The sequence below is a fragment of the Cervus elaphus genome, chromosome 19, assembly GCF_910594005.1.
Source record: "Cervus elaphus chromosome 19, mCerEla1.1, whole genome shotgun sequence".
Taxonomy (NCBI): domain Eukaryota; kingdom Metazoa; phylum Chordata; class Mammalia; order Artiodactyla; family Cervidae; genus Cervus; species Cervus elaphus.
This window is the reverse complement of record NC_057833.1, coordinates 73474162-73613284: the sequence shown is the minus strand read 5'-3', so window position 1 is coordinate 73613284 and position 139123 is coordinate 73474162. Positions and strand designations below refer to the sequence as shown.

Sequence of the window (139123 nt, the reverse complement as noted above, 5' to 3'; positions counted from 1 at the left end):
AATCAGTAGACTTTGAGTAAAACAGATCACCCTCCAAAACATGGGTGGGCCTCATCTAATCAGTGGAAGGCCATACGAGAAAGCACAGCTGAGGTCCCATAAGGAGGAAGGAGCTCTGCCTCCAGACAGCCTTCAGACTCGAACTGCAATATCAGTTCTTCCCAGGACTCCAGCCTGCCCTGCAGACTTGGCACTTGCCAGCCTCCACAAGCAGGCTTCCCTGGTGGTTGAGATGTTAAAGAATTTGCTTGCAATGTGGGAGACTCAATCCCTGGGTCAGGAAGATCCCCTCGAGAAGGGAATGGCTACCCACTCCAGTATTGCCTGAAGAATCCCATGGACATAGGAGCCTGGTGGGCTACAGTCCATGGGGTTGCAAAGAGTCAGACATGACTGAACGACTAAGCACACAGCCTCCACAAGCACATGAGCCGATTCCTGGAAATAATTGCCTCTCTTCCTCTCTCTCCATAGCTATATACCAATATAGATATAGATATGAATATAGATCTATCCTGTACTGGTTCTGTTTCTCTGGAGAACCCTGACTCAGACACAAGAGAAATGGGTAGACTGAATGTTAACAAGAAGTTGGAAATCCACAGGAAGGTGTGGAGGGACCTGGAAAGAAGGAGGTCGCTAGGCTAAGGGTCCGAGTCATGGGGGTGGGGTCGGGCTGGTGTTCCTTCTTCTACGACCCGTGCCAAAGGGCTCTGGGGTGGACCGGGGACCCTGAGACTCTGGTGCTGGCTGTGAACATCACAGGATACACACCTCTCCCAGGTGCTACCTACCATGCTAAACTTGTCTGCTATGAAGTGAGACCCCAAAGAACCATCATTCCTTGTAAGCTGAAGGTTTTAGCTTTAGCAATAGTTCTTCTGTAATTTTTGGATTTTATTCGTAGATTCTACTTGAACTTCACTCCAACTTCAATCACCTTGAGTCCCCCGTTCACTCTTTCCAACCTGTCTTTCTCTGCTTGTAGGGTCTTTATTTTGAGTCACCTCTTGTTTGCCTGGATAGTTTTTTGAGTTGGTTTTTTAGGAAGACAATGTTCTTAGTACAGTTTTTGAGCCCCTTGTACCTGAGAACTTTTTTTCTGTTGCCTGCACACATGTAGAAGGTCACCCCACAGTGACCTGGCTAGGTACAGAAGTAAGGGTTTGCAGCCGTGGCATCAAGGCTATATTTGCCTGGCGTTTGCACACAACTTTCTGGACTACTCTGAGCATCTTTGTGTGCTCTTGTCTGAGGTTTTATACTTGAAAGCTTTTCACCAGACTGCCATTACTTTGGGTTGGTACCCAACAATACTTTTGTTAAATAAACTGTTATTGGCCTTCAGTTTAAGAAACTTTCTCCTACTGTATCTTTGATTATTGTCTTTTTTCTGTTTGTTATATTTCTTCCTCTGGAAAATCACTTGGCAAGGCTCTTCTGTCTTTGAGTGTCCTTTCAACTTATTATTGTGATTTTTTTAAAAGGTGTTCTTTTTTTTTTTTTTTTAAAGATGCATTTGACTCCACCAGGTCTTAGCTACAGCATGTGGAATCTTTAGTTGCGACACACGGGATTCAATTCCCTGACCAGGGGCTGAACTGGGGCCCTTGCATCAGGAACAGAGTCCCAGCCACTGAACCACCAGGGAAGTCCCAAGACTGTGTTTTTGTTCCACACATTACCCCTACATCATCTGCTTTCATCTCAGTGGACATCTGTCTACCCACCAATTTCCGCTCAATTTCAGTCTGTTTCATCTGCATCTCAGCCTTTATTTCCTACATAGAAATTTTCTTAGATGAAGTGAAAAAAGCAGCCTGGATATATTATCCTTCCTTTAGAATTTCTTTTCCAAGTAGGTGCTGCCCTTTCCTGAGTTCATGAAACAGAACAATGAACGGTCCTGTGCTAGTTTTATTTTTCTTTTTACTGCTCACAGAGGCTGGAGATTCCCCCGACACAGTGGGAGTGGGTCTTCCTGGCTCTCCTCCATTTGCGTCTGGCGGCTGCGTTCCTGGTTCCTGTGGTCACTTCGTGGGTGGTGTCTGCAGCTGCTGGGGGCCAGAGCAGAGGAGAGGCCCTGGGAAATTCCATGGTTCTCTGTCCTATGGACTGAAGCCCGTTGTGGGCCTGGCCCTGCAGGCTCCGTCTTCTACTTGGGGCAGAAGGTCCTCTGCACGGCCTGCTCCATCGGGCAGCCTGTGCCCAGCTTTCTGGCCCCATGGGCACAGACCCAGCCCATCCCCTCCAGGAGCTGCCCCTGGTGGGTCTGGGAAGGGCTTTGCTGCCCGGCCCCACCATGAGCTTCCTGCTCAGCCGCCTGTGCCGAGTGCTGAGGTTCCCACATGGCTCCTGGCTGCCCTTGTGGCTCAAGACTCCACACCAGGGGCTCTGGGGTCCCCGACGCCTCTCTCCTAGTTATTGTCAGCATCCTTTGAAACAACCAGTTGGCACCGGTGTCAGAAAGCCCTGATGAGACTCTCCACATGCAGGCCGACCACGCCTAAGTTTCAGCCAATGGTGTGCTCAGGTGCTCTGGCTCCGCGGGCCATGAGGTGTGTCTGCACTTTGGAGGCCTTTGCACCCACCCAGGCGAGCCTGGGGGGAACCAGAACAGAGCCCTCGTTGCTGTCAGCAGCACCCCAAGTGCCCCTATCACACCTGTCTGCCCCCAGCCACTTGTCCCAGGACTTCGGGACCCGAAGAGGGGGCAGCCCCAGACACAGGCTCCTCGCCCACCCAGCACTCCCGCCCCTCCTCCAGGGCCCGATGGGCTCAGGAGAGCCCAGCTCCCACAGACATGCAGGTGAAGGTGTATCAGTGAGCCTCAGCCCAGGGACGTGGTGTCCTCCCCAAACGCACTGTGTGGTCCTCACCTGTCACACTAACACAGGCAGGTGAGGGGCCAGGAGTCCCAATGGAGTCTACTCTGCTGCTGGCGGGGTGTCTGGCCATGGGCAAGCTCTCTAACCACTCCCTGCCTCCATTTCCCCATCGGTAATGTCCAGGCAGTCACGGCACCCCTCCAGCAGGAGAGCGGGAAGGTTAAGAAGAGCTGCTTTGCTTATTTGCACTGTTGCTGTGTTGGCCACACAAGGACGTAAACCACTCCATCCCCGTGGAGGCCCCAGCACAAACTTGGCTGATGTGCTGTCAGCCCAGCCTGCCTGGCCTTCTGCTTGCTGGCCTCCTTGGAAGGGCGGGGAGAGTGAGCGGGTATGGGCGGTCTCTGTGACCTGCCCATCTCCTGTCTGAACTCTTGTCCATGGACAGCTTGGCTCTGATCTCTGCCCAGGGTGGGTGCCAGGCCCAGGAGGCCCATCAGACCCCTCCCTCAGGAGCATGAAGCTGTGGCTACAGCCACTCACCCATGACACCTGGACTGAGGGTGATATGTCCTCAGATTGGGGGTGACTCAGTCCAGGCGTCATGGGGTGGGACTAGCCCCTCTGTCCACAAAAAACCCTGCAGGCAGGGTGCTGGCAGGCTCACCAAGAGCAGGCCACTGTGCTCATCCTCGCTCTGGCCATGTCCCCAGATGACCTCACAATCTTCACTGGAAAGTCTGAGAGGAGCGCTTGGCCAGACATGGTTGAGTCCCCCAGATGAATTCAACCTCAGTCCCTGAACTAATTAATCTCACTCCGTTGTGGTTGTTCAGTCGCTCAGTCTTATCTGACTCTTTGTGACCCCATGGACTACAGCACACCAGGCTTCCCCGTCCATCACCAACTCCCAGAGCTTGCTCAAACTCATGTCCGTTGAGTCGGTGATGCCATCCAACCATCTCATTCTCTGTCACTTTCTTATCCTCCTGACTGGTAGGGCCCATATTGTTAAGATGGCTCAGTTTGTTGACCTCATAAACCAAGAATAAAATCACAGTGAAATTTGAGAATGACCAAATTGCCCAAACGACATTCTGTTTTCTCACCAGCACCTACCTTCTCAAAGCTACAAGACCACTAGATTCCAGACCTCCAGCTACATGTCCACAGGACTCAGCTATAGGCTAAAAATTAATCATCCCCTCAGAGAATTTTTCATTAGTGGGGTATAAGAAAGACCCTCTAAGAAAGGGAGGATGCTGGTTCTCCTTAAGGGCCAGTCACCCTCTCTTTTCCCTCTAATAAATTTCCCTTTTCTTGTCTGACTCCCCGACTTGCTCTCTTTTTCTCTGCACTTGCCTTACACTGCCCTCAATCTTTCCCAGCATCAGGGCCTTTTCCAATGAGTTGACTTTTTGCATCAGGTGGCTAAAGTATTGGAGCTTCAGCTTCAGCATCAGTCCTTCCAGCATATTCAGAAATATTAATTTCCCTTAGGATTGACTCATTTGATCTCCTTGCAGTCCAAGGGACTCTCAAGCATCTTCCCCAGCACCACAATTCAAAAGCATCAGTTCTTCATCCTTTAGCTTTTTTATGGTTCAACTCTCACATCCATGCATGACTACTGGAAAAACCATAGATTTGACTAGATGGACCTTTGTTTGCAAAGTGATGTATCTGCTTCTCAATACACTGTCTAGGTTGGTCATAGCTTTTCTTCCAGTCAGCAAACATCTTTTAATTTCATGGCTGCAGTCACCATCTGCAGTGATTTTGGAGCCCAAGAAAATAAAGTCTCTCACTGTTTCCATTGTTTCCCATCTATTTGCCATAAAGTGATGGGAATGGATGCCATGACCTTTGTTTTTTGAATGTTGAGTTTTAAGCCAGCTTTTTCAGTCTCCTCTTTCACTTTCATCAAGAGGCTCTTTGGTTCCTCTTCCCTTTCTGCCGTAAGGGTGGTGTCATTTGCTTACCTGAGGTTATTGATATTTCTCCTGGCAGTCTTGATTCCAACTTGTGATTCATCCAGCTTGGCATTTCGCATGATATATTCTGCATATACGTTAAATAAGCAGGGTGACAATATACAGCCTTGTCACACTACTTTCCCAATTTGGAACCAGTTCCGTTGTTCCATGTTTGGTTCTAACTGTGCTTCTTGCCTGCACACAGATTTCTCAGGAGACAGGTAAGGTGGTCTGATATTCCCATCTCTTGAAGAATTTTCCAGTTTATTGTGACCCACACAGTCAAAGGCTTTAGTGTGGTCAATGAAGTAGATGTTCTTCTGGAACTCTCTTGCTTTATGATCCAACAGATTGTTAGGTAGTTAGGGCAAAGGAGTCCAAAATGGCGGTGGCTAAAAGACAAGGAAGGGAAAAGCCCACGAAAATAGAACAGAGGAAGATCAAAGGAAGGTTCAAGGACTGGAGTGAGGACTTCAGGTAGAACAGCACTCCGGACTAAGCCCAATTTGCATAGGGCAGGCACAGGGGGAAGAAGAAAACATATAAAAAGAGGAGCCAAGGGGCGCTCTCTCTCTCTCCTGCGTGCGTATGCTCTTTCTCTCTCTCTCTACACCCGCCCCCCACCACACCGAGCACTGGCGCGCTCCTCCACCCTCTTCTCTTCTTCGAGGATGGATTCTCCTGCTATCTTCTAAATAAAATAGAGCTGTAACACTGATTTGTCTAAGAGCTATGACATGATTTGTCCAAGACCCGAGAGCTGTGACATGCCGAGGGCTTCAATGTCCGTCGCTCCAAATCATTGTTGTGACGAGGCAAGAACCTATGAGCATACAGTCTCCTGACAAGGTGTTGGTAATTTGATCTCTGATTCCTCTGCCTTTTCTAAATCCAGCTTGAACATCTGGAAGTTCTTGGTTCACGTACTGTTGAAGCCTAGCTTGAAGGATTTTGAGCATTACTTTGCTAGCATGTGAGATGAGTGCATCTGTGTGGTAGTTTGAACATTCTTTGGCATTGCTGTTCTTTGGGATTGGAATGAAAACTGACTTTTTTCAGTCCTGTGGCCTTCGCTGAGTTTTCCAAATTTGTTGGCATATTGAGTGCAGCACCTTTGCAGCAACATCATCTTTTAGGATTTTAAATAACTCAGCTGGAATTCCATTACCTTTGTTCACTTTATTCACTTTTTAAATTTCTTCTATGGAAGTTGGACTTTATAAATGTCACAATTCTACTAGGATTGAGTTTGGTAATTTCTATTTTACTAGAAAGGCAACCATTTCCTGTGTATGTTCTTGGAATGGGCTTGACTGCCTTCCTTACAGCGTAGGTCTCGCTGCTCAGTCCTATTCCCCGCCCACCCTTCTACCGCCACTGGGCAGAGGCCAGGCAGCAGCCGGGTCCGTCTAGGTTAGGTCAGGTTGTCACATGGCTGTGCTGAGAGATAGGACACTCTCATTTGGGAAGCAAATGACGGTGGCAATAACAGACATTCTAGGGAGTCGTGAGAAGGGTGTTACTCTCAGGGTTGCCTTCTTAATCAGGAAATGCCATGCCTACCCACACCAGTTGGGAACAGTGTTCACCAGATACTATCTTATTGTTTGAAAACAGGTTGATCAAGTTCAGGACCCGAAAGCTTGGGTAACCTCCAGGCTTCCCAATGTTTAGTTCATGCCTTTTAAACACTCATTGTTATTCATCACTTTTTATTAAGGTCAAATTCCCCTCAAAGTCTTAAGATCTATTGTAATTGAAAGCATTCCTTTTTCTTTTTAAGTACTGACAAGAAGTATTTACATGCAAATACACCAAACCTCTCAAACACTTGAATTACTCTTATTTATGTAATAAATTAAACTTGTAACAAATCAAGCTCACATACACATTCTAATTCTGTTTCACACGCTTAAATGAATGCTCTCAGTTTAAAAACACAACTGTAATAGAAATAATAGATCATTCCTAAACTTAATTTTAAAGATAACTAATACAAAAACATTAATATAGTGCGCTATTTCTATTAAATTTTTGTTGTTTCAATACATTATAGCTTAATGCTAACTGATAATCCATAAAGAATTTAATGTCTGTAAAGTTTAATGTTTTATTAACAAAATATATATGTAATTGTGTTTAGCCTCTTTATTTTTTAAAATTATGATACGATATATACAACATATGTGTGTGTGTCTTGTGTGTGTTAGTCACTCAGTCGTGTCTGACTCTTTGTGACCCCATGGACTGTAGCCCACCAGGCTCCTCAGTCCGTGGAATCCTCCAGGCAAGAATGCTGGAGTGGGTTGCCATTTCCTTCCCCAGGGGCTCTTCCTGACCCAGGAATCAAACCTGGGTCTCCTGCATTGCAGGTGGATGCTTTACTGTCTGAGCTACTAGGGAAGCCCATATATACTATATGAAATTCACCATTTTAACCATTTTGAATGTACCATTCAGTGACATTAAGTACATTTGCACTGTTGTGTAACCATCATCATTGTCCATCTCCAGGACTTTTTCCTGTTGCAGAACTGAACCTATACCTGTTAAATAATTCACCCCCAGTCCCTGGCAACCACTGTTCTATCTCCATGAATCTGACTTCTCTAGGAACCTCAAGTAAGTGGATCATACAGTATGTGTCCCTTTTGTGTTTGGCCTATGTCACTGAGCAGCATGTCCTCAAGGTTCATCCACATTGCTGTTGTTCAGTTGTTCAGTCATGTCCGACTCTTTGTGACCCCATGGACTGCAGCACTCCAGGCTTCCCTGTCCATCACCATCTCCCAGAGCTTGCATAAACTCATGTCCATGGAGTTGGTGATGCCATGCAACCATAACCATCTCATCCTCTGTCGTCCCCTTCTCCTCTTGCCCTCAAGCTTTCCCAGTATCTGGGTCTTTTCTAATGAATTGGCTCTTTGCATCAGGTGGCCAAAGGATTGGAGCTTCAGCTTCAGCATCAGTCCTTCCAATGAATATTCAGGACTGATTTCCTTTAGGATTGGCTAGTTTGATCCCCTTGCAGTCCAAGGGACTCCTTAGGAGTCTTCTCCAATACCACAGCTCAAAAGCATCAATTCTACGGTGTTCAGCCTTCTTTATGGTCCAACTCTCACAACCATACATGACTACTGGAAAAACCGTAGCTTTGACAGATGGACTTTGTTAGCAAAGTAATGTCTCTGCTTTTTAATATGCTGTCTAGGTTGGGCATAGCTTTTCTTCTAAGAAGCAAGCATCTTTTAATTTCATGGCTGCAGCCACCATCTGCAGTGATTCTGGAAGTAAAGTTTGTCACTGTTTCCTTTGTTTCCCCACCTATTTGCCATGAAGTGATGGGATCAGATGCCATGATCTTAGTTTTTCAAATGTTGAGTTTTAAGCCATGTTGTAGCATGTGTCAGAACCTCTTTCCTTTTTTGTGTGGATGGACCTTGTTTGGTTTATCCATCACCTACTGATGTGTGTGTGGTTTGTTTACCTTCCATCTTTTGCTGTTGTGAATAACCTGCTACTGTTGTGCAAATATTTATTCAAGTCTCTGCTTTCACTTCTTCTGGGTATAAACCCAGAGTGGAATTGCTGGATGATACGGTAATGGTAATTCTTTAGCAGTTTGAAGAATCACCACAGTGTTCCACGGCAGCTACACCATTTTACATTCTCACTAACAGAGCACAAAGGTTCCACTTTCTCCACATCTTCACCCACACTTTGTTTTTGTTTTGTTTTGTTTGCTGTTGTTTTAGTAATAGCTGCCCTATTGGATACAAAGTGATAGCTCTTATGTGGTTTTGATTTGCATTTCCCAGTGATTAGTGATACTGAGCATCTTTTCATGTGCTTATTGTCAATTTTTTTTTTAATATTCTTTGTTGGAATTTCTATTCAAGTCCTTTGCCCATTTTTAAACCAGAATTCTTTGGGGTTTTTGTTGTTGTTGTTGTTTTAGAAGTTCTTTGTATGTTTTGGATAGTAGCCCTTTATCAGATGTATGATTTGCAAATATCCTTTTCATTCTGTGTTTTGCCTTTTCACTTCCTTCCTTGGATGCACAAGAGTTTTTAATTTTTACGTAATCTGATTTCTCTATTTTTTTCTTTTGTTGCTTTGTGCCTTTGATGTCAGATCCCAGAAACCGTTGTCATGAAAGCAAGAAACCAGTTCAGTGTCATGAAGCTGTTCCTCTGGCTTCATCTGGGAGTTTCATAGCTTTAGTCCTGCATTTAGGGGTTTGGTTTGGTTTGGTTTGAGTTCGTTTGTGTATACATGGTATGAGGTGAGGGTCCACTTCACTGTTGGGCGTGGATGTGTCACTGACTTCTTCAGGATGTTTAGCCATGCCTTTCACTGGAGATTCTCCTGCATCCTAGTTTTGTGTTGCCTCCAGCTGTGTTTCTAACAGGTTGTGGGGCTGGGACAGAGCAAACGTTGATTAAGACCAGTTGTTCAATCTTGGCTTGGGTTTGCAAGTAAATAGAGAAACCGACCCAGACCTCCCAAACCACTTGATGAGCCTCAGCCAGAAACAATAAACATGCACACACTGATGGAAATCGGACAGCATCCTGCTGCTGGATCAGCTCCTAGCTTACTCCATGACCGTGGGAAGGCTGGGTGTGGATTCTGGCCTTATTCTCCCTGTGGCTGCCCCATGGCCCCCTTCTGCCTCGCTCCTCCTGAGCCGGTAGCAGAGGGAGAGGGAAATGGTTTGTTGAGAAGGGCTGAGAGTCACAGGCAGCTCACTGTCCAGGTGTGATGGCCAGGGTTTGATGAGCCAGAAAGCCCATCAGCAGCTTCTGAATGATGTTCCTCTTTTCTCTTCCTCCTCAAGGACTTGGGTGTCTCTTTGCCATGAGACTCATGCCAGTCAGTCCCCTGGACCTGCTGACCCTCCTTTCCTCGCTTGGCTGCATGCCTGGGCCAGTCCGTGCTGGGCTGTCTGGTCTGGTCACTGATCTCCTGATAACAGGTCATTCTTGGTCTCGTTTGTTACCCAGGATGGCTGCACGATGCACAACTTGGTATGCTCTAGGCTGGAGCACTGTCTGGGGACTCGGAGGGTGGGGGCAGGCACCTTCTGCTGTCTGGGGGCCAGGAGGGGCCAGGGAGGGAGCCTCTGTAATGGGAGGAGCCCCTGCCTCCTGGACATGAGGCTGAAAGGGCCTCTCCCTCAACATTTGCTGTGAAGTCACAGTGTATTAAAAAGCAGAGACATCACCAACAAAGGTCCATGTAATCAAAGCTATGGTTTTTCCAATAGTCATGTACGGATGTGAGACTTGGACCATAAGGAAGGCTGAACGCTGTAGAACTGATGCTGTTGAACAGTGGTGTTGGAGAAGACTCTTGAGAGTCCCTTGGATGGCAAGGAGATCCAACCAGTCAATCCTAAAGGAAACCAACCCTGAATATTCATTAGAAGGACTGATGCTAAAGCTGAAGCTCCAATAATTTGGCCACCTGATGTGAAGAGCTGACTCATTGGAAAAGACCCTGATGCTGGGAAAGATGGAAGGCAGGAGGAGAAGGGGACAACAGAGGATGAGATGGTTGGATGGCATCACTGACTCAATGGGCATGAGCTTGAGCAAGCTCTAGGAGATGGTGAAGGACAGAGAAGCCTGGCATGCTGCAGTCCATGGGGTCTGGAGACTAGACTTCCCTGGGGTAAGGGGTCCCCCTCATCTCCTCATGGGATCTCTGTGTCCCAGGGGCTCAGCCACACAGCTGGACCAGTGGCCTGTTCAGGGGGCTCCACGTGGACCCACTTCTCGGGCGGTGGGACAGGCCCAGCTGTACATACACAGTGAGTCCCTCCAGGTGGGTCCTCACTGGCCCAGCCCATTTCAATCTCACAGCATGTGGTGTGGCCAGATGTTCTTGCTTGGGACCTCCCCTGTCCCTGTCTGTCCCCATTCTGCTCCTTGGTCTGATACCATGCATCCCACTGGTGCTTTCCTGCTGGGCAGCAGGCAGGGAGGTGTGACCAACACAGTCCCCTGCTGTGGGGGACGTGGACATGGCTTGAAGGAAAGTGGGTGGGGGACCGTGGCTGGTGACCACTCACCCGTAGTGGTCAGCGTTCCCCTGCCTGCCGGGCTTCACTGACCCCACGGACATTGAGTTGACCACATGACTTGCTGTGGCCAGGGGATGTATGCACAGCTGAGCCAAAATCATCCACATTTCAGTTCTTACCCTCTTGCTCTCATTCACCATGAGAACAGAGGACCCAGGTGATCCTGGAACACGTGGTGGCATGGAGCTAGCCAAACCCTCTGCTGCCGTGGACTCAGTCTTCACATAAGGTAAAGTAAGCCAAAAACACACATCTGGTGCCGTAAGCCTCTGAGCTACTGGGGCTGTTTGTTACTGCAGAAATGCTGACTAATACAATAGCTCAAAGGAAAGAAAAGCTAAGGGTAGAATTTGAGATGCTAAATTTATTTTAAGAGAGGATATGAACATGTCACACGACAGAGGCTGTGAAATGAATGAGGAGTGCTCAGTGATGTGGCAGGGGATGGAGAGCAGAGAAGATGTAGAATCCAAACTCAGATGACCCGTGGAAACACTCAGGAGGCAGCTCTGGGGGCAATGAAGCATCTGAGCCTGGCCTGGAGGAAGCTCCAGGGGGCAGGGCTAGAGGTGGAGGAATGTCCTCCGTCTCACCTGTGACCCTCATGGCCTCCACATGCTTGAGGCTGGTCCTCCCGTTCTGGGAACAGAGCTGATCCCCGCCCCAGCCCCCGGAACAGTCAGGAGTAGGCCTGAGTGCAGGCTGGTGGCATTTGGGCAGAAGTGACCAGTGCAGCTCCCGCCTGGCCTAAAAGATGTCCCGGCCTGAGACCCTAAGTCTTCCTCTGCCTGGGTGGGAGGAGAGCAGAGCCTTGAGAGGTGGGGAGCCTGGGTCCCTGAAGGCCTACGTGGAGCAGCTGGCTGGGACTGGAGTCTGACCAAATAAGTCGCAGACTTGCCTTGGGATAAACCTCAGGCACCTGCTTCCCTGGGGACAGGAGACCTGCCTGGCCTGCCTAGAGTGAGCCTGGGGGCTATAAAGGGAGACACAAGCCCCAATCTCAGCAGGTGGCCGCCTCCTGTGTCCAAAGGGAGGTTTGGGCTCATCAGCGGCCAGCGGGTTCTCTGCAGACGCCGACCTGTCACCTTCTCCGAGTCCCTCGGTCCGCGACAGCGCACATGGGTTAACATTCGGGTGCTGAGGTTGACCGGGGTGTCCATGGAGCTGCCGCTCACCTGCTGTCCAGTTCTGCCCCAACCCTGCTGCCCCCACCCACATGGTCTCCAGCTGGCACTGCCCCTCCCCCTCTTTCCCAGACCAGTTTACAAACCCTAAAGGAATCTTGAGAAATCCCGTGGCCCCCAGTGCATTTCTAAGTCAACAACTGTGGAAATATTCAATGACCACCCAAACCAGAGGGCTTTCATCCAATGTGTTGAGCGGGGACTTGCGGGCAGGCAGGCAGTGGAGGGGTGGCCTGGTGGTGGGAGGGGGTGCCTGGGAGCCTGGGTAGGCCAAGGGTGTAGGGGGAGGGGGGATCCAGAGGCCGGATGTCTGGCTCAGGAGCACACCATTGCTCCTGAGCTGGAAGCAGGGAGAGGAGTTGGGGAAGATGGTGGTCACTGGCCAAGTCCTATCTGTTCTAAGCTGATGGTAACTGGTTGTTGTTTTGCTTCCTGGGCACACAGATGACAGCGGTCTGGCTCCGAGCTGCCATGACTCACAGGCTACCCAGCTGGTCCTAGATGGCAGTTCTGTCATCGGGCAGGTGGCTGCAGGTTGTGGGTCATAGTTTCACCTTTTATGTGGTCTGGCCATGGTCCATGTGTAACTTCAGTCTCTCACAACTAAAATTTCACATCCTTAGTTTAAGTGGTGGTGTTGGAGAAGACTCTCGAGAGTTCCTTCGAGAGCAAGCAGATGAAACCCGTCAGTCCTAAAGGAAATAAGTCCTGACTGTTCACTGGAAGGATGCTGAAGCTGAAGCTCCAATCCTTTGGCCACCTAATGCGAAGAGCTGGCTCACTGGAAAAGACCCTGATGCTGGGAAAGATTGAAGGCAGGAAGAGAAGGGGACGACAGAGAAAGAGATGGTTGGGTGGCATCACCGACTCCACGGACATGAGTTTGAGCAAACTTCAGGAAATAGTGAAGGACAGGGAAGCCTGGCGTGCTGCAGTCCACAGGGTCACAAAGAGTCAGGTATGGCTTAGCAACTGAACAACAACAGAAGTTTAAGTGGGAGGTTCTGACATATTGTGGAAATCAATGCTGAGACAATAGTAGTGAGGTCATTCTTTTAGACGTGTCCCAGCGTGCACAGTACAAGCCAGGATGAGTGCCACGGGGGCTGAACTTGCTCCTCAATGGATCGTGAACACAACCTGCATGCTCTTGTCTTGTCACCGTGTCTCAGTAACTCGAGGTCACACGTGGTTAGAGGGTGGGCTCTCTGTGAAGGGGGTGCTACCCAGGCCTGGTGCTCCTGGTGAGGTGTGTGTGAGCCCGTGAATGAGTGTGCATGTACATGTGTGAAGAAATGTCAGGTTTAGGTTTGTGTGTGAGAGCCCATGAATGAGTGCACATGCACATGTGTGTGTGTGTGTGTGTGTGTACACGCGTGTGCATGCTGGCAGTGAACTGACTCCATGCCCTCAGTTATTGAACAGGAAACTGGTGGACTCAGCATGCCTGGCTCCATCAGCCCTGAGGTCAGCTTTTCTGTGTGTCTGACAGATGAGGGGGCAGGTGTCATAGCCTGCAGTGGTGGGGACGCACTGGAGGCAGCTCGCTCTGTTGGCGGGATGAGGACATGCTGCTTCCATTCGAGGTGGCGTGGAGAAAAACTGCAGCCACTGCAGGCTGGAGCCGCAGCCTGAACCATCAGCTCTGGGACCTACTCCTCCCCACACCTGAGTTACACCCTCGGAGGGGTGTTGAGAGCAGTCAAGAAGGTGGGCACCTCTGAGCTTGGGGAGCTGGTGTTGGGGTCCCCCAAGGCTCTGGCTTCTTGACCACAGTTGGGAGGCCCAGAGCATCTCCTCCCCTCCAGACCCCTCGCTCTGGGCCTTGGAAATGCCCCAGAGCCCAGGGGGACATGTGCAGGCCACAAGTGACCCCAGAGGCAGGCGACTCTGGGAGGGAACACAGGGACATTAAAGCTTCAGCAGCTGGTCCCCCCCATCCCCGTCTCCCTGGGAAAGTGTTTGGCACTTTTGTGCCACCAGTTTGGCGGCCATCGGCTGAGAGAGCCCCCTCGGTCCTGGCCCCTTGCCCCAGGGTTCACCTGGCCCTGGGCACCACCTCCTCCCCAGCAGGGTCCCCTGGACCTCAGTGTAGCACAGGCAGGCGCGTCTCCCCTGACTGCCAGTGTCCTGGGGGAAGGGGGGCGTAGCATTCTTTTTTTGAAATTGAAGAAGTATTATTTTATAATAACTGCATTTACTAAAACAAATGTTGAATGTGCAAAGACACTCCATGTTCCCACCTCTCCCCTACTGGGACTGGCTCCCTGCGAGACCACGTCTCAGTCTTCTCTGAGGTCATCTCTGCTGTCCTTTGTGTTTTTCCATCTTCTAATACTGTCTTATTTAACTGGACAGCCTTGCTGCAAACTTGCACAGGATCTAGTTGAAGTACCCAGAGGCGCCCACATCCTAGCGTGCAGAACCTGTGACTGTCACCTTTCAGGGGCCCAGTGGCTGGCAGGTGGGGTTAAATGAAGGGTCTTGAGAAGAGCAATTATTTGTACAAGGAGGCAGAGAGGTCAGAGAGAGAAGTGGTGATGGGAGCAGAGGCCAGGGAGGGCAGTGGGTGTGATGCTGCTTTTTTACGGATGGAGAAGGAAACCACGTGCCTCCAGGATGCAGGAGCCTCAGGTAGCTGGAAAAGGCAGGAAAGTCCCCTGTGTCCCCCACCCAGGAGGCACGCAACCAGCCCTCCACACATCCATCCAGCCTAGTGAGGTCAACTTCTGACCCCCATATCTGCAAGATGATAAATTTATGTTTTCTTAAGCCACTTAGTGGTGGTAATTTATTAGGAAGCTAAGATACTCTTGTTATCAAAATACCCAGAGAACCTGATTAAGCACATGAGAATGTAGACACTTGTGTAGTGGTTAACAGAAACTCACATAATAAGACTACATTATTAGAAAGCCAAATTAAAAATGAGACATAATTATTTAATAATAATAAACAGCTGCAAATACATCTTAACAAACAGAGTGGCCTTGGTCCAGAATGTTGACATTGATGTTTATTTTGCCATTTAAGAGAGTCAGATGACTCTCATTTTAGTTGTCTTGTTAGGGAGATTTCATCATCGTGTTCTTGCCGATGGTCTCAGCATAAAACATCTATCCAGACCCGGGCAGCTGGCTTCCAAATGTCCCAGGAAGATGGGCCCCAGCTGGCTTCAGCTGTGGCGGTCCGGGTCACTCCAGGCAGAGGCTGGGGCCAGTGGGGGCGGGGGGATGGGAAGGGGGAGAAACTTCATTTTCCTTCCCATCTATCCCTGCAACACTGGGGTTTGGGGAGCCCCCCAAAATGAAACCAGCACAACGCAGCCTGCTTTGTATCCTGAGTCTGAGCCCCTGGGGTTGACCCCTGGAAGAGGCACCCAGATCTGTCACATTCTCATTCTTTCTAAACTTTGTAAGACCCCCATCACTGAGGTGCCCCTGGGATGGGCCAGCAGCTCACCCACAGCGGGGAGTGATTCCACCAGCACGGAGGGCTGAGGTTGTTTGTGGGATGGAGCAAAGTAAACAAGAGGTCTACTTTTTTTTTCAAAATATGAAATTCCCTTGGAATGCTGCTCTTTGTGGTGAGACTGTGTTTAATTGTTACCATTCCTGCTGCTTCTTACAAGAAAAAAAAAGTTCATCTACATTGGTTTCTAAAACAAATATCAAAACCTCACATAGACTGTTGAGAAAGAAGATGCTCCCAGACCTGATCTGGGGCAGAAAGTTACTTTGTGTGATGACCTTTGGGTCTCTTCTAGGGAGAGCCTGCCGCTCCTGACCAAGTGCTTGGGCACATTTCTGGGTGATTATGATGGGCTGGAGACCCCCTCTGAGAAGTCAGATTCACTCCATCCGAATCATTGGTTTCTCCTGGAACCGAAGGACCCTCAGTTTCGTGGAGGCTTTTATGTTCATATTTATTAAAACTTGGGCTTCCTTGATGGTTCAGATGGTAAAGAATCAGCCTACAATGCAGGAGACCTGGGTTTGATCCCTGGGTTGGGAAGATCCCTAGGAGAAGGAAATGGCAATCAACTCCAGTATTCTTTCCTGGAGAATCCCACGGACAGAGGAGTCTGGTGGGCTACAGTCCAGGGGTTTGCAAAGAGTTGGACACGACTGAGCAACTAACACTTTTTTATTTAAAACTTAGTTTAACAGCAATCACCATCTTATTTCTTTTCTATAAAATGTCTCTGTCAAGAAGAATCCATGCACAAGCTTTTCAGTTCAGTTCAGTTGCTCAGTCGTGTCAGACTCTTTGCCACCCCATGGACTGCAGCATGCCAGGCTTCCCTGTCCTTCACCAGCTTCTGGAGCTTGCTCAAACTCATGTCCATTGAGTCAGTGATGCCATCCAACCATCTCATCCTCTGTCATCCCCTTCTCCTCCTGCCTTCCATCTTCCCCAGCATCATGGTCTTTTACATGCTTCTATGGAACTGTTTCTCTTGCTGGTCACACAGACATAAAACTGGGCCATGTGCTCCTATCAGTTCACTGGAGAAGTAGTGTAAATGCCTTATTTATGGCCTGAGAGAGTCAAGGTCATTTTCCATGGTATGCCTCTTTGACTTTAGGGACCCCAGAGGATCAGCCAGGCACAGCCCTCCTGCCAGTCCATAGGATGGGGAGAGGAGGGGAGAAGGGAAGGCACTGTCACAGCAGAGAGGGGAACCCAGGTTCACACGATTACTCCTTAGCTCATCATTTCAGACTGATTTGTGGACTTCCTGCTCTGAATGATTATATCTTAGCCCTTTTGCACCCTAATTTCTCTCCTCATCCTCTCAATGTCATGATTTTGGATCAACAAACAGTGTTTATGTTATTTTATTGGATAAATGTTGCTTATAGCAAAAGCCAGTGGTGTGGCATGATCTTTTCTCCTACTGCTTTATGATTTTCCTGGACTTTTTACATGCCTTTATTTTTTTCCCCCATACTGTTTAATCCTATCCTCATTTTTCCCCCTGTTTTTCATTATGTCATGTGTGTTAGTTCCCTGTGGGTACTGAAACAAAGTCCACAAACTGGGTGGCTTAACACAACAGAAACTTTTTCTCTTATAGTTGAGGAGGTCAAAAGTCAAAGATCAAGGTGTTGGCAGCACTCTGCTCCCTTTGTGAAGACTCTGGGGAGGATCCTTCCTTGCCTCTTGCAGCTTCTGACAGTTGTGGACAGTCCTTGAAATTACTTGGCTTGAAGCCACATCACCTCATTCTCTGCCTTCATGGTCACATGGCATCCTCTCTGTGTCTGTTTGTGTCTCCTCTTTTTGTAAGTGTTAGTCATTCAGTTGTGTCTGACTCTTCGCGACCCCACAGAGTTAAGCCCACCAGGCTTCTCTGTCCATGGGATTCTCCAGGCAAGAATACTGGAGTGGGTTGCCATTCCTTTCTCCAGTGGATCTTCCTGACCCAGGGATCAAATCCAGGTCTTCTGCACTGCAGGCAGATTTTTTACCATCTGAGCATTTAATTCAGTCATATCTGCAAAGACCCTATTTCCAAATAAAGTCACAGGTTCAGGCACCAAAGGTTAAGACTTACATGCATCTCTCTAGCGGACACCACCCAGCCTCTTGGGTACCCTATCACTCCCCAGGAATTTCCTTCCAGCTCCCCCAGCCTGCTCCACATTGGGCTAGCTGTTCTCCAGACCTGCTGAAAAGGCCATTTTTACCTCCCCAACACTGTCCCTGTGAGTTGGAGAGACTGTTTCAGGGACCTGTGTCTTCTTTCTTGATTTGTCTCTTCAATTTGTTTAAGTATGTCCTCAAGGAGTGTCTTACCAAAGGGCACACGAGCAGTATATACCTAAAAACAGCTTCATCCACTCTCACACTTGATGGTTAGTTTGGTCAGTGAATGAATTCTCAGCAAGGATAACTCCTGCCAGCATCTGGAGAAACCTCCCAGCTGCCTTCCAGCATCTCGAGTTGCAGACAGTCCATCCTTGTTTTCTGTGGGTGACTTGTATTCTGTTTCATGAAAATCTTTCAGGATCTTCTTTCCCCCTTGAAATTCTAAAATTCACAATAGTGCATATAATGGAGGTTTATGATTATTGTTCATTTTTTGGACACTCAAGGGGATTCTTGCCACCTGAAAACTCATATCCCTTCAGTGGGAGAAACTCTCCCCTTACATCTCTGACAACCTCCTCACTCCCATTTTCTCTGGTTTCTCTCCCTAGAGTTCTTGATCATCATGCATCTGACCCCTTCTATGGATCCTCACTGTCTCCTGCCCTTTCTTAGTTCCTGTCTGCTTTTTCTGCTTTGAGAGAGACTTCTTCATCTTTATCTCTTTATTAACTTCTTGAATTTTCAGTAGTGCTTTTATATGAATATTTTAGAAGATTTTCTTGTACTCAGTCCTGGTTTGCAGAGGCAGGGTCTCCTCTGAGGATATGAACGGCAGGGATGCTCTATTGTGCTAAGTCCTCCTCCTGCCATGACTTACCTGTTGCCCTCAGCATCCTTATTTCCATCTTTATCTTGGTCACTCCTTTCTGTCACCAGGTGACCCTTGGTTGTCTTCTCTCTCCAAGAAAGAGATGTTCCTTTTCATCTGGGGGGTGTACTGACCTCATATTGGGAGCCTCTAACTTCCAGAATGCAGACAGACTGTGTCCAGTGTTCATTTTGCTCCTGAGACAGCCACCTGCCCCCAGGCCAGGACTGTCATCTTCCTGCCCCCTACAGCCCACCTTGAGAGCCTGGGAGGGCAGGGGTCTGGGAGTGAGGATCCCTGGCGGGGAGGTGGGTTGTGCCTGAGTCCGCTGAGTGTCTCCTGTTCCATGGGGCTGTGCCCTGGGTTCCGTTAACACTTTGGTAATATTGGACAAACCTTCTCCCCACAGCATAGGAGGCCAAAACTAGTGAGGATTTTCAAAACTCTAGGACATCTCAGGGAGAAAAAAGAGCAGGATGAGTCTGCAGCTGAGAAACAGTCAAGCAGGTCCCTCTTCCAGGGAACCAGGCAGGCTGCACGTAAATACACGCAGAGAACAGGGAGGAAGGGGTCGCCATCTTGGCCAGCCCTGCCCTGCGCTGACCCTTGCAGACCCTCCTCCCCACCTCTAAGTGTGGGCAGGTCCTCCCTCAGCTCCTCCTCTACCTGTGATGGCTCCACCCCTGGGCTGCTGCCCCCTGCCCGCCTGCTGACAGGGGCTGCATCCTGCATGTCTCCCGAGGCCGTCCACTCCCCTCCTCCTCCCGCCCTGCCCCTCTCCACACAGACCCCCTGGCTCCTGTACATCTGTTCACGCATCAGATGCCCCAGGAAGCTCACCCTCCCCCTGGCTAAGGTCCTGCAGGTGTTATGTGCACCTGCTTCTGCTCCCAGAGCCCTGCTGTTTGAGGGGCTTCCCTGGAGGAGGGGAGCGGTGGGCTGCCGCAGGAGGCCGAGACTTTGTCCTGTCTGCCTCTTGCGCCCCTAGGCTGGTGCGGAGCAGCCCTCAGAAGACACCCCATAGGGATAGGTGGGCAGTGGTTTGCTCACCAGGGTGAGCTGGCTGGCCTGGAAGGGGAGGAGGCCAGGTGGTTCTGCCCTTGAGATGGACCCACGTTGGAGGTAGGGGAGGTAGGGAGGGGGCCTCTCCTCATCCCAGGCTGAGACAAAGGGTGGGCCCTCATCTTTTGACAGGTATTCATGGTGATGGCTATGGGACAGGCACTGTTCTAGGCACTGGGGACTCAGGGTAGAGAGGACAGCGTCTCGGAGCTTGGGCCTGAGGCCAGTGCAGAGCCAATGGCCCTGGGTGCTGTGGGGGAGGGTAAGTGATCCTCTCTGAGCCCAGACAACTAAAGTGGGGGAGATGTGCCTGCGACCCCGGAGGAGAGGAAGCAGCATGGCAAAGACCCCGAGGCAGGTGCCCTCTGCCTGCTGAAGGTCCTGTGGGGAAGGGGAGGGGAGGACAGAAGATCAGGGCTGCACGGTGGTGGTTTGGGTTTTCAAGGTGGGTTCCCTGGCCCCTCAGACGCCCTGTCTGCATCACAGCTTATCAGGTCCCCCAGCTTATCCTGATTCCCAAAGGGCATAAAAAGACCCACCTGTCCTTCTGGGGACCTAGAAATCATTTCTGAGAATCATGTGAAAGGAAATTAGAACAAGCTAGACCATAAAGAAGGCTGAGTACTGAAGAATTGAGGCTTTCGAACTGTGGTGTTGGAGAAGACTCTTGAGAGTTCCTTCGACTGCAAGGAGATCAAACCAGTCCATCCTAAAGGAAATCAGTCCTGAATATTCATTAGAAGGACTGATGTTGAAGCTGAAGCTCCAGTACTTTGGCCACCTGATATGAAGAGCTGACTCATTGGAAAAGACTCTGATGCTGGGAAAGATTGAAGGCGGGAGGAAAAGGGGATGACAGAGGATGAGATGGTTGGATGGGATCACTGACTCAATGGACATGAGTTTCAGCAAGCTCCGGGAGACTGTGAAGGACAGGGAAGCTTGGTGTGCTGCAGTCCATGGGGTCACAGAGTTGGACACGACTGAGCAACTGAACAACAAGGGGCTGTTCGGAGAGAAGGGGCAAGGACTTCTCTGGAGTTCCTACATATACTCTCTTACTGCCTCTGAACACTTCCACATGCACTAAAATCAGATAACTGCTGGCTCAGTCGGTAAAGAATCTGCCTGCAACACAGGAGACCTGGGTTTGATCCCTGGGTCAGGAAGATTCCCTGGAGGAGGGCATGGCAACCCACTCCAGTGTTCTTGTCTGGAGAATCTCATGGGTGGAGGATCCTGGTGGGCTAAAGTCCATGGGGTCGTACAGAGTTGTACACGCTGAAGCGACTTAGCATGCATGCATGTTATGTGCCACCACTGGGGTCCTTCTACGAGAAAAGAAAGGAGATTTAAGGCCCATGAACACAGAGGAGGAAGCCGCAGGAAGGTGGAAGCAGAGACTGGAGTATTTACGGGACAAGGGATGCCAAGGATTACTGGTAACCGTGGTAACCATCAGATGCTGGAAGAGGAAGAAGCCTTCAGGAGGAATTGACCCCGTGACACCTTGACAGGACTCTGTTCTCTGGAACCGAGAGAAAGCCTCCACTGTTTAAGCTGCTGATCTTGCCCCGGAGAGACACCAGCAACCTGTTAGAGTCAATCGACTTCCCTCAGCCACACCTGTGGACCACCCAGCTCTTTCACTCCCTGTAAACTGATGCTTTTTAACCTTCCTCTGAATTGGCTGGAACATCTTACCAGCTCCCTCACTAAATTAAGTTCAATAAAATCTTTAACATGCATTCATTCTTTAAAATCTGCTCCAGAGTCCTGATTTTACCTCTTTTTGAGGATTATCTTCTTACATGAGTGGTTTTAGGATGGCAAAATAGAAGCTTCTGGATGTAATATGAGTCTCTTGGCTGTTCTCCTGAGCATCTGCCCCTTGATTCCCTTGTGATTGAAGAAAATAAAAAGCTAAGAAAAAGTGGCTTGAACCCTAGGAGGCACATCAGCTTTGGAACCAGAAGGACAGGACCCCCAAGCAGGTCTGTTTGGGTCAGGTGAGGCCCTGGATATGGGGCCCTGAGGAGGAAACACACGAGAGCCTCAGGAACTGGCTGGGACAGCCATCACGAGCTGGCTTGGTGGGACGGGCTGGCCTCCTGACCAGGCAACCTGGAAGGTGAGGTTGGGGAGGGGGGTCCTCGGGCTGCACCAGGGTGAGTGCTGAGGGCAGGTCTGTGTTCCTGGCCAGAACCCAGTGGCTCTGTGTCCCCTGGGCTGCCTCAGTGGCAGTGTGGGGCTGCTGCAGCCGGTCAACCCAGGCCGAGCAGGCCACGGCTGCCTCCAACCACTTCCACCTGCACCCCTTTGCCTGGCTGCATCTCCTCCCCTCCTTCTGCCCCTCCCACCCACGTGCCAGCTCCCCAGCCCAGACTGTTGAAATCAATAAAGGCACGGACAACAATTAAGGCGGCAATAGTAACTCCAGTGGGCATCGGTGGCAGGCCGGGCTCAGGATGGCTCTGTGGGCCACGGGAACCTGCAGGTGACCTCTGCCTGCTCCTGAGGCTGACTCTGGTTCTGGGCTTGCCCCACTCATGCCCCAGCTGCAGGCCTGGGGACTCGGCTGTCCAGCACAGCACCCCGGGCTCTAGGCTCTGAGCACCCCACCAGAGCAGAGAACGGTCCTTTTGCTCCACCACCGTCCGCAGATGGCTACCCAAGCGTGAATGCATCACCCTTGTTTCCGGTTCCTCCCGAGCGTGAACACGCACCTGCTTTTGCCCTAGATTTTTCTGGAGGGGTTTTCCAAAGCAGATGGCGACCTCACCTGCCAGGCAGGGAGGCGGGGGACGGGGTGACACAGCATCTCCTCTGCCTCCTTCCTTCCTCTGTTCCTTCTTCTTCCACTCCTTCACTCACTGTGTGCTTGTCCCCGACCATGTCACTGGATCGGGGAGGCAGTGTGTCTGCTCCACGCAGGGAGCAACCAGCATCACCCACACCAGGGGCCTGACCCTCGGTGGCAGGCAGCTCAGACATGGTCATTGTCTGAGGATGTGGCTCTGTCTGTCGACACCAGAGTTCTCCCCTGATGTGACTTTGACCTGCAAGGTCTGGAGACATTTTGGGATGTCACTGCTGGGCCGGCATTGCTGGTGAGCTGTGCGCAGGTCCAGGATGCCCCTCGGCACCCTGCAAGGCCCAGGACAGAGTGACATGGCCCCAGAGGCCCAGGCTGCCAAGTGTGAGGCCTGCTCAGGATAAGAGCTTGCTGAATTCCTCGGACTGGGTTTGTCTTGTGTCTGCTGCCCAGTTTGTGCCGTGATGGCCCTGTAACGTGTCCCTTCCAGGGCCCCACTGTTCTCTCTTCCCAGCCCTCACTGTGGGCCCGCTGTCTGAGTGTGCCTCCTCCCTTCCCTGCAGACACAGCTCCCAGCCCCTTTGGGGGTCTCCTGCCCTCTCTCCTGGGATGCACAGCCTCCAAGGGAACCACAGAGGGGAAAGGTGTCAGCGCCTCCATCATTGGGTGCAGCCCAGATCAGTCAGAGCTCTGCAGGAGCACTAGGCCTGGGTGACCACGGAGCCCAAATGGCTGTTCTTCCTCCCGTCATGTCAGACCCCACTGGAGCCGTGGGGAAGGCCCTGATGGGAGATGGGGTCTGTGAGCTGAGTGGGCAGGGGGATGGAGCCCTGCAGGTTTGGGATGGGGGCTTATAATGTAGGGCTTCCCCGGTGGTTCAGTGGTAAAGAATTCACCTGCAATGCAGGAGACGCAGGAGACTTGGGTTCATTCCCTGGGCTGGGAAGATCCCCTGGGGGAAGGCATGGCAACCCACTCCAGCATTCTTGCCTGGAGAATCCCATGGATGGGGGGCCTGGTGAGCTACAGTCCATGGGGTCAAAAAAGAGTTGGACACAACTGCAGGGACTTAGCAGGCATACTCATAACATAGCTGTGTGGCTGGAAGATGTGTGAAGCTGAGCTCAGGAGGCAGGGGTGAAGGCCCAGGCTCAGGGGCTGACCTGGACCGTGTCCCTCAAGGATGTTTATCCACACGTTCCTCCCATCTGCTCCCATGGGTGCAAATACCCTGGGTGCACAAGGGGACTGCTCTGAAGGGGTCATCCTGGGCTCCTTATTCTGAATCTTGCTTTCTCATAGGCCGCCAGGTCAGAGGGTAAAGGTCTAGATTATCCATCACTATGGAGCAGGGCCCTGGGGCTAGGATCAGGATCACAGAGCAGGGCCCTGGGGGGGTGTCAGGACCACAGAACAGGGTCTGGGTGTGGGGGTCAGGACCACAGAACAGGGCCCTGAGGGGGATAAGAACCACAGAGCAGGACCACACTACTTTCACATGAGGTGGCCACTGGGACTTCTGAAAGCCAAGGGCACTGTTGAGTCATTTCCAGGCTTTTCTGTCCCTGAAGCACAGGGGCATCAGCCATGTCATGAGTCACCACCTGGGAGCAGAGTCCGGAAGAAGGTTCCCCAAGCTCCCGAGCAGCCTGGAGAGGCTCAGATCTCCCTCCTCCCTCCACCCCCACCACTGGCTCAGGGCTGTGCGAACAGCCTGCCCCCGCCAGCAGTGGTTAGCCAGGTTAACCCTAACCCTCTGGGAGGCAGCGGGCAGGCCTCTCCAGGGCTAGGAACCTGAGATCTGAGACCTTTCCAGCAGCGGGCCAGGGTGTCAGGAGAAAGTAGGCACCCTGCTCGCCCTGCAGCACCCTGGGGATACCTATGCAGCCCTCACCCCACCCACCAGTGCTGGAATTCCCAAGATTTGGAGCCCCTGCAGACAGACCATGCTGGGGTGGGGCAAAAACACGCAGTGGGGATGGTCGGGCAACGTGATGTGCCGTCTGGTGACTGGATGACACAGGACCCCTATGGCAGGGACAGCCCTCTGTGGGCGGTGGGCTGAGGGTTCAGAGCCAGGACAGAACCTGGGAGCACGGGGGTGTGGGGCGGGGGGGGGGGGGGGCAGGAGTGTTCTCCACATCCATGACTGAGCATCCCCATCAGCATGTACCAATTCCTCAAAAGAAACTCACCAGCCTCCAGACAAGACCCAGCATCCTTTATCTTGGGGAAGGGGTCAGCGGGGCCCCTGCTAACCCCTGGGCAAGAGTAGCCCCAGGGCTGCTGCTCCCCTCTCCAAAGCCCCCTCTCCACAGGCCTCCCCAACCACCATGGGAAGAACATCCCTGGTTTCTCCATCAGCCCGGATCACCCCTTTAGGAGATGACTGATAACTGACTGTCACTTCTCAGGGGGTCACCGATCCTCAGTGGGGGATGTGAGTGTCAGGGGGCCCAGAATAAATGAATGAGGGATGGAGAAAGGGGATAGGTTTGGATACACATCACCCCCTCAGAAACCTCTGCAGAACGTGAAGACAGGGTCCCCCCGACCCCCTCCTCTTATTCCCCCCAGAGCCCTGCTCCCTCCATGTCATCATGATTGCCTGACTTCTGTGTGTCTCACCTGTGACCTGATGCATGCCAGTTCCCAACCTCCACCTGGCTCTCCGTGAGCACACCCCTCCTGGGGGTAGGGGCGGGGGTGGGGGCGGAATCAGTGACCGCTGGGTGGACAAGTAAGTGAACAGAACCAGTGCCTGCCTGGCGTGCACAGCACTGCAGGGGACCAGCTGCCTGAGAAGGGAAATGTCTGGGATTGCAGACCCCACCAGACAGACGTGGGGCCTCAGCTGAGAAACCTCAGTGTTAAAAATAGAGGCCGTTAAAAAAAGTGTTTTTAACAAACGGATGGAAATTCCCTTTATCGAAAGGAGCTGCTGCATAGCAAGCCACAAAAGTGATGTCCAGGGGCTGAGGACTATTTCTTGAGCAAAGAATGCCATCTCTGGGGACTTCCCGGGGAGAGTCTGTGATCGAGGGTCTGTGTTCTAACGGGGTCCTGTGGCAAGGAGTCTCTCAACAGTCATTAACAAAGAAAAGACACCGACATTTGTTCCTGGATTTGGGGAGTAAATGATGGGCTCCTCGCCCAGGACTGTTACTTAGGGAAAGTGCCCTTGGCTGGCTTGTACTGGGATTTTTTTGGACAGAACAGAACTTCACTGGGTGGGATGTTAGGACAAGAAATGCCAGGACCTGGATCATTTGAGGAGGGTCCTGAGCTGAGAGCAGGCAACAGAGAAAAGGCAACCTACCCCAACCAAGCCTTCCTGGGTGCACAAGTTACCAGCCCTGTGAGATGGGCTGCAAATTTCCTGAATATTTAGTGGCTGTTTCCAACTGCCTGGGGTCCGCAGTGCCCGGAGGGCCCAGCTTCAGGGAGAAGGCACGTACAGGTTCGAGTGTGCAGCCTTGGCTTGTGGGTGAGCCCGCCTGTGTCTTTATGTCCCTAGCGCCTTGCCTGTCTGGACTGCGGGCAGCCGTGGTCCTAGGCCCAACTCGGTCACCGCCTTGGTCACAACCCCCATGGGCTTTGTCTTCTTTCTGTAAAATCAGGAGTCATGAGCTTGTTCTGTGGCCGTGGCCATGACCAGCCCTGTTCCCCCATCCCAGGGGCTGGGCTCCCCAGACACCAGCTGCAGGATTCCCAATCCAGGCCCTCCAGTGCAACCGGCCCACTTTGGAACGTTGCTGAACACTCCCAGACAGCCCTGACGGAACCCGGGGTGTGCACCCGAGATCTAAGCTCTGGGGGACACCCAGCAGCCTGGGTGGTGGGGCAGGGGCATCTTGGGCACAGCGGGAGGAGGCTGGAATCTGGCCTTGGAGGATTCTGCCATCAGCACTGAGATAGGCAGTGGGTCACGCTCAGCCCCACCCCCCGGGAAGTGGCAATCACGCGTGTCCCACCTGCGTGACAATGTTGTTAGGAAGCAGTGACTTCCGGCCATGCAAATGCTCGCAAGTCATGGCGTGGCTTTAGGAAGACACAGGCTGGGGGTGGTGTACACAGGTGACAGAGCGTGACCGGCTCTGCCCAGCGGGTACGCACCTGCAGAGTGGCCACCTCCCTGATGGAGGCTTGGTCCCCGGGCAGCCTGTCTTCTCAGGCAGGAGCTGGGGCGGCAGCCCTTCTTTCTGCTCTCCTGCCCGCCCCCACCCCCACCGCTACGGGCTGAACCCACGGGGAGGGAAGAGCTCCTTCTGCATGGTCCCATGGCCCAGGGCCCCTCCTGTGTGCTCTTGTCCGAGCAAAGGAGCCCGATCTCCTGCACTGGCAGGCAGATTCTTTACCACTGAGCCACCTGGGAAGCCCTTGATCTCTTCTTTACATGGTGAGACCAGGAGGTCAGCCCGAGAGTCTAGTGGAGGGAGTCCAGCTAGTTTGGAATTGTTTCAGAAAAAAACTGCAGGTGTTTTGGAATTTGACACAAACAATTTAAAAGTAGTTTGTATGTAGGGAATTCCCTGGCGGTCCAGGGGTTAGGACTTCCATTACAGGGAATGGGCTTGATCCCTGGTCCGAGGACTGAGACCCTGCAGGCTCTGTGGCACAGCTCCCCCTGCTAAAAATGGATAAACCTAGTCTGTGTATGCATCTAATCACCCCCTTCTATCCACTATCATTTCCCTCTACACCTTAATCTCCATGTCTCTTTCATACCTGTACATGCCTCCCTGACCTACCTGCCTAGGGACACACATCTGAGTTGATCAGTGACCCACCCCTGCCAACATGCCCAGGGCTCCTGGGACCCTGTGGCTTGAGGGGTGGACCCTGGAGCATTCCAGGCTGCATGTCCTGATGGGTGGTCCCTTGGGCCAGACGCACCTCATCTGAAGGACCTCGGTGGGGGTCTGGCTGAGCCACCCCTTCCCCCAATCTCACGGTCCACCCGCTCATCAGACACCTTGCACCCTCCCTGGGAAGCCTCCAGGAGCAACGTCAAGGGGGAGCTGGGCAGCTTAGAGCTGGAACTGGCAGGTCTGGGCACGGGATTCAGGCAGCACTGAACCACACCTATGTGACTGAGCCTGCCTGGCAGACAGGCCACCCCCAGCTCTGACCAGAGGATCTGCCTCTGTGGCTGGGCCTGGAGGTTCCGCCCCCAGGCTGGGGGCTGTCACAGCCCAGCCCAAAGACAGCTGGGCCCTGGGATGGATAGGCTCCTTCTCCCCCACCCCAGTATCTGACAATCCTGTCCCCCATAGGCAGGCCACCCCGACAGTCACAAAAGCAGATCTAGCATCCTAACCACATCCTGTCCCTTCCCCAAACATTGCAAGCCCTCTCTCCTTGGTCCTCACAGAGCCGTGGGTGGGAGTGGTGGGTGCGGGGGAGGATGGGGTGGGGAGGATGTGGGGGTGAGGCAGAGCGCGGCACCATCCCCTGTGGAGGGGCCTGGCCGACCCATCTCAGCCCCAGGCTGGCACCGTGACCTCCTAGCGGCCCTCACACCTGGGGGGAACCAGGCCCGCTGTCCTCCTGGCTCTGGAAGGAGTGCCAGGCTTGCTTCAGGAGTCCTGCAAGCATAAGAGGCTTTTTTCTGACTTGGCTTCTTGACTACAAAAGTGTCACTTCCTTTTTTAGGCCCTAAAGGCAGACAGGAAGTTTGGGAGGTGATCTTAACCGAGTTCTTTGCTTTGCCTCTACCCCAGCTGAGCTTTACTGCGATTCTCCCAGCCTGTGGGCCCGCAGTCATCAGGGATGCCTCTGGCTCCTGCCTGATGGTTAAAGCGGGTGCAGATCCACCCTGGTGACCCCCCACCAGTCAACCCCAGAGCCCAGGCCCTGCCCAGAGCAGACACCCTCACAGCACCCACTCCCTCCATGGACAGGACCACTGTCTCCAAGAGGAACAGTGGCAAATGCACTGCCAGGCCAGGGCACCGGTAAGCAGCTGCTTCACAGAGTCCTCCCAGGAATGTCTTGCTGAAGTCACAGTCACTCATTCTGATTCTGTGTCCAGAGTCACCCCCTCCTCAGTGCCTGGCGGGTCCCCTCTGACCTTGGGGTGTCCTTCTGCCCTGGGGCTCCCTCTGGCTGTGGGGTGCCCTGACCGTGGGCCTCTCATCTACAGCCAGGAGCTCTTTCCAGACCTGGGTCCTTGTGGTTGACAGCTTTTTCCGTGCCCTTTGTCACAGTTCTACTTTTGGCTTTATCTTATTAGAGAAGGTGAGGGATTCCCGGGTTTATCCCATCATTAAATAAAGATTTATAAATAGCCCTTGAAAGCTGGGGAGATTTTACTGTCCTCCGAAGCTAAACTTCAGGTTTTCCCGTCATCAGACCCTGACCCTGGCCAGCCCAACCCCCTAATCGCCTTCAATGACTTTTCCTGCCTGCCTCAACCCCTGCCTGGGGATCCATCCACGAAATCCACTTGGTGACATGAAGCCTCTTCCTTCCCAAATGGGACAGGGTGGGGGTGGGGGATGGGGGTCTGCTTAGACTCCCAGGAACAAAGTTTCATATTCTAATGTGGAGGTTTCATTGGAAGATAAACAGGGAGCCCAACCGGTTAACTAAAGTAGAAGGTTCTAAGAGGATGCTCGCAGACAGGGGTATAAACGGAAAACGGCTCTGCGGGTCAGGTGCTTCACGCCTCCGCGCACACAGCCCGGCGTGTCCAGCGGTTGAGGGCAGAGGTGGAAAGTCCCTGGCGACTCAGGTGCGAGGTGCCCGGGCGGGCTGAGCCGTCGGGACCCGTGCCTTCCTGTGCGCCGACCACACAGTGCGCTGTCCTGTGTCCTGCCAGGCTGTCCCAGTCCTGCGGGAGCAGCCCTCGAGCTGTTGGTGAGGGCGGGAGTCCCCCATGTCGTCCAAGTCTGGACGCACCAGCCCGGGTCTGCTCTGTGAGGCTGGCCTCTCCTGGAGGCTAGCTGTGCCTCCTCCCCCCCACCCCACCCCCAACCCCGCAATGCTTCACTCACAATTGAGTGAACATTTGGTTAGAGTCCTTCCAATTAATATTCAGGACTGATTTCCTTTAGGACTGACTGGTTGGGTCTCCTTGCAGTCCAAGGGACTCTCAAGAGTCTTCTACTACACAGTTCAAAAGCATCAATTCTTCTGCGCTCAGCTTTCTTTATAGTCCAACCCTCACATCCATACATGACCACTGGAAAAACCATAGCTTTGACTAGACAGACCTTTGTTGGCAAGTAATGTCTCTGCTTTTTAATATGCTGTCTAGGTTGGTCATAGCTTTTCTTCCAAGGAGCAAGCTGAAAAACCCTAGCTCCGGGAGTCGGCAAAGGACAGGGAAGCCTGGTATGCTGCAGTTCATGGGGTCGCAGAAAGTCAGACACGATTGAGCAACTGAACGTGGTTAGAGTCCAGGCTTGCCATTTCCCATCCACTCCTGTGTTTTAGGAAGTGGTTCTGGTTTTTATTTTTAAACTAATTTTTACCTTAAAAAACTGAAGTGTGTCTGTGAAGCCTCTTGGATTTGGCATCTGGAGTGAAAATTCCAATGCTGGGGTTTCCACCTGAGTCAGCATAGGGGCTGACCTCCCTGGGCACCAGGCCTTGTAGGGTGGGCGGTCTGTAGTGACCCTGGGCCTGGCCAAGCGGGGAGGGGTGGGAGACAGTAAGGAGGTGGTGCCTGGCATTCAGGGTTAAATGGGATCTGCTGGACCTCGTCCTCCTGAGCCTGAGCCCCTCACGTCGCTCTCACGGCCCCTCCCCTGCAGCCTTGGCCACAGCTGCGTCTGTCCTGTCCCTCCTCCAGGCTCAGCTGCTTCTCCTTCCAAGGACCCCCTTGCCGGCCTGGCTTCCAGCCTTGGCCCAGTGCGCATGGCCTCCTGAGACCCAAGACTCTGATTCCCAGCATTCCTTGTAGCAGGGCCACGTCTGAGTGCACGTACTTGGGGAGGGGTGCTGCCCACACCCCCGAAGGGCTCTGACCCAGCGCACAGGGGGCATGGGTCCCAGGGAAGGCTCAGAACAAGGTGGGGGCCTGTCCCTCCCCAGGCCGCATGGCCTCTTTGGCTGCCCTGTGGGCTCGATGCTGACACAGGCTGACCTGAGGTCCAGAGCTGGATAACGGCCAGGATGGGGATCACGGTGAGGGGGACACGGGGCACCAGGGCCAGCGCCCTGCAGAGGGACTTGCAGGGCCCCCTGTGACACCCCACGAGGCACTCCTGCAGGGACAGAATTCCGATCGGCACAAGGGTGGGGGCCGGTGTTCACCCACTGGGCCCAGCTCCTGCAGGTGCTCCTTGCAGGGGAGGCGTGAAGAGGGCCATACCGGATGCGGTCATCACAGGCGGAAAGGACGGCGGCCGCTGGGTCGGACCTCAGCCCTCCCTTCTGCTCAGTCTCTGCCCGCTCCCAAACCCCCTGGCGTCCCCTCCCCATTGCTCCATCTTTTTCTCTCCTCCTCCTGAGAGCTGTAGTGATTTGCTTGGAAATGCGCAGCTGCCTCAGTGGTGTCCGACTCTGTGACCCCACGGACTGTAGTCCGTCAGGCTCCTCTGTCCATGGGACATTCCAGGCAAGAATACTGGAGAGGGTTGCCGTGCCCTCCCCGAGGGGATCTTCCCTGGAGTCGCACAGGGTCCCCCAGATTCATGTCAGGGAACCTCACTGGAAAACGGTCTCAGCCGAGGTCACTAGTAAAGATGGGGTCACCCTGGGTAGGGTGGCCCTTAATGCAGTGACCCGTGTCCTTGTAAGGAGAGGAGAGCGCCAGAGACAGGGCTGTGGGCTGTGCCAGGGGTCACCTGCAGGCTCTGGAAGCTGCAGGAGACACAGAGAGGTCAGGGAATTCAGTCCTGCCCACACCTTCATCTTGGACTCTGACCTCTAGACCCAGAGAGAGTGGACATCTGCTGTTCAAGATGCCCGGGGCCCCTCCGGGGAGCTCACTGACTCACAGCTTGGGTGAGTCCCGCCACCCTCGCCCCAGAGGAGGCAGACCCTGCACAGAGGTCCTGCCTGTCGGGTCCCCTGGGTCTGGGCCTAGCAGCCCTCTCAGGCTGCATTTTAGCCAAATCGTGGTGTCACTTTCTGGGTTCGGGTGAGGGGTCCTGCCCTGGATCTGCCGGGAGCCCATGGGGAAGTTCATGGAGTACCTGAACCACACGTGCCCAGCCGCGCTCTCTGTGGACTGGCTGTGCCTCCCGGCCTCCCCTGCCTCTCTGATCACAGCCCTCTGCCTTGGGGAGACCACTGCCTCCCCCAGCCTGAGCCCTGGTTTGGCATTGCCCCCCGCTTCCTGGTAGGCCCACTCCCAGCAGCCTCGGGGGGCGGGGCGGGGTAAGCTCAGGCCCCAGGAGACTGTAGCACGTGAGGAGGGAGGGGGGTAGGGGAGGGGAGGAGAATCCTGGCCAGTTCCTGCCCTGGGGTCACACCCCCAAGACCCAGACCTATCCGGGTCCTTAGGCAACTTCGAAGGTGATGTGGCCGTGGTTCTGTTCCTGACACGGGGGGGCTGGCCAGGGCCCGCACAGCTCCTGGGCATTGGGGCCTGCTCATGGGGGTCTCGTGGGGACCCAAGCCCCCACCCCCCAGCCCCCAGGAAGTGTGCACTATGCCCTCCCAACAGCGGCAGTGGCAGAAGCCCCCTCCCCAGAGCTCAGGCTGAGCCCGGGAGGCACTGAGACAAGCCCCTGAATTCCTGACATTAAAGACCCTGGACAAGGTCCAGCCTTCCCCACACCCTCACCCCGCTGGAGCTGCCCTACGCTGCCCCTGTGACGAAAGCCCAGCTTCTCACTTCTCCCTGATGACCGCAGGATCAACACAGATTCGAGGAAAGTATGACGTGTTTACTAGTAATGAAGGAGGCTCTCCCCATGGGACTCAGGAGTCAGGAAGGAGCCCTGGGCAGCTGGGGACTGTGTGGGGGCGGGTGCTGAGTCAAGGCTGGAGAACATTCAGGAATGCAGCAGACGGGTGGTTAGTGGTGGCCGGTGGGCCTGATGAGGGTGGGAAACAGAGGGCTGGCCACGTTGGGGGGGTAAGACTGCCCCCTCCAGCCCCAGACCATCTTTGGGCTGACTGGGCCAGTGTGGGGATGGGGCGTCAGTCACCAAGAACAGAATGGTCCCAGGTCAGTGCCTTCTGACTGGAAACGGCCTCTTTCTGAGAAGCCGGGGCTTGGAAGGAGATGCAGACAGGATATGCCTGCTTGGCCCAGGCACTGTCCTGAGCCACCTGCCAGCTTCTGGCCCAACCAGCGGCCAGCATCACAGCACCAGGGCCTCACGGGCACTGGCAGAGCAGGGTGGCCCTCTCCTGAGGGTCTCCAATGCCCCAGCTGCCCTCCCCAGGGTGGGGGCTGCAGTCACGGGGAGCGTCCGAGCTGCCGGGCCCGGGGAGGCAGAACCAGGCTCTAGCTGCCTGCCTTCTGGGAAGGGAAACTGGGGCGTGCTGGTGACACGGCTTCCCTTCTGCCCCCTGCCCTCTCGATGAGCCTCCCTCTGCCAGCGGGCTCCACCTCCTTGACAGGTGTTCACTGCACACCCACTGTGTGCAGGGCAGAGGGGGCAGGGGCCACAGGCTCCCAGAGACCAGACTCCTGCAGCCTGTGGCCTCCACCCACGGCAACGCCAGCACCCTGGACTCTTGCCCAGCCCCTGATTTGGAATGTTCCCCGGTAAACCATCAGTCACATCTCCTGGACCCAGTGCAGGTGGGGACCCCGACAGCAGCTCTGCTGCCCTGCCTTCTGGGGAAAGGTGACACGGGGATCCTCAGTCTTGGCTATTGACCTCTGGGCAGGACCCCATCTGTGTGGGACGTTTAGAAGTGTCCCACCATCAGTAGGAACCCCCAAGAGTGACCAAATGCCTCCACACTGACCCATGTCCCCCAGGAGATGGGGCCACTCTGGAGGGGCAGGGGCCGGGTCCCCCGTCGCAATCAGGATGGGCCAAGTGGACTGAGTTGGTCCAGATGCTGACCAAAGTGACTGAACCCAGGCATGCCAATAGCTTATATTCTCTGGAACCAGGCTTCCAAAAATGTCAAAACTCGGCACTCACATGCTATCCATAACACAGCATGAGACGCAAGCAAAGGCCCAGGGTGAACTGGCCGGGGGTGACCTGTGCGAGCTGGACAGAGCAGGCACTGCTGAAGCCCCAGAGGTCCGGAAGAGGTCCAGCAGGAAGATGACGACTCTGGCACGGAGCCTGGAGGGCATGGCCTCAGCTTCGGGAAGGCCAGGGCCAAGGCAGAGCTCACAAGCAAGTCTCCCGGGCCAGGGTGTCAAGGGGGCCTGAGCCGGAGAGCCAGCCCTGCCGCTTCCCCGAGAAGGAAACTGCTTCTGATTGGAAAGCTGGAACCAGACTCGGTCCCCCTGCAGCTGCTGAGACACCACCCCCACCCCACCCCCCACCAGGAGCTGCTCAGGGTCTGCAGGCCAGGCCTCCGGCAGGGTGGTGGAACAGCCCTCCTGGCATCACAGCACAGTCACTGCGGACGGCCCACGCCCACCTGCCCGCCCCGCCTGCCACTCAGGCTTCTTGCTCGAGATGTCATGAGTCACCTTTCTGTCGTTCTCTGAGGAACCACACATGTCTTCTAATGCTTTCATATTAAAAGTCTGTGTGGATCCCACATCACACTCATATACAGGCCATGTGAGGGCTTTTGGTACAAACACACGCAGGATCTTTGAAACGCTGTTGGCTCAGGATCCACCCCAAGCTGCCTTGTTGAGTTTTCTTCGAGTCTGTGTCTGGGAGGTGCAGGTCTCACATGCCCATGGGTGCTGAATGATCACAGGGTGACAGGCCCGTTTCTTGTGGTGGGGGGGAGGTGGCGCCCACTGGGTGATCTGGCAGACTCCATCACAGAACCTGCTGGGAACACTGAACTGCTGGATGCAATCCCGGAATTAATGTGGAAACCACCTGGGTGGGGGCAGGGTATCGGGCCACCCAGTAGGCCTGGTGGGCTCGGGGGACCCCCTGGGCGAGGCAAGGTTGCTGTCATGACCCTGCAGGTCCTCAGGGGAGGCAGGTGGGGGCACAGGCAATGGTGTGAGGCCAGCAGGGGCTGCCCAGTGAGATGTGAGGGAATCTGCTGTGTTTGAAGAAAAGCTGCCGTGGCCGAGAGGTCACCCTCTGTCCACTCGTGGCCCCACTGTGAAGGCCCATGATGGTCACCTGTCCACACTGGTGTTCACTAGAAATGCTTATCCCAGATCTGCCCACGTGTCCCCTGCAGCAGAGTCCAAGCCCTGGGCTGCCGTGTCCAGCTGCTCCACTCAGCACAGAGCTTCTAAAATTCCACATGCTTTTGAGGAGGGAAACCTAGCTTCTGACCAAAACAAAGGAGGTCAGGTTTTCCTCCCAGTGAGCATCCTGGAGAGATGTGAATTCGGGTTTCCAGTGTTTCCTGTTTTGTGCTTCAGGGCACGCACACAGATACGGGGCCTTTGGGCTGGGAGCCTCACACGCAGACCCAGAGAGAGGCCGCTGCACCTGGAGCGACCACTGCCCAGCACGGGACATCCGGAAGAGAGGGCACCCACACACCTCTTCCTGAACCAGACATTCTTCCTCCAGCCTCAGGAGTTCATTCCACAGCAAGTCGGGTCCAAGGCTGGTGGCAGGAAGGAGCTGTCACGGCCCTTCTCTTATCCTGTGTTTGGCGGCAAAGGTGGGGGGCCCACCTACTTGGGGGCATGTGTAACCCCGGGGAGCCACCATGCCAAACCTTTGAAAGGTTCATTGGGATCAGGTCAGCAGCTGGCACATGCTCCCGGGGTCAGTGTGGTCCTTCCAGGAGTGCCTTTCATGTCCCCCCGATGCTAGGAGGCCAGTGTCCATGCAGCTCTGAGCTTCTGGCGCAGATGTTCCCCTCTGCCCGGCCTGTCCGAGTCAGTTCTCAAGCTGCCATCTGACATCCCAGCTGGGCATCTCCTGGGAGCCCTGGCCTCGTCCTGGGGTGGGGGGGTCCCTCATCACACGTGCTCTTGGAAGGAAAGAGGGGAGAGGGCGTGAGCATGGAGTCCACTCATTCTCATTTTGGTGGCAGAGACTGGTCTTCTCAGGGCCCAGCACAGTGAAAACAGGGTTGAGAACGCCTGCAGGCAGTGCACACTGGACTCTCAGGTCTGCGGGCCTGGATTCCTTAGCAAGCTGTGTCCCGCATCCTCCAGGATGGGCCTCGGGGGCAGGCCTCGGGAGTGAATCTGCTGCGGCACCAGGCAGCGGCAGGCCGGGAATCACCTGGGTGAACAGGTGGGCAGGCACGTTGTGTGGGTCGTGGTCACCCTCCCCTGACAACCCTTCTCAAGGGCGGTGGGGGGGAATGGGGTTCAGAGAGGTGAGGACACTGGCTTCAGGCATGGAGCCGGCTGGCGGGACCCCAAAGGCCCTGGCAGCCTGAGGCATCTGCCAGTGGGAAACCGAAACCAAAGGCCCTGTGTGCGATACTTTCCCAAGGCGGGGAGGGAATCATGTGACGTTTGCATGGGAACTGTGAGGTGTTCGTCTGCACAAAGGTCTGGACTTGCCGGAGAGCCCCACCCCAAGGGCTGTGATGGAGGGAGATCAGGGGAATGGAGACAGGGTGTGTGGGGGTGGACATCATGCTCCAGGCTCTCTGCTTCTGCGGACATTTGGAAAATCCCAGAATCAGCAGAGGGCAGGGCAGCACGCCAGAAGGGAAGGCCTCCACTCGGGGTTTCACCAGCTGTGCACTGGAAGCACCTATTTCCTGGTCATTGAGCCAGCTCATGCAGAGAGCCAAGTGCCCAGCCACCCTGCCTGCGTGACCCGAGCTTCCTCCACGCTTCTCCTTCCCTCCCAGCAAACTCACCCGTGAGCGCCAGCTCCGGCCTTGCAACCTGGGCACCTGTGGGAATTAATCATAAATGCTCAGGGTGGGGTAGTGAAGCAAAGCATCTCTGAAGACTCCAGGGGCCCCATGCTCAGTAGCCCACGACTCAACCCTCCTCTGGCTTCCTGAGGGGCTCCTCAGGCCACCCTGAGTCTCAGGACGAGACTTTGTAGGAGGTCAGGCGGGAAGCACCTGGAGAGGTTTGAGGGCTTTCATGGCCTGGGTTCCAGGGCACCAGGCGATGTCTCTAGGAGCTGGAAGCTGGCAGTCAGGGGGACACCCCAGGGCCACAGGTGGAAACCCCTCTCGTCAGGCGGGCCTCCCACCATGGGCTGGGCCCTGAGTCCAGCCACGCTCCCCTTCCTCGCTCTCCAGGGGGTCTCGGCAAGTCCTGACTCTTAATAGGACCTTCGGGGATGTCCGCTGACCTCCACCTCCAGGCTGCCCTGGGGAGACTGTGCTGGGCCTAGGCCAGCCCTCAGCCCCTCTCTCTGACCCCTGGGTTCTTCCAAGGTCCACACTCTTGGCTTTCCTGCTCCCACTGTGAGCTCTGCTTGTTTTACGTAGTCAAACCCCAGACTTTCTGTATCTGTCTGAGTTTGGCCAGAAGGCCTTGAAAGGACTGGAAGGCAGCTCCTTCCACCTGACCTCCACATTAGTAGAGTCCACCATCCTCCCCCAAACCCAGGAGACTGGCCTTCTCTTCGGGGGCAGGCAGTGTCAGGATCTCGGAGGCTGAGATCACACCCAGGAGCGTGCTGCGGCTACCATGCTCACGCTCGTTAGCACGGTTAAACTGCATGTCCTGTGAAAGTGACACCTCTCGGAGCTTGTAAACATCTTGGGAAAGGCGGCCCCACACCCCAACAACACAAAGGTGCGCTGTCCACAGCACAGGCTTCCCCATACCTGTGTAGCTTCTGGGCGGACACCTGCTCCTACACAGCCAGCCTGTGGCTAGAGCCAGGGCCACGATCACGGCCAGCACGACAAGGACGCTAAGAACCGGCTGGGGTTCTCCCCCATGGCTGCCATCGATCGGGTCCTCTGTGATGCTGTCCTTGGTTCCCGTGAATGTTTCTGCAGGAGAGGAAAATCACTCTGGGCTTATAGATGGGGAGGAAAGGGGGTTTTTTTCATCCTGAAGGACTGGGCTCGAAGAGAAGCACTGATCCAACAAGACTTCCTAGAGGTACTTCGTGGTTTTTAAGCTATAAAGCTGATGGAGACAAAGGTTTCCTCTTTCAAGTGAGTCTTCATCTCTTCTTGGGATGCCCCTTCTCCTCAGCCCACTGTAACCCCAGTGATTCCTAGAGGTTCACACCTGGGGATGGTGTGGAGGGAAGCATAATCTTCCTGGCTTTTTAAACTTTAATTCTTTCTAGCTTAATTGCTGGCTTAAAAAAAAGATGGTGAAATTCACATAACATAAAATTAACCATTTTATAACCATTCAGTGGTGTTTACTAATTTACAAGTTCATGAAGCCATGACTGCTATCTGATTCCAGAACTTTTCATGCCACAAAGGGAAACCCTCTGCCCACCAGCAGTCACTCCCCACCCCCACCCCTGGGCACGCATGCGTGTTCAGTCACTAAGTTGTGTCTGACTTTTTGCAACCCCGTGGACTATAGCCCGCAGGCTCCTCTGTCCATGAAATTCTCTAGGCAAGAATACTAGAGTGGGTTGCCATTTCCTTTTTCAAGGGATCTTCCTGACCCAGGGGTTGAACCTGAGTCTTCTGGGTCTGCAGCATTAGCACTGCACCACCTGGGAAGCCCTTCCCTCCCCCAGCCCCTGGCAAACTCTAATCTACTTCCTGTCTGTTTGGGTTTACCTATTCTGGACATTTTCTATCAGTGGAGTCATTTGCTATAAGGACTGTTGTGTGTGACTTCTCCCACTGAGCATCATTTGCATGGCTTATCCATGCTGTAGCATGCTCAGAACTTCACTCCTTTTCATGGCTGAGTAACACTAATACCTTGTGGATGGACACTCTGTGCTCACCCCTTCGTCCACCTATGGACTCTTGGGTGTCCCCACCTTTTGGTTACTGTGAATAAGCTCCTGTGAACATTCACGTACAAGTATTTGTCTGAGTCTCGCTTCCAGAGCTCTTGGAACTGCTGGATCACATTCTAATCCTGTGTTTAGCTTCTTGAGGAACCAACAGACTGTTTTCCATGGCGGTTGCACCACTCTGAATCTGCTGGAAGTGCAGGAGGGGACCAGCCCCCCTGTCCCAGTGTCCCACCATGGTGCCTCCTGGGGAGCGGTTCTCAGGGGCAGACAAGCAACACCCTCCCCAGGCAGCTTGTGACAAGTGCCCCGTGTTTCCCCAAACCTGGAGAAGCTACAAACCCAGATGGTGGCAAGGCCCCCCATGTGCCTTAGAACTACCCGGAAGCTTTTCGACACATCCTGACACCCAGTTAGCCCAGAGGTGCTGATTCAGAGGGTGTGGGCAAGCGGTGAGGGGGGACAGGGGTTCCCAGGTGTTCCCCAGAGCAGCCAGGCTGAGACCACGACCCCAGGAGACCCTCCTGCTCTCCTCTCATCCCCACTCCCCTGCCTCCGACTATCCTGCTGGGACGCAGAGTCAGAGGAGGCCTTTGGTGCAGCCAGAGGACCGCGACTGCTGAGTCACAGGGCTGCACCTGTATTCCAGGAGAATGCCCGGGCCAGACCCTCCCGGCAGCCAGCGTGCTTCTCGGTACCAGGCAGGCTTGGACCCCATCCCCCAGCTCCTGCCCTCCTTCTCCAGCATCTCAACCCTGCTGACAGGGACTCACAGACCCAGAGAGCCTATGGCTTCTACGAAGGAGTCACCCGCCCTCACCCTTCCACGGGGGGGCTGTGTGCGGTGGCTGGGCCCAGCCGGACCCGCTGGTGGAGGAGTTGTTCTTGCTTCTTAGGGGGCACATGTCCAAAGAATGTGGAAGGGGGCCATGCTGGATGGGGCTTCCATCCCAGTGCTGCTGCTGCCTTGTTCTGAGATTTTCAGAGCCTCAGTCCCCTATCTGTGAAATGGGTCACCAAAACTGACCCCGAGCACCAGCCAGCTCCTGCCCTCAGCATGGTGACACTCTCACCTCCCCTCCCTGCCCCACCTCTGACGCCGATGCCCAGTCTCCTCACAGGGGCTCTGTCTCCTGCCCAGTCACTCCCGGCCCGGCCTTGGGGTGGGGTCAGCATGCAGCCCCATGGGGGCCCCTGGGACCTCACCTGTCTGGCCGCTCGTCAGGTTCTGGTGCAGCAGCACATTCTCAATGCAGCAGCCCACGTTGACATGGGGGGTTCGCCCGATTCTCAGGACGCTGACCACATCATACAGGCCCCGCGCGTTCAGGGACACCGTGCTGTTGTGCAGGGCGTCATCCAGCACGCTGTTGTCCGTCTTGTTGATCCAGTACACATTGGGCTGCGGGTAGCCATTGGTGGACGTGCACGTGAAGGTGAGCTCCTCGTCCTGGGACGGGCCACTGACCACAGGCATGCTGTAGTTTGCTGCAGGGAGAGAAATGGGCCGAGGGGTGCCAGGTCCTGAAGGTCAGGAAAGGGAGGACACATGCCAAGGGCCAGGGCAGGGGGGAGGCAGCCATTGAGCCTGTGATGCTGGAGCAGGGGCAGGACCAAAACTGTGGTCTCGTCAGCAGCAAGGCTTCGTTCTGCCCAAGAGCCACCCCCCAGGTCAATAAGGGGGCTACTGAGTCTGGTGAGCAGTGACCGGTGCCCACTTCCTGCCCCAATGGGGCTGGCCTCATTTGAGTCCCAATCCCCCATGTCCACTGAATGATGCCCCGAGCAGCCTGCTGAAGATGCTTTCATCTTCTGACTCTCCTGACCTCATTTAGTACCTTACAGCACTGGTTCATCAAAAAACCTAGTTTGGGGGGCTTCCTTGGCAGCTCAGTGGTAAAGAATCTGCCTGCCATTCCAGGAGACGCAGGTTCGATCCCTGATCAGGGAGGATCCCACCTGCTGCACAGTAACTCAGTCTGTGAACCACAGCTACTAAGCCTGTGCTCGCGAGCTTGGAGCCTCAACTACTGAGCCCACCACTGAGCTGCAACTACTGGGCCCACACGCCCTAGAACCTGTGCTCCACAACAGAAGAAGCCACCAAAATGAGAAGCTGCACACCACATCTAGAGAGTACGCTGTTTGCCACAACTACAGAAAGCTTGCATGCAGCGATGAAGACCTAGTGCAGCCAAAAATAAAATAAGTGAATAATGTAAAAGAGTCTAGATTGGGTTGAGCTGGAGAGTTCAAGGCAAAGACAGCAAGATGGGGAGCTCCCATATGGAAGTAGGCAGCCTCGGATACTGGAAAACAGTCTCAGGAGTTGAATGATCTTTGCTCCCCTCAGCTGTACACACAGTTAAACACCAGACCACAGAGGGTTTTCTTTAAGGGAACACACAGGTGAAAGAGCCACAGGAAATGGGTCTCACTGGCACTTCTTCCTGGACATAAGGCTGGGATGAAATCAGCTCGGCAGCCTCCTCTGTCTTACCTGCCACGTGCAGCGTGACCGTAACTTCCAAAATCTTTTTTAATTGCAAGGATATCTGAAACACCAGGCAGATGAACTTCTGCTCGTCCTGGGGGGTGATGTTGCGCAGATGCAGAGAGAAGTCTCCCCGCTTCATGCTGTCCAAGGACAGCTGGGCCCGGTTCTTGTAGTGGTTGTCGCTGTGGTCGGCAGAGCGGTTTCCGGACAGGTAGTAGGTCACCACGGAGTCGGCATTCCCTTTGCCCGCCATGCTGATTTGCCAGTAAACGTAAAGGTCGTTTAAATCGAAGCTGTTTTCTTTAGGGTAAATGCAGCGGAGCCGGACGTCGCTGCCCACCATCGCTCGCACTTCTTCTTGACTCTCTGCAACCACCCACAGAGAACAGAAGTCATCTTCTGCACCTGGTCCCCAACTTTGAGGGCACCCTATGGGGGGCGGGGGGGGTGGAGCTGCTGAGTTGCAAGACTCATATTCCAATTGTGACTCATGTCAGTAGGAAAGGAATGTGTTAATAAGAAGCACATAAGGAAGCCGAAGTTTCTTAAACATTTGGACCCTGGCGGTGAACTGGAGGGCCGGGCCTGGTTTCCTGTGATCACGTGGGAGGCCAGCCTTAGGAGGATCAGGCCCTGGGGCACCGGGACTGCTCCTCATGGTTTCTGCTACTTCTTGGGATTTTTATAATGAATTCAAAATAAAAAGGTTAAAAAAAAATTTAGACATTTTGGAAAGAAAGCATCAGCTTCTCAAATCACTGTGATGCTTCTCGTGCTCCATCAGTGAAGGCCCAGCAAGGCTCTGGGGTGTTCCAACCACAGGAACGCCAGCAGGGAAAGTGGCCATGTGCCCTGACCCATTCCTCTGTGGGATGGAAGACCAGACAAGGCCTTGGTCTCCACTGGGGTGCCACACCCCATTTTGTGCTCTCCTGGATGCTGGTGGCTTTGGGGAGCACAGGGACTGCAAGAAACAGGAAGCCCAGCTCCTGGCTCCTCTGGGAAGTGGAGGTTCTGAAACACTTGGGGGGAACTGCACAGTGCCTGCCCCAAACATGAAACAAAACGAAACTTTGGGGGCTGGTGGAGCACTCCCCTTAGTGGCGGTCAGTCCCACACATTACTCCAGGCTTGGGGGCCCAGCTTTCTCATAAGGACCCCTGGAAAAGCAGGCAGGCCTGTGGCGAGGACCCCACTGACACCTGCCTCCACCCCCGGTCCTACTGCTCCGCGCTGAAGAGCTGGGAAGCTTCCCCAAGAGCGCCTCCTGCACTTACCGGCTTGCAGACCCCAGAGCAGCAGCAGGAGCAGTCCAGGACTGGGAAGAAACAACCAGAAAGCCAGGTGAGTCCTGCTTCTTCCAGACTAGGCGAGAGCCGGTTACACATCATCCAAATGGGAATACCTCCACAACCAGCCAGCCCGTCAGCCCAGGGTCCTGGGGGCAGCCAGGAACTCAGGGAGAGGAGCCAGGGCCGCAGCCTCCCTGCCCAGCACGGCACCCCCCTGCCAGAGACCAGCTCTGTGTTAACAGAACGCCCCTCAGAGCAATTTTGAGAGTGTGATAAAGGCTATCAAGAGGGGTCACTAGACCCTGGGGAGTGTGACTTCGCATGGATGGGGTCCAAGAAACTGTATAAAATCAGAAAAAAAAACTTTCCCTGCATTTGAGATTTGAGAGACAGAGAAGATGTAAGATGCTTGCCTCCAGGCAAGGTCAGAGCAGCCCCAGGACAACCTTCCGAAGGAACACAGTCAATCTGGAACCAGATTTGGTGGCTCCACCCCAGCCCGTGGGCAGCTCAGCCCTGGGGGCCAGCAGATGCGTCTCAGCGCTCCCAGGCTCCTGGCACCTTCAGTCTGGGAGCCTCTGCACCCTGCACACCCCAGCTGTGCCCCCTGCCTCACCTGTCACCTCCCTGCCCCTGCCCCAGCCCACAGCTCCCTGGGTCAGATAGGAGAAAGCACACACAGGGCTACCTGCTCAGGGGCATGGTGGCTGGTGGCTGTGACATCCCAGTACTTTTACTTTCTTTTCTTGAAGGAATAATCTTTACCTGCATTTCTAACTAGGGAGACTAAGTGGTGGGACCGATGGGACGGTGGGGGGGGGGGGGTGGCCCGCGGGGGGGTCTTCTGGGTTGTGTGGTGGGACGCCTGGGGATGGGGTACCGCACCAGCTCATCAAGAGGGGCACAGGCTGCCTATTCTAAGACTTCCCTGAAGGCAGTGTTTCGGCCAAAAGGGGGGGGCGGTGGGAGCAGGGGGCGGGTGGTGGGGGGCAACCCAGGCTTGGGGGGCGGTGGGCACCAGCCCGCATTGGAGGTAAATGAGCGACTTTGGCACAGCGCGGTCACGCCCTTCTTTCCTCTGGGTAACCGCTGGGACAGGGGAGGGCAAGGGGGGAAGTGAGCGTGGGTCGCTGCGTCTTCTCAGCTCTCCGCTCTCCCTCCCTCGGCGGGGACTCGGCCCGAGAACACGCAGCGCAAGGCCACCGTCTTTCGCGGCCCTCCCGCCCGCGCGTAACCGCACCTGCCGCGGCCCAGCCCGAGGCCGCCCCGCCTCCGCTGCCCCGCCAGGCGACCGGTCCCCGGCGAGAACTTAGCTCCCCGGCGCCGCGCCTCCGCTCCGTCCCGCGAACCTACAGGACGCGGCCGCGGACACACTCACCTCCTCGGCCGCATGGTGGGGGCGGAGATCCTGGCCCGCCCCGGAGATCTCTGGGCGCTAGAGACCGCGGCCAGAGAGAGGTCTCGGGCGGCGGGAGAACTCCGAGCACGGGCGACCTCGGGCCGCGGGAGCCCTCGGAGCCGCCGGCCAGCACTTGCCGAGCTCCCGCCGCGCCTCGGAGGCTCTGGGCGCTGAGCGGGTCGTGGGATGAGCACCAGGCAGAGATCAGCCTGGCCCCGCCCCTGGCCCCGCCGCTTGCCCCTCCCACTGCCTCGGCCAGGAGCTGTGGGAACCGAAGCGTGGACACTGACTCACCAAAGTTAAGCCCTTCCCAGGCAAGGGTGCAAGTCGGGCCCCGAGGGTAGCAGGCCAGGGGCTCCAGGCCCGGCAAGTTGAGGACAGGGAAGGCCCCATGGAGGAAGGCAGCCAAGGCCGCTGCGGGAGCGCTTGCCTGGCTGAAGAGAGGCTAAATGCTGTCCCCAAAAGTCGCGCAGAATGTCCGCGCCCCCAAGTGCCTGGCTTCCGCCTACGCCGGCCGCCCCACCCCTGCGCTCTGAGAGCCTGGCGGGGCGGGGCGGGCTGGGTGTCAGTCTCCTGTCCTCCTTCCCCTTCTCGGGACCCAGTCAGTTCCTCCAGGGCGAGGTGAATTGAGAGCCCCATGACTGTTCAGGAACGAATGAATGAGTGGCCGGAAGGCGGGAAGGCAGAGGGCCAGGCTCCATCTTCCAGTCCAGTCCTAGGTCACCCCCTGCCCCCAGCCCCCAGTCTGGCTCCTCTGTCCTTCCTCCATCCTGGGCCACCTGCCGCAGCACTCAGTTCAGTTCAGTTCAGTCCTTGTCCGACCCTTTGCGGTCCTGTGGATTGTAGCACACCAGGCTTACCTGTCTGTCACCAACGCCTGGAGCTTGCTCAAACTCATGTCCATCCAGTCGGTGATGGCATCCAACCATCTCATCATTTGTCATCCCCTTCTCCTCCTGCGTTCAATCTTTCCCAGCATCAGGGTCTTTTCTAATGAGCCAGTTCTTCCCATCAGGTGGTCAAAGTATTGGAGCTTCAGCTTCACCATCAGTCCTTCCAATGAATATTCAGGACTGATTTCCTTTAGAATTGACTGGTTTTATCCACTTGCTGTCCAAGAGATTCTCAAGAGTCTTCTTCAACTCTACAGTTCAAAAGCATCAATTCTTCAGCACTCAGCTTTCTTTATAGTACAACTCTCACATCCATACATGACCACTGGAAAAACCATAGCTTTGACTAGACAGACCTTTGTTGGTACAGTAATGTCTCTACTTTTTAATATGCTGTCTAGGTTGGTCATAGCTTTTCTTCCAAGAAGCAAGCATCTTTTAATTTCATGACTGCAGTCACCATCTGCAGTGATTTTGGAGCCCAAGGAAATAGTCTCTTACTGTTCCGACTGTTTCCCCATATTTGCCATGAAGTGATAGGACCAGATGCCATGATCTTAGTTTTTTGAATGTTGAGTTTTCAGTCAGGTTTTTCACTCTCCTCTTTCACTTTCATCAAGAGGCTCTTTAGTTCCTCTTCATTTTCTGCCATAAGGGTGGTGTCATCTGCATATCTGAGGTTATTGATATTTCCCCCAGCAATCTTGATTCCAACTTGTGCTCTATCCAGCCTGGCATTTCGCATGATGTCCTCTGCGTAGAAGGCAAATAAGCAGGTGACAATAAACAGCCTTGTCATACTCCTTTCTCAATTTGGAACCAGTTTGTTGTTCCACATCCAGTTCTAACTCTTGCTTCTTGACCTGCATACAAATTTCTCAGGAGGCAGGTAAGGTGGTCTGGTATTCCAATCTCTTGAAGAATTTTCCACAGTTTTTTTGTGCTCTACATAGTCAAAGGCTTTATTTAGCATAGTCAATGAAGCAGAAGTAGATGTTTTTCTGGAATTCTCTTGCTTTTTCTATGATCCAATGGATGTTGGCAATTTGATCTCTGGTTCCTCTGCCTTTTCTAAATCCAGCTTGAACATCTGGAAGTTCTCAGTTCATGTACTGTTGAAGCCGAGCTTGGAGAATTTTAAGCATTACTTTGCTAGGGTGTGAGATGAGTGCAACTGTGCGGTAGTTTGAACATTCTTTGGCATTGCCTTTCTTTGGGTTGGAATGAAAACTGACCTTTTCCAGTCTTGTGGCCATTGCTGAGTTTTCCAAATTTGCTGGCGTATTGAGTGCAGCACTTTCACAGCATCATCTTTTAGGATTTGAAATAGCTCAACTGGAATTCCATCACCTCCACTAGCTTTGTTCATAGTGATGCTTCCCAAGGCCCATTTGACTTCACACTCCAGGATGTCTGGCTCTAGGTGAGTGATGGTGGTTATCTGGGTCATTAAGACCTTTCTTGTATTGTTCTTCTGTGTGTTCTTGCCACCTCTTCTTAATATCTTCAGCTTCTGTTATGTCCATACCATTTCTGTCCTTTATTAAGCTTATCTTAGCATGAAAAGTTTCCTTGCTATCTTTAATTTTCTTGAAGAGATCTCTAGTCTTTCCCATTCTATTGCTTTCCTCTATTTCTTTGCATTGATCATTTAGAAAGGGTTTCTTATCTCTCCTTGCTATTCTTTGGAACTCTGCATTCAGATGGATATATCTTTCTTTTCTCCTTTGCCTTTCACTTCTCTTCTTTTCTCAGCTATTTGTAAGCCGTCCTCAGACAGCCATTTTGCCTTTTTGCCTTTTTTTCCCTTGGGGATGGTTTTCATCTTGGACTCCTGTACAATGTTATGAACCTCCATCCATAGTTCTTCAGGCACTCTATATAGCAGATCCAATCCCTTGAATTATTTGTCATTTCCACTGTATAATTGTAAGGGATTTGATTTAGGTCATACCTGAATAGTTTAGTGGTTTTCTTTACTTTCTTCAATTTAAGTCTGAATTAAATACTTATTTGCATAGTCACACATTAAAGGCTCTGAGAAGCCCACCTTGTGGAAAGTTGTTCAGTCTTTGCTCCTCCAAGCCTGTGGGACTTGATGCTCTTGTTTTCTGGTCTGGTAACACTGGGGGAACCCCAGAGCCCCACGCTAAGGACAAACACTCTGTTCATTCCTTCCCTACCCCTCCCAGTCAATTTGGCCTCTCTCCCGGAGTCCCAGCTAAGTCAGTGCTCCCCCTACCCACTTCTGCACCGGGCAGGTAGGTGCCAATGAGGTGAGGGGATGGAGCCATGAGGGAACAGGTGCCCTCTCTGCTGGGCATCTCTGGAAGGACCTGAGCTCCTGGACACCCGCCTCAGGTCCGGAGGGTCATGTCTTGGGTGGAGCAGGCTGGAGGGGTGTGTCCTGCTACCCTGGCTGATGGGGATGCTGAGGCTTGCCTTTGGAGGGGGGTAGGAGAGGGAGGGTGTAAGGTGAGAGTGGAACCAAGGAGGCTGCCCTGGCCCCAGCCACCGCCTTCATGCTATCATTCTTTCAACAAAGGTTTAGTGCCCACCTACCACGTCCTGTGTGAGTACTAATGATAAAAGCTTAAAATAAGAAGATCTCTGCCTGGTGGAAATGATCACTTCTGTGGAGACAAGAACAAGCAAGACAAAGAAGTAAAAGAGATGGGCTGGGAGGTGGGATGAGAGGGTGGGGGTTGCAGGTGGCCATGGAGAGAGGCCTGCAGTCCTAAAGCCCAGGGTCTTCACTCCTCACAGGTCAGGCTGGGAGACTGGGGTGGAGGATTTAAAGAGTCCAAGAAGGATTTACCTTCCCTTTTCTGTGGTCAGGAGTGAAGAAGGGGTAGGGGTCCTGGTCAGGGCTCTTGGTCAGGTGTCCAGTGAGGGCACAGACAGTCTGAACTTGGGTGGGGGACGTCCTGAGGGGGCTGGAAGTGGGAGCCAGGAGGAAAGGTAAGATTTGACCAGGAGAGCTGGCCATGGGCATGAATCAAATCAGAAATGGGGTCTCAGGACGCTTCCCATTGCCAGAGCCAGAAAACCAGCGCTGCATCTAGAACACACTTAGCGGGGACACTTGATGATGGGAGTGAGCACCGCATCAGGCCTAGTGGGGCTGCAGCGGGCACGATATCGGTGGCCTTTGATCCTCTCCCCCAACAACTGGCAGAGGAGGACCGCTTTGCGGAGAGCCAGTCCCAGCATCTCCCACAGGTGAGGAGGAAGAGACAAGGGACCGTCTGCGGAGCTGCTTCTCACCTTCCCGGGTCCAGCCCCGCCCGCAAATCCCGAGGTTCTGTCTGATTGGACAGGCGGAGGGCTGCGCTGCACTGATTGGCTGACGGCTGGGTTCTCCTCCCCCCCACCTGGCTCCCCAGGAGGATGCCGCCTCTACCCGCAGGGAGCCCGGAGCGGGAGCGCGAGCGGTGGACCCCATTGCAACCTCAAATTGTTGGAGAGTACCAGGTCGAGCCCCCCTTCGGTTAAAGTCTCCCTCGGAGGGTGCCGGCTCACGTGGACCCGGGAAATGAAGGTGCCCAGTCGGTTTCTGGAGAGCAGCCCTTCAGTGCCGCCCGGTTACTGCCCCAGGGCAGCGGAGGAGGGAGCTGACACTCTCTCAAGGGGCTGACACTCTCGAGTTGGCGCCTGGGCACTGGCACCAGGCTCTGGCATGCTCTGGCTGCCTTCCATGCCAGACCCCAGAAGACCAAGTGTTGCTGCCAGGCCCACCAGAGTGTGGGGACCCCAGGCCCAAGGAACGCGCTGTTGGTTGAGCAGGCAGACAAGGGTAGGGAGTGCAGCCAGGTTGGAGGGGTGCATCCAAGCTTCTCAGGGCAGTGGGGCAGGGGTACCCCTGGAGTGGGCAGAAGACCAGCCCCAGGAACCTTAGACTGGCAAGTGCTCCTCAGGAGCAGAGTGATGTTCGGCAAGTTACTTAACCCTGCTGTGCCTGTGATTGCCGTTTGTGAGGTGGGGATAGCCTTGATGTGAGGTCATCATGAATGAATACACATAGAACACACCAAGACCGCACATGGGTTATGCATGGAGGATTTCAAGACAAATGGACACACACAAATGTCCCTCAGGAGGCTTCCTGTGGGTGAAGTAAGGTTTTCCTCTCTTCCCCTTTACTGTGACTGTTCCTCAGGCAATCGGGGTGGGAGTTAGGAGTTGGAGAGAGAAGCCCCCAGAAGGTTGTCTATGCATAGGAACCAAGACTGATCCGAGTTTCTGGGGGCAGTCTCAGAAGCAGGACCCCACTTCCACCAAGTGGGGTAAAATAACAGAAATGCAGCCTCCTATCCAGTTCTGGGGGCTGGTTGCTCTAAATAGCCATCTTCAAGGGGCTCTAGGCCCATTAGGCTTTCAGCTCCCTCTGCCCCCGGGGCCACGGCCTTGTCCTCTGAACCGGGTCAGATCTCCTCTGCCTCCCCTGACCAGGACCTTCGGGATCACACATAATTCAGCCTGATCTCCCTGTCTCCACCTCCTCACCTTGGCCAAGTCCCCTTTTGCCATATAAGTTGATATTCACAGGTTCTGAACTTTAGGACAGGGACATCTTTTGGGGGTCATTGTTCAGTTGACCACGGTGGGGGGGGGATCACAAAGGGCCCCTGTAATTAGGATTAAATATTTGGAGAATTTCAAGGTGTTTGAGAAAAAGCCAAAGAGGTAAAGCTGCTTTGAGAGGCTCTGGGCCCCTGTCTGGCAGCAGGTGAAGGAGAGCAGACACCGGCAGATCAGCTTTCTCAGCACTGGCTGCCATGGCTGAAAGCAGCTGGAGTCAGCCCGCTGGCAAACAGCTGTCACCAGACCTGTCCTGGCTTGGACCCAAAGCTTGGCCTCCCCAAGGGTCTCACCTGTGCTCGATGCTCCTGTCCCCACTGGCCCTCCATGTTTTCTGGGGCTGCATGACCTGAGTTTCATTACAAATCTTTAGCCCCTAGACAGGAGACCTGTGACATCAGAGTCCAGGATTGTCCTCCTGCCAGCTTGGAGAGAAGGTCTTCATGAAGACGAGAATGTCTGTGTCAGCTAGGGCTGTGTGTGTGTGTGTGTGTGTGTGTGTGTGTAGAGAGAGAGAGAGAAAATTGATTTCAAGGAATTGGCTCCTGTAATTATGAAGGCCTGATGAACCCTGAATCTGCAGGGTGAGCTGGCCAGCCTTCTTGCTCAGGGGAGGTTAGGTCTGTGATGGCTCAGGAGTTGCTCCCTGTCCCAGTCTGAAGGGGCCACTATGGTGAAATCCCACATACTGGGCAGCTTGCAAACAATAGAAACATCCTGCTTGCAGTGCTGGGGGCTGGAAGCGGTGGATCAGGCGCCTGCAGGGTCAGGAGTGGGCCCTTTCCCTGGTCACACACTTCTTGGGTGACCTCACACGGGCGGGGGTGAGTGAGAGAGCGCCCTGGGGCCTCATTTGTAAGGGCACTAACCCCATCTTGGGGGATTCCCTGGTAGCTCAGACTGAGAAGAGTCTGCCTGCAATGCAAGAGACCTGGGTTGGATCCCCGGGTCAGGAAGATCCCCTGGAGAAGGAAATGGCAACTCAGTCTAGAGTTCTTGCCTGGAAAATCCCATGGATGGAGGAGCCTGGCGAGCTGCAGTCCACAGGGTCTCAAAGAGTTGTACATCACTGAGCAACTTCACTTCACAAATCCTATCTTAGGGTTACCTCTCAAAGGCCCCACCTCCTAACACCATCACCTCGGAGGCCAACTTGGGTTAGGATCAACAGGTGAATTCTGGGTCACAGACATTCAGACCACAGCGCCCACCTGCCTTGTGAAGGGTTACCCGCTTTACTTAAAGTCCACCGGTTTGTCAACGTAACCCAGAAATCCTTTCACAGAAACCTCCAGGTTAACGTCTGAACAAATGTCTGGGTGCTGTAGCCAAGTCAACACTGAAATTAACCATCACAACTTCCATTCTATTTCAAAATATTTTAAAAACACCCTTCAGAAGTCCAATTTTAACCCCCCCCCCTTTCTTCCACAAGCCGCTATCAGCACCAGCTGATCCCGAGCATACCCCCAGTTGCAGGGTCACGCCCAGGACAAGCGGAACCTGTGTGCTTATCTGAGTCTAGGTCTCTTTGGGGGGTTTTCTGGTTAATCTGGAAAGATCCCTTGTGGGTTTATCACATGTGGTTTGGAGCCAGCTGTGTCAGGACTGCAAAGTCCTCACCAGAGCCCAGGGCAGATGGGGACCCTGCCTCCACAAGCAAGTCCCTCTGGGTTAAGGAGGACAGAGGTCACATGCTTCATGAATGGACCTGGCCTTGGCCTCCGCTCCTTCCCTTCAGCCTGTCCTCCCTTTGCTGACCAAGCAGATGCTCCACGCTTTGCAAAGGTTTGGGATGTTTCATGTGCCTCTCACCAGGATGGGTGGTTTTAACCATCACGGCACATGGCAGTTTTGACGGCATCGGCTACATGTAAGAATAAAACAGGTGCAGCGGGGGGCTTATAGCCACGCGTCCTGCTTGTCTTACACACATGCCCCACGTCCTACAGGATAAAGTGGTGCTAGTGGTAAAGAACCCACCTGCCAATGCAGGAGACATAAGAGACGTGGGTTTGACCCCTGGGTTGGGAAAATCTCTTGAAGAAGTACATGCCAGCCTGCTCTAGTATTCTTGTCTAGAGAAGTCCATGGACAGGGGAGCCTGGCCGGCTACAGTCCATAGGGTCACAAAGAGTCGGACATGCCTGAGCGACTTAGCACCTAGCACCACACACAAAAACACCAACAAAGGACCTGTGATGATCGTAATAAATATATTTGTAACTTCTCAACTGAACAGAAATGCTTCCAGCAGCACACGGTGCATGACAACGCCTGGGTCTCGTCCACCATGAGGCCCTGGGCTTCACCTCCTCCCACCAAAGGTCACAGTGGGGGCAGGACCACCAGATCCAAAGGGTGATGGTGGGTCTTTAGCAACCATGGGAAACCCAAAGTTAAGCAAATAAAATAATAATTTGAAAAGGAAAATAGAGACAATGTAAGGAAAGTTGCCTTTGTTCTAGGAAAAGTCTTTTTTTTTTTCTCACGGTATAATGACTCATTTATAAAGAGGAAGTGAGTTCTGTTGAAAAATATTTGAAATACTCTCTCAGGGGGAGAAAGCAATTCTTCACCAGGGTGGCTGGGCTCTGGGCAGGGGGCTTCATTCGCTGCCTGTCCTGAGCCAGTAGGAAGAGTTCCTCTTGGGACACCAGAGCCGAGTGCCTGCTGTGAAGAGAAAGGGACTCGGTGCCCACCTGAGGACCCCACAGACACCCTGGAAGCCAGGGGGTACAGCCTCGCCAGGCTCCCCGAGGCCTCTGAGATAAACACGCTTATAAGAGCCCCCACCCTCTGTGAGTGTTTCACCCAGTCGGGGGAGGTGACAGGTGTGTCCTGGGCAGTAGGGGACAACGGCCCCCTCACCTCCCACCTCCCCCAGGGAGGAGCCCGTCCCTGGAGACAGGGGCACACAGGGTTCCCAAGGACAGACTACTGGCCCAGCTCAGCAGGTCCCACTTTGCACGCAGAGAGGCCACCACGGAGCAGACCCACAGAGATGGGAGGGTGGACTCATGGGCAAGGCCGGTCCAGCAGCATCCCACGGCCTCCCCGTGGGCTCGACTGCACCTGAGCTGATCATGGTCACCTGCAGGCCCTGGACTGCCTGGCCAGAGGCCACGCATCAGGGACCCTGCTCACCATGTGATGCAACCCAAGGGCTCAAGGCTGCCGGATGTGGCACTGGGCACCTCACTGGGCTTGGGGAACATTTCCCAGCTCACTTTGGGGGTGAAGGCCACCCCAGCTCGCCCTCTCCATCTATGGCTCCATAGTCCAAGGGAGTCTGGGGCTGTCCAGAGGCAGCTGCCCGTCACCTGGGCAGAGAGGTCCCTACGTCCAGTGAGGCAGGTCTCGCTCACTACTGAGGCAGCGCGGGTCTAAGAGGAAGCACCCGCTGTGTTTCTGGGGCTCAGGTGTGCCCCCAGGCCCCACCACCTCCCTCCAGGGGCCAGAAGTGGGGGGAGATGCCGTAGATGAGTCTAGGTGACACTCAAGTCTTCAAAAAAACAGTGTTTTAGGAACCTGCTCCACCTTGCTGCCCACCTCCCTCCACTACGGTCCTGGGTGGGGGCCTGGCGGCCACCACAGTGTAAGCATAGAGAAGGCTGGCATGGGAGGTGGCAAAGAGAAGTTTCCAGAAACTGTCAGGAGGAGGGCACATGACTTACTGTCCTGGAAGATCCAGGCAAGACAAGGGCAAAGGCCAGAGGCATGAGGTTTGGGGGAGGAGATGGCCTTCTCCTCTAGGGCCCTGGGGGGGCATGTGGCAGGGTCAGGAGGGGAGGGCAGTGTCCCTGGAGCAGTGGGGTGGCTGGGCCAGGGCTAGGGGTGTGCAGGGGCAGCGAGGGGGTGTTCCTGCAGATCAACAGTACTGAGAGTGTTCTGGGAGCAGAGAGGGGGCTGTGTGTGTCTTCATGAGCTCGTGTGTGTGTGTATGTTTGTGTGTGTGTGCATGTGCGTGTGTGTGAAGGCCCTAGGCAGACCTGTTTGAGGGGTTAGAAGAGGCTCAGTGTGACCCCAAAGTGCATGGCGAAACATGAGTGAGAATGTGGGTCTGAGTGAGTATGTGCTCTGTGTGTGTATGATGAGTGTGAGCTTATGAGAGACTGGGTGTGTTCACCTGGGGGTGGGGGTGTGTAGGGTGAGGCAGGTGCCCAGAGCTTGGGGACAGGGGACTGGGGCACACACGCCGGGTGGCTCACATCCAGGAGTTCGTCCAGAGGTGAATTGCTCAGAAAGGACCAGTGTGAAAGTGGGGAGGAGGGCCCTGAAGTGGAAAGGGGGCCCGCTGCCCTTGAGCTTGTCCAGAACTTGTGGGGTGCCCCAAGGTGGCCACAGAGGCTGCCTGGGCACGGCTCCCTCAGCCGCCCTGGGTTCCCTGGTGATGGGCCCAAGCCGGTGTGCTTCCAGGCCTCCAGGGCCCTGGTGTACACAGGGATACCTCTTCACAGCAGGGATGTTGCTCCACACGTGCACGGCGTTCTGGACAGTCCTGCCACGGACATCCTGGATGGTCACCGGGTCAGTCTGAGGGAAGGGAACACGGGCTTTGAGCTGGGGGCACCCACAGGCCTCAGCCACCGCGGGCGGCCTGTCAGCCCGGAGCACAGTCCGCAGCCCTCCTGGACGGAAGCTGTCTCCCAGTCGACACTGTTCCCATGGCATGTCTGTTTTCTTATCAACCACCTTATAAGGATAAAACTGAGTTACTATTTTAGACCTTTTAACTGGCAGATTTTTCATTTCCAAAGGTCACATGCCCAGGGACTCCCCGTCTGCTCCACAGCAGAGGTGGATTCCGTGAAGGACAAAGAATTCCTTGATCTTTGAGCCAAGAGCTGTGTCATCTCCAGCAGATAAGAAGCTTTGCGGGCAAACAGCAGACTTCCAGAAGGGCTGATGCCTTTCGATCTAAGGGAGCACCTGGATCCTGGGGCCTCAGTCTCCCTAGAAAGGTCAGGGGAGGAGGGGCTGGGGGAGCCATGGCAGGAGAAACGGGGCTTCAAGACCATCCAATCCCCGGCACGTGACAAGGCGGCCTGGACTCCACCTCCCCAGACTCAGAGTGGGGGTGGCAGAACCATTCTGGGCATGTCGGTCTCCTGCCGTGTCCACACCCCTGGCAGGGAGGAGAGCTCACAGCTGGATGTACCATCACGGGGCAGAGACAGGAAGGCTTGTGTTTGGCACGTCTAGTTGTTCCCTGCCATCAGCAGAAATGTGGATCCACAGCAAAGTGGGCGCAGTCACAGGACACATGGTGAGTTCTCTTTCCTGCCTACTTTCCATTCAGGACTGATTCCGAGCAACCAAATGTGCTCACTAAACGGTCAAGAGCTAGCATCTTTGCTGTCCTCCACGTCTGCTGACAGCTGCTGCCCAGGTTTGGAGACTGGCTTTGGCTGGACTCAGGATCACATATTCATGGACTTTTCAATAATCAGTGAATCTTACAAGCCTTGTCCTGACTGCTCGTATGTGGTTAACAGGGGTGTCAGTATTTAAAAATTCCAGGCTCCCTAAAAAGGAGAAATAACCACAGACGGCGGAAGAAGGTAAGAGAATCATGAGGACACTTTTCTCAACCCTATGAAAATGATTTTAAATTTTACTTAAATGGGTGGCATTCTGGGAAAACATAACTTACCAAAGTGATCTCAGAAAAGATTGAAAATCTTAACAGATTAGTTTCTACAGAAGACTTGCTCCCATTTAAAACCTGTGCAACAATGACCAATCCAGACAATTTCACCGTTGTCAAATCTTTAAATATTTTTACAAAGCAAGCTTAACATTGGCATCCAAACCAATAAAAATAGCACAAAGCCAATAAAAACCTCACACGCACCTCTCTTGCACTTGTCAAAGCAAAGATCCTACATAAAAATGCTGTTCACCAGAATTGAGTGATCCATCAAAAGAGCCGCACACACAGCTAAGTGGGTGAGTTCAGGAACGCAAGGACAGTTGACTACTAGAAAATCTATTAGCATACTCTGTTGTATAAAGGGCTTCCCTGGTGGCTCAGATAGTAAAGAATCTGCCTGCAATTCGAGATACCCAGGTTTGATCCCTGGGTTTGGAAGATCCCCTGGAGAAGGAAATGACAACCCGCTCTAGTAGGCTTGCCTGGAAAATCCCATGGGCCGAGGAGCCTGGCAGGCTATGGTCCATGGGGTCGCAAAGAGTCGGACACAACTGAGTGACTAACACTTTCACAACAGATCTAAAGAATAAATTTAATTATCTCCATGAACATAAAAAAGAACATCTGACAGAATCCAACAATTATTCTTAATTAAAATGGATCAGAGAAGTAGAAGTCAAGGGAAATGACTAGAAATTTCCTTAACATAGTGCAATTTATCAACTGTGACCTCAAAATCAGCATCAGCCTAGGAAAGAAACACTGGGAACATTTCCGTGACAGTCAGGAGCCAGGCAGGCATGTCCCACCACTACTGTGATCCAACGTGAGACCAGAGAAATGCGAGAATGGCGGAATTCGAGGTACAGAATCGGAAAGAAAAAACTGTCACAGCTTGCAGATAATCTGCTCAAACACCTAGGAAGTCTACCTGAATCAAATGCCAGGCACTGTCATCCACAAAGTAGTCCAATAAGGTGACAGGAGCTAAATTAGTCTAGACAGATCAACAGGTTCTTGAATACAAATCAAAACCAGTAAGATACAGAATGGAAAAATCCCAACTGCATAGGAGGGAAGAAGAGCAGAAGGACACTTGGAGCCACGGAAGGAAGGCAGAGGGCTGGGGACACCCTGTGGGCGGGTGGGGGAAAGAGCAACTCTACCGTCAGAGGAGCTATGCAGACATCCTGGGGTGGAGGGCAGCATCTCTGAAAACGGCACGTGAATCCCGCAACCTCTCTTCCCAGATCCACCCCACAGACGTCCCCCCTCATATCCCTGCCTCGTAGCAATGTTTTTAAGAGCAAGAGATTAGAAACCACCCAACTGGGTGTTCACGGAAACAGGTGGAAGGCAATTTTTTATGTCCATATAAATAGAACAAAACAACAACACATAAATTAAAACAAAGAAGGAGAAAGGCACTTTTCCAACAGAAGGAGTTCCAGGGTAACAGTGAGTGAGAAAAGCCTGTGGCAGATTTGCAAGTTTGTGGAGAAGTCCTGGAGGTGACAGGGACCTAAAGACAAATGCAGTGGGAATGGTGGGAGCGGGGCGGCCAGGAGACCTTTGCTGTCAATTTATAAACACCAGAACACAGCAGGGGGATGTCCTGAGATGAGGGGACACCCAGCATGGCCTGGGGCTGCCCTGTGTTGGGGGCGAAGCGAGCTGGGAAAGATGGGCTGGGTCAGGCCTGGACAGAGGGTCACTGAGTTCAGAAGTGGCCTTTAGGCCAGGACTTGGGCCTGGGGACAGAAAGGGCAAGGCTGTTGGTTCCCCAGGATGGGTGTGAGTGTGAGTGTGTGCACATGTGTGAGCGCGTGTGTGCAGATGGAGCTGGGTGGGGGGAGAAAGACATGACCCCCAGTGGCAGCTTCCTGAATCCAGAGCAAAGCATCGAGAAGGCAGCGTTGGGGCCTCAGTGTACGACAGCCCTCGTGGGCCCCATGAATTCTGAAAGACCAGTCATCAGGGCCGGGACCTAAGTGGTGCTCCTGCCAAGGGGCCATAGTGTCCCCTGGAGAGGCCCCGACCTGCACGCACCTCCAGGAAGCGAGTGGCCACATCCAGGTCCTCCTCCGTCAGCACCAGGTTGTCCACGAACATCCAGAAGAAGGGCTGGGGGCTGCCAGGCGGGGGCCTCGCGTACTGCAGGATGCGGTGGAACTGGTACACGTACCACCCTGGGGAAGGGGCGTCCAGGTGTGTCTGGGCTCCACCCACTGGGAGGGGCCTGGGACAGGAGGGCGGGGCTCTGGTGGGAGCAGGGAGGGGAGGCCTCAGCTGCGTTTTGGCTGCCTGCCCCCCAGCAGCCTGGAGGGCACAGATGTGCCTGACGCTAAGACAGCACAGGTGCAAGTGGCTGGTAACGCCCCTGCGGGACACACAGCCCAACAGATGGGATGGGAGGGGCGCCAGGCTGCCCTGGGGTGACAGACCTGCTCATGTTCAGGTTACAGTGATGGCTTCACAGGGTACACACTTCAAGACCCACCAGGACGTGCTCACTGAATACGGACACTGACACAGGTCTCTGATGCCCAGTAAAGCTTTTTTTTTTTTTTTTTTTACGTTGCAGACAATTTGCAATTCCTGCCCTCCCTGAAGAGTGCTAGGGGTGTGTGGGAGGGGGTGGGGGCCAAGAGGCCCTGGAGTCCCCGCAGATGGCAGTTTCTTACCGGGGGGATGGTCGCAGGTGTGGCCCAGGGCAGGCGTGGAACCATAGGTGAGGTCGAAGGGGCCCCACTCGTCTACCTACAGGAGGACAGGGGAGGCTCAGGAGGGCAGCGTGGTCCCCGGGTCGGGCACCTCGTTCATCTAATCATGTGATTCAGGCTGACCCTCATGGAAGGGGTGGCGGGGCAGTGAAACCCACTGGGTCAGACCCACCTCTGTAAGTCAGGGGGTGCGGAGAACCTCACTTCCCCCATTTGGAGGAGGCAGCCCTGGAAATCTGAGCACCATGATTGCTTTGAGCCCTCAAAGACCCTCCCGGGAGGTTGACACATGGACCCCCCAGATTCATGCGTATTTCCTGTGTTGCTGGAAAATACACATCGAGCCCCTGATGGGTCAATGGACAGCGGGAGCATGAACTGCTCCTGCCCATGCAGCAACACGCCCATCCCAAGGCCCCCAACCCCTCCCTTCTGAGTGGAGGACGTGCTTTCACCACCAGGGGCCCAAGTGCCCCTCCCACGTGACCCAGGGCCCCATTGAGACACTGGCCCAAGTTATTCTTAAAAAGAAAATAAATGAGACCCAAACACTGGATGCCTGGTTCTGTGACAGCAACCCGTCCAGAGCACACTTGGCTTCCCTGGACCCTCACCAAACCAGTGGACAGAAGCCTGCACCAGACGCCAGCTCCCCACCTCGCAACCTCACATGCCCTGTTGCAGCCAGCCCTGCCTCTGCCCCTGCCCCTGCCCAAGTGCACTACTGCAGGCTGCAGACTGAGACGAGTGCAGAGGGATGTCTGGATGGGGAGGAGGCAAGGGGGCTAGAGGAGGTGAGCTTGAGCTGTGGGGCCAGGGTCTGCAGGCGGGTGGCTGCTGTGACGACCCAAGAAACGCTGTGAAGGAAGCAAGGTCCTACAGGGACACCCTGTTCTCCCCAAGAATCTGCCAGCAAGCACTCTGAATCCCCTGAGACCCACAGACATGGGCAGCCAGATGTGGCCGTGCAGACGTGGGAGCGGGTGGCAGCCAGATGCCCCTTCTCCAGGGTGGTGGCAGCGCAGGAAGGCCTGGGTCACGAGCCCCGTGAAAAGGACTGGACGCTGGCGGAACCGAGCCATGACAACACACGTGGGCGTTGCTGTCACCACGGAGACTCAGAGCTCATCACGGGACGGGTCTAGACCCTCCACTGCACCAGCAAGAGCCCCTCCACCTCTGCTCCGTCCTTCAGCTCTGCGGCGTGAGGGGAGAGGCCTCGTATCACTGTCCAGCCCCGCCTGGACCATCCTGCCCTTCAAGGGAGGACCCCGCCTGGGGAGACTAGGACGAGTGTGATGACCAGAAACGCTCCCTGGTGGGACATCTGATGGGGCCAGTGGGGCGAGAAGACACTGTTCTGGCCTTCAAGGCAGGGCAGACCCCAGGGGGATGGACTGGTGGCGGGGGAGTCTCCAGACCCAGCCAGAGAGGAGGGCTGCCCCTGGACACACCCTTGGATCAGGCCAGGATGGGGCGGGGCGGTGCAGAATGGAGCTGTAAGGCTCTGGCTGGCACCCCGGGGGCAGAGTGGACTCCCGACGCTGGCCGATTCCTTGCTGCCGCCTGCAATGGCCAGCGCTCTGGCCCTTCAGGCCCTGTGCCTGGGATAGGGCTGGGCTCTAGGGATGATGGGCTTTAATCCTGATGCTGGGGGCTGTGTGGGCCTCGGGCGAGGGCCCAGGTCCTCCTGCAGAGGCCCCTGGAGGAGGCTTCCCATCCCTTTCCCGCCCCAGGACGCTCTTGACCGAGCTGGCTGAGTCACTTTTAGGCCCTCCCTCCCAGGCCACATTCAGGACAGCAGGAACAGGCAGCGTGGGGGCCACAAAGATGCCCCTCTCATCTCCCCCATTGTGGGGGCAATCCCCGTGAGACCCCACCCCAGGTCGGCCCTGCAGGGGGCAGAGCACGGGGCTGCACCTCCCCCTCTCTCTGCCTAGTCCCCTGTCCCCTTCCCCCCAGTCTGCTCTCACCAGGGGCCTGGAGGAGCCGGCAGTACTTACATCCCTCCTCACTACGTTGGTGACGTCATCCAAATGTTTCAATCTTCCCCGCTTAGAACCATCTTCCAAAAAGCCCAGACTCGTCAGCTCTGGGTGGGGAGCCAAGAGGACACAGAAGGCTGGCGTTGGGTTTTGACCCGATGTGGAATCAAAGGCCAATGGCTGATCAGAAAGTATGGCTATCATATGGCGAGCATACTTTATCTTACCAGCGACATGACAGGGTGAGCAAGCACTGATTTCAGAAAGTCAAGCCGCATGTTGCAAAACCAGTGCTCCAGGCTGCACCGCCACTCTCTGGGTTAGGAGACCGCTGGGTGGTGGCGATGCATGCTGATGTCACCCGGTCAGGCTGGGTGACAGGGCTGGACTGCAGGAGAGTATGCAGCCGAGGCACTGCAAGACGAGCCCAGAGAGGCTCTTGCAAATTCAATAACGCACTGTCTGGGCAGTGACTGGAAGGCTGAGTGGCCGTGGGCCGTGACTCCTGGGTTCCTTCAGGGGAGGCCATGCCTGCCCTGTGTGTCTCGGCCCCCAGATCCTTAACACGGATGTGCACGGGGCCACTGTGATCACACTACCTGGCACTTGGCGAGTGCCAGGAGCAGGGCAGAGGGCCCCATTCCACTTGGCCAGAGACTAACAGAGGTATCTTCACTGATTCCTCTTACATCTGCTGGGCCCACAAGAATCCACGGGATTTCCAAAGGTACCAGCAGGTGGGGGTCTGCTTGGGGCTCGCAGGGGCAGGACACCCAGGCAGCCTGTGACTCCCTGGGTGATAGGGGCGTCTGGGAAGAGACGGAGGGTGCGGTGAGCCTGACAACGGTTGGGGCAGGTAAGGGGGCCAGGTGTGTGGAGGTGTGTGAGGCTCAGGGGCTCTGGGCAGGGCTGTCCTAGCAGAGAACTGGCCCCACGGCCCTCACTGTGGCATTTCACACACACCGTCTTGCTACGTGAATTTTCTTTCCAAGGCAGCCCAGCTGAAGGAAGGAGTCCCAGGGGTTCCTGCACAGCACCCCCCCACACACACACACCTCGCCTCCTGGAAACGGCCCTCAGGCCATCCTCTTGCTCCGCCCCCAGTCCCAGACATGCAGTGAATGTGATGCTGGGGACCTTTGCACCCCCCACCCTCGTGCACACACCCTGGGGCCCCTGTGGGTCTCGCTCCAAGCAGACCCCTCTTCTAGCATGAGTCCTCAGGTGTCACTGCACCCACCTTTCTTGATGTTCCCAAAAAGGGACAGCACCCGGATGGGCTCTCTCTTCCACACAGGCACAGTTTTGTACATCTCAAGGGGACTCTCCTGTTAATTAAAAAAAAAAACCCAGAACATTCTGATGACTACCTAGTCATAAAGCCCATGAGTGTCAAGACAAGTTCTTTCTGGCCTTGCACACCTGCTGAGGGGGCTGGCCCTGCCTTGATCGTACTGACCCCCAGGCCTTCATGAAGATCTGGCCCATCCCCTAGGCTGAGGCTCTTGCCCTCCCCCACCAGCCGCATCTCCAGCAAAGGGGAGGCAGGTGTTCGGGACTTCATTGCTTGTGAGAGGAGACAACTCTATCCCTAGAGAAACCACTTTCCTGTATTTCTTGGCAAGAGTCTCTGACCTGGGGCACTCTGAACGCCCATAGCCATAGGAAACAACGGGTCCATCTCCATCCCCTCTACAGGCTCTGAACCCAGGCCCCAAGTCACCCGGCACCACCCGTGAAGGCTACCAGCAGAAGGCCTCTCCCAGGCCAGGCCTGAGCCAGCACCTGTCTCTGAGTGAAGGGGCCGGGCTGAGGACAGGAGCCGAGAAGGCGTCCAGTAACACCCACCCTCCCGTGCATGGCACCGGCTGGCAGAGATGCGGTGGATCTATCCACGGAACAAGCACTCCTGAGCCCCCGACCCCCTGGAGGCTTCCTGGCCTCCTATGAGCATGACATCGAGCTGTGGATGGAAGACCAGGCCTGGGCAGGAGTGCTGTCTGCAAGCAGTGGAGGGTGGGGGTCCCAGGAGACCCTGAGCCCAGGACTGGAGCAGGTGGACGGCGCCCAGTGCAGACAAAGAGTGAAGCAGAGGGAGAGGGCAGGTGGTCCTGGGCTTCCTGGGGGCGTGGGGAGGGCAAGGTATATCCAATGTAAGTGCAGCCCTGACAGACACTTGGGGACACACGTCCTGGTTCCCCGTGGCAGCTGCAGGAGCCTTGCCTCCTTCCCCCTACTCCCCTGGGGCAGTAACAGAGGTTCAGAGCATCTACCCCTTTTCCCTTGGATGAGAAACCCCTCCTGCAGTTTGCTGGCTCAGAGTCTTTTACAGAGAGATGGGTGGCTTCTGCCACAAGATGGACCTGAAGAAGGCTCTACTGGGAGGGCAGGCGCCTAGTTTAGAAAAGCACCTTGAAGGCTGCTCCATCCAGGGTCAGGGAGCACAGGGCGGTGGGGCCACCACGTGCCCCCATGGTTGGCCCAGCAATGCCAGGTGGGCAGTGACTCCCCAGAACTGGCCAGCCTTGAACAGCAGAGAAGGAACCTGAAGCTCCAGGCTGTCCCGGCCAGTGCCCACCCTGCCCCCTCACTCAGCCCCCACACCCCCACCCTCCTGTGTCTCTGTCCCACTCCTTCCTGTTAGATGACACCAATCACTGCATTTCATGTCACCCCCAATCCAGGATGACCTCACCTTGAGATCCTTCTCTAAACTACATCTGCAAAGACCTTATTTCCAAAACAGGTCACATTCACAGGTACCAGGAGTTAGGACTTGGGTGTATCTTTGAGGATCAGAGCTCAAACTACTGTGATGAATCCACCCTACTGGGATGAACCCACACTCCTGCCTGGCTCATGGCCCTGACTTTGATCCCAGAGAGGACCCACATCTGTGCCAGCTGTCCGGGCGGATGGACTAGGAGATCCTGCTCAGGTGTTTGTTCCCACTTGCCGAGCTCAGAGGCCCACATTTGCTGGGCCCTCTCCTACAAATGCCTGGCTCCCAGGCTTGGGAGAAACGAAGCTGCTGTGCTGAAGGGATTTGTGGAAGACAGACACCTAGCGGACACTGCTGTCAAAGAGGAAGGTGAGAAAAGTGCATTTGCTCAAAAGCCTTTAACTTCATCACATAAGCAGAGCGGATGGGTGTTTTGCAACCAGTCGACAGAGGAAATGAGCCAAGTTAGGGCTGGCCGTTTGCCCGTTCTGTCCTCCAGCCCCAGCTGCCACTCACCGCCTCCCGGTCATAGAAGGCCTTCAGCCCCGACCGCCACTTCCTCCTCCTCTGCAGCAGCCCGCTCCGGGGGAAGGGCAAGCAAAGGAAGCAGACCCAGTTGCTCATGGCGTGAACCTTCTCCGAGGTCCCGGGGCCAACCAGGGTGTCAACGCACTCGAAACAGTAGCATCTGGAGTCAAACAGAAAACCACAGCGGCAGAAATGATGATGCCTCGTCACCAGGTGAAACCCCGGTGGTCCAGCAGGCAGCAGAGAGCCTGCTCCTTGTTCTGGAGTGAGTGAAAAGACAGATGGAGAGACAAAGCCAGCAGGGTGGGGAGGCAAGGCTGTGGCTGAGGGAGGGTGTCAGTCTCTCTCAGGCACCTAGAGCCACAGGGCCCCAGTCATCTGCAGAGGACAAGGGGACCTGTGGACTGTGGCGGATTTTCAAGACTCCCCCAAGGCAGCTGTCCTCCTCCTCCCAACTTTAGCATCTAAGAAAGCAGGTGAGATCTCCCCATGAACTCAAGTGCAGAAGCACCCACTGAGGGGACGGGTTGGGGGGGGCGGTGGGGGAGGTTTGGGGTGGGGAGCTGCAAATACAAGGATGGCCCAGAGGGGCTGGAGGGAGGGACTGCAAGGAAAGCTCAGGTGGGCACACAGTAGGGAAGAACGAAGGTACCCGCCTGACCCTGGCCACAAGGGTGTCCTGTCACTGTCCTACTTAACCATCGAGGGAGCAGCTGTGCCTGGGCGATAAAAACAGAAAAATCACAAGCACACAGCTTCTGACACCCCTTCCCATAGGTCAAGCGTACATGTGTGCTAAGTCACTTCGGTCGTGTCTGACTCTTTGTGGCCCCACAGATCATAGCCTGCCAGGCTCCTCTGTGTGTGGGATTCTCCAGGCAAGTATTCTGGAGTGAGTTGCCATGCCCTTCTCCAGGGGATCTTCCCCACCCAGGGATCGAACCAGCATCTCTTACTTCTCTTTCACAGGCAGGCTCTTTACTACTGGTGCCACCTGGGAAGCCCCTCCCATAGGTCAAGGCTTTTCAGCAAATGAAATACTTGAGATGGAAATTGAAAGCTTTGGAGAAAGTCATCCTTTGGGGAGGGGGGTGGGAAAGTCCCTTGCACTCCAGGATGCAGAGCCCAGAAGGATGGGTGTTCCCCAGGTTTATGGGCAACAGTCCTTCAAAACTCCACATCCCCGGCGCCCCTGGCCTCACCGGGTGCAGTCGGGATTCTCGCAGATGAGTAGCGTCTCCCCAGCGCAGCAGATGGAGCAGTAGGACTGGTACCCGTCATCGTCATACAGGAAGAGGCACTCCAGGAACTTGTCCTTGGCGAGGGCAAAGCCAGGCTGCTCACTCTGCCCTGAGCCCGCCAGGAAGCCACCCTCACCTCCCTGCTTACCTTGCAGGGAGCACACATCCCCCCTTCAAACAGAGGGTGCTGTGTGTGCACCTGGAGACTTCCACAGCAGATACACACATCTGAGGCAGAAACCCACAGTCAACATGTGTCATGATGCCTCCAGACAGAGCAACAGACTTAGCAACAACGGAAAAAGTGCAAGACCTGTACACTGAAAACCGCAAACTGCTCTTGAAAGAAAGTTCAAACAGATGGAAGGGCATCCCATGTTTGTGGATCAGAAGACTAATGAGTGTTAAAATGCTGTGTCCTCAGTCACTCAATCGTGTCTGACTCTTTGCGACCCCACAGACTGTAGCCCACCAGGCTCCTCTGTCCATGGGATTTCCCAGGCAAGAATACTGGAGTGGGTTGCCGTTTCCTTCTCCGGGGGATCTTCCCGACCCACAGATCAAACCCACATCTCCTGCATTAGCAGGCAGATTCTTTACCACTGAGCTACCAGGGAAGCCCATTAAAATGGCAAGCCTCCCCAAATTGGTCTACAGATCTCTCTCAAAATTCCAGCTGGTTTTTTTTTTTCTTTTTCTTTTTTTCAGAAATTGCTAGCCTGATCCAAAAATTCATATGTAAATGCAGGGGATCCAGGCTAGGCAAACCCATAGAGATAAAAAAGTAGATTCGTGGTTGCCTAGAGTTGAAAGAGGGGAGGGATGAGGAAGGAGTTACTGTGGGTACCAGTTTCTTGTGCAGGTAATGAAAATGCCCTAAAATTAGATTGTAGTGGTGGTGGCACATTATGTATGATTATACTAAAAGACACTGAAGTGTACACCTTCAATGATGGGTCAGGGTCTTTAGGGCAGGTGGAGGGGATACAAGCTGGGCACCAGCGGTGTCCACTGCCCTCCTCCAGGGATGGACAACTGAGTGAGGCTGCAAGCCTTCTTGATTGGGCTGACATCCCTTGGCCTGGGTGGGTATGTGATGCTTACCTTTTATGTCTCGCTGGTTGACCTTGACTTCGTATGCAATAAGATCTGCAAAAGAAAAGATGCCTCTGCCTGTCTCCTACATCACACAGGTCAAGAGACAAGCCTCAGAATCGATCTTTTGAAGTCACAGGACCCAGAGGGCCAGCACCACCCTCCCTCCTCCACCTTTCACCTTGACATTTAAACATCCCAGCTGGTCGCTGGGGTGGGGGAGGCGTGGAGTGGGGCCCTCCTGCTCCTGAGTGAGGCGTGATTATTCCAGAAGCTGGGAACCCTGGACAGTGCTCAGGCCTGGAGCTGGCATCCCAAGCGATGGGCCCAGTACTCAAATGAACGCTCACCTCTGCGGGGCCCGGGTGATGGTGGGGATGACAATTCGCTGGAACCCACTAGGATGATGTCCGGACTGTGCTCTGCCTCTGGGTCTAGGACTAAGGTAGCGGCCAAGGGGACACCAACCAGGAGACAGGACAGACAGCGAGAGCGAGAAGGTGCCCCATCAGCCTCCATCTCGGAGCCTCGGGGTCCTTGTTCAGCCCCTACCCGCCTCCCACAGTGACACTCACTCCTCCCAGCCGAGGGCGGGGATGGTGTTGAGGGGCAGGAATGCTGGTAGTGAGTGCCAGCCTTACAGGGGAATTCAGGTGGGCCCATCAGGTGGGCCACTTGGGCCTCACAGGGCCGGAGGCCCTCCGCGGCACCTCCTCCATCTGCATCCCCCCAGCTGTGGGCCCCTCAGCCACCCCATGTTCCTGTCGCCCCAGGGTCTCCCAGACCCCACCCAGCCTTGATCTCTCCCAAGAACCCTTGAAGGCAGGGGGGCTCCTGAGAAGAAGAAAGGGCCTCACGGATTTCACAGGGCGGGGGCCATTGCTCCCCATCCAGTGGCAAGGCTGAGTCAGGGTCCGAGCCATCCAGGGTCTCCAGGTTCAGGGTCCCCCGGGGGGAGAGAGCCATGGAATCTAGGAAAGGACCTTTTCCAGAATCAGTAGGAAACCAGGGTGCTGGATTCGTGGGGTGGGGGCACGCAGGAGGACGTATGGATGGGGGCAGGGGAGAGCGGGGAGCCCTCAGTGCCACTGGGTGTTGGGTGGAAGGGTGGAGGGCTCCTGTGGGGGTGCTCCTGCTGGGTGGGGCATTAGGGAGTCCCGGGATGGGGAGGAGGAGGGGGAGGAGAGTCCTCACAGTGGGGAGGGATGAGAAGACCCGTGGGGGGAGGGAAGGTTCAGGGGCGGAGTGACCAGGCTCAGTGATGGGGCCTGAGTGCGGGGGTGGGGGACTCAGGGGCGGGGCTTAGGGCTCTCAGGATTCTTGGCTGGGGGCGGGCGCAGGGAGGCAGGACCGGCTGGGAGGGAGTTTAGTGGGGTTTAGGGATCTAAGGGGTGTGGTGCCTAATGAGGGCGAAGGTTCTGGGTGGGATAAACGGGAGTGGGGGCATTTGCCGCGGTGGGAGGGGCCAAGGGACCATTAGTGGGGAGGAAGCTCAGTTGGCCTGGGGAGGGCTCATGGCTCCCTCCTTTCAGCTTGGGTGTGGTCTGGGTGGCCTGACTTCCCTGTGTAAAGCAGTGAGTGCTTTCCTGGTGGTCCAGTCGCTAAGATTCCAGGCTCCCAGTGCGGGGGCCCAGGCTCTATCCCTAGTCAGGGAACTAGATCCCACGTGCCCCAACTAAGACATGGTGTAGCCAAATAAATAAATAAATTATATATATATATATATACACTTTTAAAAGCTCGGCAGGATGTCTGGCAGTAGCTCTGCTGTGAGAAACCTACCAAGGTCAAGGTCAACAGCACAGTGGTCAGTGGAGTGGACAGTTCTGCTCCTGATGGGGTGAGACGAGGATGGGTGTCACCTCTATGGGCTCCCTCCCCACCTGTGACTCAGCCTCCACCCATGAGAAAAGCACCAGAAGATTCCAGGAGCGGGACAGCCTGCAACGTACCTGCCTGGGACTCTTCGCAACTGTGTCGCTCATCAGAAAAAAATCCGAGAAACTGTCACACCCAAGAGGAGCCTAAGGAGGAATGACGATTAGACTAAATGCAACAGAAAAAGACATTAGAGGAAAACCAAGGGCATCTATTAAACTATGGCTCATTAGCTTCCAGAATATTGTATCAGTAGTGATTCACTAATTGTTACAATGTATCACACTGAAGCAAGATGTTGATCACAGGGGTATGGGTTTGCAGGAGCTCTGTCCTAGCTTCAGAGCTTTTCTGTAGATACAAAGTATTCTAAAATACTTTCTTTTTTAAGCACACTGTATTATTACTGACTAAACTCCCCAGGTGGCTCAGAGGTAAAGAATCCCCTGCCAGGGCAGAAAAGGAGGGTTTAATCCCTGAGTAGGGAAAATCCCCTTGAGAAGGAAATGACAACTTGTTGCAGGAAGAGGGACCCCTTCCAGGGCCTGAAACTGAGCTCTTATAAATGAATTGTCAGAGGAGACACATGTGCTGACAAAGCAAGAGATCTCATTGGAAAGAGCACTGGGGTGGAGAGCAGGAGGATAAGGGAACCCAGGAGAACTGCTCTCTTCTGGAAAACAAGGACATTGCTCTTGGACAAAGGTAGAAAAGGACTGAACACTGGTCTTTTTAGCTTTAATTTCTCTGCGGTTAAGGAGTTGCATTATGATTCCAATAAAAAGCTGTCTTTCTTTTGACTCACTCTTACCCATTTTTGTTACTAATTAGAAGAAGAAAAAAAGAGAAAAAAGGAAGAGGCTTAATTTAGAGAAGAAGGAAAGAACCTGAAACGTACCCACCTTTCTTACCCTACGTTTCTTATGTAAGGGGGCCTGTAGCACCCTAGTGGGGTCCTAAAACCTAAAGCTTACCCACTTTCCTCACCCTTCCTATCTTATGCAGGGGGGCCCGCGGCGCCCTAGTGGGGTCCTAGCCATCCCAAAGACTGAACAATGAGGGGGATTACCTTTGGGTTCCCTGTTCGTGGCGCCACTTGCCGGGATCCAGCCTCGGCAGGATCCAGGGGGTACCCTCAGGATGAACGGCGTCGGCGAGAGATAGAAGACACGTGAGACCAGCCTTGATAGGGCCCAGTCTGCGAGGGAGAGAGAGAGAAAGAAACAGAGAGAGAGAGAGAGAGAATGACCAGACGGGGGTACAGAGAGTCTGGCAGAGTCTGGCAATCCTTTATTTTTTACCATAGCTTTTATACCCTAAGTTAGTACATTTCTAAGGGGAAGATAGTTTAACATTACGTCAGCTTGTCCTTCACGAAACCAGGGTGTTTTCTGCATACTTCTTTGTTTATGAGGGTCTTGTACATTATCTTCTGGCCTTGGGGCCTATTAACATTTTATGCAAGTCAGGTGAATGTAAACCTATTTTCTGTTTCTCTGGTGACCTTAACTGAAAGGTAGCAGTCTTATAGGGCAACAGTACAGAGTAGAAGTATAGCCTTGTTAACACAAAAATTAATCCTTCTGCAGAAGTTGTCAGTTGCGTTTGTCTAAGAAGTTTACCCCACACAGACTCTGTGGCTTCAGTGAGGCAGCCTCTGCCTAGCACTCCTGGCTGACAATTAGCAACCATCTCATTGTTACCACACTAGGGCTAAGTTCTTATTTCTCTAGATCTTTAACTATATTAACAATGGTTTCTATAACACAACCTTAGCACATTAAGAGCAAAAACACAGCAAGCAAAGCACAGCAAGCAAATCTCAACCCAATAACCACCTATAGGATAATTTTTCTTATGTTTTCTAATAGGACTCCTTTACCCCTTAAAAATGCTCTATGTCTATTAGGGCCTTTATAAGATCAGGTCCTTTATGTTATTTTATGATTAGGGTATTAGTACTAAGGGCATAAATGCATTTGCCAAACAAACTAAAATACCAGAAAAGGAGTTTAAATTAAAACTCTCCTTTCACCCTGGATAATTTCATAAAATACCACCACCTGGGAAACTTATTGATTAAAGTTCTAAATTGACTCTTATTTGGAAAGAGATCGGGGAAGGCCTTCTGCCTATGTTACAGAAATTAGGGAGTAGTCTATTAAAGCAAGCATCAGAAGAACAGATATCATCTTTAAGGTGAGCTCCGGGGGCAGCTTTGGGGCAGCTTTTTGGAATCCCTGAAAACCTGATCTGCCTTGCCCGTCAGGCTTTGGGTGGGATCTCGTGAGCTAGCCTTTTCGGAATCCTTGAAAACCTGATCCGCCTTGCCCGTCAGGTTTTCTCCCTCATGACCTTGTCATGGGTAGGATCTCGTGTGCTGGCTCCCGGCAACAATTCACTCCAGTATTCTTGCTTGGAAAATCCTATGGACAGAGGAGCTTGGCGGGCTACAGTCCAATGGGTTGCAAACAATCAGACACAATTTAGAAACTAGACAACAACAAATTATTGACTAGTCATCATGCAATACTTTAAATATCTATTTGTGAGTTATTATCTTTCACTGAAAGTTTATACCTTTTGACCCTCTTCATCCATTTATCTGGGCTTCCCTGGTGGCTCAGAGGGTAAAGTGTCAGGCTGCAATGTGGGAGACCCAGACCCATTTATCCACTGCTCAGTCTCCACCTTTGGCAACCACCTTCTCTGTATCTGTGAGTTTGGATTTTTTGTTTGTTTTTAATCCCACAGTGTAAGTGAGGTCATATGGTATTTGTCTTTGTCTAGTTTATTTCTCTTGGCATAATGCCCTCAAGGTCAATCCATGTTGTCACAAATGGCAAAATTTCATCCGTTTTTTATGACAGAGTAGCATTCCATTGTATATATACATTGTATTTTCTTGATGCTTTCACCCATTGATGGGCACTTCAGTTGTTTCTGTGCCTTGGATTTTGTAAGTAATGCTGCAATGAATATGAGGGTGCAGATATCTTCTCAAATTAGTGTTTTCATTGTTGTTGGGTACATACCCAGAAATGGTGTTGATATATTGTGTGGTAGTTCTCTTTTTTATTTTATTTATTTATTTTAGTTCTACCACTTTATTGCTACCAACCCATTTCCCTCCACCCTCGTGCACACATCCTCAGTCATGTAATCCCATGGACTTCAGCCCGCCAGGCTCCTCTGTCCATGGACTTTTCCAGGCAAGAATACTGGAGTGGGTTGCCATTTCCTTCTCCAACTTTTTTATTTTTTGAGAAAACTCCTTGGTGTTTTCCATGGCAGCTGCACCAATTTACATTCTCACAACAGGGTACAAGGGTATCCTTTTCTCCACATCCTTGCCAGCATTTGTTATTCTTGTGTTTTTGATAACAGACACTCTGACAGGTGTGAGGTGATAACTTGCTGTGTGTTTGATTTGCATTTCCCTGATGGTTTGTCATGTAGAGCATATTTTCATATACCTGTTTGTTGTAAGACATACAGAAGACATCTATATATCTTCTTTGGAAAACATCTATTTAGATTCTTTGCCTAGATTTTGCATCAAATTGTCTTTTGTTTTGCTATTGAGCTGTATAAATTCTTTATATATTTTGGATATTAAGATTTTATTAGATATATGATTTCCAAATATTTTCTCATTCAGTATGTTGCCTTTTCATTTTGTTAATGGTTTCTTTTGTAGTAAAGATTTTTAGTGTGAATATAGTCTCATTTGTTTGTTTTTGCCTTCATTGCCTTTGCTTTTGTCATCAAATCCAAAAAACTGATGCCAAGACCCATGTCAAGGAGTTTACCACCTATATTCTCTTCTAGGGGTTTATGGTTTCAGGTTATCTGTTCAAGTCTTAAATCCATTTTGAGTTAATTTTTGTGTATGCTGTAAGATAGAGGTCCAGTTTCATTCTTTTGCATGTGACTGCCCAGTTTTCCCAGAACCATTAATTAAAGAGACTGTTCTTTCCCCATTGTATATTCCTGGCTTTTTTTGTCATAAATTAATTGTACATCTATACATGGATTTACTTCTGGGCTTTTTATTCTCTTCTATTGATCTATTGTGCCTGTTTTTGTGTCAGTACCCTACTGTTTTAATTAGAGTAGCTTTGTAATATAATTCGAAATTAGGATGTGTGATACCTCTAGCTTTGTTCTTCTTTCTCAAGATCGCTTTGGCAATTTGGGGTCTTTGTGGTTCCACACAAATTCTAAGATTTTTTTTTCCCCCTTTCTGTGAAACATGCCATTGGAATGTTGACAGTGGTTTTGTCAAATCTATAGATTATGTTGGATAGTATTATCATTTTAATAATATTAGTTCTTTCAACTCATGAGCATATATTTCTCAATATTTTATAATATTTATTCTAAAAGAGTTTATTAAGACTATTTTTTAGTGGAGGGAAGAGAATGATGAAACTGACAATGATGATGAAATATTTTCCCTGTGTCTGAGTACACTGTCTTGATTGCTTTCTCCTCCTTTTATTTATTTTAGTTTTTAAACTGGGACACCAGATTTAAAAAGATTACAAGGGCCAGAAAGGATTGGGGTGTAGACCTGTCACCTGACCACACACTGCTGCTCCCTACTCTGCCCTGTCCGTGTGTATTGTTCCTGTGGCAGAAGGGGAATGTGGGGGTTCCAGGGGCCCATTCGAGCCCCATGGAAGGGACAAACTTCTTGTTGTTGGACCTGAGCAGCAGGGAGGGCTTCCTGGGGGCAGGAGCACCTGACCTAGTGGTGAGGAGCAGAGGCTGCTGGAAGGTTCCGCCCAGAGTGTGTGGACAGGTACAGGTGGAGCCCCCGGACACTCCTGGGCAGGTGCTTTTCTCTCAGGGTATCGGGTCACCGTGCACCCCAAGGCAGCTTGGCAGAGACAGTGCCATCTGAAGGGGAGCATGGGGTCTTGGGGAGCCTAGTAGATTGGAAACAGGCCTCAGAGGAGCTGGCCTCTGGTTGACCAGCTCCGTCTCTGGGGACACCACCAGCCTCAGACTCTGACACGTCAGGCCCCTCTGGTCAAGAGCACACTGTCTTCGCCCATGGACACCCCAGGAAGCCTGGAGATCACATGTGTGGGAGCAAAGGGCAGGACACAACGCAGGTCTCCATTTCCAAGAGGACCGCCTGCCAGCTGCACCTCTCCCCACGGCCTCACACCCAGCAGTGGATGGGCCCTGCTGGGGTGGTTCTGAAGATTCCTGGGTAAACCGCCCAGCCCCGCCCCGCCTAGCCCAAGCTGCCGGACACCCTGCTTTCCCCAGTTAGGATATCTGTGAGGCTGGCATGGATGCAGTGAGGGCCTGCTGGCGCCCCTGCATGGAGCCCCCACCCCTCAGAGCTGCAGTGGGCCTGTGGTTGGTCGGTCCTGCCTGGCCTGGCAGCCACCCTTTGGGTGCTGGCCAGATAGGATGACCCACAGCTTGCTCCCAGTTTAGTTCAGAGGCTTTGGGGCCCAAGGGCATCCTGAATGGCAACTGACTCCAGTCAGGCTCAGCCCTGCACCCAAGGCTGGTCCAAGTGTGGGAGGTGGAGGTGGGGACATACAGCCTGGGGGGATCTTGTCCCAGTGACAGAGCACCGACCAGGTTTCCTGGGAAAGGGAAGGGACCCCACCCTGCTGCCCTCATGTTGTCCTTCTGCACTCCTGTGAGGCCCCCAGAGCAGCAGGGGCTCAGGTCACACCACAGGCATCTGGAGAGGATTTTCAGGCACATGAAACAGAGAGGTGTAGCTGGCAGAGGTGTAGCTTCACCTTTCCTGGAGTGCACGCTGACAAGGGCTTGCCAACAGGACTGCTGTCCTGCATCAGGGAAGCAACAGTCATGCGAGCATCCATCGGGGACTGGGATTCAGGGCTCTCCTTTGTCTCAGGTGCCAGGTGTGGGCTCCTGGCCACTCATAGGTCATTCAGGAGGAGATGCAGAGACCACCTCTCCCAGACTATGGGCCTGGATGAGGGGGAGGAGATAGGAGCCCAGCGCTGACCCCCCACCACGGCGTGGGCTCGCTGACTGCAGACCTTTGTGCTTTCACTAGACAAAACTGGGGAAATGGGCTCAGGGAGACGGGCTCCTGGGGAGATGGCCTGGGAGCAGTCATGTCACGTATCAGGAGCTGATTCCCTAACTTGTGCTTCACCCATACAGTGTTTTTCAGTGTCCTGAGAAGGAAACAGTCTCTGTGGAACAGGGTTGGGGGAAGTGGAAGATTAAGTGGACAGGACTTAATCCTGCAGGAGTTTTCAGACATTTATGTAGTGATGGAAACTGTGAAGTTCTAAGCAGGGAGTGGTACACAGCCAGACTGAGACCCATCCTGTTCCCCAGGCTGCCCATGACCATGCTTCTGGAAGGTGGGAGAAGGGGCCGGCTGCTGCTCAGGCTCCGGCCCATGTGCCCATGTACCCCTCCTCCACCCTCCAGCCTGCAGGTGCAGTGTTAGTCACTCAGTCGTGTCTGACTCTTCGTGGCCCTGTGGGCTGTAGCCTGCCAGGCTCCCCTGTCCATGGAATCCTCCAGGCAAAAATACTGGAGTAGGTTGCCATTCCCTTCTTCAGGGAATCTTCCCGACTCAGGGATTAAATCTGCATCTCCTGAATAGCAGGCAGATTGTTTACTGTCTGAGCCACCAGGGGAGCCTGACTTGGCCATTAGGGATGCTTTCCATGTGCAGAGAGAGGAGACCCATGGACAGCTTGACTAGGGTTGGGTTTGCAGCCTAACAGCTTGGACTCCTGGTACTCCTAGTGGATGCCTGCAGCCACAAACAGCAGAGCCTCAGGCCCACCAATTGGTGCCCTGATGAGGGGAGTGGAAAAGACAAGACCCCTTCCCAGTCGCCGTGAGCACAAAAGCAAAGGCCTCCACCACCCCCAAAAGTGACCAGGCATCCCCCTCTTCTGGCCAAAACTGTGACTGCACGTCTTCCCTGCTGCTGGACGAGGTGCCCTAAGATGCTCTGTCCCTGCACCTCCACTCCCCAACGGCACCCCATCTGGAGCTGCCACCTGCTTGAGAGCAGGACTGTGTCCAGACCCACTCAAGGTGGCATCCCCGAAGACATGGCAGTGACCGCCCGCTTACTGGGTTTAACCTGCTGCTCCTCCAAGTTCACGTACACAAAGATAGTCCTCTCATGGTACATTTATAAACACTAGTTATATTTTCTGTGCACAGGCTATATGTTTTTAATAGGCCAATATCCAAAAGTCTCAAAGTTTTCAAATAGTAGCTTTGAAACATTTTAATACATGAAAAATAGATAACCAGTGGGAATTTGCTATATGATGCAGGGAGCTCAAACCTGGTGCTCTGTGACAACCTAGACAGGTGGGACAGGGTGGGAAGTGCAGGGGAGGCTCAGAGTGAGGGGACATATATATACCTATGACTGATTCATGTTGATATATGGCAGAAACCAACACAATATTGTAGAGCAATTATTCTCCAATTTAAAAAAATTAATTTTTAAAGAAGTCCCAAAGTAGACAGTGAAAAAGTGCTGGAGTCCGACCCATTATTGCTATTGGGCTGTGGAATAAAACTTGAAGGTCAAATCTCTTTTCTTGTTAAACTCTTGAGTATTTGTCTTTTTCTTACTGATTTGAGAACTCTCTATATGAAAGACATTAAGTTTTAGCTAATCCTCACATATGTGTCACCAATATTTTCTTCAGCTTGTTCTATTGATTTAAATTTTTAAAAATATTTTAACACACAAATATCTTTGTCTTTTCTGTAATGGTTTTCACTTTTCCTATCATACTTAAAAAGTTCTTCTCCACTCCAAAGTGATGTTAGCATTCATCTTTATTGTATTATTAGATAATATTAGCATTCATCTTAATTTTAGCATTTTATTTCAGGATTTTTTTTGGTGTTTGGTAGGAGTTTTGCACTGATTAGCTGGTCTGATAGATTTATCGAGGGGCCCATTTACCCCTCCCCCCTATATATTCCAGGTGATGCAGTTATCACCCATAATTCTCAGATATGTTTGGGTCTTGCTCTGAGCTTTGCCATTCACTCCAGCCATCTGCATCTCTGCACCAGCCCTCCTGTCCTCCTCTCTGCAGCTTTTTTTAATTTTCTCTGCAGCTTTTTAATGTTTTGTCTAGGCAGCTTGATCCTCTTCAAAAGTGTCTTGTCCCTGGTTCACTCATGTGCCAAAAGAACAGGAGACTCAAGTTCTAAACTCCCTTTAGTAAGTTGATTGGAATTGTATTCATTTTTGAGATTAAGGGCCACTTTTCAAAGCAATTTTTTATTGAAGTATAGTTGATTTAAAATGTTGTGTTAATTTCTGCTGTAGAGCAAAGTGATTCCGTTATACATTTCTTTTTCCATATATATCCTTTGTACATATTCTTTCTATATATACGTTCTTTTTCATATTCTTTTTCATTTTGGCTTATCCTAGGATATTGAATACAGTTGCTTGTGCTATACAGTAGGTCCTTGTTGTTTCTCCAGTCTATATGGAACAGTTTGCATCTGCTCACCCCAGCCTCCCAAGCCCTCCCTCTCCCACCCCACCTCCCTCTCGGCAAACACAAGTCTCCTCTTGATGTCTGTGAGTCTGTTTCTGTTTTGTAGATATGAAGATTTGCCTTTTAAAATGCAATTAGGAAATTAAATCCAGGAACATGGTGCATCTTCCTGTTCCTTTCTTCTCTTAAAAATATTATATATGCCAATTACACCTTAATAAAAAAGATAGAAGCAAATAAATAAATAATAAAAATAAATGAAATGTGGGTACAGCACAGTTCTTACTATCTTTATTCCCAATTATCTGATATTTTGATTGGTATTGTGAATATTTCCCATGACTTTCTATTTCCTACTTTTCATGTAAAAACAAACCTGTGCAGATGAACCATATTTAAGTGTATGGATTAAGTCCCAAAGTCCCTCTCACTGTCCCCCTCCCCACCCAGGGCTCACACCTGCTAAGTCTCTTCCCAGATGGAGACATTTTCTTTTTCCTTCTCTTGTTTTCTTCACAATAACTGAGTCACCCTGCACATACCACACAGCTATTTGCAGCAGATAGTAAACACGGTGGGCCTGGACTCACCCCACCTTCCCCTGGTTTGGCCGTCCACAGAGGGGTGGCCTTGACACACGCCAGTCTCCACTGAGGGACATTTTGGGGCTTTCCCTTCCTTCAACTTCACACACAATCTGCAGGGGACTCCCGTCTGACCCTGGAGCAGGTGGCCTTTCTGCTTTGTTCCCTGCACACTCAGGGGGACAGGAACTGCTGGGACCTTCCAGAAGGGATGTCCCCAGAGAAGACTGGTGTTGGTGCACTTTCCCTGCCCGCTTGGGCCTGGGTCCCAGCCCACTGGACTCTCAGAGATGCCAGAGAGTGGCTTGCATCTGCCTGGGAGCCTTGGGGCCACAGGGGGAGGCTGAGGACCCTGGTGTGGGGGTGCCCACCACCGGCCCTTTGACCTGGCAGCTCCCTCCATGCTTTCTGCTCCTGCACTGCGGGGGCCAGGTCCTCATCCTGTTACTCCAGGCTCACACTCTTCCCAGTGCCAGGCCACTGGCACTTCCCTGGCTGGCTCCCTTGTCCCCAGAAAGCAGAGGCTCATCCTCTTGTCCACTCAACATGTCCTGACCCTGCAGAGGATGGGCCTGGTGGGGGCTGGGCACGGCCGCAGCCTGTGGCCAGGAGATTCTAAAATCTAAGATGAGGTGGCCACTCCCAGACTTAGAGGAAATGTGCAAAACACTTTTGCAACATCTGACAAAAATCTGTGTCTACACTGCTACATTTAAAATGGATAACCAACAAGGACCTACTGTACAGCTCAGAGAACTCTGTCAATGTCATATGGCTGCCTGGACGGGCGGGAAGTTTAGGGGAGAATGGATGCATGTATATGAATGGCTGAGTCCCCTCCCTGTTTACCTGAAACTATCACAGCGTTGTTAATCTGTTATACCTCAATACAAAATAAAAAGTTGAAAAAATTTGTGTCTAGAGCATGTAAAGAATTACAAATCAATGATGCAAACTAACCAGTTTTTTAAAACAGGCAAGAGATGTGGACAGATAGTTGGCACAGGAAGATACGCTGATGGCCAGTTCGCACAAGAACATCAGTCATCAGGGAAACGTGAATCAAAGCTGCAGTGAGACGCCACCACTCACGCAGCAAAATGGATGTAACCAGATGTCACCAGGTGTTCTGAGAAAGTGGAGCAACGGGAACCCTCACGTGTTGCTGGTGGGAACACAAAATGGTGCAGTCGCTTTGGAAAACTGTGTCCCTGAATTCACATTGATGTTAAGGCCCAGGAATTCCTCTTCTGGCTAATAACTTTTCCATGAGAAATGAAAACCTTGGCCCAACAAGGGCTTGGATGAGAAAGTTCATGTTAGCCCAGATGCCCTCCAACAGGTGAGCAGATGAACAAGCTCGGGGGTCCAGGCAGTACTGGAATGAAGTACAGGTGCTCGCAGCCTCGTGGAGGAGCTCAGATGCACCTGGAGTGAAAGAAGTCAAACCCGTGGAGGGTTCAGACCAGATCGCTCCCTTTATAGAAAGTTCCAGAATAGGCACAATGAACCCACAGTGACCCAGACTAGGTCAGAGGTTACTTCCAGGAGGTGGCATCAGGGAGCTTTGTGGGGAGATGGACATGTTCTGTCTGGTGATGGGGTATGAGTTACATGGGGTGGGTGAGGGGGCCATCTCAGACAGGCACTCAGATCTGTGCACATCACAGCAGAAATTATATCTCATGTGAAGTGCCAGGCTGGATGATGCACAAGCTGGAATCAAGATTGCCAGGAGAGATCTCAATAACCTCAGATATGCAGATGACACCACCCTAATGGCAGAAAGCAAGAGGAACTAAAAAGCCTCTTGATGAAAGTTAAAGAGAAGAGTGAAAAAGCTGGCTTAAAGCTCAACATTCAAAAAACTAAGATCATGGCATCTGGCCCTTTACTTCATGGTAAATAGATGGGGAAACAATGGAAACAGTGACAGACTTTATTTCCTTGGGCTCCAAAATCACTGCAGATGGTGACTGCAGCCATGAAATGAAGACACCTGTTCTTTGGAAGAAAAGTCATGACCAACCTAGACAGCATATTAAAAAGCAGAGACTTTATTTTGCTGACAAAGGTCTGTCTAGTCAAAGCTATGGTTTTTCCAGTAGTCATGTATGGATGGGAGACCTGGACCATAAAGAAGACTGAGCACTGAAGAATGGATGCTTTTGAACCGTGGAGTTGGAGAAAACTCTTGAGAGTCCCTTGGACTGCAAGAAGATCAAACCAGTCAATCCTAAAGGAAATCAGCCCTGAGTATTTATTGGAAGGACTGATGCTGAAGTTGAAGCTCCAATTCTTTGACCACCTGATGTGAAGAACTGACTCATTGGAAAAGACCTTGATGATGGGAAACATTGAAGGCAGGAGGAGAAGGGGACGACAGAGGCTGAGATGGTTGGATGGCACCACTGACTCAGTGGACATGAGTTTGAGCAAGCTCTTGGAGTTGGTGATGGACAGGGAAGCCTGGCGTGCTGCAGCCCATGGGGTCACAAAGAGTTGGACATGACTGAGCAACTGAACTGATGAAAGGCAAAACAAGACACACCCACGAAAGGAGCCTGCAGACTCATCTCGTCATGGCTGTGGTGCTCTAGAATTTCTACCTAAAGTCAAAGTGGGTTTTACAGAACCAGGCATCTAAGAGTAGGACAAGAGAGGGTCCCTGCTGATGCCTTTCCCAGCTGTTCCCTCCCAGGCTCAAAGCCCCCTCTCCAGCTTCAGCACCCAGCCTTGTCTCCCACCCCCAAAGGCCTTGTAGAACCATAGGTTGCTAGACCCTCCTCAGGCTGTCTGACTCTGCAGACCCGAGACTCTGCATTTCTAGGTCCCAGGTAATGCGGATGCTCCAGGGCCCACACTGTGAATTGGAGGCTTGAGCCAGAGGTGGACAGTGAGCCGGCCATGTTACCAGCCAGGCCTGCCTGGGGCCGTCTAAGGCCATTGCTGGCTCCAGGCCTCCCTCTCTCCTCTACCATGTGACTCCCTTCTGGGCTGGGTCCCTCCCCAGATGCACACATGTTGGGCTTCCCCCAATGCTGCTACACTTTGCTGGGGTGTGTACCTCGCAGCCTCCTCTCCTGGGCTGCACCCCAGTTCCCAAAGGGCTCTAATGCCAGCAAGCTCATCAGTGACCCATGATGGGCCAATGCTCTGTCCCACATCACATGGTTCCCCCGCCAGCCTGGCCCTCTCAAGGCTCCCTCATCTCAGTGGACCATGCCTGCGTCCCTTGGTTGCCAGGGTCCTCCCTGCATCTCACACCCACAGCCAACATTTCTCTCTCTCCCTCTCTCTTGGTTTTTAATTTTAAAATTTTTATTGGAGTATAGTCAATTTACAGTGTTGTGTTAGTTTTAGGTGTACAGCAAAATGAATCAGTTATACATGTACATATACCCACTGTCTTTTAGATTCTTTCCCCATATTGGCCACTGCAAAGTATTGAGTAGAGTTCCCTGTGCTATATAGTAGGTCCTTATTAGGTATCTATTTTATGTATGGTAGTGTGTCTACGGCAATCCCAATCTCCCAATTTATCCCTCCACCCCTTATCCCATTGGCAACCATAAGAATGTTTTCTACTTTCAGCAAATCCATCCCCAGACACACCCAGCATCGGACCATGTGCCCCTCCTCCACCTGGGCCAGGCCTCCGTGGCTCCCTGGACACTGGGGTAACTTCTTGTAGAGCCTCCCAGTCTGGTTTCACTCTGAGGGGTGTCAGAATCCCAGGCTCAAGTCCACGGCTCTCATCACCTGCCTCTCCCCCTGGTCCCTCCCGCACACAGCGCTGCTCAGGGCACACTGGCCTCCACGCCAGGCTGGCTCCTCCACAGGGCTTTGCCCCTGCCCCCCCAAGAGCACATCCACAGGGTCTCAGCTCAGGGGCTTTCTCTCAGTCTGCCTCCCCTCCTGTTGCTGCAAAACTTGACCCCCAGCCCCAGCCTACCTCCCCTCTTCCTTCCTGCCCTACTTTCTTATCTGCACTTTCCCCTCTGGCACACTCAGGCCTCTTTTCTCGTCTGTGGGTTGTCAGTCTCCTCCCACTAGACTAGAATCTTCTTGGGCAGGGAGCTTGAGCTGTTTTGTTCTCCTGGGACACTGGCTAGCACAAAGGAGGTGCTAAATAAATGCTTCCTGTGGGTCAAGGAGTCACATTCACATCACTCCCGGGGCTCCTTCATGTTCCAGCCGCCGTGGGCATGGGCCAAGCTGGGCATGTCTGCCCAGCCCTTGTCCACCTGCCACCCTCACCCCTGCCCCAACCTGCACCCCTGGGATACAGGGAAGGATGTGCCCGCTGTCTTCTCGCTGACACATTTTATTCAAAGGAGGACATGAAGAAACCCTAGAACCTTCTGTTGTGGCAATACCACCTGAGCAGCAGGGCACAGGCTGGACAAGCGTGCGCCTAACCCAGACTTGAAAACAGCTGTGTCACATGCCTTCTCTCCATCGTCAAGAGATGTGTAGTTATTCAGAGAGTCCTTCCTGGCTTCACTGACCCTATAAACTTGGCTTTGTTGGACTATATGTTTAGACTACATAGACTAAACATATACTATAGACTAGACTAGACTATACTAGACATATACTATATACTAGACATATATAGACATATATACTAGACATATACTATAGACATAGACTATATGTTTTTTTTAAAAAAAAGAAGAAGAAAAGAGGGATATAATTAAGCACCCACCTCAAGAACCTGCAAGAAGGAGAGCAGAATGAACCCAAAGCAAGCAGAAGGAATAGAATGGTAAAGATAAGAGCAGAAATCAATAAAATTGAAAATGGAAAAACAATAGGGAAAACCAATGAAATGATGAACTGGTTCTTTGGGATTTCTTTTTTTTAAACCAACAAACTTCCAGAAAAACTGACCAAAAAAGAGATAGAGAAGACATAAATGTCCAGTCTTAAAACTGACATAGAAAGTGTCACTACAGACTCTAAGCACATCAAAAGGGAAATGAGGGGAGATTGTGAACAACTGTGCATTCATAAATTTGACAACTTACATGAAATGAACCAATTCCTAAAAAAGCACAACCTGCCAAAACTTACCTGTAGAAAATCATTGGAACAGCCTATAACTATTAAGGAGATTAAGTTCTTAACTTATCCTTTCCCCTAAATCTCTAAACCCAGATGGTTTCATTGGGGTTTCTATCAAACAGTTAAAAAGGTATTAACACTAATTCTACATATCTCTTCCAGAAAAACAAGGATGGAATATTCCCTGATTCATTGTATGAAGTTAACATCATCCTAATGCCAAAACCAAACAGTCACAAAAAGAAAACTGTAGGTCAATATATTAATACTTTGTGAATATAAATATAGAAATCCTTAACAAAATTTTGGAAAATTAGATTCAATAAGATATACTACGGCCAAGTGGAGTCTATCCCAGGGATTCAAGGGTGGTTCAAAATTCAAAAAAATCAATCCATGTAATTTGCCGTATTAACAGGCTAATGACAAAAAATCATCTGGTCATATCAATCAGTCCCAAAAAGGCATTTAACAAAACTTAATACCCATTCATGATTAAAAAAAGAAAAGAAAAGAAAAGAAACCTCTCATAAACATAGGAATGGAAGGGACTTCCTGAACATGATAAAGAATGTCACAAATAACCTACATCTTTCCCTCTAGGGTTGGGAACGAGGCAAGGATATCTACTTTCCTGATTTTTATTCAGCATAGTTTTGGAAGTTCTGGCCTGGGCAGTAAGACAAAAAAAGGGAACAAAAAGCATACAGACTGGGAAGGAAGACATCAAATGGTTCCTATTTATAGCTGACACAGTTTTCTTTGTAGAAAATCTCAAAGATTCTGTAACAAAACAAAACACTCCTAGAACAAATGAATCCAGCAAGCCTGCAGGATATAACATGAACACTCAAAAAAGAAAAAAAAAATCACTGATATTTCTAAATACTAACAATGAATATCAGTTCAGTTCAGTTCAGTCGCTCAGTCGTGTCTGACTCTTTGCGACCCCATGAATCACAGCACGCCAGGCCTCCCTGTCCATCACCAACTCCCGGAGTTTACCCAAACCCATGTCCATTGAGTCGGTGATGTCATCCAGCCATCTCATCCTCTGTTGCCCCCTTCTCCTCCTGCCCCCAATCCCTCCCAGCATCAGGGTCTTTTCCAATGAGTCAACTCTTTGCATGAGGTGGCCAAACTATTGGAGTTTCAGCTTCAGCATCAGTCCTTCCAATGAATATAGAGATACCAAAATTAAAATTAAAGGCACAAAACTATGTATACTTGCTCAAAAAAATTAAATCTTAGGTGTAAATATAACAAAACAGGTATAGAACTTTTTGAAACTACAACTTTTTGAAAGTTTTTGAAAACTACAAGACACGCATGCAAGAAATTAATGAAGTCCTGAATAAATGGAGAAACAGGCATACCTGAATTGGAAGACTCAATAAATATATCAGTTTCCCCCAAATTGTAATTTCTATCAACATCCCAGCAAGAATTTTGTAGATAGAGGGAAGATTATTCTGAAACTTGCATGGAAAATCAAAGGAACTAGAGAATAGCTAAAACTATTTTGAAAAAGAATACAATTGGAAGAGTTGGCCTACTGGCTTTCAAGATTTATCATATATTAAGAGTTACAGTCAGTTCACCTCAGTCACTCAGTCGTGTCCGACTCTGTGACCCCATGGACTGCAGCACACCAGACTTCCTTGTCCATCACCAACTCCCAGAGCTTGCTCAAACTCATGTCCATTGAGTCGGTGATGCCATCCAACTATCTCATCCTCTGTTGTCCCCTTCTCCTCCTGCCTTCAATATTTCCCAGCATCAGGGTCTTTTCCAATGAGTCAGTTCTTCACATCATTGGAGCTTCAGCTTAAGCACCAGTCCTTTCAATGAATATTCAGGACTGACTCCCTTTAGGATTGACTGGTTTTATCTCCTTGTAGTCCAAGGGACTCTCAAGAGTCTTCTCCAACACCACAGTTCAAAAGCATCAGTTCTATGGTGCTCAGCTTTCTTTATAGTCCAATTCTCACATCCATACATGACTATTGGAAAAAGCTTAGCTTTGACTAGATGGACCTTTGTTGGCAAAGTAATGTCTCTGCTTTTTAATATGCAGTCTAGGTTGGCCATAGCTTTTCTTCCAAGGTACAAGCATCTTCTAATTTCATGGCTGCATTCACCATCTGCAGTGATTTTGGAGCCCAAGGAAATGAAGTCTGTCACTGTTTCCATTGTTTCCCCATCTATTTACCATGAAGTGATGAGACTGAATGCCATGTTTTTTGAATGTTGAGTTTTAAGTCAGGTTTTTCACTCTCCTCTTTCACTTTCATCAAGAGGCTGTTTAGTTACTCTTTGCTTTCTGCCATAAGGGTGGTGTCATCTGCATATCTGAGGTTACTGACATATCTCCTGGCAATCTTGATTCTAGCTTGTGCTTCATCCAGCCTGGCATTTCACATGATATACTCTGCATATAAGTTAAATAAGCAGAGTGACAATATACAGCTTGTACAATATACAGAGTACAATACACAGTTGTACTCCTTTCCCAATTTGGAACCCGTCTGTTGTTCCATGTCCAGTTCTAACTGCTGTTTCTTGACCTGCATATAGATTTCTCAGGAGGCAGGCAAGGTGGTCTGGTATTCCCATCTCTTGAAGAATTTTCCACAGTTTTTTGTGATCCACACAGTCAAAGGCTTTAGCAGAGTCAATGAAGCAGAAGTAGATATTTTTCTGGAATTTTGCTTTTTCTATGATCCAATGGATGTTGGCAATTTGATCTCTGGTTCTTCTGCCTTTTCTAAATCCAGCTTGAACATCTGGAAGTTCTCAGTTCACATACTATTGAAGCCTAGCTTGGAGAATTTTCAGCCTTACCTTGCTAGCATGTGAGATGAGTGCAATTGTGTGGTAGTTTGAACATTCTTCGGCATTGCCTTTCTTTGAGATTGGAATGAAAACTGACTTTTTCCAGTCTTGTGGCCACTGCTGAGTTTTCCAAATTTGCTGGCATATTGAGTGCAACACTTTCACAGCATCATCTTTTAGGATTTGAAATAGCTCAACTGGAATTCCATCACCTTCACTAGCTTTGTTCATAATGATGCTTCCTAAGGCCCACCCCAGGATGTCTGGTTCTAGGTGAGTGATCACACCATCGTGATTATCTGGGTCATGGAGATCTTTTTTGTACAGTTCTTCTGTGTGTTCTTGCCACCTCTTCTTAGTATCTACTGCTTCTGTTAGATCCATGCCATTTTTGTCCTTTATTGTGCCCATCTTTGCATGAAATGTTCCCTTGGTACCTCTAATTTTCTTGAAGAGATCTCTCATCTAACCCATTCTATTGTTTTCCTCTATATCTTTGCACTGATCACTGAGGAAGGTTTTCTTATCTCTCCTTGCTATTCTTTGGAACTCTGAATTCAGATGGATATATCTTTCCTTTTGCCTTTTGCTTCTCTTCTTTTCTCAGCTATTTGTAAGTCCTCCTCAGACTATCATCTTGCTTTTTTTGCATTTCTTTTTCTTGGGGATGATTTTGATCATGGCCTCCTGTACAATGTTATGAACCTCCATCCATAGTTCTTCAGGCACTCTGTCTATCAGATCTAATGCCTTGAATCAACTTGTCACTTCCCCTATATAATTGTTAGGAATTTGATTTAGGTCATACCTGAATGGTCTAGTGGTTTTCCCTACTTTCTTCAATTTAAGTCTGAATTTGGCAACAAGGAGTTCATGATCAGAGCTATAAGTCAGCTCCTGGTCTTGTTTCTGCTGACTGTGTATAGCTTTTCTATCTTCAGCTGCAAAGAATATAATCAGTCTGATTTTGGTATTGACCATCTGGTGATGCCCATATGTAGAGTCATCTCTTTGTTGTTAGAAGAGAGTGTTTGCCATGACCAGTGCATTCTCTTGGCAAAACTCTGTTAGCCTTTGCCCTGCTTCATTTTGTACTCCAAAGCCAAAGTTGTTTGTTACTCCAGGTATCTCTTGACTTTCTACATTTGTGTTCCAGTCCCATATGATGAAAAGGACATCTTTTTTTGGTGTTAGTTCTAGAAGGTCTAGAAGAGTTGGACATGACTGAACAACTGAACTGAACTAAACTAGAAGGTCTTGTAAGTCTTCATAGAACTGTTCAACTTCAGCCTCTTCAGCATTAGTGGTTGGGTCATAGACTTGGATTACTGTGATATTGAATGGTTTGGAAATGAACAGAGATCATTCTATCATTTTGGAGGTTGCACCAAAGTATGCTTTTTGGACTTTTTGGTTGGCTATGAGGGCTACTCCATTTCTTCCAAGGGATTCTTGCCACCAGTAGTAGATGTAACGGTCATCCGAATTAAATTCACCCGTTCTGATGCATTTTAGTTCACTGATTCCTAAAATGTCAATGTTCACTCTTGCCATCTCTTGCTTGACCACTTCCAATTTGCCTTGATTCATGGACCTAACATTCCAGGTTCCTATGCAATATTGCTCTTTACAGCACTGGACTTTACTTCCATCACCAGTCACATCCACAGCTGGGCATTGCTTTTGCTTTGGGTCTGCTTCTTCATTCTTTCTGAAGTTATTTCTCCACTCTTCTCCAGTAGCATATTGGGCACCTACCAACCTGGGGAGTTCATCTTTCAGTGTCATATCTTTTTCCCTTTTCATACTGTACATGGGATTCTCAAGCAAGAATGCTGAAGTGGTTTGCCACTCCCTTCTCTAGTGGTCCACATTTTGGCAGAACTCTCCACCATGACCCATCCATCTTTGGTGGCCCTACATGGCATGGCTCATAGTTTCATTGAGTTAGACAAGGCTGTCATCTATGTGATTAGTTTGATTAGTTTTCTGTGACTGTGGTTTTCATTCTGTATGCCCTCTGATTAATAAGCATAAGAGGCTTGTGGAAGCTTCCTGATAGGAGGAACTGGCTGTGGGGGAATCTGGGTCTTGTTCTGATGAGCTGGGCCATGCTCAGTAAATCTTTAATCTAATTTTCGATCAATGGGTGGAGCTGTGTTCCCTCCCTGTAGTTTGGCCTCCTTCAAAAGGACTTACAGTAGTCAACTATTTGGGGTACAGATGGATGGACAGACACAGAGATGAATGGAACAGAATACAGAACCCAGAAATAGGTCCACACAAGTATGTCCAATTGATTTTTTAAAAATTAAATAATTTTTATTTTGCTAAAATACATATAACCATTTGAGAGTTTAAAATTCAGGAGCAATTAGTACATCACAGTGTTGTGTTAATCATCACCATTGTCTATTTTCAGAACTTTTTCATCACCCAAAATAGAAACTGCATATTATTAAGCTTTAGTCTTCCTTCCTACCCCACCTCACACCCTGGAAATCTGCTTTCTGTTTCTATGAATTTGCCTCTTCTGGGTATTTCACATGCATGAAATCATACACTAGGTGGCCTCCTACGTCTGGCTTATTTCACTTAGTGTAGCATTCTCAAAGTTCACGCATGCTGCAACTGAGTAATGTTTTATTTTATGAATGAACCCCACTTTATCCATTCTTCTGTAGATGGACTTCTGGCTTGTTTCCATACTTCGGCTGTTGTGAATAGTGCTGTTATAAACATTTGTGTATACAAACTTTTTCTGAGTATCTGTTTTTGACTCTTCTGGGTGTACACCTAGGAGTGGAATTTCTGGGTCACACAGTGGTGCTATGTTGAACTCATTAGAAAGTGAAAGCATTAGTTACTCAGTCATGTCCAGCTGTTTGCAACTCCAAGGACTGTAGCCCACCAGGCTCCTCTGTCCATGGAATTCTCCAGGCAAGAATACTGGAGTAGGTAGCCATTTCCTTCTCTAGGGAATCTCCCAATCCAGGGAGCAAATCCAGGTCTCATGCATTGCAGATTCTTTACCATCTGAGCCACTGGGGAAGCCCTGGACTCATTAAGGAGAGGCCAAAGGTACTTCCAGAGAGGCTGCACCATTTTACACTCCCACCATGAATGTGTGAGGGCTCCAATTTCTCCACATCTTCTCTAACATTTTATATTTTCTGTTTTTGATACTAGCCATCCTTGTGGGGGTGAAGTGGTATCTCACTTGGCTTTAATAAGCATTTTTGGAATGAATAACAATGTTGAACAGGTTTTCTCAGGAAGACAGGCCCAGAGAAGATCACACAGCTAGCTGGAGGACAAGAAGGTGCTAAAGTCCTGGTAGAGAGTCAGCAGGAGACCCACCACCCAGTGCCCCACCACCCAGGAAGTCCTCAGGGAGCAGGCCCAGGGCCCCTTCTGCACTGATCCAGCTGAGCCTGGGCTGGCATTCCGAGGCCCCTGAGATCATCCCAGTTCAGGATTCCTGACCTCTGGGACCCCATCCCTTTTGGGGGAGCCACACAGACTTCCCGGGTGGCTCAGATGGTAAAGACTCTGCCTGCAATGCAGGAGACCCAGGTTCGATCCCTGGGTTGGGAAGATCCCCTGGAGAAGGAAATGGCAACCAACTCTAGTATTCTTGCCTGGAAAATCTCATGGACCAACGAGCCTGGTAGGCTACAGTCCATGGGGGTCTCAAAGAGTCAGATATGACTGAGCGACTAAAACACACACAGACTGAAGCTTCTGTCTGGGGCAAGAGGAGAAGATTGCAGTGTCCAGGCTTGCTTGAGGGGCCAAGGCCAAGCAGCCAAGGGGCAGGGGCCCCCATCCCACCAATGGGACCTCCTTCTCCCCGACTTCTGGGCATGTCACACAGGGAGCACTTCCTCCTCCTTGGGCCCTGGGAGGGTCTGGCATGACCTGGGCACCCAACAAGTGTCCTGAGTGCTGAGTCCTGAGTGCTGGACACCATCCACCCAAGTTCATCTACTAGTTGTATGACTTTGGTCAAATTCCCTGGGATCAATCCCTGGGTCGGGAGGATCCCCTGGAGGAGGGCATGGCAGCCCACTCCAATTTTCTCGCCTGGAGAATTCCATGGACAGAAGAGCCTGGTGGGCTACCGTCCATGGGGTCACAGAGTTGAACACGACTGGGCACACAGCTGGTTAACTTCTCTGTGCCTCAGTCTCCCAGTCTATGGAATGGGGCTGATAACAATGCTGATTGAATGGAGCAGTTCTGAGATTAGGTGAAGGCAGGTGCCAGGTACTCAGATCAGGGCCGGTGCACGGTGGGGCTGGGGTGTCTGTTATGTAGCATCATCCAGATGTGGGCCACTGCCTGGAGGAGGAGCTGAGGCTCAGGCCTCCAGGGCAGTGACCTGGCTGAAGGCAGGACAGGCCCTCACTGGGCCCTTCTCTGGTTGTGCAGGCCGCCTCCAAACACCCCAGGTCGCTCTGGGTTGCTGGCAGGTAAGGGGCTGCTGTGGAAACTCCCAGTGCCGTGGAAAGTCCAAAACTCTACAGGAGCCTGTGTGCTAACCTCCAAGCCAGCGGCCAGGCAACGCCCAAAGCAACCAGGCCAGCCTGACAACGCAGAGCCACCTGCAAGGGTGTTGGGGCTTTAAAAAGTGAAGTGAAGACTTTGGTCTTCTTGGCAGTTTGTAAATTTCCCGTGAACAGTTGGCTTGTGGCTAAGCCATCCCCCAGTGACCACTCAGCCCCCCAAGGAGAAAATCCACCAGGTGCAAAGTGACGCTGGAGGACCACGACGCTGAAAGGGGGAGGCCCTCTGGGCCGATCACCCCAAGGCCACAAACACGGCTCCCTGGCATCCCGGTGCCTCTGTGTGTGAATTTGGGGGCAACTTAGGACAGGCAACCCAAGCCCCACACCTCCATGTCCACACCCACAGCGGCCACTGGGCTCAGTGCCCCGGAGGTGGGCAGCACCAGGGCCCTGCTCCCAGGTCAGTTCCCAGAACATTCTACAGGAGAGCTGGCCCAGGAGAGCCACCCTTAAGTCCTGGCCCCTGAGATGACAGCAGCCTCCACCCTCACCATGGCCTCCTGTGCCAGACCCCAGGCTGTTGGAGCTCACCTCTGACACCCCCTCCCCAGGCTTGGAGCAGCCCGAGGGCCCGGGACCTGGAGGTGGGAACACCAAGGCAGGGCTCCTGCATCAGGAGGGGGCCCCACAATCCCCCCACCCGGAACCCTCACCTCAGTGTAACACATGAAGGCTGACACACGTGAGAGGTCTTGGGGACACCACCAGCCAACTGGTCATGAGTCTCCCCACTGCCCCATGTGGTGGGTCCCAGCCCAGTGCTGGCCCTGACCCCAGGCTTCCCCCCACTCACCTGTCCCCAGGTGTCCAGCTCTTCTCTCTAACACAACTTGGCCGGATGCCTTCCTCCACAAGTCTCCTGGGCTCTGCAGCCTGACCACATGGACGGGCCTTCCCACCATGTCTCAGGCCCCTTTCCACCTCCCAGACCATGCTCCCTGGGCCACCATGTGCTCAGGGTCCGTGGACACCCTGGTCCTCTGCCCCTGCCCACCCGTTGCTGGTATGCTGTTCCCAGCTCATGAACCAGGGACCCCTGCTGCGATCCTCCAGGGAGCCTTCACCACTTCCCCCAGAAGCTTCTGTCCCCCATCCTAGGAAGACCCCTGGGGTGCCCCTCCCTGGACTGTGAGCCAGCCAGACAGGGGCTCCCATGGCTAATATTCAGACATGTCTGTCCATGGGGTCAGTCACCTTCCTAGAAGCTTTACTTCCCAACACACCCAGGGGAGGTAGAGGATGGATTGACCCTGAGGACTCCCAGTGGAAAGTGTCCATTTCAAAGATGAGAGGAGAGACACTTGCCCCACATCACCCAGCCTCCAGGTGATGCCCAGCACTGAACCCACTAACACACTAAGTCATAGCCCAGGGCACCCCTTATCAGACGGCACCCCTCACTGGACCCTTCCTACAGCCCCAGACTAGGGATTCTGAGCAGCAGCTGCGGAGGCAGCAGTGCCCACTCCCATCCGGGACTCTGCCCCTGTTCAGCTCCCTGGAAGCTTCCTGCGCTGGCCCCTGGTCGCTGCTGGAGCAGCTGGGTGAAGGACACTCAGCACTGCTTTCCCCCATTTGAACAGTGCCCCGTGGGATGCTGGCCGGAACCACATTTTGGGAATTGAGTCTAGATGCTTCTTTACAAAGGAAAGAAAAGTCAACAGTCTGCCAGAGGTGTTCAAGGGCGCTGGCAGGTGGCTGGGACCTTGGGGAACTCAGTCACGGGGAAGTTTCCGGCCCCTGAGGAAGCTGCCTGGGCCCTGATTGGCGGAGCGTCCTTTGCTCTATCCCAGGAGACGCAGGTATAACAGACTCCGGCCCCAAGGAGGCCGGAGGAAGCGCTCAGGGCTCCCTCTCCCCGACCAGGTGAGCCCGCCCAGGTGTCCCCAGCGCAGGCGGAGCGCGAGGACCAGGAGGCAGACACGGCCCGGACACCCCACAAGGCCAGCGGCGCCCTGAGGCCCCGAGACCCCAGGCGGAGAGAGGGGGTCCCCAGCGCCGCGTCCCCGGACCCCGCGATGGCGGGCGAGGCCCGGGCCGGTGGGGACGCGGCGTTGCGCCGCCTGCTGAGGCTGCACCGCACGGAGATCGCGGTGGCCGTGGACAGCGCCTTCCCGCTGCTGCACGCCCTGGCCGACCACGACGTGGTCCCTGAGGACAAGTTCCAGGTGGGCCGCGACCCAGAGTCGCTACGCGCGGGAGACTTGCCCACACGCTGTCCCCGGAGCGGGCAGGGTCTCGGAAGACGCGTTCGAGAGGGACCTCCCCCGCCCCGCCCCGCCCCGCCCCTCACCATTCTCCGCCCTCAACGCTCCTCCCCTCCCCGAAGCCGCAAAGCCCTAGGGTCCCAGCTCCTAACTCCGCAGCCTGACTACGCCCCACCCACCAGCGGAGGGCGTGGTCTCCAGGACAAGTCACTGAGCCCCCAGCGCCCTCCCTGCCCTCCCCCAGCCGCCTTTAAACTGAGCACAGTCCCGTAAGATGAAACCCAGGTGGCCCCCCCCACGTCACCCCAGCACCCCCACGCCATCCCCACACCCGCCCCAAGCCTAGGGTTTGGACACAGCTGCCTCCTCCGGGTCAGCATTCGCCCTCAGACCCGCGGGGGAGGTGGCAGGAAGGGGGGCCTGGACACCGCAGGGCAGGGCCCCCACTCCCACCTTTGTTGCAGGAGACACTGCGCCTGAAGGAGAAGGAGGGCTGTCCACAGGCCTTCCACGCGCTCCTCTCCTGGCTCCTGACCCAGGACGCGGGCGCCATCCTGGACTTCTGGAGGGTTCTCTTCAAGGACTACAACCTGGAGAGATACGCCCGGCTGCAGTCCATCCTGGACACCTTCCCCAAAGGTGGGGGGCACCGGGGGCTGGGGTCCTGGCCGGCTCGGCCTCTCTCAGAGGGGCTGGGGCAGCTGGAGTCGGTTTCTGGGCCCCAACTGCACTGTAAGAGGGGAGGGATGGGGGTGTTTAGGGAGCCCCTGACGTTGCCTAGACCGTCTTGGGTTCTAAGAGACCAAGGAGCAGGCCTCACTTCCCTGAACGAAGGGTCCTGAACATGCCCCGCAGACGTGGACCTCAGCCAGCCCCGGAAGGGGAGGAGGCCCCCGGCCGGTCCCAAGGCCACTGTGCTGCTGCCCAGGCCCCCCACCAAGAGGAAGGCACTCGAGGAGCCACGGACTGCCCCACCAGCAGCCCCATCCCCAAGGGGCACCTCCAGTCCAGGTGCCCCATTTGTGGAGCTGGTGGGGTCACAGATCCCCGGGGTAGCTCCACACCCACCTGCGACCACACCCCTCCCTGACCACCCCGTCCCAACCAGCTCCGGGGGCATCTGTCCCTCCTACCTGACCATCCTGGCAGAGGTCCCTCCAGGGACATGGACACCCTGGGTGAGCCCAGCAGGCCGTGCTGCCCTCTGAACCCCCCGAGTAGGCAGACGGGTGTACTTCCTTTCTCCTGATGTGAACACCAGAGCTGGGTAAAGCAAGGGGGTCCACCAGAGTCTGGGAGTCCCCAGCTGGAGCTCTCCCACCTGCCCCCCAGCTTTGGCCCCCCCAGCCTTGGCTGAGCAGAGGAAAGAGGGCCAGGCTGTCTGTTCTCCCCTCACCCCGCCAACACAGGCTCCCAAACCAAGGCCAAGCCCGCCAAGAAGCCTGACAGCAACGCAGAACCACAGCGCCTCCCGCTGGGCAACGGTGAGCCAGGTCCAAGGTCCTGGGGTCAGGGGCCATCCTGGGAGCTGGGACCATGCTGGCCTGGGGTCACCCCACCTGTTCCCATCTGAATGTCCTGACCGTTGGGGCCAGCTTGGACTCTGCTCCCTCCAGAGAATCCTCCTTGTCCCTCAGCTGGACACAACCTAGGACCCTAGAGACCCCCTGTGGTCAGCTGGTGCCAACCTGTGGGCAGGCCCTGGGGACTCTGCCCCTTCCCAGCACTGTCCAGGGTCATGTCCCAGGGTCCCTGTTCATTCCTGCCCGCTGTCTTCAGCCAGCTCACAGCATACACCAGGCCATGCCACACACATGTACACACACACACACACACACACACACATCACGGCCATCTCTGCATTGATATGCTGTCTGTCTGTCTGTCTGTCTGAGTCTGGCTTGCCCTGGGTGGAAAGAAGGAAGGATTCTGTTGCCCAGACCCCTCTGGCTCCCCACTGCCTGTGCTCAGGGGTCATCACCCAACTGATGACCACCTCTTCCCCACTTTGATGCTTGCTTTCCTAGGAATTCAGACCATGTCCACTTCGGTCCAGAGAGCCATGGCTGTGTCCTCTGGGGACGTCCCAGGAGCCCGCGGGGCCGTGGAGGGGATCCTTATCCAGCAGGTGTTTGAGTCAGGTAGATGGTGCTGGGTGAGGCTGCCAGCGCATCCACATCCCCACGCAGCTCCCTGGAGGCTCTGGAGCAGCCGGGACATGGGCGAGGCAGCTGGCTTGCCCTGCTCCCCCAGTGGGTCTGCCATCTCTGGAGGAAATGGTCTGGGCGGGGGGGGACTCTTGGACTCTAAGGGGGACGAGCACAACCCCTGCCCTGCCCGACACACCACTGCATCACCTCCTTCATCTACTCCTTGTGCTGGGCACCTACAGGGCACGCGAGGACCCTGGGAACTGATGCAGGTTCTAGTCTCACCAGGCTCCACAGATGGTCCCTGCAGCAGATTCCTAGGGCTGTTGTGACAAATCGCCACAAACAGGGTGGCTTCAAGCAGCTCCAAAACCACCGTGCTGGTGGGACCACACATGCCCCCTCACAAGGCTCTACGGCAGAATCTTCCTAGCTCCTGCAGCTCCTGGAGTGGCCACCCCAACCCTGTGCCCTGGCTTGTGGTATCATCACTCCAGCCTCTGCCTCCTCCCTGTGTCTCTGCCTTCTCTTCTCAGAAGGACCCTGTCCTTGGACGTAGGGTTCAGTGTGAGCCCATCTTAACATCTACAAAGATCCGACTTCCAAATAAGGTTGCTTCTGAGGTTCCAAGTGGATGTGAATTTGGGAGACACGCTTCCTTCCCCCAGCGGAGAACCCTACCTGTGCCCAGGACCCTGGACCCAGAGTTGACTGGGGGTGAGGTTGAAGGAGGAACAGCATGCTGTAGAGCCTCCCTACCAAGCCCCCCCATCTCCCCCCAGGTGGCTCCAAGAAGTGCATCCAGGTTGGGGGGGAGTTTTACACACCCAGCAAGTTTGAAGACCCCACTGGGGGAAAGAACAAGACCCGCAGCAGCAGCCTGAAGACCCTGGTTCGAGCCAAGGGGACCCAGGCCCCTGCCCCTGTAAGCACTGCGGGGACCACCCCTGGGGAAGCCTGGCCTTCAGTCCTCGCACTCGAAGGACAGTGGCGTCACCTTGGGTCAGGAGCTCTGCTGGGGCTGGGGTCGGCCCCTCCTGCCCAGACTGCCTCCTCTGTCCTGTTGCTGACCCGCCCACATCTCCCCGCAGGGTGGAGGTGACCCGAGGGCTGGCCCGCGGGACAGAGCCCCAGCCCCTCCTGCCCTCCCCAGCGAGCCCCAGCTGCACCAGGTAGCGCCCGGAGCATTCCAGGATCCGAGGAGGGGGTTGGTTTCTGTCCCTCGTCCAGGGACTGGGGGATAAAGGCCCAGCTTCTGCTCACAGTGTGGAGTTCTTTATTTTAATAGTATTTTTTTTTCCTGATAATACACAACTGTAAAAAGTCACATAAGTCAGAGCAAGTGAGTCCTCCTGGGCCCAGGTGCCCACTGTCCCACGCTCATAGTTGGGCCCTTAGGTGGGATGGTGACCCCTGCTGGAAGCCACAGAATCTCTTGGGCTCCTCGCACTGGTTCTGAACAAGGTGGAACCAGCTCTAGAACCCGGCACCTCCACCAGATGCCATGCCTGCTCCCAGGAGCTCCAAGGCTGGCGGGATCCGGGGGTGGGGTATTACAACGGTCAGCGTGCTCATCGCTGTGCACATCGGTCAGCCCTGTCGTCCCAGGGCAGGGGAGGGGGACTTCCGAAGGAGATGACATCCAAGGAGGCACGGTGGGTGCATCCAGCCAAGGGTGACAGGAAGCCTCAGGCAGAGGGGACAGCGGGTGCCCAGGGCCAAGGGGAACACCGCTGGGCCTGCCCTCCACTGCCCTGTGAGGAAGGGCCTGCATGGGGATGGGCCTGCAGCCTCAGGGCCCTGGAGCGCAGGCACCCGTGGGAAGCCAGACTTTCTTAAAGACTGTTCTTTCTTCCCAAGAGCGGGTGGTGCTAGAGTCTCAGAGATGGTGGGGTTGTGGGGAGCCCCAGGGAGCAGGCAGTCAGGGCAGGATTTCAGCTGGGAGTGGGCCAGGGAACTTGGGTGCCCCTGGGCGGCTATTGCGGGGGTGGGGGTCTCTGGCAGGGCCGCCCCATCCTGGGTCTTCCAGACACACATGTCTCTTGTCAGAAGAATGAGGACGAGTGTGCCGCCTGCCGGGACGGCGGGGAGCTGCTCTGCTGTGATGGCTGCCCCCGTGCCTTCCACCTGGCCTGCCTGACCCCGCCGCTCAGCGAGATCCCCAGGTGTGCCTCTGCCCCTGATTCCCCCCAGCCGCCCCCACTTCCCCCCAACTGCCCCTCCTACCCCCGCCCAGAAGTCCCACCACTCCACCGGTGGACAGTGAGGCCAGCTTGGGAGGGGCCCTGGTTCAGGTCTCTGAGTGGTGGGTCTGGGGCCTGGGATCTTCCCACCCCACCTCCCCACGTGGCCATGCTTTCCCTCCAGCCTGGCCTATGGGGCCCTGAGACCCAAGGCAAGGAGTAGCCATTCTATCCCATCTCATCTCCCCCGCCCTGGCCCAAACTCCCCTGAGCAGCTAACCCCCAGCCCTAAGCAGAGTCTGACTCCAAGTCAGGTTGGGAAGCATGGAGGCCACAGAGCTGCTCCCCAAGGGCCAGGGGGCTCCCCATCCTCCGCCTGGCGCAAGGACCCCTGTCCTGGCCCACGGGGAGAGCGCTGCCCTCTACCACCAGCTCGCACAGGTCAGGGCAGCCCAGTCTGTGGGGAGGAGCACAGGGTCTGTGGGGAGGAGCACGGCATCGGCATTCTCCACCCGGCCCTGCCCCACTCACCGCACAACCTTGACCAGGTCACATCTCTGGCCGGGGTCATCCCTCGCTTCCGCTCAACACTGCGCTTCCGTTCTCTTCCATTCTCTTCCTTCCTGCCCCTGACCGGCTCCCTTTCTGCTGGGCACCGTCCCCCCAGGGAATTGGGGGAGGGTCCTAAGGGTGTAACTAGGCCTGCCTCGGAGGCCCCACCTGCAAGGCAGGGTCCATGGAAGCCAAACACAGGGTCAGGCCACTGCTGGTTCCCAGGTGTCAGGAATTCTCGGGGCTCATCTGAAAAGCACTCAGGGAACGTGCCATGCTGGTGAAGGCCATCCCGCCAGGGCTAGCTATCCTGGACCCCCAGGCTCTCCCAATAATGAGTGGGCAGGCCCTTCCCCTGGTCTCCACCCACTTTCCTGCTGGGCCCAGGTTCCCCCTCTGGGGACCATGAGGGTGGGTGACCTGGAGGAGCTGTCAGGCCTCCCCTGCGCTGCCAGTATGGGAGTCTACTGTCCCCTCTGTCCTGCCCCGCATGTCCCCGGCCGGTGACCAGTGGGACCTGGAGGTGCTCCAACTGCGTCCAGGGAACAACAGCCCAGCGGGACCTGCCCCGGGCAGAGCAGCCCCGGCCCCAGGAGCTGCCTGCAGAGTCCCCGGTATGCCCAGACCTTTCCCGGCCCCGCTGTCTACTTGCTCCCTGCCTCCCGGCCACTCTTGTGGGTTGGACCTGCCCCAGCCATAAAGCCATGCACCCCTACGCTGGCCTGGCCCCATTGGTCTGACTTTCTCCTTCCTGTGGGGCCCTGGGGGTGCATCCCATTGGGAAGTGGCCCTTATGAGGACCGCTTTCTCAGTATGCTGATTCTGGGCCCTCAGCTGTCAGCTGACACAGGGGACACACTTCAACCACAGATAACATTCTCCAAAATGTTGTAAGCGTTCTGTTGCCACAAAGGCAGGAAGGACATGACACGCGCCCCAGAGTGTTTACTCTGACAGCCTCCCAGGGCCACAGGGCACTGCCTTCAGGTGGGGAGAGGTTCAGGGGCTGCAGACCCAGGAACCGTGCCTCGACTTTTCCCACCCAGTGTGGGCCCCAGGCTCCCCACGCTCATGAACCCTGGGGTGGTTCTAGGCAAGCCCCCTGCAGCCCCTCTGAGAGCTGACCCTCTGCTTCCAGGCCTTCCCAGGTCTGAGGTCAGGGGAAGAGGCGAGGGCACTGCCCAGGGAGCCGCCCCCTGGGATGGACGCTGCGGTCACCTACAAGCACCTGCTGGCCCCGCCCTCTGCAGCCCCCCTGCCGGTGCTGGACCCCTCTGCCCTGCGCCCCCTACTGTGTGTGGGCCCTGAGGGCCAGCAGGTGAGGGGGTGCTGGGGTCACGGAGCCCAGGGTCCTCTGGGGCAGCCAGGGGAACCTGAAATAGGAAAGTGATGGGCAAGCGGGGGTAAGGAGGTAGGAGTTGGACAGGGGTGGGTATGGAGCTGTCGGGAGCCGCCAGGCCGGGCATGGGGAAGGCAGGTGGGAGGAGGCTGAAGGGAGGCTCAGAGGTTGTGGGAGCTGTGAGATTACACAGAACAAGGTGGGGGCTCTGGGGAGAGGGTGGGGGGAAGGAGGCTCCTGGAGGGATTCCAGCTGGGGTGACCATTCTCTCCTCAGCTTGAAACCAAGCGCCATTCCCCGCTCCCTGTCCACCCCCGCACCCACCCAACCAGGGCAGTATAATAAAGCTGGTAGTTTGCAGTCTGCCTGGGACCTGGTAGTCCCAGGTCTCCCAGTCCCTCCTACATCCTCTGGAGCCCGGCATCTGGGGACCTCTTGACCAGCCCTGGAGGGGGCCTGGGCCCACCAAGGAGGATGGAGATGGGGCATTTGGTTTCTCCAAGCTGCAGCCCAAAGGTGCTGGGGTGCCCTTGACCTCTCCTGGTCTGGATCCCGAAACTTCGGACCCGCTCCCCCACCCCGTGCGCCCCTCCCAGCCGTTCGGCTCCGGCGGGGTCCCGGCGGTCCCGAACGCCAGATGCTCAGGCCACCGCCACTACCCCCCCCACCCCCCAACCCCCGCCTCGCCCGGGTCCTCGGTCACCCCGCCGTGGTCTGTCGGTCCACAGGGCCCGGTGACCGGCGCACGCTGCGGGGTGTGCGGGGACGGCGCGGACGCGCTGCGGTGCGCACACTGCGCGGCCGCCTTCCACTGGCGCTGCCACTTTCCAGGCGGCGCCGCTCGGCCCGGGTGAGTGCGGGGCCCGGGAGGGGGAGGGCGAGCGGGAGGGGGAGGGCCGGCGCCCCGCATCAAGACTCTTCGAGACCCGGGTCCCCAGAGGGCGCTCCCAGCCTGGCCCCAACCAGCAGCCCGAAGCCTCTCCTCCGCTCGCCAGGGCCGCCCTGCGCTGCAGAGCCTGCTCCGGAGACCCTGCCCCCGCCCCTGGGGAGGGGGCTCCCGCTGCGAGCCCGGCCCGCCCGGCTACCACGACCCCCAAGCTCACCACCGGCGCCGTCGGCCCCGGGGCGCAGGTGAGGGGAGGGGCGCCGCGGGGCTGGGGATGGTGGGCACATCGCCAGGGGAGGCCCGGGGGCCAGCTTCGCAGTGAGCACCAAACCGCCTGATGGTTGTGTATGTATGATATTTGTGTTTAAATCGACTCCTGTTTAACTTAAATCTACCTAAAAAGGAAACCCTCCTGGGCCTTCCCTGGTGGTCCATTAGCTAAGACGCTGTGCTCCCAACGCAGGGGGCCAGAGTTCCATCCCTGGTCAGAGGACTAGATGCACAGCCAAATAAATAAATATTTTTTTTAAAAAAAGGAAACACTCCTAAGCAACAGTGGCTGTGACCTCTCTGGTTGCTTGCAGGCCTGGCTCACAATTAACCCAGGCTCAGGGCTCCCCTAACCCCCAGGACCCTACCCCCAGCTTCCCTGAGCCTATCCCAGACCCCCGGGGTGCCCTGTGCCAGGAGCACCATCCTGGGGTGCGGGTGGGGCGGGGAGAGCCGCAAGGAGGCTCCCCACCAGGAATGAGCAACCAGGCACACACAGGTGAGCAGTGTGACTCCCCCCGCCCCTGTGTCATCCCCACAGTCCTCCAGCAGCCTGGGACCCCGGGACCTTGGGAGGAGTAACTCTAGCCTCATTGAACCTTACTTCCCAGGGCTCCCTCAGAACCTGGGGACCCCACCACCACCACAAGTTTCTCCTGTTCAGAAGCCTCCAGCCCCCAGCAGGGGCCTCCTGACCCCATCCCTGCCCCCCAAAGAATCCTTGGGGGGCCCAGGGTGGTGATGTCCTACCCCAGTCCATGGTCCATCCCACCTCCCAGCCTCGCCTCCGTCTCTTCCCTCCCTACACCCGGTGGGTGACGGGGCTCCGGGACACTGGGCACAGAGGGCCCCCACCCGCTGGTGCCCCGTTCCTTCTGGAAGCCTCGCCTCACCCCCAGCCGTCTGCTGTCCGCGCTGAGCCACACCAGGCTGGTGGCACCTCCAGGGGCCGGAACAAGCGGCTGTTTGTAGCTGCAAACCGGGCATTGTCTTAGGGTTCCACTTAGTATGGCCTGTCCCCCTTCTAACCTGTGATGGGGAGTGTGCCTCATCTCCTGCTCTGGCCCCTTTCCCAGGGGCAGGGCAGGGAATGTTGGCATGACTGTTGGGTCACTGAAGGGCTGGCTTGGGATCAGACCCTTCCTCTCTGGGTCTGGATTCTCACTGGTGACAGGAATCCTTCCAGCTGCTCCTTCCCCCAGAGCTGCAGAGGCAGGCAGGCCCCGGGGCCTTGGGCAGCCACTTCAGAGGGGTGGCAGGGCCCTGGGTGGGCAGCCCCCACCTCACTCATGCCCACTCTGTCTCTGCCCCGCCCCCGGGAGCTGGATGTTAGAATTCAGTTCCCAGGGTCCCACCTGGAGAAGTACATAGCACCCGCTGCCCTGGCATGGCCACTGCCCCCAGCCCTGCCCCTCTGTAGGGAGTCCTGCTTCTGCGGTGATGACCCCAGCAGAGGTGTGGAAGTTGGGTTGACCTCCTATCTTTCTGGGGTCCAGGCGGGGGACGATTCTGCTGGTCATGAGCCGGTTCTGCACAGGGATGACCTGGAGTCCCTCCTGAGTGAGGTAATGTGTCACCCGGCCCCCTCCTCCTCCCCTCCTCCCCTTCCTCCACAGCCTCTGAAGCAGTCAGCACCCCTATTCTGGGCCCATGGCATTCCATGGGCTCCTATTGCCAGATGGCACTGGCCCCTTCATGCACAAACAAGCCAGAGGGGGCCCCCGAGCTGCCTCCCTTCCCAGCCTCCCTGGAGGTCCCAGGCCTGGGACACTGAAGGGCTGGCGGCACAGAATCTGGCACCAGGGCCGCAGAAGCCTGACGTGGAGGCAGAGACTTTCCCCAGGTGCGGGGGGGGGGGGGGGGATGCTGGGCACTCTGGACCCTGCAGATCCCTCACTCACTGCTCTCAACGCAGGCTTCTCCACCCCACGATGAGCAGCTAGAATAATTGGGAAGAAAAGGCGGCTTTTAGAAAAGGTCAAATTTCTCCAGCCACCCCCAGGCCCCAGGTGGCCAGTGTATGTCCTCCTCAGGACCCTGGTGTGGCACCTTGGGGATCCCAGCTGACCATGGAGGTCCTGCCTTATGTGATGGGCTGGGCACAGGCAGGTCCCAGATACTACAGGTGTCCTTAGAGACCCCAGGGGCCCCAGGAGGCCAGGGTGACCCGAGGTGCCGATATAAGAAGACATGGCAGAGGGCAGATGCTCAAGCCCCTTGTGGAGCAGGTCACCTTGTTGTTGGAATATTGGGGGTTCCCGTGGCTCCCCCAGTCCTGCTGGAGTGCCAGGCAGGCCCTGCAAAGAGCTGGGCAGAGGGAGTGAAGGAGCTGGCTCTGCCAGTCACCCAGGAAGAAGCCACGAGGAGCCAAACAGCCATGGTGGCCACGCCCAGGCTTCAGGGATGCTTGGAGGGCGTGTACGGTGGGGCCTCAGGCCTCAGCTTCCCCACCTATGAGGAGGATGGCTGGGTCGGATGTTGATGACTCATGTGGCCCTGGAGGCCAGGGAGGACCGGTTGTGGGCCAGGCAGGCACACCTGCCCCCTGAGGCTCCCGCCAGGCCCTGAGCCCGCTCTCTGCTCTGGCCGCAGCACTCCTTTGACGGCATCCTGCAGTGGGCCATCCAGAGCATGTCCCGCCCGCTGGCCGAGGCGCCCACCTTCCCCTCCTGATCTGGATGCCGGGCTGACCCAGACTGGGCTGCAGACAGCATGGGAGGGGGAGGGGAGGCACCCGTGGGAGGGAGGTTAGGGGAGGTTAGGGCCAGGATCTGAGATGTTCCTTGTGCCGTCAACACTCAGCTGATCAGCACCCTGTCTAAAATTAAAATCACTTCTGCGTGCTCATCATGAGTTCTGGTGCAGTGTGTTTGTTTTGGGGGGTCTGTTTCTGGTGCCCGTCGTGCAGGCTGAGCTGGCTGTATTGGAAAGAGGGTGCCAGAATGCCGCTGGGAGCAGGAGTCCCTCTTCTCCCCCTCTGCGGGAGCCCCCGGCACAGCCCCTGCCCCACCGGTCTGGCTCTGCCCACCTTTGCCTGCCCTCTGCCAGCCTGTTCCTACCACCTCTGCCCCTCACAGGGCCCAGCCCAGCCCCACCTCAGGGCCTTTGCAGGGGCTGCTCCCTCTGCTCGGGGTTCCCCTTGGTACTCTGCCTGTCTCTTTCCTCACCCATGGGAGGTCTCAGCTCCAAAGCCACCTCCTCATTCTTCCATTCAGAGGGTCATTTATTCGGGAAACCCTTCCTGTGACTCTTCTATAGGCTGAGCCTTAGGGGACATTCTGGTGGCAGGTCATTCACAAGAGGAGGGTGACCTTAGACACAAGACAGGGCCAGAGGGCCAGCGTGTGTGGGGGGAGGGGCCGGGAGCTGGGGCGTCTGGGACAGACACCAGCTCAGGGGTGGGGGTGCTGTGGGCTGTGGGGGACAGCGCCAGGCTTCTCCTGCTCACTGCACCTGCCACCGGAAGGGAGCCGGTCAGGATGGAGATCTTTCCTGGTGGTCTCTGTCTCCCCTAGAGCAGCCCCTGGGGACCCGGGACGCTGTCTAGTTCTCAGCCACGTCCCCAGGCCCTGGCACAGCTGCTGGGTCACTGCTGCTGCAAGGAGATGGCAGGGCTGTCATACCCCTCCCCTGCCGGGACCCCTCGGTAGAAGCCCTGATGGGGGTCAGAGCCCTGGGGAGAAAGGGGGTGGTCGCAGGCCTGCTGTGCCCTGTGAGTAGGGGGCAGCGGTGGATGTGTGTGGACTGGGGACTCGTGGGTTGTGTCCCCACCCGGGGTCAGGCAGGCTGGGAGCAGTACGGGAATGGGGGTCCCAGCACGGGACTCACAACCCTTGGACTTTGGGGGGTCTAGCGGCTCACTGAGCCCCTCTGGAGCCCCTCTGTGCTGGGCACACATTAGGCAGCCTCTGTGGGGGTGGGGCTGGGAGGAGCTGACCTGGGACAGCGCTGGGGAGGGGCTGGCAGACACCTTCCGGTGTCGGGGTAACTGCCCCAGGTCACAGGGTGAAGTTGTTTATTCAAACAGGGACCCACTGGGGAGGACACTAGTGTCACATGAGTGAGTGGGCAGCTGTTCCAGGGCGGCCAGGCCAGGCGGGCAGCAGTGGGGCAGACGGCAGTGGACAGTGATGCCAGGACGTGGCCACATGTGGAGCGGCCCAGTTGGAGACTGGATCACATTTGTGGACAGAGAAAGACCTGGTGGAGGGAGGGACTAGAGACCAGGCTTGGGTGGCTGATTGGGGGAGGAGTGAGCAGGGCCCATGGCGGGGTATGGAATGGACCAGGGGCGGGGATGGAGCAAGGGCTTTCTGACTAGTGGAGGGCCCAGCTTGTCTGAGAGCTGGCTCTTCCCCAGGGAACCCAGCTGCCGTCCCTGCCCCTGTCCTGCACCCATAGGATGAAGCAGGGCTGGATGAAGGCTGCAAAACCCAGTGGGGGTGACACAGTGGGGGCAGTGGCAGTGGTGGAGGAACATGTCAGGGAACTGACCAGGGTGGACCCAGATGTCACAGACACCCTGCCCATCATTGTCCACATCCTCCAAGGACCCCCACAGCTGCTGAGCACAGACGTGACCAGCCCTCCTCTCAGCCCACTGCAGCCCCCCGGCCACTGGGTCTCATCCTGGGCTCTGGAGACCCCAGCCTCATCAGAATCCCTCTGTGGACAGGTCCATGAAGACCCTCCCTTGGGGGCTCAGGGCTCCCATTGGTGGCCCAGTGGCCTCCACTGCACCTGGGTTACTTTCCTCAAGTTCAGGAAATGTCGCTCCACACTTGGGCACGGGGTGGGGTGGGGTGAGGGGCACACAGCAACCCCGAGGGTTGTCTGTCTGTCCATCCATGGTGTGCATGCAGGGAGCTTGTGGGAAGGAGGAGGTGGGGAGGGGCCATTCCTGCTATCAGAAGCCGGGGTTGGTGGCATTGTGTTTGTACAGTGATTTAGGCTTAGAGGACAGGAGAGAACGACTGTCCAGAGTGGGTCCTACCTTTCTGCAGCCCCTGTACTTTGCTCCTTAGGGGCTGACTGTCCATCTGCTGCTCCTGTCCATCTTCCTGTGGGGCTGGAAGTTGGTCTTGCTCATCTGGCAGTGAGTGGCGGCCGGCTACATAACCCCCTGCAGCATGTGTCCGCCCAGCGGGTGAGCGGCACCGGCCAGCAGCTACATTTGTACATCCTGTTCCTGGACTCCTTTCCTGGGCAACTGTGACAAAGTGCCACAGACCAGGCAGCTCAAACAACCTTGGCCTCTGACCTTGGCCTCTGTCTTTGATCCTTACAAATTCAAGTCAGTTTGGGGGGACCCACTTCCTTGGACTCTGAGCTCTCTGAACATCTGATCTGTTTCTCTTCTTCAGCCTCCATAGCTGATGACCTGGCCTGCCCTCAGTAAGGGTCCTGTTGAGGGGCTTAGCCATAGCCCCAGGCCCCAGTGTTTGCTCTTGGCAATCTCCATTCACTGGCCCCACCTTGCTCCTTGGCCGTAAACCCCCACTTTCCAGGTTGTATTCGGAGTTGAGCTGGACCTCTCTCCCCTCCTGCAAACCCCACCGCAGGGGTCCCCCCCAAAGTGTAGTCCCTTGCTTGCCAAGTCGCTTCAGTCCTATCTGACTCTGCATCTTCATGGACTGTAGCCCACCAGGCTCCTCTGTCCACGGGATTCTCCAGGCAAGAATACTGGCGTAGGTTTCCATTTTCCTCTCTAGGGGACCTTCCTGACACAGGGACCAAACCTGCCTCTCTTGTGTCTCCTACTTTGGCAGGTGGGCTCTTTACCACTAGCCACCTGGGAAGGCCCTTAGCACCTTAGCAAGTGTCATGGGCTCCTTTTCCTTTAACATGGGCAGGATTTGGCCACGACATTGCTCTTTTCATCCACATGAGGCTGGCAGAGGTCTTGTTGATCCACCCTTGGTTGGAGGCTCAGCTGTCACTTTTCAGAAATTGTTAATGATTTGTGAACAAGGAGTCTGAATTTCATGTTGTGCTGGGCCCTGGACAGGGTCAGGGGTCATGGCTAACAAGCAGTGAAGAGCCTGGTGCAGGTGGACACATCGGGGCTTGGTGGGCTTGGGAGACTACAGTGCTCTGGACAGTCAGACTCAAGATAAGCAAGTGGGCTGAGCTCTTGGCTCGTGGGCTGAACTGGACTGGACGTAACCTCTGTCAGCCCTGTGCCCCGAGCTCCATCATCTGATGTCACCCTGGAGCTCCCAGGACAGCTGTCTCACCTCCATTGATTCTCTAGGGCCTTGGAGGCCATCTGGGAGCTGAGTGGCTGCGCTGAAGGTGGGGGTATCACAGGGGTCCTGGGGACAGGTGCTAGTGGGACCCAGGCCCCCGGGGGCTCTGACAGCCACTTAGTTTCCACCTGCAGCTTCTGCAGCCTGGCTCTAACTGGATAGAGACCACCCACTACACTACAGGACACCCATCCTGAGCACCTTGCACCCCAGTCTCAGGGAAGACCCTTGTTCTCACCATGGCCTCATCTCCGCACCTTCAGGGCATAGGCCCCTTTGTCTGGTCACTTGCTCTCTGACTGCCCCCTCCAGACTGTGTGTGCCAGGAGCAGGTCTGCATAGAGCCCAGGCTGGTCAGTGCTCAGAGTGAGTGAATCCAATTCTGAAAATGAACTAAACATTCAGTATCCATGGAGAAACAATGTCAGAGGTTGGGATGCTGTCCAGACAATAAGAATGATAAACACAAGCCCAGTGGGTGAACTGAGGTGTATTAAATTATAGTTATATAAATATAAAATCTATGTATACACATAGGGTATATATTTATATATATGAAAGTGAAAATGAAGTTGCTCAGTTGCAGCTGACTCTTTGCAACCCCATGGACTGTAGCCCACCAGGCTCCTCTGTCCATGGGCTTCCTCCAGGCAAGAATACTGGAGAGGGTTGCCATTTCCTTCTCCAGGGGATCTTCCCTACCCAGGGATCAAACCCAGGTCTCTCACATTGCAGGCAGACTCTTCACCCTCTGAGCCACCGGGGAATATATATATAGAGAGAGAGCTTCCCAGGTGGTGCTAGTGGTAAAGAATCTGCCTGCCAATGCAGGAGATGCAAGAGATGTGAGTTTGATCCCTGAGTCTGGAAGATCCGCTGAAGTAGGAAATGGCAACCCACTCCAGTATTCTTGCCCAGAAAATTCCATGGACAGAGGAGCCTGGAAGGGCTACAGTCCATGGGATCACAAAGAGTCGGACACAACTAAGAGACTAAGCACAGCACAGCATTCTTTGTCAAACTACCTCCCCATCTCTTTATATATATATACATAATGTGTGTATTTCTGTATTTAGAGTGTCGTCTGTTCAGCTAACTAGCTACTGATTATGTACAGTTGATCCTTGAACAACTCAGTGGAAAATCTGAGCATAGCTTTTGACTTCCTTAAAACTTAATTACTTCTGTAGATCAGAAGTCTTGGATCTACTGTAGATCAGAAGTCTAACCAATAATATAAACAGTTGGTTAATTTGTATTTTGTATGTTGTATGTATGTCTATATATATTTTATGCATTCATGCATACCCTTTCCTTATTTTTTTCTATTTCTAGGATACATGGTTCTGAAAGTTTTTTTAAATGTCAAAAATCTCCAAAAAAGTTTTCAATATATTTATTGAAAAAAATCTGCATATAGGTGGATTAAATTGATGTTTTCAAGGGTCACCTGTATATACATGTACAATTAAAAAGTGTATATTTATACATAGATAGACAGGATGTATATAAAAAGACACTATGTGCTGTGCTTAGTTGCTCAGTCGTGTCTGACTCTTTGCGACCCTGTGGACTGTAGCCCGCCAGGCCCCTCTGTCCATGGGATTCTCCAGGCAAGAATACTGGAGTGGGTTGACATGCCCTCCTCCAGGGGATCTTCCCAACCCAGGGATCAAACTCAGGTGTCCTGTATTGCTGGTGGATTCTTTACCATCTGAGCCACCAGGGAAGCCCCCCCACCCAAAATATACTATATGTATGTATTAAATTTTTCCCAGCACTAAGTCAAATTCTTTACTTCTTTACTTCCCATTAGTGATGGCTAAATGGAGGGAGGAGAGGGCAAGAAGAAGAAGACAGAGAGAAGGAGGTGATGGGAAGGGAGGGGATAGTAAACCACTGTTCTGTAAAGCCTCAGGAGGTAAGTGCTCAGGGTAAGAAAGAGACTTGGAGAACAGTCCGCAGCTGCAGGAAGCATCGCAGTTTCCTTCTGTGCATAAGTCCTTGGGGGGAAAAGGCTGCCACTGCAACAGGCTGCAGGCCGGCAGGGAGGGGGTCCCTTTGCCAGGGGCCAATCACTTACCCTCGTTGCCGCACTAGTGCACTGGTGGACTTTGGATTTTATCGCCCCTGCCATGCACTTGGCCCAGGCATCACCTCTACATGTTAATACCTCATCTTCCATCTTCTACTTCTTGGCTACTCCTCCCAGATTAAAAAAAAACCCTTTTTTGCCATGTACACATGGGTTGTGCTAGGTCTCTGTGGCTGCACGCAGGCTTTCTCTAGTTGCGTTGAGCGGGGGCTACTCTCTAGTTGAGCTGTGCGGGCTTCTCATTGCAGTGGCTTCTCTTGTTGCCCAGCACGGGCTCTAGGGTGAGCAGGCTTCAGTAGCTGCATGGAGCTCAGGGGCTCAGTAGTTGTGGCATGTGGGCATAGCTGCTCCTTGGCCTGTGGGATCTTCCTGGACCAGGGATTGAAACTCTGCCTCCTGCATTGGCAGGCGGACTCATCCACTGCGCCACCAGGGACGTCCACTCTTCCCAGTTTGAGGGCTAGTTTGTTCCCATCTCTGTGCTTGCCCACAAAGCTGAGTGTGGGGCCACACTTCCTCTTTGGATCCCCGGACCTGTTGGTGGTGGTCGGCTGTTCTGGTTGCTACTGTGGGCCTGGGCGGCCCCTCCAGCCTCTGCCGCTGCTCTTCCACCTTCGGAATGAACAACTCTGGGAAGCTGAAGTTGCTGGAGAGCAAGTTCACACTCCCCGACACAGGGCTCGAACCAGCACCAGACAATTCATCACCCCTGCTCTTGGTCAGTGTCTGGGTCCTGACTCAGCCCCATTGCCTTCCAGCCCGGAGGCCCAGAGTATATGTATTTAGATGTGTGTATGTATGTGTGTACCTATGTGCATAGATACAGATATGTGTGTGTACAGAGAGGGAAATACTGGAAGATGAAACTGAAAAGATGGAGACAGTTGTGTGAAAATGAGACTATAGATGATTTTTCTTTTGTAAACTATCCTGTCACCCTGATTCATTTTTAGATAACTTAAAAAGTACGATTTACAAAAGGCACAGCCGCTCCCCATGTGTCCTCGCATCCCCGCCTACATGGGCTGGTGCTACAGGTGGTCAGGCTGTGCTCCCCCTATCCCTGCCCCCGCCCTGAGCCCAGGCTGCCCAGCTCCGGCCCCACGGATCCCTGCCCAGGGGAGGCATGAAAGCCAAGGGCGTCCTCCTCCCACGTGCTGAAGGGCAGCGCTCTCTCCCGTGGAGGCAGAGCTCCTGGGGCCTCATTCCCTGTGAACAGCTGTCATCCTAGGGCAGCGGACATTACTTTAGGGGGTGATCGAGGGCAGCCCCGGGATGCGACAGGCGGAGCAGCCGTGCTGCCAGAGCCAAAGGGGCACCTGGGAGGGCAGAGCGACCCGGGGAAGAGGATCTCCAGCCCCGGCTGCCCCTCCATTCCGCAACCCCCACCCTCATCCCCACCTGTGCCCAGACCCTCCTGCTGAACCAGACACTTCACGGACCAGTCCCCTCTCTACTGGAATACCCATCACTGCTCTGGCCCCTAGACACTCCCCTCCTTCCATCCTCCACCCAGAACCATTTTCCTGAAGTGTGGACACTGTCCTGCATGGACCCTTGGAGGGGGAGGGGCTGGAGAGAGGGGCTTGGGACCATCTTACTGCTCTCTCAACCCAGGGGCACGCTGGGATCCTCCACGGCAAAATGGAAGAGCAAGCCAACAAAGTCCAGACCACAGACCTTCGAGGCTCTCCCTAGATGCTAAGGGATGATCGGAACACTTACTCGGCTCCAGCCAGGTCTGTCCTGCCTCCCTGCCTGGAGGAGCCAACCTAAGCGTTGGCTCAATGGTCCCCCACCTCCCCAGGGCAGTGCCCCCACCAACTCCCCAGGGCAGTGCTCCCCAGTGCCCCCCCTTCACCTCCCAGAGCAGTGCCCTCTCCACCTCCCTGGGGCAGTGCCCCCCTCACCTCCTGGGGCAGCGCCCCCCTTCTGGGGCAGACACCCCCACCTCCCCAAGGCAGTGCCCCCACCAACTCCCCAGGGCAGTGCCCCCTCATCTCCCAGGGCAGTGCCCCCCCTTCACCTCCCAGAGCAGTGCCCTCTCCACTTCCCTGGGGCAGTGACCCCCTCATCTCCCGGGGCAGTGCCCCCCACCTTCTGGGGCAGACCCCCCCCACCTCTCCAGGGCAGTGCCCCCCACCACCTTCCCAGGCAGGGGTCCCTCCCCACCTCTCTTTCCAACACTGTACCTCATGTTCAGCACCTGTGTGACCTGGGCCCACAGACCATGAGCCTGGAGAAGGCAGACAAGGCTTGTGGTGGGAGCCCCGGGTGTCCCCGTGGTCGATGGGCCAGGATCTGGGGGTGCGGACAATCAGCCTGGGCCAGTTCAGGACCAACGACCTGGCCTCCTGAGGGCAGGGGTCCAGTCTGTTCTGGTGACTGGCCGGATCCCCACCCTGGGGTGAAGGGTGGGATCAGGGGAGGGGCTTCGTGGCTCCCAAGGTAGAGTCCACTGTCCTGACACATGAAAGTGCTGCCTGGGGTGCAAGTTTTCCGAGGGTCCAGCTAACATTTCCTGTAACTGGACAGGTGAATGAATGAACGCTGGCCGGTTTTCCTCTTAATTCTTCGTGCCTTACTTTTGCTCCCCTCCAAGTGGGAGAGCATTCACCCCGCGCCCTTAGGCGGGGTAGGACTCTCTTGACTCCTGCAATGAACAAACTTGAAACAGACCCGTGCCCAGAATTACAAATTCCTGTGAGAAGCAGGGCAGCCAGCGATTAGCAAAATGACACGTGGGGCTTCCCTCAGGTCTGGTCAACGTGCTTGACCAGCTTTGCCGCAGGTGGTGACCAAGAGATCTGGACGGCCACCGTCCGCCCCGCTCAATAAACGCGCCCCGTGTTAGACTGAACAGGTTTAAAACTTGGTCAAAAAGGACGCCCGTCCCTCCGCCCAGGAGCGGGGTGGGGTGGGGTAGGGGGGCGGGAGTGGGGTGCGGTGCGCGCCGGAGACCCGGGACATCCGCTCGGGCAAGTCGGCCCCGCCCCTGCCTCGACCGCCCCGCCCCGCTCCCCCGCCGCCCCCGGCGCGGACTGCGGTGACCTCACACGGCGCGGGGCGGAGCGCAAGGCGCGGGGCGGGCTCGGCGACAGCGGCGGCGCGGGGCGCGAGAGTGAGCGCGGCCGAGTAGGCGCCACCATGGCCAGCGTGGATCTGGAGAAGCTGCGGACCACCGGGGCCGGCAAGGCCATCGGCGTGCTGACCAGCGGCGGCGATGCGCAAGGTGGGCGCGGGCGCGCGGCGGGTCGCTGGCGGGCGGGGGTTCTGCTGTCCCCGGGTCCCTGCGGCGCGCCCGCCACCCTCGGCCCGGATCTGCGGCGCGCGGTCGGCAGGTCCTCCCAGCCCAGGTCCCCGTCCCTGTACTGGATCCGCCCCGGCGCGCCGGGTACCCGCGTACGTGCCGCCCACCACGGCATCTGTGCCCCCCCGCGCCCGCCTGCCCCCGCCCCGGGGGCGTGTCTGCGCGGCCGGCTGTGGCCAGCGACCCGGAGCTCTCCCGGTTCTCTCCGGCCCAGGCGGTCCCGGCACCCCTTCCCGTTCACGTGTGTCAGGAGCCCCATTTCCTGGAATGCACGCTGAGAGGAGGCCGCGGAGGGCAGGGCAGTCACCGCAGGCCTGGAGAACCCGTCTCTTCCTGGTTCTGAAATACGACCCGAGGGCTCAGCGCTTCCCCCAAACACCACCTTCAGGGCGACTCTGGGGCATTTCTTTAGTGCAGGCCTGTCCTCACGCCGCGTGTCTAAGACGGTGGTCTTCCCGGGGGACCTGCCTAGCGTCCCGCAGCCAGGACCTGGCAGAGCCAGGCTAGTGCCCTTCCTGGGGGCCTGTCCTGGCAGCCCCCTCCTGGCACCCTGGTCCTGTCCTGACCCCTGCTCTCCAGGACCAATGGCTTGGGATGGCCAGTATCACACCTGTGGGGCTTGGCCACATGGCCACACCACACACCTTGAACCCCAGGAGAGATCCTAAGTAGCCCAGGAAGTAGGAGGGACGGAACCAGCACCTTCAGGCTGCGCAGTGAGCCCGGTGTGCCTCCTTCCAGATCAGAAAGTCCAGACGCCTGGTTCGTCTCTGCCCCAGACCACTGACTCCTGGTTCCCCCTCAGACGCAGGGGAACACACAGGGGTGGGGGCGGATTTCATGAGGGAGCCGGACCAGGCCGGCAGAGGGATCTGCGGCTGTCTGCACCCGCGCCTGCACAGGCGTTCCGCGGGTTTGGCTGAGCCCTCCGTTTCGGAACTGGTGGCGGGCGGTGTGCTCTGCTGCACGTCCGCAGCCCTGCGTGGTCAGAGTGGTTGCCTATTGCTGGGCAGTGGCGGCTGGCGCCCTCTTAGAGCAAGGCTGGTGGGCCGGGGCCAGGCAGGAGGAGACTGGGCTTGGAGGGTGGTCTTGGGGAAGCATCATCCTGTGAGATTGGACCACGGGAAGGGCCCGGTGTGTGGAGGGCAGACACATCGCCAGAGGGCTGGACCCTTCCTCTGTGAGGTCTGGTGTGGGTGCAGGGGGTCTCCCCCCAGGCTCCTGTTGCAGCACGGTAACAGCAGTGCTGCAGGGAGGGCTGGGAAGATAAATGAGGTACACTTAGGCAGGGGAGCTGAGCTCCGCGGGTGCACAGACAAAATAGGACAAGGGGCCGGAAGGAAAGGACCCTGGGTGCTGCTGGCCCGGGCAGGCAGGCCAGCTGAGGGCAAAGCCTGTTTGACTGAAGGTCTCCTCTTTGCCGGTCCAGCCCTGGTGCCCCGCACGTAACGGGGAGTGCTTCCTGAATGCCCTGTAGTGTGGCCACCCATGCGCCGCTGGCTGGGCTGACCGTCAGCCCCCTCACCTCATGCACTGTCCGCACTCTCCTAGACTCCCGGCTGTGACATGGTTTTATGGTTGAGGAGGTTTCCGCAGACTTTCCCTATTTAGGGCTCAGGCTGATGCCTGGGGGAGGATGTGGGCCAGCTGGCTCTCTGCGGGGCAGAGCCTTTCTGCTCTGTAAGTTCTGGGAGCTCGCCCATGGGTGTCCGCCTGAGGCTGCTCCTTCTCGTTAGTGCTGCTCCAGAGAACTGGCTCTAGACAGTGGCCTCTCAGTTTTCCCCCAGGAACCCTCACCACTGCCTTCCAAATAGAGGCTGACCTCTAGGGACCTGATGGTGCCACTTGGCCCTCCCTGTGTGCCCTCCCGTGTAGGGCGGGGCTGACAGCCACGTGGAGAACGGGCTTCCACTCTGACCTGCACTTGCCTCCCAGACACTCAAGTGTGCTCTTGTTGGGGCGAATGGAGGCCAGCCTTGTGATGGGGAGCCAGCCTTGACCAGCTCTGTGACTTGACCCAAGCCCGTCCCTGGGGCCTCAGTTTCCCTCAGCTGTCCAGTCCAGCTCCATATCCTCACATCGACTGATGAATAAACATGGACCTGCTGGGCCCCGTATCCCTCCAGGATCAGATCACCTCTTTCTTGTACATTTTGTTTTTCTGGAAGCTAATTATGATGAAAAGTCACCTTCGGAACAGATGCTTTCACCTCTGACATCAGTTTGGTTGATGTCCATTTCCTCCAACAGGAAGTGATCTGTAGCAGTCTCCCTGGCCTGCTCTAGGGCAGAGGTTGGGGGAGGTTGGGGTGAAAGGTCGAGCAAGGGTCCAGGGCTGGCTCATCAGCAGTGGATGCAGCTGCTCTCCTTCTTGCTTCTCCGACCCTGGAGCTCGCGGCTGCCATCCTTGGTTTATTTTGAGAAAGAAAAGCAGCTTAAAGGGCAATTAAAAAGGCCCTCTTAGGAAGGCAGCTTACTGTGAGGTTTACAGGGAAGCCCACACCCTTAGGCCTCCGTCTCCATGGCAGCTGGCACAATCCCATTCGAAGAGTCAAGAGTTTTCCTGTAATACAGTCATTTGTTCTCTGCAAGACTGAGAACAGTACTCTAAGAATGGGGACCTTTGCTGTCCCTGGGGCTGCAGACAAGCCCACCAGGCTGGCTAGGGAGATGCCCCTGACCTCTGAGTTGGATGGTGGCCTGGTTTCCAGCCACTGCCCTCCCCCCACCCCTGATCCAGAAGTGCTGGCCTCTCTCCTGCTGCCAGAGGTGGGGCTTGGGCCTTGAGCCTGCAGTGAGGCCACAGTGGGCTCACCCCAGCGGGGATGACTGGGGAGGCAGATACCTGAGAATGGAAAGCCTGGGCTGGCCAAGGCCCCAGAGGCGGCCAAGCACTTCTGCAGGACCTAGGGCCTGCTGGGGGCAGGAGGGGCAGTTTTGCAACTGTCTTATCTCCCTCCCCACCTCCACCAGCCCCACATCCCTCAGCCCCTTGACCTACTTGACCTCCGGCAGCAGGACTGTTGGCCTTCAGATCCCGTTCCTGGAGCAGCCTGGGGGTGTGGGCGGGGCTGCTATGCTCACTGGGCTCCTACTGCTAACTTCAGCCACTATAACCTCACTTCCATCCATTACAGGAACGTGCAAGTTATGATTTCTTTAGAAACGGAGTTCTCTTGATAAAGGCAGGTGTGTAAGCCGTGAGTGTGGCCAGTTCAGTGCCGCCCGGCCCCTGTGCCCTGCCGGCTGTGATGTCCAGGGGCCCCTCCCTGGGGAGTCCCTCCAGTCGTCAGATAGCAGAAGCCTCGGCGGCTGGGTGGGGATAGGGCAGCCTGCTGTGCCCAAGGTAGGGGGGGTCTGGGGTGTCTCCGGGCACTGCCCGCACCAGCTGGGGTCCCAGCAGCCCCCCTCCCTCCCTCTGGGACCCCAGCTTCCCGTCTGGAGAGTGACCTTTGTGCTGACCTCCTGGGAGCCCAGTGCCATGAGCCTCCACTGGGGCAGGCTCTGCCCACCAGGTTCTTCCTGAGGTACTGTATGCGGTCTAACCCTCATGGTCCTCCCACGGGATTCCCAAGTTGATGGGCACCGCCCCTCCACCAGCTCATGAGCCAGGAGGGCAGGGCTCCTGGGCCCTCCGTCACACTCCAGCTGGTGCCCCGCCCTTCCAGGGAAAAGTTTTCACAGCCTAGGGACAGATCATGGGATGCGCTTGTGTTCTGAGCCAGGACCACCAGCAAGAAGGCCGGGGGAGCAGGGGTGGTCCTGGGGTTAGACTCGGCATTACCTCTGTGATCCAGTCCCCAGACCCAGCGTCACAAGCTGGAACCCAGGGCAGGTGACTGGCCAATCTTCTTCCTCTCTGAGGACGTGGGGCCACCCCGCCTGTTCCTAATGCTGCTATCTTTTGTGAGGCAAATTGCCTCCAGCCACTGATTCCAGGCTCCTGCTCCCGAGCCCAGAGCCCCGAGCCCGCCCGTGGGCCCCAGCCCTGGCTACCCTCTAGGCGGCAGTCAGTGTGGGGGCTGGGCCCTCCCCGGGTGCCTGCACAGGGCCACGGACCCTAACCTGGACTGTCCAGACCTGCAACGGCTGCGGCCCTGCCACCGGGCCACTTGGAGGCCTGCTCCCTGGGCGGGGCCATGTCCCACCCTCAGACAGCGGCAGGGTCTCCACGTGGGCCCACTGCTGGTGCTCGGGCCTCTCAGGGGCTTCTTCAAGTCATGCCTCGTGAACCTGACTGTATATGAGACCCCAGGGACACAGTGGGCGGTCTTCCATGGAGGAACCTTAGGGACACGATGACCCCCCACAGGGACCTCAGGGACCCCTTTGCCTTCTGTGGATCTCCGTCTCAGGACTGACCGTGAGGGAAGGGGACCGGGGTTCCTCTGAGATCCTCTGAGCACTTCCTACGAGCTGTCTGCTCCTCCTCCCCATGAACATCTGTCTTTCCACGAAGTCTGTGCTGCACGGTAGCTGCTGTAGACGGGGGTGGAGGGGGTGGGAGACTGGGGTCTTGGGGCTAGGGGACAGGCCAGAGAGGTGATCCGTCGAGCCTGGTGGCCCCGGTGTGCAGTGCAGTTTGGGGGCAGGGGCGTCAGCCGAGTCAGCTACACTGCCTGAGGCTCCCAGACCCCCAACAGCCAGGCCTTGACTCTCGGGGACACTGACCCCCTCTCCTGGCTCATAGAGGCCCCTATGGGCCTCGTGGCCCCAGGGCCACAGACACGGAGCTCGGTGTGGTGGTCCGAGACTCTGGCAGAGGATGACAGAGAGTTTGAAAGGCGGTTGTCTCCTGCCTCCTGCCAGCCCCCTCTTTCATCTTGGGGCCAAGTCCCTGACCTGCTGGGATTCCCCCAGGTCAGAGCCTTGAGGGCCAGGGAGAGGGCTGTGCCGGGCATCAGAGTCTGCAGGTGAGCACTGGGCGAGGATGCGGCTGGAAAGGATGTGGCCGGTCTGCAGGTGACCGTGCAGAGTCAGGAGTGCAGGCTCAGGGGTTGGCCTGGTGGGGGCCTTCCCGGCGTAACTCTGGGGGTGGCATATTTCCAGATGCGAAGCCAAAACAGCCTCAGGGGTTCACCCCGGGCCGGACTGAGACCCTTGGCTGGGCTCCCTGAGATGTGGGGAGGGGGGGCCCGGGGTTCCCCCACACTCTGTGTGTCCACTGACAGGCGTCTCCCTGACACCTTGCAGGCATGAATGCCGCTGTCAGAGCCGTGACTCGTATGGGCATTTACGTGGGGGCCAAGGTCTTTCTCATCTATGAGGTAAGGTGCAGGGGTCCTCACTCCAGACTCTGGTGGGTGGGCCCTGTGCTCAGGCGGGCGGGGAACATTGTGGGGGGAGGGGAAGGGAGGAGGGATGCGGGACCCTGTTCTGTCACGGTCACTGGTCCTTGTTCAGGCCCAGAGAGAGGCTGGTCAGGACAGTGGATGGGGCAGGGCCGCCTGGCTCTGAGCTGTGGGTGGGGAGCTTGCCTTCAGCCTGGGTTCTTGGGCGCAGCTGTGTCCCTTGAGAGAGAAGAGGGCATGAAGCTGTGGTCCTCCTCTGAGGCCAGGACCTCACCCCACCGTCCTCTGACCCCCAGCCCTCCTGCACCCTCCTCGCCTAACCTGAGCTTGAGTCACCCTAGCAAACAGCCTCCCTGTGCAAAGCAATAGAGAATCATTGTTCTGCTTTGTTCTGGCAGAAGCTGGGGCTCCCCTTTGCTCCACCCCCCGCCCCGTTCCTATTCCCCTAAATCCGGGTTTCAGACTTGCAGCAGATACATAGACACAGACACACAGTGGGCAGCCCTGGAGTTCCCTCACAGTGTTACTGTGTTACTTTGTTTTCACTCTTTACTGGAATGCGGGAACCCCAGCCTGCTCTGCTCTCCCTGGAGCTTCCTCCTTCCACCTGGGGCATATCTGCGTCCCTGTCCCTTCGCCCTGACCCAGGTCAGGCGTGACTTCCCAGCTTTGGCTCTGCGGGGCCATCTGAATGGACACATGGGCAGGCACTTCTGCAGGTCCCCCCTCCTGCGGGATCTGGACCCTCAGACCAGGCTCAGATGGCCAGAGTCCTCAACGTCATGTCTGGGGAGCCATCTCCTCAGGGCCTCAGGAGCTGGGTGCGGGGGGCCCAGGCCCTGATAGTGGTCTAGAACCTTCCAAGGGGCAGGGTGAGATTCTTCAGGGAGTGGCCGAGTTTCGTGGACATGTGGTGCCCACTCAGGGTGGGGTGGGTCCAAGGCCAGGCTCCCGGCGGTTGTACCCATGGTGCTTGGCGGTGCTTTGCCTCCTCACCATTTGTGAAAGCACGTGGCCTGGTCCAGACTGTAAGAAGAGCTCCTGCTAATGAGAAGGGCCGGCTGTCCAGGCGGCCAGTGGCTTATGTCATTGGGAAATAACATGGTTTGTCAGCGGAGCTCAGGGGAGAACCCACCTGCAGGGGCCACATGCAGCCTCCAGGATGGAGCCCTGCACGGCCTGGCACTGGAGGAGAGGTGCCCAGAGGCCTGCCCTGTCCATGTTGCTGATGGACAAGGTGGCCACGGCAGGTGGGGCACTATGTAGCAGTGCGGTCAGAGGCTGGCTGCACGCCTAGTGACACATAAACGTGTTCTTAGCAGCATTAGGTCCAATAGTCCCAAACAGGATCCCTCCGGAGGTCCACGAACGGTGAATAGATCATACACTGGGGGCCTGCTCGGGGGACTCCCGCAAGTGAGCACAGTCACAGCCGCACGTGGTCCTGTGGGGCCACACAGTCACCCAGCCGAGAGAAGGAGGCCAGACAGAGTGGATGCTGTGCCTGTCATTTCTGAACCTAGTTGACACCTTGGGAGGCGGGGCAGTGGGCACTTTTGGGGGAGAGGGTCCTGGCAGGGCAGAGGGCCCACAGGGCGCTGACTGGCTCTGGTTCTGAACCAGGTGTGTGACCCAGGTGCAGCTCATGGACACGCATCAGAAGGTCTGCCTATGACAGGAGCACTTTGCTGAGCGAGTCACGCTCTGTAATACACCACCCTGCAGGCCCTGCAGAGGGTGTTCCGGGAGACCCTCTGGGTGCCAGGCCTCTCCCCCGACATCCTTGATTCCAGCCAAGCCCAGCTTTGTCCCCTAACACCCCTGACCCCAACCGACCCAGCTTCGTCCCCCAAGGCCCTGGGAGTGGAGGGCCTCTGTAGTCAGGACCCCTGGGCCTGCTTCCTGCCAGCAGGGGTTTTGGCCGAGGTTCCATGCGTCCTGCTCGGGTGGGTGGTGTTCTCTGCGGCCATAGGCACCCATCTCACGCCTGTCCCCTCACTTTCAGGGCTATGAAGGCCTCGTGGAGGGAGGTGAGAATATCAAGCAGGCCAACTGGCTCAGCGTCTCCAACATCATCCAGCTGGTGAGCCTGTGACCCTCCCTCCCTGCTGTGAGCACGTGTGCGCGCCGGGACATGCACACAGGCACATGGAGGAACAACAAGGGGATACACAGGTGCACATATCAGACACACATAGACACTTAGACCCATAGCGGGACAAAGAGGGACAGACAGACACACGAGACAGACACACACAGGCACATAGACACACAGAGGGACACACGGGGGGATACACAGGTGCACATATTAGACACACACAGTGACACATAGGCACACAGAGGGACACACGGGGGGATACACAGGTGCACATATCAGACACACACAGTGACACATAGGCACACAGGGGGACTTGCACACTTAGGGATGCAGGCTACACACCATCCCTCAGGGGATTGGCTCCAGGCTGACTATGCCATCCAGTTGCCTTGGGGTCACGGGGGTGGGAGGTCATGGGTTTAAGAGATCACAGGGTTGGGATGGCCCCAGATGTCTCAGCTTCCAGCTGCGGGCTGAAGAGGGCACCCTGGAGGGAGGCCTATGCGGCCTCAGCCTCTCGGCGCCTCCCCTGCCTTCCCCTTCATCATCCTATTTAGTGAGGGCGGGGGATGAGCAGCTCACTGGGGTCAGGGATTCCTAGGCAAGGGGGTCTTTGAACCAGGTGTCTATGGGGAGACCCTAGTCCTCCCAAAGAGCAGGGACCTTTGTGGGGCACCTGTCACCTCTGTATCCTGGGCCACCAGCTGACACCTGCTAATTGAAGTGGTCTGTTGTCATCACGAGCCACACATGGGTCAGCAGAGCAGTGGGTGATGGGCCTGGACCCCGGGTCATCCAGGCATGGCCAACCCTGAGGTTGGCCCCTCCCCTCCTGCCCAGGGTGGACGTTCCCAGGGGACTGCGCTCTATAGGCACCGTGGGAACCAGCCGGTTGATCGAGGCCTGGTGGGCCCAGCAGGGCACAGACGAGCCCTGTTCTTGGGCCTCGTCAGACCCCTGTCCCCTGTTCTCCTGTTCTGGAGCCGTGCTCCCTGAGCCCATCGTGGGTGGGGCTGCGGTGGCCTGGGTACCTCGTCCTCCACCCCAGGGGTCCAAGAAGGACAGCCGTCCTGCCTCAGGCCTGGGTCCAGCTGCCGCTCTGCTCCGACCCTGTGTCTGAGGATGGCCGTCTTTCTGTCCTGAGAGAGCACCCAGGGAAGGGGTGTTAGGCCACGTGGTGGCTGCGAAGTGAAGCTGCATGAAAGCTGAGCCCTAAGGATGTGGGAGGAGCTGGTGTCTGGGGAGGAGTGAGGAGCAGCACAGAACACAGGGGCTGGGGGTGTCGGGGCAAGAGGGGCCGTGGGGGCCGGAGGGGCTCCGGGAGGGAGTGGGCTCGGCCGGGGGCAGCTCTGACTCACATTTTCCATGAAGTCGGAAACCAGCCTTGTGGTCTCGGGAGCAGCATGGCGGGGCCCGGGCACATTGTTCTCACACCTGGCTGAGAGCAGGGGATCCACAGGTGTTCTTGGGGGACAGTTTGGGGAGCCCCGGCCGAGGCTGAGCAGGGAGGGGCCACGTGGATGCTGGCGTGAGCTGTGCAGGCAGGTCCCTGTGTTGGGTCGCGACGTATCTACCAGAGTACATGCATGTGTGTGCATGTGTGTGCATGTGCATGCATGCACATGTGTGTGTCTGTGTGCACCTTACAGATCTCGGAGCCTGCTCACCCCTTGCCTTGTTGACCTCCCTGAGCCTGGTGGTGGACAGTTTCCTCCTCGCTAACATGAGGAGACATGCCAGGGAGCAGGGGGACAACTGCCCAGGCTTCTGAGGAGCCCCTGGCCTCAGCCCTCTCAGTTCTTTGGGGTCCCCAGTTCCCCCGCACAGTGCTCAGGTCCCCCCCATGCCCCATTGGCTCAGGCTCCCCCTCCTCCATGCAGGGTGGGACCGTCATCGGCAGTGCCCGCTGCAAGGCCTTCACCACGCGGGAGGGGCGACGGGCGGCCGCCTACAACCTGGTCCAGCGCGGCATCACCAACCTGTGCGTCATTGGTGGGGACGGCAGCCTCACTGGAGCCAACATCTTCCGCAGCGAGTGGGGCAGCCTCCTGGAGGAGCTGGTGAGCGAAGGTGGGTTGCAGCCCAGCCCGGACACAGCAGCTCAAGGGCAGGGAGTGGGCAGGACCAGAGGAGGTGAGAGGCCACCTGGCTGCTGGCTGGGAGGAGAGGCCTGGACGCTCCAGGAGGTGTGGGCCAGGGTGGGAGGTGCTCACCTGATGCTCCAAGTTTGGCCAGTAGTGAGGCCTCCTGGGGCTGGACAGCAGTTCCCAGGCTGACTTACCTGTGCTGCAGGATTCGTTCCTGGATGTTGGTTATGGGTTTGTCCTAGTTTCTAGAAGCGTGATAGTTAAAATCTGGTAACATAAGACGCAAAGTCCTGGGGATCCCCAGTTGGAAAGTGGCCTATTGGAGCTCCGTTGGTTCTGTGCCGCTCATGGGGATGTGGAGGTGAGGGGTGCACACTCCAGGATTTCCCTGGGGGTCTCTGGGTAGGGGATGAGTCTGTACTTGATTCTAGTGGTCCAGCCACTGCTCCCCTCCCCACACCCGGGACCCCTGCTGCAGGACCTGGGGAGGAGGAAGCCGAGCCTGAGGGCCTGATCAGGTTGCACTGAGGGTGGGCTGAGGGAGGTGATCAGGGATCAGGGTCTGAGCCCCATGTTGTGGCCATGGGAGCTGGGTGGAGGCACAGAGGCTGCAGCCAGACCGGCCCCTTTTTCCCAGGCAAGATCTCAGAGGGAACGGCTCAGACCTATTCGCATCTGAACATTGCGGGGCTGGTGGGCTCCATCGACAACGACTTCTGCGGCACTGACATGACCATCGGCACAGATTCGGCGCTGCACCGCATCATGGAAGTCATCGACGCCATCACCACCACCGCCCAGAGGTGAGCGAGGCCTCCACCCAGCCAGGCCATCAGGCAAGCAAGCTCGGGATCCCGTCCCCCAGCCAGGAGCTGAGGTGGCCGCTCTGCAGAGTCAATGGCTTGTCAGTATGATTCCATCCCTAGGGGTTTGTGCTGGCTGCCCTCAGCCCCCAGTCAGAGGGAGATTCACAATGGGGTGAGCAGAAAGGTCTCTGGGTCTGGTCCCCACCCCGCCAGGTTCCCTTGAGCCCTGGGTGGGCCACGGCTCTTACAGGGCTCCTGCGGCCCTGGGTGATGGTGCATCCCGCAGGGGTCCTCATCTCCTAGCTGTGACAGCCAAGCCCAGGCCAGGCAAATGGCCTTCAGCCTCAGGAACAGAAGATCAGTGAAAACCAGTCTGACACCGGGTGTGAGCCCGACGGAGGTGACTCAGTGCAGAGACTTGGCCACCCTGGGAAGGACAGAGGCTGTCTGTCCTTGGGCTGCCCCCGCGTCCTCTGTGTCTCTCAGGCATGCTCTTGGCTGAGCTGGGGCTATGGGTGGTGGGACACAGGAGTCCAGGCTGCTCCGCGAGCCTCGGCACTGATGACCTCTGTCCACTCTGTGTCCACAGCCACCAGAGGACCTTCGTGCTGGAGGTGATGGGACGGCATTGCGGGTAAGGGGGCGGTCCCGGTCAGCAGGGGCCCGGGGCTCCTGGGGAGCGGGAGTAGGACGTGGGGCTGCCTTGGTGCCCTGCATGTGGCGGATGCTCCCTCGACGCTCTGGGTGTCAGCTGGTGTGGGGCTGGGAGCTCTGACTCTGGGGCTGGGTGCCGCTCAGAGCTGTACCTGCCCTGTAACCCCGGGCCCGGGGTCCGGGGTGCTGGGTGGGGGTCCACCCACTGCAGCCCCGCCCCCTCCTGCCCGTACAGGTACCTGGCCCTGGTATCTGCCCTGGCCTCAGGGGCCGACTGGCTGTTCATCCCCGAGGCGCCCCCCGAGGATGGCTGGGAGAACTTCATGTGTGAGCGTCTCGGCGAGGTGAGCGGGTGAGGGTCTTCTCCCAGGGTCCCTGCCGTGAGCACGGCAGGAGCAGGGAGACGGTCTAGCTGGCTTCCTGGGGGCCCTGACTGCTGAGCCCGAGTTGGGGGCATGGCCTTGTGAAGATGGTTCATAGGGATGTGTGGTGGGGGCTCCGACGGGGCAGGTCATGGGGGTGGGAGCAGAAGGGGGGCTGAGGCCTCATCCAGGAGGGATGAGCAGGGGCGCCTGAGCCGGGGTGCCCAGGACGCAGCTTTCTGGCCCCCCAAGATGAAGTTGGGGCCTCTGGCACAGAACAGGCAGATACCCTGGCCTAGGTAGGGATCCCCAAAGCCCCCAACTGGGATAAGCTGGCTGCTTGGCTAGGCCAGGGATCAGCGGTGGACAGGAGGGCTAGAACAGGGGTGGGAGGCGCCGTTCCATGAGGTGGTGTTCCGGGGTTGTGGTCTGGGTTCGAAGCCAGGGAGCCCCTGAGACTGTGCTCCCAAGTTCACACTCAGGCCCAGTCTGGGGCCCTAACAGGCTGTGTCCACCCACAATGTCCTCTGCAAACTGGCCCAAGGGCAGGACGAGCGTGAAGGCTGCCTGGGGCTGGGCCTGCTGTTCCGGCGTCTTGGGGGTGGTCAGAGCCAGCCCTGTGCTTCCCACGTGTCCCTGTCCCCATGTGACCAAGGAGGTGGCCTCACTCCCATCCACTGGTGAATGATCCCCCCCACCCCCACTAGCCCCACCACCCAGGGCTTTGTGTCCCTGCCCAGGACAGTGGGCGGGGCTGAGGGTCACGACTGCATTCTGGAACCTTCCCCAGTGAAGGCAAGGGTGGGACTGAACTGAGCCTGGCAGGGAGGCCGGCCAGAGGCCTGTGGCCTCTCCTTGGGTGGAGTCCTTGTACCCCCAAGTGGCTGCGTAGCCTCGATGGGTGGAGCACGGCTCTGGCGGTGATGGTCCCTGGCTGACCTTGGCCTTGGCCTTGACCTACTCGCTGAGAACTGGGGGCTGGTCTTCCTGGAAGTGGCCTGGACTCAGGCTCACACACCTTGCTGCTTTCCTGCTCTGTGTAAGGCCCTCAGCCCCACCCCTGCCCCACCCCCCAGGGCTTCCCTGAGCCTCAATTTCCCCACCTGTTACATGCAGCTGTCACCCTCTGCCCTGCCCACCTCCTGGGCTGCAGTGAGTGAGGCGGGGAGGTGTGGGCCCTTCTGGCAGCTTCACTTCACTGAACCGCCACCGCCTCCTCCAGGCAGCCCTCCATGCCTGGCTCCCCATCCCCTCTGCACCCATGCCTTGCAGGAGCTACTCCAATCCTATCTTTCTCAGTCTCTTCTAATGCTGTGGGGCCAACAGGGGCTGGTGGATCAGAGGGACTGTTACAAATGTTTGTTGAGGAAATAGGTGAAAAGCACTTTTAAATCCCCCAAGACCCTCTCATTTGCAACAATGAGTGGTGCTAATTCATCCTTACCAGCTGAGGCAGTAAGGCTTCCCTCAGCCTGGGGAGTGGGAGGTGGGCAGGAATTCTGCAGTCCCCCAGCCCGCCACAAGCTCTTCCTCCCTGACCCCCAAGCCCAGGTGGGGCAGCAGGGTCCTGGTTCGCCCACATGAGCCCTGAGCCGTGGACCCCAAGGAGGGCTCCAGGTGTCTGGGGACAGGTGTCTGCAGGCTGGCGGCTGAGCCCTGCGGTGTCTCTGACCCAGACTCGGAGCCGAGGGTCCCGCCTGAACATTATCATCATTGCTGAGGGCGCCATCGACCGCAACGGGAAGCCCATCTCGTCCCGCTACGTGAAGGACGTGAGTGAACCCCTGGGTCATGTGGGATTGGCAGGGCCTTGGGGGGGGTCTCCCCTTTATCTCCAGGCCCCACGTGCTCTTGCTGGGGTCCCAACCCTGGCCCGTAGAGGGAGTGTCTTTGGCCCCAGTGATTGTCAGATGTAGGGTGGGCATGGCTGGGACCCCTGAGAAGCCCTGGGCCCCCAGGCTGAAATTTGGCCCCACCTGCTGGGAGCCCTGCACCTTCTGGCTTCCAGTCTTCATTCAGGACAGCCCCCATCCTAGGAGCCCCATTAAGTCCCCCAACAGTGTCCCAATGGCTGAGTCTAGCCCCTGCCAGCCCCTCAGTGACAGGGATGCCCACCGCCCATCCATATCAGATTCATAACAGAACAGCTGGGGCTTTGGGGAATCCTTCCTACCTGTGACCCGCACCCACATGCCTGGTTCTGCCCCAGGGCCCTTGGCCCCCGTCCCCTAGTGGGGCACAGCCCCTGGGAGCCTCCATGCCCCTCACCTTGGCCACCCACCCTGTCCTCAAGGTCCAGTCAGGTGCTGCCAGGAACTGGCCTGTCTGCCCCTTCACTGTGCCCTCTGCTTCCTTCCAGTGGCTGGTGGTGCCTGACCCACAGGGGCGGGAGACCATGACAAATTCCTACAACCTGGCATGTGTGTGGGAAGACACAGAGACACATGCCCCCACGGTGACACAGACACACGCCCCCATGGTGACACAGATACACACCCACGCACACAGGAGCATGCATCCGCACACACACATGGAGACAGCCCCCGGCACACTCAGGCTGTCGGAGTGAACCCTGGGCTAGCTCTGTAGGGCCCCTGAGGTTCTGACACCCTGAAATCCCAGAGGCAGGTGGGGGACGGGGGAGGGAAGAGCATTGGGGGCCATGTGGTGGCCCTGTCCAGTGGGAGAGGTGTGGCAAATCAAGGGCGCCTGCTTCTCTGTCCCTATGAGCAGCTGGTGGTCCAGAGGCTGGGCTTCGACACGCGTGTGACTGTGCTGGGCCACGTGCAGAGGGGAGGGACCCCCTCGGCGTTCGACCGCATCCTGGTAGGTGGGGCATCACCCTGGATGTGCGTGCACGGGTGACATGGTGTGTGTGCATGCTTGGGTGCATGTTTCTTCACTGCCACCAGTGTTCATAGTGAGAGTGGGGCCTGGCGGCCCAGGCTCCCCAGCCTCCTGGAGATGCCTTTGGTGGGACCTTGGGGAGGAGGGCTGGGGGAGCAGCGAGTCTGATGTCTGGTTGTTCTGAGTCTGGCCAGTGGCCTGGGTGCCTCAGCTCCAGGGCCCAGGCGCTGGGTCCTGGCCCGAGGGTCATTGGTGTCCTGATTGCTGCTGGTCCCGCCTCACCCTCTGCAGGTTGGGAAGCCTGCTGCAGCCCCAGGGTGACAGGGACTCGGTCAGGGATGCCCCTGGGTGGTAAAGCGCCTGCCCATGAGGCACTGGTCACCCTGGGGAGGGGCTGGAGGCTGCGGGGCAGGTGGGAGCTGTGCCTGGGCCTCCGGTTCTGCGGATGCTGGTGGAGACACAGGATGCCTGGGAGGGAGACAAAGGAGGAGCAGCTTGGTGCTGGTCCCCGAGCTCAGGCCTACAGGGGGTATAGGAGGGGGACCGGCTTGCGGTGCTCCCGAGGGATGCAGGGCCTTTCCTCCGAGGCTGTTCCTGACATTCGCCTGGCCATTGTGGGGGGCCCGGCGTGGTGCACGCAGGGACACGCTGTCTCACCCAGCGGAGCCACGGGCCTTGCTCTCCACGCACCTGTGTGTTCCCGCTGTCTGTGCTGGGACCCAGGTTTGTGGTTTGTCCCCACGGAGGGCAGTCCTTACCTGTTTTAGCTGGTCCAGCCTGCCAGCCCACGCCCCCGTTTGCACCCACCCCAGAACAGCTGTGACAAGGGAGCCCAAAATGAGAAACCTCGTCATAGTGGAGAGAACCCCAGAAACCCAGGTCCAGCCCTGCCGCTGCAACCTGGGGTGCCGAGACCATGCCCCCTAGCAGGGCCACTGAGACCTGAGAAATGGTGCCAGGCGGGGTGGTGGGTGTTGTGAACGATGACCATACGGAGTCAGCATTTCTAGAATAAATGGTGCCACTTGTTCTAGAAGCTTCTAGCACATATGTGCATGTGCATGTGTGTGTGTGTGGTGGGCAGGCTCTGAGGGCTGAGGCCTTGTGGGTCTGCTGCGGGATGTGTGTGGCATGGGGCTGGCTCCCTCCTGGTTATACCTGCCTGAGCTCTACCACCCTCTCCCTGTTCAGAGCAGCAAGATGGGCATGGAGGCGGTGATGGCGCTGCTGGAGGCCACGCCCGACACGCCGGCCTGCGTGGTCAGCCTCTCAGGGAACCAGTCTGTGCGGCTGCCACTCATGGAGTGTGTGCAGATGGTGAGCACTGGCCTGCCCAGGGTGCCCAGGGTGAGGGTGTCCAGGGAGGTGCCCGGGGCCTTTGTGCTCTGCTGGGCTCTGCTGTGGCCCCCTCCCCACCACAACCTGGAGCTGCCTGCCCTTCCAGGCCTTTCAGGGCCCAGCCAGCAGGCCTGCTGCAAGGGCCCCCAGCCTGTCCCTCTCGGGGTCCTGCTGCTCCCCCACGTGTGTGGCAGGGAGCAGGCGGTTCACGCAGTACCACCTCTTGGTGTGCCTACCCTGGTGCATTGCTGCCCACCCCAGCAGGCCTCAGGGTATCCAAGGCCTGCAGTCATCCAGGCGGGGAGGGAGGTGTCAGCAGGTGCCTCGGTGAGACAAGTCCTAAGAGAGGTGTGGGGGCTGCAGGGAGCCAGTGAGCCTGGGGGGGTCTGGTGAGCTGGAGTTTGCGCAACCTGGGGGGAGCCAAGGTCACTTAGCCTCCCTGAGCCAGTGGTCTGGGACAGGTCTTGCACTGGGCGGGGTGGGCATGAGAAGGTGAAGGGGGAGCGAGGGGCCAGAACCACTGGGACATCTTGTGTTGTCAGAGAAGGGGCCACCGCGGGAGGGGGAGCGGGAGGTGAGGGCAGAGAGAGGCTGGGAGGCTGATGGAAATGTGGGTGCTGGCTTCCCTTCTGCAGCTGGGGGCGGGGTGGGGCCCACCTAGGGGAGGCAGGTTGGCGGCAGAAGGGGGCTGCCCCGGCGCTTCTCCTGGAACACCCTACTGCATGACCTCATGGGGCCTTGCTTCGGGGCAGGCTGGTCATCGGTGGTGTGAGCCTGGGGGTCAGAACTGCCTCCCCTTTCGTTCTTAGACCCTGGCTGCCTGCCAGGGTCTGAGGAGGAGTGAGGTCCAGGTGCCCCTTCCAGGGAGGGGAAGACCCAGTGGGCCAGGTGGGGTCGTCTTGCCCTTAGACCTCCCGATTGCCAGCAGTGACGGCTGCCCGGCAGGTCTGGGCCAGGCCCCTCTCAGCTGAGTGTGCCAGACCCCTGCCTCCAGCCTGTGCTTCTTGTTTGCTTTAAGACCAAGGAGGTGCAGAAGGCCATGGACGAGAAGAGGTTTGATGAGGCCATCCAGCTCCGAGGCAGGTGAGGGCCCACACTGGGCAATGGTCTGTTCTACGGGGCCCCCAGCAGACTCCGAGTGGCTCGCCCATGGTCACCGCCTGCCCCTGACACGCGGATGTGCCCACCTGCAGAGGTGGTGCTCTGAGCCGCCCTCCTCGGGCATGCATTGTGCAGGAGATGGGGTGTGACGGTCCCTGTAACCGGGAAGCAGGCAGGCTGTGTGGACGCTCCCCATGGGGCAGGAGGGGCCTGCAGGGCTGGGGGGTTGCAGAACACAGCACAGGTAGAGTCAGGAAGGGGGCCTGGGGAGGGGGCAGGAGGAGGGGAGACCACAGGAGGAAGCAGTGGGGGCAGGCCCGGGGCCAGGTCGACTGGACCCACAGGTCTCTCCTCTGGTTCCCTTGGCCTTGGAGCTGCGGAGACCATGCCGGCTGAACGTGGGCACTCGCTTTGCTGAGGGGGCATTGGGGACGCATGTTTAGAGGGGTCTCTGCTGCCCGGCGATGGCCCCCCAGCCAGGCCCCATGGCGACAAGAGTGGGGAACATGGCCGCGCCCGTGTCTGGCCCCTTGGAGGCTGCGTGCTGGGCTGGGCTGTGGCTGTGCCGGGCCAGGCTGCTTGGCTGTGGCTGCGCTGTGCACGACTCGCTTCCTTTCCAGGAGCTTTGAGAACAACTGGAACATTTACAAGCTGCTTGCCCACCAGAAGATCTCCAAGGAGAAGGTGAGAGCAGGGTGCGGAGCCCACACCTGGCTGCGCCTGTGGCCTCCACCTGCCAGCCCCCCACAACCCAGCTCAGGGAGTAGGGAGACGCCCCTGCTCAGGGAACTGGGACCCTCCCTCCTGCCTGGGTCTGAGCTGCGGGCTGAGAGGGCAGGCTCGGCCTCTGCTTGACCAGTAGGTCACAACAGCCTGTGTCTGGGCATGGGGACCACACTGGCCTGTCGCTTTTCAATTGGCTGAAGGTTAAGTCAGGCCCATAGGTTTACCTTAGGAGAGGAGGGCTCCAGTGTTATGTTGTTCCGTTGCTCAGTCGTGTCTGACTCTTTGAGACCCCATGGATGGCAGCGCTCCAGGCTTCCCTGTCTTTCACTATCTCCTGGAGTTTGCTCAGATTCATGTCCATTGAGTTGGTGATGCCATCCAACCATCTCATCCTCTGCTGCCCCCTTCACTTTTGCCTTCAGTCTTTGCTGGCATCAGGGTCTTTTCCAGTGAGTCAGCTCTTTGCATCAGTTGGACAAAGTATTACAGCCTCAACTTCAGCATCAGTCCTTCCAATGAATGTTCAGGACTAATTTTCTTTAGAATTGACTGGTTTGATCTTGCTGTCCAAGGGACTCTCAAGAGTATTAAGACATGTTCCCAAATAGCTAAAAACTTCACGAAATGGTCTCTCTTCCAAATAAGGACAACAGCAGGATCCATCTCTGAAATCATGGGACAAAGAAAGGGCCACACCAAGACAATCTTGGACGGTGGGGTCCTGGTCCACCTCCCCTCCCATTTATCCCAAGAGCTGGTTGGGGGTGGGCAGCATTTCCAGGCAAGGTGGAGTGGTATCCGCATCTCCTTCCAGAACCCTCTGGGTCATGACCACTTCTGGGGCATCAGGCTGGTGTTACCAGGACCCACCAGAGCCACACAGCCCAGCAGAGCCAGTGGCCACACATGGCTGCTGACTGCTGGGAATGTGGCTGTTCCCAGCGGGGTGCCTGCATGCCCCACAGGTGTAGGGTCTGAGGAGCAGCGGGGGAAATGGGTGTGAAAGACCCGATTTCTTACATTGATTCCAAGTTGAGGTGATGACACATTGGTTCTATCAGGTTAAATCAACCATTGTATTACTATTAATTATTAATATTAAAGGGCTTCCATGGTGGTTCAGTTGGTAAAGAATCCTCCTGCAATGCAGGAGACTCAGGTTCGATTCTTGGGTCAGGAAGATCCCCTGGAGAAGGAAATGGCAACCCACTCCAGTATTCTTGCCTGGGAAATGCCATGGACAGAGAAGCCTGGCGGGCTACAGTCCATGAGGCTGCAGAGAGTCAGACCTGACTTAGCGACTACACCACCATTAATACTAAGTTGGAATTGCCTGCTTTTTTGCACTTTGTTGTGGCTGCAGAGGCCCCCTTCTCTCTATGCACCCCTGCTGCTCACCAAGGATGTTCTGGGGCACTGAGCCCTGAGCACAGAGTGAGTGCCGGGGGCATCCAGGCAGGCACTGACTGGCCCGAGCTGCACTTGGCTGACAGCGGCTGGAGTCCTGCTCCTGCTTTTGGATGAGGACTTTGCGGGTTGTGGGTGGGGTCTTCACAGTAGCTTGTGTGGTCTTGGGCTGAGCGTTATGGCATCAGGAGGACAGGTGTTTGTCATATCCAGGGGAGGCCAGTCCCGGGACGGTGTCCAGGCTGGCCCGAGGACTGGGGCCCCTTCCCTGGAAGCTGCTGTCTGCTGACTTCCATCTGGGTCAGCGGTCCCCCCAGCCCTGTGCTCACGCATTTGTCTCTCCCTCTTCTCTGAAGACCAACTTCTCCCTGGCCATCCTGAACGTGGGGGCCCCGGCGGCCGGCATGAACGCGGCTGTGCGCTCGGCGGTGCGTTCCGGCATCTCCCAGGGCCACACGGTATATGTCGTGCACGATGGCTTTGAAGGCCTGGCCAAGAATCAGGTAGGTGCGGCCGTGCCCGAGGTCGGGTGGGGGACCTGGCCTGTGGTGGTGGGCCCGTTTGCCATTGGTCAGCTTAGGCTACATCCCCGGCTGGCTTACAGACACACAAGGACCGAGGGACTCACAACGTGGGCACAAGGGAAAGGCCGGGCCTGCTCCCCGGGGTGGAGGGGGCACAGCTGGATCCACCTCAGCCTAGGCCAGCCCCTGAGACCCTGCTCCGACCTGTGGCTCGAGGGTCAGTCCCTGGCCTGGCCTCTGTCCCTCCAAGGACATGCGCTCCTGAGCCTAGGCCCGTGGCCTGTAGAGAAGTGGGCAAGTGCCCCTGGCCTGCTCCCTGAAGCTGTGCCTCCCCCCACAGGTGCAAGAAGTGAGCTGGCATGACGTGGCCGGCTGGCTGGGGCGTGGCGGCTCCATGCTGGGAACGAAGAGGTGAGCAGCTGGCCACCGTGGACAGTGGGGGGGGTTATCAGGGAAACCAGCCCTGTGGCCCCAGGCTGGGTCCTCCCTGGCTGATGGCCTGTCCAGAGTGGGACACAGACCCTGCTGCCTGGGACTTCTCTGAGGGCACCTGTGTAGAGGACAGCTATTCAGGTTACCCAGCCTGTAAGAGGCACCCCCTCACTTCAGGCAGGAAGTGAGGCTTACAGCCCAGGTGTGGGGAGGGCAGTGTCCAGTGTCCAGCGAGGGCACTGAGCAGGTGCCAGGCCACCTGTCCTGCTGGTGGTCCCTTCACCCGCACCCACCCATGCCTCACCTCTGCCTCTACCTCTAACAGGGAATAATCGCATCGCCAGGTCCCAGGCCCACCTTCTCCAGCGGTCAGACAGTGCGGATGTGTGTCCCTCCAGCCTGGCATTCTGTGCGGACTGACGTAGCCATCTGATTTATCTTCTGCAGGACTCTGCCCAAGGGCTACATGGAGAAAATTGTGGAAAACATCCGCCTTCACAACATCCACGCCCTGCTGGTCATTGGGGGCTTTGAGGTGAGGGGGCCGCAGGGGAGCACGCGGGGGCAGCCTGGGCAGGAGCACCAGGTGGCCGAGGGCCTCAGTCTCCTGCTGGCGAGGGGCCAGTCCAGAGGGCTCTCAGCGGAGGTCTGAGTAGTGGGGGCATGTCCATGTGATGTTAGTGCTCGGTCAGCATCCCTACATGACAGACATCCACTCCTGCCCTCTCCTGGAGGAACCTGAGCCCCTGCAGAATGCATGCAGTGGGTCGGGGTCAAGGCAGCTGGCCTCCTTCTGTCCTCCTTGGAGGCCAGTTTCCCTGGGGACGGTGGCTATAGAGCTCCTGGGTGTGGCCCACCTGGTCTCAGCCCTGCGGGTGGGGGCAGGTGGGCTCAGATGCCAATCCCCACACACATGGTGGGGAGCAGGAGCCAGGGGCCCCTTCTCTGGCCTTGGCCCCCAGCCCAGCCTCTCCAGGGCCGGGCCTGAGCTGCCCCCCATCCCCACAGGCCTACGAGGGGGTGCTGCAGCTGGTGGAGGCCCGTGGGCGCTACGAGGAGCTGTGCATTGTCATGTGCGTCATCCCCGCCACCATCAGCAACAACGTGCCGGGCACTGACTTCAGCCTGGGCTCCGACACAGCCGTCAACGCTGCCATGGAGGTGCGGGCTGGGTGTGGGCTGGGGGCTGGCTGGGAGCAGGGAGTGTGCAGAGGGGCTGCCGAGCGGGTGGGACAGGTACGGGGCCCCACCGAGGCTGGTGGGCAGGACCCGGCTGCCCCCTGAGGCCTCGTGGATGGCACCGGGGGAAGTGGCCCTGGGGTGATGGGGTGTGAGGATGATGGTGGTCAGGGTTGCAGCCGACCTAACTGAGCTACTGTACTGGCGTGGACATCCAGCCTTGGTTCTGTCTGGTGAAGCAGCCACATGTGGCTCCGGGGGTACCCAGGGCTCTGGCTGGGACATGGGAGGTGGGAGCCTTGTTCCAGGATTGGGGAGGGTTCCAGCAGGCTTGCCCCACTCTGCTCCCTAGGGGCATCCCCCTGACTCACTCTCCAGACCTTTCCCACCCTGTCTATTACCTCTCAGGAACCCAGCTCCCCTGAGGGTTCAGCACCTCCCTTTGGGGGATCTGAAGCTGGAAGAGGGTGTGCTGCTCTAATAAGTGCTACATGTTATTAGATGAAGGAGAAAATACTAGTGGAACAAGAGACTAAAGGAGACCCCAAACCCCCCACCCCTACATCCCGGCTCCCAGAATACCATGATCCTCAGGGGTTTTTTTAGAATCCAACCTCCATCTGGACTGGCTGTGGGTCACTGCACCCCCTGCTCTTTCAAAACTTCTGGTGCCCCTGAACCTCACCAGGTGGGGGAAGATAGGATTCTATTTCCATTCGCAATTCTGATTTCTGGTACAGTTGAACGTTTTCCATGCATTTATTGGTGGCCATTTGTGGGTTTTTGGAAATTATCTTTTTCCACCACTTGCCTATTTTTCTCTGGGCATGTTTTCTTTTTTATTTGTAAGTGCTCTTTACATATGTGGGACACAGACTCTTTGCAAACATTGTGGCCGTTTCCTCCGCTTTGCTCTTCATCGGTCATCTGGGGTTGATCCTCACAGTTCAGACACCAGTGACCTACTTATCTCTCTTAGTTCTCTTTCCTCAGTTCTTTATCTAATACTATAATTTCCTTGAACCATTCAGAGCTAGGATTGTTATCAAGTGTCACGTTATCGTTAGTGTGTGCAGAGCACTTACTTCGTGTGTTGTCTGGGCCCCTGTTTATGACCCTGACGTGGAGGCATGTCTCCCCCTTTGGCAGATTAAGGCCCAGTATGTCCCTGGTCTGAGGTCAGGGAGAGCCTCCTAGCAGTGACCCTGGCCTCCACCCACCAGACACTAGTGACCCACCTTGTCCTGGGGGCAGAATTGCCCAGACTGGGAATTCGATTCTGTGTGGCCAAGAGGAGGGATCATAGTGAGGGCTGCCAGCACCCTGGCACACAACAAAGGGGTTGTCCCAGCCCCTCCCTGCCTCAGTCTTGGTCCTCAGCTTGGGCCAGAGACCTGAGTCCCTGTAGCGTCGTGGGTCCCTGTGGCCTGCAGGGAGGTCTCTGACCTCCCCCTGGCCCCCAGAGTTGTGACCGCATCAAGCAGTCGGCCTCGGGGACCAAGCGCCGTGTGTTCATTGTGGAGACCATGGGTGGCTACTGCGGCTACCTGGCCACCGTGACTGGCATCGCTGTGGGGGCCGACGCTGCCTATGTCTTCGAGGATCCCTTCAACATCCAAGACTTAAAGGTGAGCGGAGCCCCCGCCCTTCTCCCACTGCAGACCACTTGGAGGGGCTGGGACTCCAGCCAAGGAGCACAGCCCAGCAGGCTGGGGACTCACCGCCTTCAAGGGGACCCAGCCCATGACCCCCACATGCCTTCCCCCACAGTGTGGTCCCCTCACCCTCATCTGTGCAGTCCCCCCACCCTGTGCAGTCCCCCCACGCTGTGCAGTCCCACCTCCTCACCCCCACCTCTGTGCAGTCCCCCTTCCCCACTCGGTGGCTTCCCCACCCGGCCTCACTGTGCAGCCACAGGCCCACACCCACACCAGCCCTCCTAGTCCTTCAGGGCCCGCAGCACCCCTGACCGGCCCGCCCCTGCAGGCTGACCTGGGTCATGTTGGCCCTGCGTGTTGGGTATTCTGGAACATTTCTTCCTGGACAGCCCGCAGCTGCTGGAGGGGGTGGGCAGTGCTGGCGGCTGCACTGACCTCACTCACTGTGGTTGGTCCTCCCTCTGCAGGCCAACGTGGAGCACATGACCGAGAAGATGAAGACGGACATCCAGCGGGGCCTGGTGCTCCGGTGAGGCTGCCGGCGAGCCCACAGGGCCTGGGGGAGGTGGGGGGGCGCTTCCTGACCCCTGGGCTGCGGGTCAGGGCTGCTGAGGGGCAGCTGGGCGGAGAGAGGATGGGGGCTGATGCAGTGGTGGTGGGGTCGAGCTTTCCTTCGAGCCTGTGGGCCAGCCCAGAGGGGCTCAGCATCCTGCGAGACTTAGGTTCCACATTCCTCTTCCAGGAACGAGAAGTGCCATGAACACTACACCACAGAGTTCCTGTACAACCTCTACTCCTCCGAGGGCAAGGGCGTGTTTGACTGCAGGACCAACGTCCTGGGCCACCTGCAGCAGGTGTGGTGGGGTGGGGATGTGGATTCCGGAAGGCCACTCCCTCACACCTGTGTCCAGGCCCAGGGCCCCAGGGGGCTGCAGCACAATGAGGACACTTCTCTGTGCCCCTCCTCATGGGGCACCTGGCTGCAGGGGCCGCTTCATCCGCACACCCCTGACCCGAGTGCTCATCACCCACTGCACAGGCAGGAGACCCAGGCTATGTCTTGGTGAGACCCACGCTGTGGGTTTCCAGCCAGATGTGAGAGCTGTGTGCACCCACAAGGCACCCCTTCCTCAGGGGTCTTTGCTCACGAGTGGTGGGACCTGTCTGCTGGATGCGGGGGCCCACAGAAGCCCCCCACTTGATGAGTCGGCAACCAACTGCCTGGCCTCTGGAGGTGGCTTTTAGGCCAGATATGGGATGGAGAAAGGGGCTGGGTTGTTGCAGGCTGAGGGGATGGGGTGTCAGAACTCTTCGGGAGGGCTCACTTAAGTCATGGTCGGGCCAGGATGCTGGGTTCAGGCTAGGGCTGGGGCTGCCTGTGGCCCCACGGCTCCCCAAAGGCCAGAACCTGGCCTCACCCACTGTGTTTCCAGGGTGGGGCTCCCACCCCCTTTGACCGGAACTATGGTACCAAGCTTGGGGTGAAAGCCATACTCTGGATGTCGGAGAAATTGCGGGCAGTCTATCGCAACGGTAAGTGGAGGAGGCAGCAGCCGGCCCAGCCTGCCTTCCACTGGCATCCCTGGTGTGGGGGCTGCCATCACGGGCCTGTGTCCACAGGGCGGGTGTTCGCCAACGCCCCTGACTCGGCCTGCGTGATCGGCCTGCAGAAGAAAGCGGTGGCCTTCAGCCCTGTCACCGAGCTCAAGAAGGACACCGACTTTGAGTGAGTCCCTCCAAAGACAGGGTGGACCGCACGGCCCGGACCTGCCTGGGGCGAATGTGCTGGGAGAGGGGTGTGGCCACACTCAAACCCTGACCCACAGGGTTGCCCTGTCCCCCACCAACAGGGTTGAGGGTGAGAATGAGAAGGTAGGGGTCAGCGATGGTCAGGTCTGAGGGTGTACTCGGTCTGCTGAGCCCTCCTGGATGTGGGCCCCAGAGGGACAGGACCCCAACACAGTGGCTAGGTGTCCCGAGGGGACATGCCTCGGAGCTGCCGCTCCCCTAGCCCCGCCCCCTGGCCCTGACCCCGCCCTGCCGCAGGCACCGCCGGTCCCGCCCCTGACCCCGCCCTCTGACACTGACCCTGTCCCGCCCCAGGCACCGCATGCCCCGGGAGCAGTGGTGGCTGAACCTGCGGCTCATGCTGAAGATGCTGGCACACTACCGCATCAGCATGGCCGACTACGTGTCCGGGGAGCTCGAGCATGTCACCCGCCGCACCCTCAGCATCGAGACTGGCTTCTGAAGCCGTGTCCACGCCCCGCTCACCCTGCACCCACCTCCCCCCGCTCCTCGGGGCCGGGCTGCTGGACCCTGCAGGCGCGTGGGCAGGGGCTGTGGGCCGCGGGGCCACTGCCCACTTCCTTCCTGCCGCCCTCTCGGCTCTCTCCCGGGACAGAGCACCCTGGGCAGCCCCTTCCAGTGCAGGGGCGTGTGCTGGCATCTGTGTTTGGACATGGCTGCCCCTCTGCCTCAGCACCCGCTGTGGCCTGGAGCCTCTCTCCTAGGCGACCCTGCTTCTGTGTGCACTGGCCGCCGGGGCTGAGCAGAGCTTGTCACCTTTTCTAGGAATAAAATCACCTGACTGTGGAGTGCTGTCAATCTCTGGAAACCTGGGGAGGGTGGGCGGGCTGGGGGCTGGTCATCCCTGGACCTGTACGCATGAGTCTGGGGTCCTCCTTTGGCCCCTGGGTTGAGGCTATCTCAGGGACTTGCGTCCCCTGGGGCCACACCCCTTCCCTGGACCAGCAGCTCCTCACCCTTGTCTGTATGGTGACCTGACCCCCACACCAGTCTTGGGAGGACTTCTGAGTCTGACCTGGAATGTTTCCCAGACTCTGCCTGGGCTGGGGTCTCAGAAGCAGAGCCAAGGACCCTGGGACAGGTGGTGGTGGGAGGGACCACCCAGGAGACACTGGTTGGGGGGCTGGGAGGCAGCTAGACACTTGTCACCACTGGGGGTTACGGGTGGGCTGACCCTTAGAAGTCCCTGGCTTGTGATGGTGCCTGGCTCCACAGCAGGTGCCAGCACCCGGGCGCCGAGAGGAGGACAAGCTGGATGTGGACCACACGGCTGTGCTTGGAGTCCCTGTCACCTCTGAGCAGGCTGCCAATCCATACGTTTCCACAGTGGTCACCTGGGTACTTCATCCAAGGCTGTTCCACCTGCACTCTTGCCCTTGGCACCCACAGAGGTCAGACGAGGTTTTTGGGGGAGGCCCTGACCTTGGAGGGCTTGCAGGCCCAATTAGGGGGTCCCCAGGTTGGGGGGCCTCCTGGTCAGGTCTCGACTGGCTGACCGGCTCTAGGGCCGAGGCTGGGGCCCACCTTCTCTGGCTCCTTCATGTCCCCACAGACCCTGGGTTTTTCCAGGGTTTTCAGGTTGGTCTTGCTTAAATGTGCAGAGTCTGCCAATGCTGGTTAAACCCTGGAATATTGGCCTTGCAGGCTCTTTCTCGCTTCTCCAGGCTGGGCACTGGGTGTCCTGGGATGGCCCGGCCCCTATCACTGCAGGGGTCAAGGGGAGCTGGGTGTGGATGAGGCCAGCACTGGGCAGTGCCTGGGCCAGCGTGGCATCCTGGCAGGCAGCCGTTGCCTCAGCAGCAGGGGAGGACCCAGCCCCATGCTGGCCTCTGCCAGCTAGGACATGTCCTCCGGGCCTGCCACCTGCCTCCTTGGAGCTGCTCAGCCTCCCTCCCTGGGGCGTGTCAGTGCGGGGTACATAGGAAGCTGCCTCCTAGGCTGAAGGACATCAGCGATGCCACCGGCCACCTGACCTGCAGCCGGGAAGCTTAGGGTGAGACTGCAGCAGCTGCAGGAAATCTAGGGGTCCGGCCCAACCCCTGCTCTGCTCCTCCCCATCACCCCCTTTCCTCCTCTCAGCCAGCCCTGGACTCCCCAAGCAAAGGGGCCTCCCTGTTTGGCCAGGTATGGTCTCACCAGGACCTCAATCCCACTGAGCTGCCTGTTGACAGAATTCCAGTGTTTGCTGCTCCTGAGCTCAGGGAGGGAGGGACCACAGCCTTCTTAGCCCTGATCTGAGGATGCCTGTCAGGGGGACTGAGGTCACCCGATCAGGGCAAGCCCACCAGGACACTCCCTTTCATTAAGGCAGAGTCACCTGATGAGGGGCTTCCCTGGTGGCTCAGCTGGTAAAGAATCTGCCTGCAATGCAGGAGACCTGGGTTTGATTCCCGAGTTGAAAAGATTCCCCTGGAAAAGGGAAAGGCTACCCACTCCAGGATTCTGGCCTGGAGAATTCCTTGGGCTGTATAGTCCATGGGGTCGCAAAGAGTTGGACAAGACTGAGCGACTTTCACTTTTCACTTTCAGCTGATGAGGGCCGTCACTACATCTGTGAACCTCTTCACCTTGGCCATATAAGGCAGCATATCCACACTCAGATTGCCCTCCCACTTAGGGGTGGGGTCTTGTCTGGTGGACACACCAGGGGTCAGGACCTTGGGGCACCTGGAAATCCCGCCTCCTCCCCCAGACAACAAGCGCGGGCCTCACTTGCAGGGGAGTGTGTGCGCTGCAGTTTCTCAGAACAGGGTGGGGTGCTGTATACGGCCAAGGACATGCCACAGGGGACACAGCTGGTCGGAGGGGCTGTGGGCCCAGGAGCAGGGTGAGCCAGAGGCCACGCATCACCCTCTGGCTGCCTGAGGCTGGGGAGGGTCCTGGGAGGGGCTGAGTGAGGTCTGCTGCACACAGGGGTGTTGGGCAGGCATCCATGTGGTCCAGAGAGCAGGGGCGATCACCCTACCCGCCTTGGGAAGCAGCCTGAACTCCCGGTGCCCACAACTCCTGCTCAGCTGCCTTGGTCTAGGGCCACCCCGCTGGAAGGGAGGGGAGCATTTGAACCCAGAGCCCCTCTCAACACTGACAGCTGCCCCCAGGCCCAGGGCTATCCTGGAGGGCAGCTCTTCCCAAGCCACACTCCCTCCCTGAGCCTGGTGCCCACTGTGGAGGCAGCCAGGAAAGGCTCTGGGATGCACGCAACCACAAGTGCATCGTTTTTCTGTCTCAGCCTTCTCGAGTTCTTTCTCACGATGTGAAGACTATTATTTCAGGCCCTACCAAACCCTGCTATTTCCACGAGGTTTCCAAGGAAGGCAGCCCATGAGTCATTCTTGCGGGGGTGATGGAACTTTGAACAGCATCCACCGAAGCAGACATTTGTGCAGCAGGTTTAATTAGAGCCCTTCTCTGTAATTCTGCCGGCAGCAGGCTCAGCAGACTCAACTGGAGAGTGTTTCTGGATGATTGTTCCAGAGGCTTCTGCACAGGTGTACTCCGACGGGGCAATGGGAGGGAATTCCCCTGAAGGCCTAAGTGCAGGGGGGCGGGAGAGGCCCTCAGACTCTGTTGCAGACCCCGGAGAGTCTGGCCAGGGGACATCAAGGCCACAGGCAGCATGTTTGTCTCAGTCTGATGGTCAGGTTGGGATGCCCATCTGTCAGGGTGCTCAGCTGTCGGCAGTCCTGCCCACCAGGTGTGTGGGGACAGTGAGTGACACCAGGGGACATCAAGGCCACAGGCAGAGTGTCTGTCTCAGTCTGATGGTCGAGTTGGGGTACCCAACCATCGGGGTCCTCACCTGTCGGCAGTCCCACCCACCGGGTGTGTGGAGACGGTGAGTGACACTGTCTTGGCTTTCCTACTTGTTGACATCTTGAGGAAGTGTTGACGCAGACACTACACCCCTGGCCTGGCTAAGGTTCATAGATTTGTCTCTTCAACCCTGCCCCACCCACCTACCAGTCCCCTGAGGAGGGGGACAGGTATCTGTGGGGCTCCTCAGGCTGAGCCGTGGCCGCCCACCTCTCTTGCATGATGCTGTGATGGGCAGCTTTGCCTTTATGCAGAAACAGTGTTTTTCCCTAATGCCAAAAGTGACAGGCCTGCAGAAACAGGAAGAAACCGACTTCCCAGGGAGCAGGCCCCTTGTTGAACAAGCATGAAGACTCTCAGGTTGGTGACAGCAGAGTGCAGACCCAGCTCGGGGTCCCATGTGCCCTTGAGGTTCCGGCTGGCTGAGTAGCCCCAGGAGCATAGGGCAGGCACAACTCTCATGCTGGTAGTACGGTTGGCCTCATTCAACCGGGACACCGTGCACTGCCACTCCCAGCTGGGCTGGCACTCTTCTTGGCCAGAGAAGATCTGGCGAGTGCCACGGTCGCATCTTGCCTGCACGGCATAGCCAGATCCTCCCAGGCTTTGGCGGGTCCCTTCGGAACCACAGGCTTCCCAGGAAGATCCTGGAGCCCATGTCCATTCACCCTGGAGAACCACTATCCTGGGAGGATGCTGGCAGCAGGACCCCTTGTTTCTTGTTTGTTTCCCAGTTTGATGGGGTAACTGTGAGTGTCCCATGGGCTCAGGGATGGAGGCATCCATGAGTGCAGCCCCAGGGGACGACTATCAGAGGGTGGCCCAGTGTCCTCTTGCAAACAGGGCAGCCCTGGATTTGGGGACATGGTGGGCCAGTGGCCCCTGGAAGGCTTGTTCCCTCCTGCTCCTTCTGGAAGGTACCCCCAGTCAACATGATCAGAGGGCACGCTGAAAGTGTGCCCCAGAACTGACTCCCCTCCTGACTCACTGTGGGGGTGGGCAGGGCAGAGGGAGGGTCTGCAGTTCAAAACTGTGCTGTAGGGGCTTCTGGGGTCCCCACCCACCTGGCAGTCTGAGATGGGATGTCACCTCCATGTGGGAGGCTCTGGTGGGGGGACATCAGCCATCCCCTGGCTCTGGCTGCACCGTGGCCTGGCCCAGTCAGTGCCACAGCCAGGGCAGGCCCAGACCCCACTTGTCCTGCCAGATGAATGTTGGGCCTTCCATGAAGCACGCTGGCAACTGGCTCAGTGGACCCCGAGGTGGGTCTGAGATAGTGACCGCCCTCGTTCCTGCTCAGCAGCTCAGGGGGCGCGCGTGGTGCGTGGCTGGCCTCCAGCAACACTGACTTCAGATGAACAATGTGTCCCGTTGGGTCT

The 139123-nt window shown here is 55.7% G+C and overlaps 4 protein-coding genes across 6 annotated transcripts; 2 read left to right on the top strand and 2 right to left on the bottom strand.

Moving 5' to 3' along the window:
- Window positions 1-33412: 33412 nt before the first annotated feature.
- ICOSLG (inducible T cell costimulator ligand) lies at window positions 33413-44000 on the bottom strand. 3 transcript variants are annotated; one of them, XM_043874787.1, is made up of 7 exons: window positions 43480-43754; window positions 42087-42127; window positions 40813-41175; window positions 39519-39800; window positions 37198-37368; window positions 36268-36303; window positions 33413-35418 (listed from the first exon to the last, which is right to left on the bottom strand). In XM_043874787.1, exons 1-7 carry the CDS (start codon window positions 43491-43493, stop codon window positions 35408-35410), a joined length of 918 nt encoding a protein of 305 aa, XP_043730722.1. In that variant the 5' UTR covers window positions 43494-43754; the 3' UTR covers window positions 33413-35407. The 3 variants fall into 3 exon arrangements, with proteins under 3 accessions (XP_043730722.1, XP_043730721.1, XP_043730720.1); XM_043874786.1 differs by lacking the exons at window positions 33413-35418; window positions 43480-43754 and adding exons at window positions 35425-35675; window positions 43795-44000; XM_043874785.1 differs by lacking the exon at window positions 33413-35418 and adding an exon at window positions 35425-35675 and having other exon boundaries at window positions 43480-43763.
- Window positions 44001-51418: 7418 nt separating this feature from the next.
- DNMT3L (DNA methyltransferase 3 like) lies at window positions 51419-64037 on the bottom strand. The gene is made up of 9 exons (XM_043874782.1): window positions 63978-64037; window positions 63791-63903; window positions 62577-62748; window positions 60579-60666; window positions 59357-59445; window positions 57315-57390; window positions 56680-56819; window positions 53425-53510; window positions 51419-51644 (listed from the first exon to the last, which is right to left on the bottom strand). The coding sequence occupies exons 1-9, from the start codon at window positions 63993-63995 to the stop codon at window positions 51482-51484; spliced, it is 945 nt and encodes a 314-aa protein (XP_043730717.1). The 5' UTR covers window positions 63996-64037; the 3' UTR covers window positions 51419-51481.
- A 26278-nt stretch (window positions 64038-90315) lies between these two features.
- Window positions 90316-100778, top strand: AIRE (autoimmune regulator). Its single transcript, XM_043874713.1, has 14 exons — window positions 90316-90540; window positions 91044-91218; window positions 91435-91590; window positions 91989-92063; window positions 92607-92720; window positions 93512-93654; window positions 93821-93901; window positions 94779-94894; window positions 95976-96078; window positions 96603-96782; window positions 97532-97653; window positions 97799-97934; window positions 99456-99524; window positions 100552-100778. Exons 1-14 carry the CDS (start codon window positions 90391-90393, stop codon window positions 100630-100632), a joined length of 1701 nt encoding a protein of 566 aa, XP_043730648.1. The 5' UTR covers window positions 90316-90390; the 3' UTR covers window positions 100633-100778.
- Window positions 100779-109367: 8589 nt separating this feature from the next.
- On the top strand, window positions 109368-134719 carry PFKL (phosphofructokinase, liver type). The gene is made up of 22 exons (XM_043874567.1): window positions 109368-109534; window positions 114806-114879; window positions 116909-116986; window positions 118882-119071; window positions 119726-119891; window positions 120484-120528; window positions 120784-120892; window positions 122587-122682; window positions 123644-123736; window positions 124949-125074; window positions 126114-126178; window positions 126817-126880; window positions 128686-128832; window positions 129194-129264; window positions 129733-129820; window positions 130294-130446; window positions 131928-132092; window positions 132590-132651; window positions 132865-132976; window positions 133556-133655; window positions 133743-133848; window positions 134226-134719. Exons 1-22 carry the CDS (start codon window positions 109450-109452, stop codon window positions 134371-134373), a joined length of 2343 nt encoding a protein of 780 aa, XP_043730502.1. The 5' UTR covers window positions 109368-109449; the 3' UTR covers window positions 134374-134719.
- Window positions 134720-139123: the final 4404 nt, after the last annotated feature.

Bases quoted from the DNA above. Each gene is read 5' to 3' on its own strand.
- ICOSLG (XM_043874785.1), bottom strand. The intron at 39,801-40,812 runs GTAAGACAGAGG...CTCTCCCTGCAG, and splicing joins GGTCACGCTGCACGTGGCAG to CAAACTACAGCATGCCTGTG. The intron at 36,304-37,197 runs GTATGGGGAAGC...TAATTCCCACAG, and splicing joins TCCGCCCAGAAGCTACACAG to GTGCCCAGGTTGCAAGGCCG.
- DNMT3L (XM_043874782.1), bottom strand. The intron at 59,446-60,578 runs GTGGGTGCAGTG...CTCCCCACCCAG, and splicing joins TTTTGGGAACATCAAGAAAG to AGCTGACGAGTCTGGGCTTT. The intron at 51,645-53,424 runs GTATCCCTGTGT...TCTTCACAGCAG, and splicing joins AACATCCCTGCTGTGAAGAG to GCACTCGGCTCTGGTGTCCC.
- AIRE (XM_043874713.1), top strand. From the start codon at position 90,391: ATGGCGGGCGAGGCCCGGGCCGGTGGGGACGCGGCGTTGCGCCGCCTG. The intron at 93,902-94,778 runs GTAGCGCCCGGA...GTCTCTTGTCAG, and splicing joins GCGAGCCCCAGCTGCACCAG to AAGAATGAGGACGAGTGTGC. The intron at 96,079-96,602 runs GTATGCCCAGAC...CTCTGCTTCCAG, and splicing joins AGCTGCCTGCAGAGTCCCCG to GCCTTCCCAGGTCTGAGGTC.
- PFKL (XM_043874567.1), top strand. From the start codon at position 109,450: ATGGCCAGCGTGGATCTGGAGAAGCTGCGGACCACCGGGGCCGGCAAG. The intron at 120,529-120,783 runs GTAAGGGGGCGG...CTGCCCGTACAG, and splicing joins GTGATGGGACGGCATTGCGG to GTACCTGGCCCTGGTATCTG. The intron at 132,977-133,555 runs GTGTGGTGGGGT...CTGTGTTTCCAG, and splicing joins TCCTGGGCCACCTGCAGCAG to GGTGGGGCTCCCACCCCCTT.